We start from the raw sequence: 134025 nt of genomic DNA on the forward strand, positions 1-134025 counted from the left end.
ATTCATTTTGAGAGAGAGAGAGAGAGAACATTAGTGGGAGGGCTCAGAGAAGGAGAGTGAGAATCCCAAGCAGGCTCTGTGCTTTTAGCATGGTGCCTGACTCAAGGCTCGATCCCACAAACACTGAGATCATGACCTGAGAGGAAATCATGAGTCGGACACTTAACCGACTGAGCCGCCCAGGCGCAGACTGGAAAGTCTTGTAAATGAAAAGCAATCAGTGCGTCATGGTGGCATTTCAGGCAGCATGAACTGGGGGAGAGAGAGAGAGATCGTTCCCAGAAAAACCCTGCACTTACAAAGCACATTCCCTGGTGTTCCGTCATCTCTTAGCAGCTAGTCCCTGTCAGGATAGGCACAGTAAATGTTAACTTGGGCAAGTGGCTTTGCCTCTTCAAGCCTCAGTTTCCTTACCTATAAAATGAAATTACCTCATGGAGGTGTTGCGAGCTCTTGTACAAATCGTAACAAGCTCAGTGCCTGGCTCACAATAAGCACTTAACATATAGTAGTTATTAGTGGCATTAATTATAAAATTAATACATGCTCAATCAGATCCACCCCTGAATTTGTGGACCTGGTGCAAAAATATATGTGGGTAACCAGATGTCTAAGTTTTTAAAAGCTATGAACATGCTAACAAACTGTTAAGCATAATGAAATCATGTTCTGTCCTTCTAACATTTTTTTAAGTTTATTCATTTATTCTGAAAGAGAAAGCACTTGGGAGGGGCAGAGAGAGAGAGAGAGAGAGAGGGAGGGAGTGAGAGAGAATTGAAAGCAGTCTCCACACTGTAAGCACAGAACCCTACGTGGGGCTCGAACTCACAAACTGTGAGATCACGACCTGAGCAGAAATCAAGAGTTGGCCACTAAACCATCTGAGCCACCCAAGCGCTCATGTCCTGCTAGCTTTGTAACAAAAATTAATTGGGTATAGTTCTCTTTTGTCCTTTTTAAAAGTTTTTTAATTAAAAAAATTTATTTTATTTTTTAAAAACCTGCATCTTTTTAAAGGTTATTTATTTGAGAGAGAGCATGAGAGAGAGTGGGGAAGGGGCAGAGAAAGAAGGAGAGAGATAATCCCAAGAAGGGCACGGCACTCTGTGCAGAGCCTGACACCGGGCTCAATCAAACTGTGAGATCACCTGAGTCCAAATCAAGAGTCAGATGCTTAAACAACTAAGTCACACAGGCACCCCCTCATTTTTAAATGAATTTAATATTGAGAAAAGTTGGTAAGCCAATAGTTGTCAATAAAGTCACATAGTAACATTTATGTTCAGAAATTAGCAGATTTTACATATAAAGTTCAAATAGTATGATGGGTTCTCATAATAAATTATTACCATTGAAAATGTTATAAAATATTCTGATTTCATCATAAAAATCACTATCACTTTTACTGCAATTTTCACCTTCTCTAAGAGCAATATATAGAACTATAAAATATTTCTTTTTTTAATATTTATATATTTATTTTTGAGAGAGGGGGAGAGAGAGAGAGACTGTGTGGGGGAGAGGCAGACAGAGCCCCTGTTAGCATAGAGCCCAGCGTGGGGCTTGATCCCATGAACCATGAGATAACAACCTGAGTCAAAATCAAGCCTGAACCACCCAGGCACCTCCATAAAATATTTCTTAAATTCTTTTTTTTCAAAAACTGGAATATAAAGAGAACCCAAAAAAATGGCAATATGTTAAGTGACTTATTCCAATCTCTCTTGAATTGACATTGCCCGTTGATTTATAATAACCCCAAAATAGTCTCAATAGCAATTAGTTTGGAGCTTATTTGTCTCTGAATATTCTCTTTTATAGTGCTGCAAATGTTTTTGTTTACATGTCCTGATTAATATTTTTAGGAATGCCACGTTTATCATATGCATCACATACACTTTATTTCAATTTAGCAAAACCATTTTCTCGAAATGAAACACAAATGAATCTTACAAAGGCGAAATAGCCCAAGTCCTCTCAGTGTGAGCTTTTGAGTTCCTGCAAGCTTTGGCTAACTCTATTAATAGTAGGCAACAATTTACTCCAGGTAACTGTGGATAGTACAAGATCAAAGATAATTTCCTGCTGAAGATCATGATTTTTTTTAACTTAAACATCATCTTTTCTTTCTTGTACAATTCCCTCCCATAGTGTTATCATGTGTAAATTAAATCTTCTTGCATTAATGGTGTTTAACCAGCATTGCCTTTGTGTGTCCAAAAGGGGTCGTCATGGCAGAGACAACATGGTTTTCCTCATGATGCCTCCTATTTGGGCAGATACAGAAAATATGCAGTCATTGAATTGTTCAAAGATGCCATCCCTTATTGGCACAGATGAGAACATGTTTCTTTTTTTAAAATTTTTTTTCAAAGTTTATTGATTTTTCAGAGAGAGAGAGAGAGCGAGAGAGCGAGAGAGAGTGTGTATGTGTGTGTGTGTGTGTACACGCAGGGAGGGGCAGAGAGAAAGGAGACCGAAGATCTGAAGCAGGCTCTGCTCTGACAGTAGAGAGCCTGATATAGGGCTCGAACTCATGAAATGTGAGATGATGCCCTGAGCCAAAGTCAGACGCTTAACTAACTCAGCCACCCAGGAGCCCCAAGAACATGTTTCTTAATAAGAAATTCAAATGGTGCTTTGTCCATGGCTCACAAAAAGTGCTTGTTTTTTTACTAACCGCTATTATCAGTAGCTAGCCCTGGTTATTTTTTAAAACCAATGCCTCAAACTCAAAGTTGTTTTTGCAATTCTATTTTTTTTACAGTGTGTGTCCCCAATAAAATACTTACTAATTTTGATTTCTTCTATTTTAATCTTCTGATAGTTTGACAGTAGGTATCATGAATGTTGTGGGGTATGATCTGTCCTCATATAATCTAGTTAAAGAAGGTATTAATTTGTAGAACTTTATGTGTAATTTCTTTGCTCACTTTTAATATTATTTTGCATTCTCCTCCTTTTATGTGATTTTCAAAGGTTAGCTTTTATCTACCTTATTATATACTTGGCTATTTTGGCGTCAAATTTTAAAGTTATTTTTTTCTACTACACTAGAAAATTTCCATTGTTGTCTGTAAATAGTGTTCTGCTGTGGAAACATGGAACATCTTTAACTATTCTCTTAATAATATCACAGCAGTATATTATATCTGTGCTTACTAGTTTCTTTGTAGATTACTATTGTTCAGTTACTGTTCATTTAGAGTTGTTGTTTTTTTTTTTTCCTAACAGTTCTTGTGTTTGCCTAACAGGTTTTTTGTTTGATTTTGTTTATTTTAGGTTGCAAGTAACTTTGTGTGTTCTTTTAATTGAGAAATTAAGTATTTCCACTCACAAACACTTTCCTTAGATAGACTTTGAAGATGGCTGGGAAATGTGTGGTAATTGTAACATAGTACTTTGTCTTTCAACTTAAAATATAACAAAATTTCTGGGCTGCCTGGGTGGCTCAGTTGGTTAAGCATCGTCCGACTTCGGCTCAGGTCATGATCTCACAGTCTGTGGGTTCGAGCCCCGTGTCAGGCTCTGTGCTGACAGTTCAGAGCCTGGAGCCTGCTTCACATTCTGTGTCTCCCTCTCTCTCTCTGCCCCTCCCCACTCGCTCTCTGTCTCTGTCTCTCAAAAATAAAATAAAGACATAAAAAATTAAAAAAAATATAACAAAATTTCTATAGTTTCTCCACTTGGAAAAAAACCATTTTACTCTAATATGAAATATTGCGTTTTCTCCCATCTTTATCCAATGGAGAATTCATAACCCATATTTTGAATTGACTTAGGTTGTTCTGGAAGAATTCTCATGATTTTAAAAGATCATAACAGACTTTTTCTAGGGTGACTTTCCAATAAACAGTAAAAATTCAAAGTTTTTATTTTTCTCATCCAATTTGCCAATTTTTTTGGTACTTTCTTTATTATCTAATGGGCAGTGTCAGAATCACGTTGATTTTTTCTAAGTTGTGAACTTTACATAAAAACTATCTTTTTAGTTATCTTTTTTTTCTAAAATTGTTTTTAATATTTTATTTATCTGAGAGAGAGAGAGACAGCATGAGCAGGGAAGGGTCAGAGAGAGAGGGAGACATTGAATCTGAAACAGGTTCCAGGCTCTGAGCTAGCTGTCAGCACAGAGCCCGGCACGGCGCTTGACCCCACAAACTCTGAGATCATGACCTGAGCCAAAGTTGGATGCTTAACCGACTGAGCCACCCAGGCGCCCCTTTAGTTATCATCTTTGATCAGGAAAAAACACTGCATTACTCAAGTACATAAAGCTACAAGTGTTTGATCTGACCTGTTCAGGTTGCAGATTTGCCAGGAACTTTCCTTGCCCGTTTTGTTGTTTTGCTCAGTCACTAAGTCTTCATTAAGTAAGTAACTTGTAATGTTTGTAAATTGTATATGGGTCATGTTTAGCAGAAGTCTGCTCACTTTCATTGTCTGCAATTTAAAAAATTGAAGCAAGCCACTTTTTTGTTTCCTTTTCAGCCCTTCCTTTTCTGAGTTCCATGTTCATTTTGTGTGGTTCTCTCCCAATGCCAATGTGTTCTCACTCTCTATGATCTATAGGATTAAAAGATTAAATGTAATCATATTCAAAAGACTCCAGGTTAGCCTGTACTTCATCAAAAATGTAATTAAAGTAAATGTTAACATATTGAAAAACTAAAATTAGTTTTCCTATAGGGTATCAAAAAGTTATTAAAGAGCAAAAAAAAAAGAAATATTATTTAATGAACAGTAAAATGTAAACCAGAACTATTCAAATAAAGCTTAGTTAGTTGTTTTAAAACTTAATTATATCTTAGAGATATTTTTATAAATATAAAATGATTAGCGATTCCTGTGTTCTGTCGCCATTGGTTGTTAATGCAAAAAACTGAATTATGCTTCATGCTTCAAGTATGCTGTGTCTAGACTACATATAAAAAAAAGAATTAGGAATGTTTTATTTCTTATTGCAAACTGTTCTTTGGCTGCTGTATGTAACTATTACAAATACTGCAGTAATTTGTGAGTCGTTCTAGGTCTGCAAACTGGAACTTCAAGAAAACAAGAAACTAGATGCTAAAAACTCATGGGAAATGATACTTTATTATGCAAGAATCTATAACATTGTGATATGTGAGACGAGGGATTTGACAAGTTAATTAATTTGTCTTTTCTCTTACTTAAGTGCTTCCAGATTTTCCCGACACTCCTAAGCAGTGTCCTTCTGCGATGTTGGCAGAACAAGCCACGACTCCTCATGACATTCGGATAAAGTCACCTGCTGTTTTTAGAACAGAGGGCAAGAGATGCAGAGAAACGTTTCCTGTGGCCTGAATGGTGCAAGTCACCAGTGTGGACTCCAGGACTGTGGCTGCTCTGTGCCCGCAGTGGGTGCCAGATGCCTCAACAAGTGTACCTGTGCATTGTGCGCTCGTGATTTTCAGACTCGTGAGTTCTGAGGTAGGAGCCTCTCTCAACCAGGCCTAAGGACTGTTCTGAGCTCAGTAAAATATTCAACACAACTTACATGTGCAACCCATGTATAAAAAATGGACATAGCTTCCCCCAGCCAGTACCTGAGTAAATTACCATGTAAACCGTTTGGTGGTTAATTTTCTAGGCATCTTTTATACTAACCTATACACACAAACATATTTTTTACATATAATTAAAATACACACACACACACACACACACACACACAAATGAGCTTTGGTAAGCTTCTTTTCCTACTTAATAATATATTATGCATTGCTTTCCATGCTGTCATGTAATATTCACCATCAACTTTATCTTATTAATAACTACCTGATACACACTAATTTTTTAAATGATTTTCCCCCAATTTTTGCCATTATAAAAATCTTACAGCAAATACCCTTGTACGGATGACTTGCTTTTCATTACTTAAAAAACAATACACTTTTTACTTTGGGATAATTTTAGACTAATGGAAGCATTGCAAAGATAGTGCAGAGAATTAGTGTATACCCTTCAGCCAGCTTCCCTGAGTGTTGACGTCCTACATAACCATTATCCATTTATCCAAACTAAGAAATTAACATTAATACAACATTATTGAATACATTACAGATTTCACTGGGATTTTACCAAATTTTCCACTAACATCACTCCCTTTTTGATTATTGTGCTGAGAAAACATACTGTGAGATCTACCCTCTTAACAACTTTTCAGGTGTATAGTTAAGTATTGTTAACTATTCAATTGTATTGTTGTACAGCAGATCTAGAGCTTTCTCATCTTGCATGACTGAGACTTTATACCTGTTGAACAGCAGCTCCTCCATTTTCCCCTACTTCCAAGCCTCTGTTACTCACCATTCTAAGTTTTCACTACACTTAAGCTCATGACTGCATTTGGTTATTCATGGCTATTTTATAAATGTTAGAAATGGGCTATATATAGTCCCTGCTCCTGTGTTTCATCTTCTTAAGCTTTCCTGCAGACTCTTCTGGACAACTAAATTCCAGATGAATATTTTACACTAATGTGCCTTGTCTAGGGTCCAAGGCAGTCTGATATTAATGTGTTAACCTTTCCTGTCCAGTAATGGCAGAAAAATTAGAAATCTATATTAATTAGAAATGGCAAATGGAAGCTCAAATATATATCATGTATTTTTAAATATTTTATTTTTATATATTAATTATAGGGAGATATTTATATCACCATCTTAGTTATATGCATACTGTTACTTCCACACTTTATTTAGCATTAGAGAGTGGCCGACCCAGGACCAAATTCCAGGTTTGGCCGATACCAATGCCAGCAGTCTTGCCACACTGCCGTGCCTTCTAGTTGGTACTAGAAGTTGGCGGTAGTTGCAGTGCCTCAAAGAGTTTTGAATTTTTTTCAAAATAAGAAACAGTTGTTATACACACCAAATCCACCAAAGTGGCTGTGTTTAAGGGGTGGAGAGGGATTGCTAAGAAGACAAATGGGAATTCTGCATCTCAGTGTTGACTGACTTATTTAAATAAGGAGAATGGGTTCATGTAGTACTTGCCAAATTTTAAAAATTAATGAAAGATAATCTTATACATGGCAGCTGGGAATACCAAACAATACAGCCACTTTTGAAAAAAGTTTGGGAGTTGTTTATCAAGTTAAACATACACTTAGCATGTGACCTAGGAACTAAATTCTTATCCGCCCAATAAAATGAAAGCATATGCCCACAAAAAATCTGTATACAAATGTTTATAACAGATTTAGTCATAATCACTAAAAGATGGAAACAATTCATACGTCCGTCTACAGGTGAGCAGATGAACAAGCTGTGGTACATCCTTACAAGCGGATACAACTCCATAATAAAAAGCAAGAAACTATGGATAGGTTAACGACATGGCTGAATTAAGTGAGAGAACTCTCACACAAGAGATTACACATGATTGTATTTATATGACATGCACTAAAAGGGAAAAATATAGGGACAGAAATCAGATCAATGGTTGCTGGGGATGAGAGGAGGGAAATGATTATATAGTAGCACAAAGGATATTTTTAGAGTGATGCAGATGCTTTTACTTGATTGCGTTGGTGGTCACACAGGTGTGCGTGCCTATAGCATATTATATGTATTATATGTAATTATAATTAGCAAGTGTAATTAGTATAGTTATCATTATATATTATATACCACATAGTATATAACTAGCCTACATTAATAATTTAAAATTATATATAATTTATAATGATGTTCTCTAATATACTGTATTATATACTATTATTTGATGTCATTAAAATGTAAACTATAATTTATAATTTGTATTTCTATTTGTAGTTTGTATAATTATATATAGTTGATATATAATTATAGGTATATTTTAATGTAACATACTTTATATTATTATATAAATTATAGATCAATAAATATAACTTAAAATTAATAAACAGAAAGAAAAAGGGAGAAGTTTCAAACAGTTAAGCCAAAAATGAGATAGTGAACACCTCATAGGGATTAGTCCAGCAGAGTGTGGACGAATATGCAATAGAAGGAACTGGGTGGTATGTGATGATTTGATGATTTGTGAGGTTCCTATTCCTTTTTCTAGGTGCCCATCATTGTTTGTACATGTCTGCGCTCCAGAGAGCAGCTATTAGCATGTACCTGACTCTTGTGTGAATTAGAACAGGCACCTCCACATAGAGGAGGTGCAGAGCTATGTAGCACTCCTTGGCTGGCTGATGGTGCCTTAGTGAACTTCACGGATATCTCAGGATAGGCGGAACAAAGATGACGTACCTTTAATAGTCTCAGGCAGGAAGAAGGTAGAGGGAATCTATCTGCCCACCTCCATCCTTCTTTCTTTTCCCAACGGTCACGGTTTGCCCCAAGGAAAGTTAACTCTCTCTGCCTCAAGTTTCTTCCTGCATTCCTTCTGGCAGCTATTTGGGAAGCCAGATTAAATGCACTATGCTGTAGCATTTTATAAGTCCAGATGTGGCAAGAGGAGCAGGAGACACAGGCCATGTAGCTCTTCAGTATGGTTGCACAGAGGCAATGGCAGGGAGGGGTCTTGACTTCTCCCAATAATAGATGATTGGCCCCACGTGGGAGATACCAATGCACCTCAGTGGAATCAGGTAATTACATTGGCAGTCAGGCCAGAACAGGCAGCAGGGGCCTGAAAGTTAACGGTACCAAGAGAATTTGAAAAGGCATAAGATTACAATTCAGGGCTCAAAATTATTTGTTGAATAAATGAATGAATAAATAAATCAATGGAGTGATGGGAAGATGGTAGCAGGGGCGGTGAGGTTTTTAAATCTTCTGAAATCCTCCTGCCCCTATAAAAAAAAAACCAGATTAAAGGCAAAATCCAAGGCCCAATGTCAACACCTTAAAAAATCTAGGTGAACTGTTGTTTAACATAGTGCTGGAAGTCCTAGCATCAGCCATCAGACAACNCTAGGTGTACATGGTATCTTCATGAACCCCAAAACATGAGCAGGTGGAGGAACACCCCCAGTTACTAAAGGTGCACTGCTCTGTGTATCCATGTCAGGGCAGGAGGGAGCAGGGAGGTATCTGACGGACCTGAGAACACAACTCTCTAAACTGACAACAGTATTCACTGACATGCAGAGTGAAGCAATTTGAGAACAGCTAGAACAAGAAGGGCTTTTGTAGACTCCAAGAAAGCTGTGGCTCTGTGGGGTTCAAGGCAGAATCTAAAGGAGCTGGTATAGTCTTGGGTGTGCAAGCCTTCAAAATTACCAAGCTCCTTTTCAGGAGAAAGTCTCACACCAAGGGTGGAGTTCTGAGAGTAGTATTCAAATCAGAGGAAAGGAAAAAGGGTAGAAGAAAAGAAAAAGAAAGCCTAAATAAAAAAGCAGAGGAATCACATCTCCTAAAGCATAAGGCCATTTAAAAAGAATTCTTGGGGTGCCTGAGTGCCTCAGTTGGTCAAATGCCCGACTCTTCAGTTTGGCTCAGGTCATGATCCCTTTGAGCCCCCACATCAGGACTCTGTGCTGAGTGTGGAGTTTGCTTAGGATTCTCTCTTTCCCTCCTTCTACCCCTCCTTCCCAAATAAATAAATAAATAAATATTTTTAAGACAATTCTTTGTGAGGACCTCGTAAGAGGGAGATATAGAGCACTGAAGCCAGAAAAGTTGTCCTAACTCACCCCTTTTTCATAAAAAACACCTCAATTCATATAAAAGGAAGTAATAGAATTAGATCATGTTCAAATCCAACACTAAGTTGGATATGTTAACTAGCCTTATTATGGTAATCATTTTATAATATATACATATATAAAATCATTGATTCATATACTGTAAACTCTTTTTTCTTTCTTTTTCTTTCATAGTTTATTGTCAGGTTGGTTTCCATATGACACCCAGTGCTCATCTCAATAAGTGCCCTCTTTCATGCCCATCACCCTCCTTCTCCTCGCCCCTCCCCCCATCAGCCCTCAGTTTGTTCTCAGCATTCAAGAGTCTGTCATGGTTTGCCTCCCTCCCTCTCCCCAATTATTTTTCCCCTTCTCCTCCACCATGGTCCTCCATTAAGTTTCTCCTAATCCACCTATACGCGAAAACATATGTATATATCGTAAAGTTAAACCATATTATAGGCCAATTATATCTCAAACTGGGAAAAAAATCCAATAGAACAGAATAACTTTCCAACAATGAAAACATTAAAAAGGCATACTTATAAAACAGATGAAAAATATAACTTACTACTTCAAGAAGAGCTTAAAAACTAATAAAATATTAAAGGACTATAATCAGAAAAATCTCAGAAATGAGGTGGAAGAACTCAGAATTAGAATTAATATTAATTGGGGTACCTTGTGTCTCAGTCAGTTAAGCGTCTGACTCTTGACTTCAGCTCATGCCATGATCTCATGGTTCATGGGTTTGAGCCCCATGTCAGGCTCTCAACTGGCCAAGCAGAGCTTACTTGGGATTTTCTCTCTCCCTCTCTCTGTCCACCCCCCTCCAGCCCCCACGTGCTCTCTCTCTCTCAAAAGTAAATGTTAAAAAAAAGAATATTAATAATTTCAGAAAAAAAACTAAAATGGTACATGAAGATGAATAAAGAGATCATGCCTTAAAAATAAATACAAGATGAAAAGAAGTGAATTCAACAGATCAAAGAGATTCAAGAGCAAGTGGTGAGTACAGAAGTTAAGCAAAGAATATCAACACACACATACATAGGTTGAATAATCTTCTATTAGAAGACACAGAAAGAAGAAAATAAAAAGCAAAGGAAATGTAAAAAGGTAACATTTAAGAAAACTTTCCTGAAATAAAGAGATTTGACACTAGTACCTAGGAAATCAATCCTGAATGATCATTGTCAAGATATATTCCAAGAGATGTCTGGAGTTTACAAAAGAAATCGTTTGGGCATTTAGTCAAAATACCAAATGACTTAAGTGACTGTCTTTGGGCTTTGTTCCAGAACAAATAGAGTAGCATACTGAAAATATTCAAAGAAAGAAAACATAAGGCAAAGATTTTCTATCTAGCCAACATGTTAAAAGTTATGAGCATGAGAGAACCAGAGACTATTGCTCCCATGCTTCTTCCTGAGGAATTTCCTAAGGAAAGGTGTTTCAGACCACCCAAAGGGAAGGGCATTGACAAGAGGACTAATGAGGAACATAAGTATGTAATTAGCCATAAAACTATGATGGTTGTAAGAAAAGTACATACCCAGTCCAAGTAGATATTCTACAATTAAAGGGCCAGATGAGTGAGAGAAATGAAAAACAGAATATACTTGTTGATTATTTTATAGTTACTGTGGGGGGTAAAAGGATATTTATTCACATGAGAAGCTGGTGAATTGGGATAAGAGAAAAGAAGTTATTAACTAATTTAAATATTGTTAGGGAACCAATAGAAAATAACAGAAATAAGATGGAGGGACTAAGATTATTTTAGCTCTAATATAAAACTAACATTAAAATAAAGTAAGTACAAATACATTTGAGAGAGCAAATAAAATAGAACATAGAGTGAAAAATTAGTGCTGTGAAAGACTTGCATTATACAACAGAGAGCGATATGAAGTGAAAAGAATACAGTACAAAGGAGTATACACCATATACTACCATTTGAATGAAAAGGAAGGCAAAATAAGGACATATGTATGTATATGCATATACGTATGTATATGCTAATTTTTGCGAATAAGAAAGGATAAACCAGAAACTAATGAAATTCATGTGTATAGGGATTGAAGACAACTTCTCTGAGTTGCCTTTTCATATAATTTTAACTTGTAAACTATGGAACATTTTACATATTCAAAAAGTTATATGAGCGCCCCCTTCAGCAGCACATACCTTAAAACTGGAATGATACTGGGGCGCCTGGGTGGCTTAGTCGGTTAAGCGTCCGACTTTCGCTTGGGTCATGATCTCGCGGTTCGTGGGTTCGAGCCCCGCGTCGGGCTCTGTGCTGACGGCCAGCTCAGAGCCTGGAGCCTGTTTCAGTCTGTGACTCCCTCTCTCTCTGACCCTCCCCTGCTCACGCTGTCTCTCTCTCTCTCTCTCTCCTAGAAATAAATAAAAACATTTAAAAAACAATAAAATAAAACTGGAATGATACAGAGAAGATTAGCAGGGCCCTTGTTCAAACATGACATGCAAATTCATGAGGCATTCCATATTTTCATGATGGATGTTAACTAAACTTATTGTGGTAATTGTTTTGCAATACATACATATATCAAATCACAATTTGTTCACCTGAAACTTACACAATGTTCTATAAAAGTTATGTTTCAATAAAATTAAAAAAAATAAAAAGAATAAAATCTTTAAAAATAAAAATAATAAAAAGCCCACTACCACAAAGAACAGGAAAACTCTAATTTGAAGATAAACACATGAATTTATATCAAGGTTTAAAGGTTTTTAGACACACAGTTACTTTTAGGGGACTATATTCTTTTTTTTTGAGAAGATTAAACAAATTTTTTTTATAGTTTATTTTTGAGACAGACACAGCATGAGTGGGGGAGGGGCAGAGAGAGAGGGAGACACAGAATCTGAAACAAGCTCTGGGCTCTGAGCTGTCAGCACAGAACCTGATGTGGGGCTTGAACCCACAAACTGCGAGATCATGACCTGAGCCGAAGTCGGACGCTTAACCGACTGAGCCACCCAGGTGCCCCAGAGGGCTAGATTCTAAGGATAAAATAAAAGCTTCAAATGGTCTTGTACTTTATTAGTAAGATTGTTAGTAGTGGTATTGACATAGTAATTCTGATACTATTGGGTGTATTGTAGGGAGCAGTAAATGAGTAGCTATACTGATGTTGGTGAAAATCAGGGTTTTCAATGTGGGAGAAAGGAGATAAAATAGGGACTTGGGGAAAGGAGGAAGAAACCTGTGGTGTTGGATTGGAGTTGGGGGATTGAGATAAATTAATTATTTAAAATAAAATACACTTCCTGTCTGTGTCTGCCGAAAGGGTCCAGAATCAGTGACATCCCAATTGCAGTGAGCACTCTTATCACTCAGTTCTTGGTTTCTAGCAACCTTTTCTCACTGAAAAGAACCAGGTCTGATTCCAGGTCTGGGTCAAGGAAAGTACAAGATGAGCTTGGGACTTCCTCAGCTAGAAGAGCAAAGAAGTGCTCAGAAAAAGATAGGGATGCGTCAGAAGGACACAGAAACCATTTGAAGGCACTCCCACTTGGGAGGGGACAAATTTGGGACAAACTGAAAATTAAAAAGAAAATAAGTGGTAATGAATCTTAGGAGTTCATCATGATATTTGAGAAAATTGCAAAAGTGTGTGGGAGGGAAGAAAAAGCTCTTCTTCTTAAACAGTGGGGTTCCAGCGTAAAGGTATGGAAAAAATGATAGAGTTTTTTAAAATTTTGATTTTTGCAGTCACTAATATAATAGTTGATTCAGGCAAGCCTTATTAATGACTGTTAAAACAGTCGCTGAAAATGTTGGGGGCACAAGATACTCTCATGTTTTCAAATACCATCCCACAGATTACTCATTCATCACTAAGGGGGAAGAGATGCCTTTCCAGTGAGCAGTGCTAGCAGACAGACAACAAACACCTCAATTGATGGATTCAACTTAGTGTAACCAATAAAAGGACACAAAGGCACTGGTGGTGTGATGCGCTGAGATGGTCCCAGCCTCGCCTCTGTAGAGTTTTGCTAAAAATCTTTAACTGGATATAATTCTGAAGAAACAACCAGACAACCCAAATTGTGAACATTGTATAAAAGAACTGGCCTGAAAGTCAATGACAGGAAAGACCAAAAAAAAAGAAGACTGAAACCAAAACCAACCAAACAAACCCAAAACCAGGAAAGGCAGGAGAATTGTTTTAGAATAAAGGAGACACTTAGAGAGATGACATTATTATTATTATTATTTTTAGTATTTATTTTTGAGAGAGAGAGAGTGTGAGTGGAGGAAGGGCAGAGAGAGACAGAATCTGAAGCAGGCTCCAGGCTCTGAGCTGTCAGCAGAGTCTGACATGGGGTTTGAACTCACAAACCATGAGATCATGACCTGAGTTGAAGTCAGATGCTTAACAGACCGAATCACGCAGCTGCTCTGAGAGAGGGAGATGACTTTAAAACAGCATGTGACTCTTGAAGAATCCCGGATAAGAATGAAAGACAAACCCAAACCTTGTTTCTTACAAGTTATATGGCTGAAATACTTTAGGGTAAAGCTTCATAGTCTCTAACCACCTTTCAAATGATTCAGTAAAGGGGCGCCTGGGTGGCTTAGTCGGTTAACTGTCCGACTTTCGCTTAGGTCATGATCTCGCGGTTCGTGGGTTCGAGCCCCGCGTTGGGCTCTGTGCTGACTGCCAGCTCGGAGCCTGGAGCCTATTTCAGAGTCTGTGTCTCCCTCTCTCTCTGTCCCTCCCCTGCTCACGCTGTCTCTCTCTCTCTCTCTCCTAGAAATACATAAAAATATTTAATAAAAAAACACAAATGATTCAGTAAAAAATAACCTTAATAGGGGAATATGTACAATGACTATATGGAGCTAAATGTTAACAACTGATGAATATAGGTGAAGCATATTTGACTGTTCACTGTATTATTTTCTCAACTTTTCTGTCAGCTTTTAAATTTTCATCATAAAAGGCTAGGGTGGGATAAACATATGGTCTGGAGGTAGGGGCATGACTGCAAGACAATAAATCTGCAGGGTAGCCAGCAAGTGACCTAGGACCTGAGTGACCTGGCCTGAAAAGATGAGCTCTCCTGTATCTGTTGGGATCCTTTTGGCTTCAAGTAACAAGATACCTGAGTCAAAGTAGCTAAAACCGTAAGGACATCTAATTATCTCATGTAACAAGAAGTCTAAAGGTAAATGGCTCCAGGGTTGGTTAGTTCATCGGCTCAATAGTTCATCGGCTCAAGGATGTTATAGCCCTCTGTCAGTTTCTCTGTGGTTCTCTTGGCTTTACTTCACGATTTCAAAATGGCTGCCATGGCTTCAAGTATCACGTCCTCACATGACATGTCCAAGGCCAGCAGGAAGGGCATGGGCTAACTCATCCACTGGCTTTGCCTTCTTCTGTCAAGGATAAAATTCTTTCCCATAAGCCTCCTCACACTTCCTGAAGATTCCTCTTACATCTCTTTGCCCTTACAAACTAGTTTAATTTACCATGTGCGATTGTTCACCTGAACAAAACTGATGGGGAGGGATGGTTGTTGGATGGCCAACCAAACATGTTTGCCACATGAGCCAATCAGACTCACTTGGACAGGAATCTGAGCCAAGAAACCTGGCCTGGGTTTGCTGTTACACTCAAGATGGTAACGAATGGACAACCAGAAGCTGAGTCAAGGCCATGACATAGCAGACTGTGTACAAGCCAAGGTTAAAGACAAGAGAAAACTCTCTAGAGGGGATGAGGAAGCTTTTTGGGAGAGAAAGGAGAAAATGTTACCTGTGCTGAAGAAGGTGGAGCCGCCTTGAGGGCTAAATACTGCTCTTCAGTGGCCTAGATCCCTTGTTTCCTAGTTATGATTTTGGTTCCAAGCCACAGAGAATATACCAATTAGGACTCATTTGCCAGTAACGGAACAAACAAATAAGAGACTGCCCCAGCACGAAAGAGCAATTTCTTATAAATGTACATGAATATCTTAAACTACCCAAGGTAGGAAGTTTGGCCTGTCCGGAAAATGCTAGAACTAGGTGACTTCTTTCTGACTCTTCCTCTGTGTTTCTCTATTTCTCTCTTATCTCTGCAGTAGACTGGCCCCATGTTATCAAACATTCACCCACACCTAAATTTGCACTAAAGTTTTGGCCCCACAAAGGACCCAGGTGGTAGTCAGTACCTAGGTCCTGGTTTCAGATTCCCAGAGGAGAGAAGCTGAGAGGCCTACATGGGGTCAGATGACCAGTGTACCAAGTCCCGAGGCTTCAGGTCACAGGCAGACAAGCATCGGACAGGGAGGAGGAACAGTGCTAGGAGAAAGGGGTCATTGACTCAGGCTGGAAAGATAGTCCCAAAGTTATCCATCATGATCTTCAACATAGTGGTTTGCAAGGTTTTGATGAACATTGGCTCCCCGAGGGGACATTCAGCAATGTCGGGAAATATTTTTGGTTATCACAACTTAGGGGGTCAGTGCTACCTGTGTCTAACGGGCAGAGGCTAGGGATGTGGCTTCACATCCTAGGATGCTCCCACAACAGAGAATTATCCAGTTCAAAACGTCAGTATTGCTGAGATTGAGAACGCCTGCCTCCCTTTTTATTCCATTGACTGTTCTTTCAGTCAAATGGAGTATCTGTACCCACAGAGAACAGAATAGGACTTGGTCAGTATTTTTTGGACAGACAGTGAATGAAAACGCCGTTCTAAGAATGTGTGGACGCCACCTCTGCTGCTTACCTGGTTCAGTGGGCATTCTTGGTAAAGGAGCCCAGAAAGGCAAGAGACTGTGAGGTTTTTGCCCTGGGTAGGGAGATTATTAAACAAAAAGGGGAGACATACAAGCAGAAAACATAACCATAACCACCCCCCCCCCACACACACACACATTTGGCCCCTGCAAGTGCTCAAAATACAAACAGCAGCTGCCTAGCTGGTACCTGTTCCTCCCCATAAACCATAAGGGAGAGCTGTAAATCCTTACATCCCAAACAGCTGCCAGCCACGATTGGAGTGTCTTTTTTTCCCCACACTAACTTGTCAGGCAGGAAGGGACAGGCTGAAGCCACTGTGTTTCTTTTTGGCTTAGTCAATACCACAACTGTTTTTAATTCCTAAGAAGTGTTGTCAGCCCGAAATCTTAAAAAAAGAAAAATTCTATAATTGGTACAGAGCAGAGAAGGCTTCAGGAGAAAGGAGAAGAAAGATTTTGTAAAGTTGGACATTTTCCTGAAACTCCTGATAAACCCGTGTCTGCTATTTGGCAAAGGGAAGGAAGTTTTCTGGAGTTTTCCCAGCATCAACATCACAAGGTAGAAAACTCAGGGTCTTTGCTGCCCTCTACTGATAACAGTAAGACTAGCAGGGGGTTCAGAGGAGGACAGAGGCTTGTCAGTGGATTGCTTCATTTCTTCATTTAATTTCTCAATAGGTATTTGCTGAACTCATATTCCGTGCAGACAACAGGCTAGGCATTGAATACAGTAGTGAAGAACACACACAAAGTCCCTGTTCTCAGGTGACGTACATTCTAGCAAAGATGATAGACTGTATAAGGCAACACATAAGAAATATTTTAAGGTTGTTCAAAGTGCATGGAAAGTAATTACCAGGGAAATGGGGGAGAAGGGACACGTTAAGATCAGATGCACTCGCAAGATGACCCGTGAGCTGAGATGAGAAGGGAGACAACGCTGGCAGTGCTAAGGACAGGACCAAAGCCTTTCCAGGCAGATCAAGAAGGGGGTGTCAACTCTGGAGGCAGGAGAAAGCGTGGCGGGTCCCGAGCCCAGTGCGGAGCAGGGGACAGAGTCACGAAGACAGAGTCACGAAGACCAGGTCACGAAGGGACCCTGTGGTCTGCAGAAGAACTTGGATTTTATTCTGAATAAATCTTACTCTGTAGAGGAAGCTATTGAAGTTTGCTATTTTTGTTTTTAAAAGATTATTCTTTACGAGGCAACATATTTGCTATAGGCTATTGATAACAATGTTTCCGGAAGTACCAGAAAGCTTACAAAGGTGCATATGTTAAATAAATAAGTAAACATCTAACAAGTAAATATACTTTGTCTCATGTGTGGATAGTGGAAGGGGACGGGACTGGGATGCAGGGCGAGAGTCAGGCCGGGACCGAGCAATGGTGCAGAGATGGACTGACATGGATGGACCCGAGGTGCCTTTGGGAGCTGCACCTTCAGGACCTGGGGAAGGGCCGCAGGTGGAAGATGGTGATAGAGAGCTATCAAGGGCAAGAAAATCAGCCCTGACACGTGGCTGAAGACGAGCGGCACTTGCAGTCTCCGATCCTGGCTCCTTCTTGGTCGGCAGGTGAGGGCGGGACACGTGTGCGCTTTGCGCTCTTTCCTTCCGCTCAGTCTGGGTGATTATACCCGACAGGTCCCGGGGAGGCATCCCTCATAAAAATGGCTGTAAAGCCTCTTGCTAATATGAAGCCTCCCATAAATGTCAGGGGATGAGAATTATAGCCCCGCAGCCTCATTAAAGAGAGAGCGTGTCGTGGCCTGAGGAAGCCACAGCGACTGTGAGGGCACCGAGCTGTCTTTCCAAGCTGTATTTTAGTTTCGGGGGAGATATGACCGGAGGAAGCGGAGTAGTAGGTGAGGCCACAGAGGCTCCGAGCCCTTCTTGAAAGGCCCAGTTATCAAACCTGTCAGCAGAGCGTCTCCGCACCAGGCCGGGGCTTCTTCAAGGTGAAGCAGAACATATTCTTAACTTGTCCTTACTTTTACCCAATTAGTCTGAACAGAGAGTTCCTGTTCCTAGCAGCTCTTTCTAACTATTCTTCCTCACTCAGCCCGGAGTAGCAGCGGTCTTAGGGAATCTGGCCTCAGGCAGCCTCTGATTCCGCGAAATCAACAACCTACTGTCTCCTGCCTCTTCCAGTCCTTGACCCACCTGTCAGCTAATTAGTACCTGTTTCCCAGGTGTTGTCCTGCCCTGAGCCGCTCCCCTGCTCCCCATCTGCCTGACATCCTTTGATGTACCCCATACGTCTAACAGCCACGACCCTAGTGCCCTTTATCTCTCCCCTTTTATTTCTCTCTCTTTGCTATGTGTTCGACATACGGCTCAACGTCGCTGGGATCAGATGATAAGCATGGCATTGTGCTGAGGTCCTGGAAACTGGGCTGAGGGGGCCTAGAAATATGATCGGAAGGCCCCTCGCAGAAGAAGCTACTCAGAGCTAACTGCCAGCTGGATGAGTAACTTCGGGGAGCACATGCACACTGAAAAAGTCACATAAAAACAATGGCGGCTAACGTCTATATCGAGGCCTGACTGCCTGCCAGGCACCTGCCCAAAGGCCTTAACTCGGGTGGGCCTCGTATAATATCACCGTAGGCGGTGAGTACAATTGCTGTCTTCATTTTCATATGAGGAAGGTGAGGACTGGGAAGGTGGTGACTTCCGCAGGGTGAGAGCTGGTAGGTGGGGCGAGCCTTCTTCAACGCAAGTCTGATCTTGAAGACTGTGTACTGCTCTGTCTCTGTCCCATCACTTAGGATAACATGAGATTCCTAGGGGCGAGGGATATGCTGTGTGCTGCTCTGTTTTTGAAGCCATGCTGCCTTTGTTCTTTCCTAACTTTCCCTCTAGGCATCTGTGTGTGCACACACACTCAACCTCCCCCCTCCCCCATCTTCATCTATATGCCTTTCCCAACTCTTGGAGTCTAGTGGCATTTTGACATTGAATCAAAATTAGACCAACATTGTTATTTTTTAAGGTTTATTTATTTTTGAAAGTGAGAGAGAGAGAGAGAGAGCAGGAGCAGCGGAGGGGCAGAGAGAGAGGGACACACAGAATCTGAAGCAGGCTCCAGGCTCCAAGCTGTCGGAACAGAGCCCGACATGGGGCTCTAACTCACAAACCGGGAGATCATGACCCTAAGCCGAAATCGGACGCTCAACCAACTGAGCCACCCAGGTGCCCCTACACCGACATTATTACATGTTCATTGAGAAAGCTTTTTCAGGAGCAAACACCAATAGCCCTCATACCTTCCAATAAACTCCAACAGTAACAAAGCCCCCAAAACATCAACCAATTTGTGGATTAATTTTCTATTTTATGAAACATTTTAACATTTTTGCCATTGATTTTTTATTTGCTAAGTTAATAATAAATAATAATAAAGTAATAATACTGTCTTTCTGAGAGAATTGAGTGTTCACTTAAATTTCAGAGTGAAGATTTAAATTAGCCAGCTGTCATGTGTAGCAACAAGGATGGACCTTGAGGGTGTTNTTCAAATTTTACCAATTTTTATATTGTTTTCATGAGGGTTCTTCAGTGACTGTTATTTCTACTAGACCCAACTTTTCTTTCTTAAAAATGTTTTAATGTTTATTTATTATTTTGAGAGAGAGAGAGAGAAAGAGCGAGAAGTGGGTGAGGGGCAGAGAGGGAGGCAGAGTCTGAAGCAGACTTCATGCTCTGAGCTGTAAGAACAGAGCCCGATGTGGGGCTTGAACCCATGGACTGAGAGATCATGACCTGAGGTGAAGTTGGATGCTTAACGGACTGATCCACCCAGGTGCCCCCAGATCCAACTTTTCTGAGACAAATATTGCAAATTAGCATTTGAAGATTTGACCCTCAGTCAGTTTTTAGTCAGCAACCACATTTTGCTACATGCAGCCATAGCAATTCTTAGGTTTAATTTGTGTTGGTTATTTTTACCAGAAATATCTATTATGAACTGGACACTAGACTATTAGTTTATATTTATTTCTTTTTTACCCATGAGAAAGTTGAGAGTATTTTATGCAACAGAGAGAGCTAGGTGAAACAGACAGAAAGATCCAGACATGGAGAGATAAATAAAGCTAGCAGAGATTAAGTAAAAAGAATAAAAATTAGGGGTGCCTGCGTGGCTCAGTTGGTTAAGCGCTCAACTTTTGGTTTCAGCTCAGGTCATGATCTCACAGTTTGTGAGTTCGGGCACCATGTCTGCGCTATTAATGCAGAGTCTGCGTGGGCTCTGTCTCTCAAAAATAAATAAACATTAAAAAAGAATAAAATTATATTTATAGTAATGGTAATAGCTACTGTTTATTGACCACTTACTATGAGCCCTGCTCTAAACGTTTTAAATGGGCTTATATTCATTTAACTCTTACAATCACTCTTTGCAGAGATGTAATTGTTATTTCCATTTTATGATGGGGAAGCTCTGGCATGAAGATTGGAAGTCAATTGTCCCAAAATACACAGCTGGTAGGAGGCAGATCCCAGGATTCAAACCCAGGCAGCCTGCAGTGGGGAAGTCATACTGGTCCCTGTACCCTGATTGCTTACTTCTCAATACGGCAGCATCAAAATGTCATCTAGAACAAAATGGTGCCATGCGTCTAAATGTCCTTCTTTACCCCCTGATTTTTGGCCACCTGAAATGCCTTCCCACATCATCTGTGCCCAATGCAGCCACATGCTTCCTATGGAAAAGCTGGCCTGACCTTGATGGGGAGGAGCCCGCTGCACACAGAGCTGGGTCTCCTGCCCCTCTGCTGGGCTCCCAAGATCTGAGCTAATCCTCACTGGAGGTCTTATTGTCTGTGTTGCCAATTTTGCTTCTTAGTCTTCCTCCTTAGACAACAAGGTCCTTAAGGGCAGCAGTTGGTTTGTTTCCATGTCCCTGGAGTAGGACTGGTACAGATTAGAAAGGCTGTAAAATTTCTCCAGTGAATGACTGTGTCATTTCACTAATAGTCAATTTCACTAATAGTGATTTGCTTTATTGTTTAACTTTTTACTGCAAATACTTTAGCCTAACGGGTTCTTCTGCATAAAGGGAGTTATGACCTTTCCTGGCAGTTCTGGAAAGTTCCTAATTAAAAGCTCATGAAGTCTTGATGTTCTGGTGCAAGTGACTGGGCTGTGGGTAAATTATTTCTACCATTTTGTATTTTGTTCTAAAAAATCCTACAATGTCTGTTGATAACAGATTTCATTAACAAGAGAATTTTAATATAGTAGAGTAAATCAAAGTCTAAAACCAGAACACGTCTATTTAGAATATACATCTGGGGGCGCCTGGGTGGCTTAGTCGGTTAAGCGTCCGACTTTCGCTTGGGTCATGATCTCGCGGTTCGTGGGTTCGAGCCCCGCGTCGGGCTCTGTGCTGACTGCCAGCTCAGAGCCTGGAGCCTGTTTCAGTCTGTGACTCCCTCTCTCTCTGACCCTCCCCTGCTCACGCTGTCTCTCTCTCTTTCCTAGAAATAAATAAAAAAAAAACTTTAAAAAAAAAATAGAATATACATCTGTACTATACTGCGTGTGTGTGTGTGTGTGTGTGTGTGTGAGTGTAGTTATTGATACTTGATCTGTCAAGTTGGAGAAATTATCTCTTTGTATTACCCAGGCTGTCCAAGTCAGAAATCTTAATGTTGCCTAAAACTTCACCTGTCCCACACTCAAATTCAATCCATCACTGAGTTTTGTTGATTCCATTTTTAAAAATTTTTTTAATGTTTTACTTACTTATTTTGAGAGAACATGTGAGAGAGCGTGAATGGGGGAGGGGAAGGGAGAGAGGGATAGGGAGAATCCCAAGCAGGCTCCACTCTGTCAGCACAGAGTCTGACGTGGGGCTCCATCTCAGAAACTGTGAGATCATGACCTGAGCTGAAACTGAGAGTCAGATGCTTAACTGACTGAGCCATCCTGGCACCCTGATTCTATCTTTTATTTTTTACTTTTTTAATGTTTATTTATTTTTGAGAGAGAGAGGGACAGAGAGCGTGAGTGCGGGAGGGGCAGAGAGAGAGGGAGACATGGAATCTGAAGTAGGCTCCAGGCTGTCAGCACAGAGCCCCATGTGGAGCCTGAAATGCAAGATGATGACCTGAGCCAAAGTCAGTCATCTAACTGACTGAGCTACCCAGGTGCCGCTGGATTCTATCTTTTAAATAGTTCCTGAACCTGCTCGCTCTTCTCCATCTCGCTGTCATTGTCTTAGCTCAAAGTCTCGTCGTGGTCAATAACAAAAACTTTGTATGGTCTCCCTGACTTCAATCTTGCTCTGTTTTAACTCCTTATCTCCACTGTAGTCCAAGTGATCATTTTAAGAAGCAGATCTGATCCTGTCACACACCCCCCACTTGAAACCCTCAAATAATTTATCACCTGCCGAATAAAATATAACTTCACCTACCTTTTCAGCCCTGCCTCCTGCCACTCCCCTATACATTAGTTCTTTTGTCATGTAGTTCCTAAAATTACTTCCAAAACACTGCCCTTAATACATCCTTTCCTAGTGCTTTCTGCTGCCTCAGTTTCCACTTCCACAGCACAGTTTCCCTCCAAATATAGTTCCCCCGTCTGTGTTTCTGCCTGAGTTCTGAGCAGTATGGCATAAACATTCAAAGCAAATGCAGTAGCGTGGCATTGCCTGCCTATGGCACTTACTGGGTCACTCAGTTAAGCTTTCTAATCTCATTTGCAAAGTGGGAATGATAAGTAACTGCTACGTTTGACTGTCCTGAGGAGTTATGTGACAAGTTCCACGTAAAATGCTTGCATATAGTAATCACTTTGTAGATACTAATCATTTGTCTTGGCTAAGATTTGGTTTATCTATCGCCTTTTCTAGACTGTATTCCATGTACAACGACTCTTGCATCAAAACAAGTGTTCATTAAATGTTTGCTAAATGGATAAACAAATGGATTTGCCAAATGGACAAGTTAATTATCTTCTGAATCCAAAATTAGAACACTTGGTCTGATACATTTTGTGTAATGGAGAAGAGTTCAAGTAACTTCTAAAATGGTGAGTTATTACTTGAGCAATAAAAAGTTATTGCCTCAATCTGTCCTGAGACTGGTGTGATGCTTAATGACACACAGCAGATGTTGAGTTTTATAAATGTTAAGAGACAGGACTTTCAGTCAGATTTAACCAGGGAAGTAAAGGTGGTAAACACTTGGGTTCTCTATCTCTGCCACTAAGTGAATATATGATCATGATAAAGTTAATAATCTCTCAAGGTCTCTATTTCCTCATCTGTAGACAAAGAATGTTGGACCAGATGATGTCAGAGATTCCTTTTAGCTCTCCAGTAAATTTCTTTTGTGAGTTTTCAAGGTAGAAATGTGGGGAAATTGTATATGACAGATGGTCTATAAAACAATTGTAATATAATAGAGTCTTAAATATGATTAACTTTCAGCAAGGATTCTTGAGATGATGTTTTAATTTTGAGAAAATTTTTATAGTATGATTTTGAGGCTAGAATGAGCCATAAAAGACAGGATTGTTGTTAATGAAAGAAAGAGAAGGGCTCCCTTTTACCAATTCAGTAAAAGAAATAGTGTTTACACAGTGGGTGTGATGTACTGTTTGTATTAATTACCAAGATATTGTAAATGTGTCATTGAGTATTTTGGGGACAAATCCAAAGGTTCTGAGAGTTAAGCTAGTAAAATGCATACACAGTGGACTTAGATCTAGTCATCTATGTTAATAAATCCAAAGCTTGCAAATGAGTGGGTGACTATTCGAGGACAAATCCGAATTAGGGTAATCTTAGGGAATGTGATTACCATTTAATAAGTGGAGGCCTAAGTAATCACATGGTATCCTACTGAGGAAAGATTGTAGACACAAAGCATAGGTAGTTGTCTTAGAGCAGGAATCCTCTACTCTGTGGTTCACAGATCCTAGGTGGTCAGTGAAATTACCCTAATGGTCTACAAATTCATGAACTTACGAACCATTTACTGTCTGTTGACTGAATCAACCAATGATGTTAATGATAAACATGACTTCCTTTCTGTTTGTTTCCTATTGAGCAGAATAGAAAAGAACACATCTCTTTTTAAACTTTCCTTCTAGCGAGGGAAGTAGGTTTAGGTATACATGGGAAGAAGCGGTTCTTGGGCAGGGCAGAGAGCTCCCCAAAGCAAGAGCAGACAGAGGTGATCTAAATGGAAGGTATAACTCTGTTTAGAATAGTGAATTATCAGGCTGTCATGACCCAAAGTTATTAAAAACTGGGTAATTTTTACCTTTTTTTTTCTTTTTTGTACCAAGAATAACTTACTGCCCTTATTCTGCTTCCAATCTCATGGAGCTGTTTTCAGATCGCTTTGCTAGCTTTGTGAGTTGGCCCACAGAGAGGACAAGAACATCTGGCTCATCTGACTGTCGTAATTCTCTGTAAATAACCTGGCATTCTGATTTATGGAGATGGATCTTTATGTACTCAGTTTAAACTGAGCATGATTGACCTTGGTTCTGGTCTTATTGTGTCAACAAAATCTGTTTGGGAGACTGTAAAGCTAGGAGTACAATCCTTAACCACAAGCATTTCCCAAGTCCCAGGGCACCTTGGATGTCACTCGGCACTTATGTAGGGACATCTCTTTGCATTGCTTGCCCTTATCATTGGACAAGCATCTCGTCTAGTCTTCTCCTTTGGGAGATGGACAAATGAAGGCAAACATCACGATATGGCTGTGGTTTGTACCCTCTGCGCTTGGTTGGCATCACTGAAAGCCAGCTCTCTGGAAGCTTATGCCGTATTTTGAAATCTTTTTATTTTTAAATAATTTCAGGTTTATAGAAGAGATGCAAAGTTACTACAGAGCTTCCCCTAGTGTAAACATATTACATAACTGTGTACATTTATCAAAACTGAGCAGTACAATTCTAACTGAATTACCAGCCTTATTGAAATCTTCCCATTTTTCCCCCCCTGCTAGTGTCCTTTTTCTGTTCCAGGATGCAATCCAAGATATCACATTGCATTTAGTTGTCACATTTATCCTGCTGTCTTAAATCTGTGATAGTTTCTCAGTCCTTCCCTTTCTTTCATGACTTCCATGGTTTTGAAGAGTATCGATCAGGTATTTTGTAGAATGTCCCTCAATTGCTATTTGTTTAATGTTTCCTCAGGTTTAGACTGGTGTTACGGATTTGGGGGAAGAATGCCACGGAGGTGAAGAGCCCTTCTCATCACATCGTATCAGGGGTGCATGCCATCACTGAAGATACTAACCCTGAGCACTTGGTTGAGCTGGTAAGTGCCAGATTTCCCCACTGTAAGTGTAAACTCCATTAGGTAGAGTCACTAAGTTCAAACTATACTCAAGGAGAGGAAAATTAAGCTCCATCTTTTGGAGGGAGAAGTCTCAAAGAATTCATTGGCATATCTTAAACCCATCACCGTATTTTATAAGTTTTGGGCAGAGATATTTGGAGCCTGTAGAATGTCCTGTTTCTCTTTACAGTTTCGTCCACTAATTTTAGCATGCATCAGAAGAACTTGCCTGCAGCATAATCACTGTGGTATTCTAATGATGATTTTCTGTTTTCCTCATTCCTTCTGCATTTATGAGAAATAACATTTTTAATGGATATCAAAACTCCAGTGTGTTTTGTGACCTGTTATCTTTTTATCTGCCTCCTCATTTTGGTTAACATGGATAAATCCTTCAATTGAGAATATCTTTTATTCTAGAAGATTCACAGGTTTCCCTTTCCTTTTGTAGTGATCAAATTTTCTCTAAGTTTTGGCATTTAAGCAATATCATACATACCATCATTACCAGCTTTTCAACAAATAAGTCAAACACGAGATTCCTGTTACCTTAATCTGTTTAATAGGATGCTCTTTCTTTAATTTTTTATTATTATTTACCTATAGTTGACATATAATGTTACGTTAGCTTCAGGTGCATAACACAGTGATTGACATTTATGCACGATACAATGCTCACTATGAGAAGTATAGTTACCATCTATGACTACAGAGGAGATCTTACTCTTTATGTGTCTAATTTAGCTTGTGTTGGGATAGCTGAAATCATCAGTTTGCTTTTACTCTCTTATCTTGTCAGACTACAGACTAAAAATGTAAGTAGATATACTTTGCTGTGTATCAGTTTAAGCACTGTTTTATGCAGTTCCCTACATTTCAATGTTTCAAAGGCTTAGAATATTTTCTTTGTTGTGGAAAATTTCAAATATTAAAAAGTAGAGAGGATAGTATCATAAACTGTCACTTGCCAATGACCCAGCTTCAACAGTTATCAAGGTACAGTCAACCCTGGTTCATGTATCACCGTCTCCCTTGCCTTGTAGCTCCCTACGCTTGTTTATTTTTGAAGTTAATCCCAGATATTACATTATTTAATCTGAAAGTCTTCAGTTGGTATTATAACGTTTTTTGGTGTCAACTAGAATGATCATCAACTGATTAATTTACTCATGGACTGATTTATTGACTGGCGCTGAGCTACATTCGAGAGAAATGAACTGAAAAAAAACAACAAAACACGAATTCATTCCCTACTGTCTTGGACTCCAGTCAGGAACCAGGACTATTTTGGGCAAAATTGGATGAATGGTAATCCTACCTATCAACCATTAACGTAAATGGTTTAATGATCTTTTCCTGAATCAATATTTCCTCAGGGGGTGGCAAAATAACGAGTTTTTAATTATATGCTACCTTCTACATTTACTACCTAACAATTCTACAAATTGGAGACTTCCCTGAACAATAGGGGCTAGTTACCCAAAATTCAGTTTCTATTTTTTTTCAGTTTCTATTTTAAAAGGTAGATAAATGTGTGATTCTTTCCCTTTATTTATGAACTTTCAAGATAAAAAAGTGGTTTGATAGCCATCTCAACCAGAGACAGATTAGGCTTTTTTTCTGATTCCTTTCTTTAAGTATTAGCATGGACACATGGGTTGTCAATAGATTCATTCCATTTCAATTAACTAAAATCAATAATATTTTTAATGCTCAAATTTCCATAAATCATCCGTTTGCTCTTCACAATAATCTTCTTTTTTTTTCAGTTTATTTATTTGTTTTGAGAGAGAGTGAGACAGAGAGAGAGAGTATGTATGTGAGCAGGGAGGAGCAGAAGGAGAGGGAAAGAGAGAATCCCAAGCAGGCTTTGCACTGACAGCGGGGCCTCAATTCCATGAACCCTGAGATCATGACCTGAGCTGTAATCAAGAGTCAGAGCCACAAAGGACTGAGCCACCCAGATCCCCAAACAATCTTCTAAGTAAGGTATCCTTACTATCCTCTTTTACCTATCAAGAAACTGGGACAAAGAGAGCTTAAGTAACTAAGAAAGGAAGTAACTAAGGTGGCTCAGAGAGAAACTTCAACGTCCAACTGAATCTAGACTCCAAGACAGTAGGGAATGAATTCGTGTTTTTTTTCAGTTCATTTCTCTCAAATATAACTCAGTGCCAGTCAATAAATCAGTCCGTGAGTAAATTAATTAATTGATGATCATTTCTAGTTGACCCCAAGAAACGTGCAGATAGTATACTGGTTATACTGGGAGGATCGAGCTGTCACTGCTGTAACCCGCTGTCACTCTCAGCATCATGAAGGGTGGGATAATCAGATATGCCTGTATTTCTGGGTGTGTTATAACTGAAATAAACAGCACTAGTTATGAAGTTCCCTTTATAAAAATGTTCAGTTTATCTCTAACTGAGTCTTCAGATCTAAGTTCCAGCTTACAGAAATACAAGGTTAGAGGAAACAATCAGAGGCGTCCAGAGGGTGGAACTAGCCTGGTATCTGCAGTAAGTCAGGGTCCTAATAAAAGGAACTCTTGTAGGTTAAAAGCGACCTAAGGAACATAGCAACCAGATGCATTGCGTGGTTCTGAATTGGATCTTAATTGGACCAAACCAGCTAAAAATGACACGTTAGAGACAGCTGGGGAAATGTGCATATGGACTTGGCATTACCCTTAATTCTGTTATGTGTGAAAATGTTATATTTGATGTGTAGAAAACTATGTACTTTTTTTTGAAGAAATACATACTGATGTATTTAGTGGTGGAATGTTGTGATGTTTATAGTTTAAAGTACATCAGCATTAAAAACAAAAAAGTTGACAGGAAAAGAAATAAGACAATATATGTAAAACATATATACACATTGCTCATTGTTACAATATGTAGTAACAAGTGGTTGGAATGTTACAAAGACAAGGGGGAAAGAATATAACGGGGGAAATTCCCTAGATGGGTGTAGCAGGAGGTCAGGTTTTCTCTCTGAACACTGCTTTCTGGAGGAAGTAATGTGGAAGTTGAGGCCTGAAAGATAGTGTGGCAGGTAAGATGGCCCCTGGCGATGGTTTTCAACTCTTGGGTAATCTCTTCCCCTGAGTGTGAGCTGGACTTACTGATTTGCTTCTTAATGAACAGAATATTGGCAGAGGTGATGGAATGTGACTGCCAACATTAAGTTACAAAAAGTCTATCGCTTCTGTCTTGGGTATTCTCTCTCTTTCTCTTAGATTGCTTATAGTAGGAGAGGCAAACTGCCATGTTGTCATCGGCCCCATGGAGAGATTCATGGGTGTGTCTCAGTTTTTAAGAACCTGCAAGGAAGTGACACACGCCAACAATAAGATGAGAGCACTTAGAAGCAGATCCCTGAACTTCAGGCGGATCTTTCCCCTTGGCTGACAGCCTGACTGCCACCTTAGAAGAGACCTCCAGCCAGGGGCACATTGGCCAGGACTGAGCCTGGATTCCTGATCTATGGAAACTGTGAAATAAGAAATACTGTGGCTTTAAGCAGGTAAATTTGGGGGCAATAGATAACTGATACAGACAAGAAAGAAGGCAGGGATAAGCTACTATTATTATTTTCTGCTCTGACTCACATGTTGATTTTGTATGATGTTTACTATTCATAGAGTAATATTGTCCTAGTTTCTTGAATGATAGTTCAATGTCTTCACATGTAAATGTGCAAAAAGCTGAAAACTATCTTGATTTTAATTGTTTAGGTAAAAAAATCAGCTAGCAAAATGCCCTAAAGCAACTCAGTTAGCAAATATTATTTATTGAGGCCTGTTCGTTGCTGCCTAGGCCGTGGTAAATGGTTATTTATAAAATCTCATGGGAACTCTTTATTTTCCAAATAAAGAAGCTGAAACTATGGGAAGTCAAGTAATTTGCCCAGGATTACACTGCCAGTAGTTCCATAGAGCCAGGACTAGGATCCTGATCTCATTTAATCAAAGCCTATTAGCAAGTGCTATCTATACTGCCTGTTAGGTAGCCAGACTCCACATGTGAGTTCCTTGGAATATTTCAAAGACCATTATTTCCAGCAAGGAATAATATAGCTGCACAGCACAGTAGACAACATTGGTCTCTTGGATGAATGAACACTAACAGAAGTTGGGGATTCAGTGAAGCAAATAGAGTCTTTTAAAGTATTTCAGTGCAGAGGAAAGAGGAGGAAGTGATGTATTAACTATGCTCTCTTTCTGGTTTGGGTGGGATTTGGTGGTCCCCAGTTGGCTTTGGTGCTTGAACCCCAGCTTCACTTTTTATCAGCTGTGTGGATGTCACTTGGTACCAGTTATGTAGTCCCCACGAGCCTGTTTCTCCACGTGTAAAATGGGGATACTATGTCTGCCTGCACGGCTGTTGAGGGGATTAAGCACAGTGTATTCGAAGTACCTACTGTAGGTTTAAGACAGGTGTTCAGAAACAGTAGTTGTTAAAAAGAAAAGCCTGATTCTGCGGTGGAACTATGCTTCAAGAGTCCCTTCCACAAGGTGACTTCGCAGCCACACTTAAAGCCCCAGTGATATTAATTAGACTTAAACAAATGCTGTCCCTTGACCTCACTTTGACAGACTAAGTTTCAGGCTCTATAATTCAATTGTTGCCAATTGTGTGAGGGTGGTATTTGTTTTTCTGTTCTGTGCAGCTATGCACATTTTCAGTAGCCTGGGTTATCAAGCTTTGGCTATAGGAAAGTGCACTTGGTCTCTTGAAAGATTCCCTGAGTCCCTTTAATTATTCTTTCACACTGATTCAATAAAATGGCTCACTGTAAATGCAGCTCAGATGAGATATTTGCTGTATGTTTTGGGTAACTATTGAGTGCAAAATATTCACATTTCAAGCTCATGTTTATGCAAATAAGCTACGGCAATGAAACAATGAAATAATTATACATAAAATCATATATATATGATACATATACATTTGTAGGTATGCCTGCTCTAAATATCTAAAAAGAAGATAATACAATAAGATATAAATATCTTAATGTCTCTCTATGTAGATAGACATAAGTAATAAAACTATGAAATGATAAAACTTTCATTACAACTGCAAAGAGTTTCTTCCATTCATTCAAGCTGACAGATTTCCTCTTTTATACGTGTCAGTGATTTGCTTTTTATAAGATATCTATTTTGAAATGCTTTATTTCCTTCCAGCACTGGGGAAGTTTTTCATGAGCCATCTATACCAACATTATTCTCAGAATAGTTTGGCAGGATTTGGGGAAGTATGCTGATGTTGAAAAAGGGATCTAACTCCCACTCCTAGACTCCAGTTTGTTTGAATGTCATGTACTTAGTGAAATTTTAAGCATTCTTTCCTTCACCAGTTCCTCACCTCAGAACTATGTTCAGCCTTTACTACTTTAAAAAAATGTTTTTTAATGTTTATTTATTTTTGAGAGAGAGAGAGAGAGAGCCTTTATTACGCTCTGCCATTTACTAGTTCTGTGAAGTTACCTAAGTTCTCTGTACCTCAGTCTCATGTATAAACTATCGCTATTCATAGCACTCACCTCTCAGTGCTTATGAGACTTAAAAGAGCTAATAACATGGAAAATACCCAGGACAGTGCCTGGTACATGTGGTTAGTTCTGAGTAAAAACTATCTATTATTATTTGAATATTTTGAATTCCTTAATGATAGCTAGAGCTCATCATCTTTATGCCTTTAATACCCTAGAGCCTAAAACTTTATTTTTAAAATTTTCATTTATTTATCTATTTATTCACATTTCCCCTTTAATAAAAAGAGCAAGAAACAGAATTCCTTCTGGGTCCCAGGGTGTGTTGATTTCAGAGAAGCATGAAGGACAGACGCTTTATACTGTTGCGTACAGGTTTGCCATCTCCAACTTGTCTTAATACGGCAACTTCTAACACTCATCAGTTGGCAATACAATCTAGGAGATACTTTTGTAGTTAGTAATCTTTTATTAACAACGCGGCTATCAACCTAACATTCTGGATTCTGAAAAGCTGGGAAATACCTTATTTCCAAGGCAACTCTGTGATTGGCTTAGGCCCGATTCAGGTTGATTTTGATTGGCTCTCGCAATGGAAAGGGTCTCTGCCTAAGCCCCTATTACCAACATATGGCCAACATGGCTCCACAATTGGCTTTCCCGGAAGCCGGCAGACACGTGGCTACTGCAGGCCCGGCAGTACGTGGGAGGACCTAATTTTGCTTACCGAGAGAGGGCGCCGGCGGCTCCTCGTTGCTCAAGTCTCATTTCCCGTAAAGCCTCCGAGTAACCAATCAACTGGCTGTCTGGATACCGCTTTCAAAGTCGGCGGGCCATTCCGCCAATCGTAAGGCAGATACCGCCCTCAGCCTGAGGATTGATGGAAAGTTTCACCAATCATTTCATAGATCTCTGCGATCTCCGCCTCCCTCGCACGGGATTGACGATCCGAAAGGCCAATAGGGGACGCTCAGTCGGCGGGTGGATGAACGCGGCCCTCTGTAATGGCGGAGCGTGGCGGGGACGGGGGGGACGGTGAGCGATTCAACCCGGGGGAGCTCAGGTAAGGGGCGCTGCCCTCCCCTACGTTTCAGCACAGTGGGGCCCTAGGGTGTAGGCCTGCCGCGCGGAGATCCGCGGTGGGGGTTGGGTGGAGGAGCTGCGGCGGCTCGGGGCCAGGACCCCNAGCCTTCCTGCAGGCTCCGCACCGCCGAGGGCCGGGCTTTCCCCATCGACCCCTTCCACTCCGCACGTGACTCCCCGGGACCCCTCGCCACTTCTGGCTCAGCCTTCCCCGTGCCCTCCGCGGCCCTCGGGGGGCTCCGCGTCTTGTCCTGTCCCTCCTTCGCCTCATCGCTTGCTTTTCTGAACTTCCTGTGTGTTTCCTTCCTTTCTCTCTCATCCTTTCATTCCTCGTGCCGCATTTGCGAGTAACAGCAGTAGCAACAGCCGTTTGGTACGTGTTCCTGTGTGCGTTTCGGGTAGTTGGCTATTGTCAGTTCGCAGGCCACAGACCCAGAGCCCTCTTCAGTTAAGTTACTGGCCCATCTTACAGGTGAGAAACTGGACCTCGTAGAGGTCGAGCAAGTAGGACAAGGTCTCATTGATGGAATTGTGGCTCCAGGAAGTGGCTTGAACCCAGGCAGTCGGGCTCCAGAGCCCGCAATCTGGATCGCGATTCCATCCGCCTGCTTACGCCATTGCCCTAAGTGCAGTGACCTTTCATTCTTGGTGTCTCAGTGCCTATGGAATTTGTAATTCAGATCTGGTACAGTAAAAGTGTCTTGATAAAGTAAAATTCTTGAGTGATTTTTGAGAAAAAGAGGTACTGAGCTTTATGTATGTTTGGTACATTTTTTTTTTTTCCTGAATAGGGAGAAATGTCATTTCAGATGTTCAGCTCTCATTCTGAATTGTGCCATTGTCAGCAGTTTGAAAAAGAGCAGTGTAGGTTATGAGGACTCTTTAGTATTGTCTGGAGCTCAAGATGAAATTGTATAAAGAAATGGGTATTGTTACTCAAGTGTTCAGGGAAAAAAAATCGTCTTCTCAATTCTGAATTGTCACACACAGAAATCCTTATCTGACAGGCATAAAATCTTGTTTTCTTTCAGGGGTGAATTTCATATCCTTTAAACCCTGTATGTACACTTTAGTAATGAGTGATCAAAGTGCATTGTCAGGGTGGTTCCGTGTTAGTGATGGAAAGTTTATTATTGGTTGTGATCTCAAGGGAATACTTACCTAGTCATTGGGAATATTACTTTGCATTTTGGAACTTTACAATGAGTAGTAGCCTTTTAGACTTTATTAATAGGAGTCTAGACATTGTTGTAAAACCGATTTGAGTAGGGTTTTAAATTAGATGTTCTCTTGCAAATACTTTATATCTTAGGCTCTTGGGATGGAAATTGCTTCCAGGGCATGTTGTAAAAACTATTTTATTTAAATAACATGACTTATATTAGCATTCCTCATGGCTTAAGAGAAATGACCTGTTTATGTGGCTTCTCTGATGGTAGAAACTGAGGCTTATTTTTTGTATTTGTATTCTTAATGTGTATCATGTTGTGTCTGACAAGTGGGGTATTTGATGAATATACAGTAAATCAATGAATATAGGAGATCGGAGGTGGTTTACTTCTTGGACCTATGTAGTGTGTGCTTTGTGACAGTTACTGACCTAGGGACCTGCCGGCGGGAGAGCCTTGAACACCAGACCCAAAACCTTTGTCCTCACGCGGCTTCCATGCTAATTGGGATTGATCTAAATTCTAGATTGAACTAACCTCACATCAGATGAGATGAGCCTCCCAAGTGTGAAGAAACTTATTCAAGGTCACTGAGTAATTGGTAGGGTCTAGGTCTCACAGTCTTACCACATACTTTGACTGCTGTAAATCAGCATTTTTTGTCCCCCCAATTAAAGTATTTGCAGCATTGTCTTCATCACTGGGGAGATTGTATGTCTAGATAGAATACTTCTAGGAAGATACATTTGTTCTTGTGTAAAAAATAATACTAATGGTCTTCTATTCATGTAAGTAGCCTTCTGTTTTCCAAAAAGGCTAAGAGTGGTAGGGATGCAAATAACCTGCAATAGACAAAATTTATTCAGAGATCCAAATGCCATCCATCCCTTACTGGTTGAAGACCATTAAGAAAACTTTGATAGAGTCGTATTTGTATAGATCTCTTATCCAAGGTCTTTGTTTACCTGTTAATACTTTATGTCTGATGACAAGGTAGTTGGCAGTCTCAGTTTCCTCAACTGTAAAATGGGAGTAAGAATACACTGGTGCTACCACTGGCCAGCTGCCTTAAACAAGTTATTTTTCTGTGGTATAGTTTCCTTTGTAAAATTGGTGCCAAACTTACCTTACTGGTAAGCTTGTGAGGATTAAAAGAGTTAGTACAGACTCCGCCCATGTAACTGTGCCTGGTATATAGGAAGAACCCAGTTTATACTACCATTAAAAGAATAATGCTTGAACAGTTATACTGGGCACTGGGATGCAGCAGTATGCCAGGAGGCTATTATGTACTAGTGGGTGGAGATAATACAGAAGTAAACAAGTGAAAGAGTTCTTCATAGCATTTATCATAATTGAAAACCCAAATTGGGTAACGAGCCAGAGAGGGACTGGGTTTGAGGTGGGGAAAAGACTTTGAGGTAACATCTGAAGTGAGGTTGAATGACAAGGAGCCAGTTTTGTAAACATCTGGGGGAAAGCATGCCAGGCAGAGGGAACAAGTGCACAGGCTTCAAGGTAATGAACTTCTAAAGTATTTGATCAAAAAATAGAGATGTCAGTAGGGGTCAGATTATATAGATTCTTAGAATAGTAATTATAGTAATATAGCTAACTCTGTAGTATAGCTAGCTTTCTAACAATACCATTTAACACTTACTACTATTATTACACTAGTGTTATGGCCACAGTAATAATAGCTCATGTTAGGTGCTGTTCCAAGTACTTTGTTGGCTCATTTATTCCAACTTGAAATTTCTGGTAAGGATGTTGGGATGAAACAGTGTGTACAAATAGCTCAGCATCTGTGCTCTGTGTATCTGATGTCAGAAGGTGGCAACATTAGGTTCTTGATGGAGGAAAGTCTATGAATTTTGTCACCATTTTTAGTGGCAGACTTTTTTTTTCCCCTTCATAGTTTATTGTCAAGTTAGTTTCCATATAACACCCAGTGCTCATCCCAACAAGTGCCCTCCTCCATGCCCATCACCCCTCTTCCTCTCTCCCCCACCCCTGTCAGCCCTCAGTCTGTTCTCAGCAAGAGTCCCTCCCTCTTGCCAACTGTTTTTCCCCTTCTCCTCCACCATGGTCGCCAACTGTTTTTCCCCTTCTCCTCCACCATGGTCCTCCATTAAGTTTCTCCTAATCCACCTCTACATGAAAACATGGTATCTGTCCTTCTCAGTGTCAGACTTCTGAAAGCTAAGCTGTCTCATCAAATTGACAGTAGAGTACTGTGCTTGGTTTTTGCCAGGAGGAATGAAAGTAATGATAGTTTACTGTGTAGCATATACTATCCTAAATGTTTCACAGGGATTATCTCGTTGAATAGAGAGAGAGGAGATACATCTTATTTCTCTACATCTGCTAATTTACATCTGAGTATACTCAGGCTCAGAAATTATGTAACTAGCCTAACAACAAAAGGCAGAGTCCTGATTTGACTTTTTTTGTGATTCGAAAGCCTAACAACTTCACTTCAGCCTGTAACTAGGAAGTGAAAATCTAAAGAAAGAATTACTGTAAATTTTTCAAAAAGGGAGAGAGGCGGATTGAAAGGTTATCAGAAGATCAAGGTACATTATTAACTTCAGACCGAGACAGAGTATCTTTGTTTGGTGGTTAACTTTTTTTCTGCCCAAAGGTTAAGACTTTTCCTTTAGTTGCTATCTTTAGGGTGTAGGTATATTTTGAAGAAGACTGATTATTTTGATACAATCCTTACTTCTTTTCCTTTAGTTGCTGTCTTTAGGGAGTGCCTATAATTTGAAGAAGACTGATTATTTTGATACAAGTACCCTTACTACTTTGTCCTCACCATTTTTACCTCATACTTCGTAATATTGATGCAGGATAATTGGCAAATTTGGTTGAATAGTCTTGGAATAGTAGCTTTTGGATGTGTTTACAATCCCAGAGTTCTTATGGAAGGCAAATTGGTTCTTAGTTTTTTTTGTGATGGAATTGAACTACAGTGTGGAAAATTTAGAGAAAGTTCAAAGGATAATCTTAAGCAGAGGGTTGAATAATGTAGGAAAGTTGGAAAAGCCTGGTGAGGAGAGAGTATGAAAATGATTATTTTCAGATATGTATAAGGAATGTGACATTAATCTTAAGAGCACAAAAATGTAAATTTCACATGTAGGGAGAGTTATAGTAGCTATTGAAAAGACTAAGGTAAATTATATTAAAAAATTTTTTTATAATATTCTATATACCCTACTTGTAAGGTAACTTAGATACAATATTGCCTAAATATTGGCTGATTGAACGAATATTGAGACCTGCTATGTGCTGGGAATATACAGGAGAGCAAGACAGAATTCCTTCTCTAGAGGGGCTTACATAGCGTGGTATAGTGTGAAAGAGTCATTTGCCTGTGTTCAAATCCTGGTTTTAGTCATGAACCAGCTGTGAGGTCTTGAGCAAGTGATAGTTAACTTTTGTGTGCCTTAATGTCTTCATCTTTAAAATGAGGTTGATAATACAGTTGACCCTTGAACAGTATGGAGGTTAGGGATTGTCCNACTTAACTATTTAAAAAAATGTTTTTTAAAACATTTATTCGTTTTTGAGAGACAGAGAGAGATAAGAGTGTGAGTAGAGGAGGGTCAGAGAGAGGGGGAGACAGAGAATCTGAAGCATGCTCCAGGCTCTGAGTTGTCAGCGCGGAGCCCGACGCAGGGCTAGAACCCATGGACTGTGAGATCATGACTTGAGCTGAAGTCAGACACTTAATGGATTGAGCTACCCATGTGCCCCCCCCCCTTTTTTTTTAATTTTTAAGACTTAACTATTAATAGCTTACTCTTGTCTGGGAAGCCTTACTCATAACATGAGCAGTTGATGACCACATATTTTATATGTTAAACGTATTATGTACTGTATTCTTACAATATAATACTCTAGAGAAAAGGAAATGTTAAGTGAATCATAAGGAGGAGAACATAATTTAGCACTGTACTGAATTTATTGAAAAAAATTCACCTGTAAGTGGATGACCCATGCAGTTCAGTCCTTTTTTGTTCAAGGCTCACCAGGAGCATCCACCTCATAGGGTCATTATGATGGTTAAATGACTTCAAAAGAGCTTAGAGCACTGCCTGACACAATGTAAGCAGAGTTAATATTTTTATTTAGAAAAGCACTTGTGAGAGGAGACAGGTAATACCATTTATGTGATAACTACCTATCTGTTTAAGTGCTGTAGAAAAAACAGAGCAGGGTGATGACCTAGAGGTTGAAGATGGGATGGGGTGCAGTGTAGTGAGAGGCTTGTCCTTTTAGTTAAAGGATACACGTGATCTCATTAGCTGCTACCCACCACTCCCTATAAAAAACTTTGTACTTGGAAATAATTTCCAAAAATTGCAAAAATGAAGTAATACACTTAGTGTTAATATTTTACCTCTCTCCTTTATCATTTGCACGCATGCATGTTCTCTTTTACTCTGAACCATTTGAGGGTAAGATCCATATACCATGGTCCTTTACTCGTAAATAGTCATGTGTCTGTTTTCTAAGACTGGCCATACTTTCCTCCCTAACTACAACACAGTTATCAGCTTCATAAATTTACACAGATACAGTGCTTATTCTCCGTATCCCAGCGTTGTCCGTTAACTCATTATGTCCTATATAGCATTTCTTTGTAGTACAGAATCTTGATATACATACTGTATATACATACTAGAGTTAGTATTGTGTTGTCATCTCTTTAGCTTCCTTTAAAATCTAAAACATTTCCACAGCCTTCCTTTGTCTTTTATGTATAACATTGACATTTGTGAAATATACAGCCTGCCTTCTCCCTTTTTAATGGAACGTTCCTCATTTTGTGTTTGTCTGATATTTCCTCCTTATTAATTGAGGTTATCCATTCTTGCTTGGAATAGGTGATAGTGTGTCCCTCTCAGTCCCATGGTGTTCATTTATCCTATTTATTTATTTATTTAGTGTGTGTGTGTGTGTGTGTGTGTGTGTGTGTGTGTTTGCGTGAGCCAGGAGGGGCAGGGGGAGAGGAAGAGAGAATCCCAAGCAGGCTCCACACCCAGCGAGGAGGCAGATATGGGACTTGATCTCACTACCTTGAGATCATTACCTAAGCCGAAATCCAGAGTCCAAAGCTCAGCTGACTGAGCCAGCCAGGTGCCCCCATTTATTCTTTTTAGAGGATAATAATTTTGATCACCTGGTCAGGGTGTTGTCCACTTTCCCTAATATGTAGCTGGTGTTTCTTCATCCTCCCCTGCAACTGTGGCTAGCATGTGGGGAGACATTTTAAGACCATCAGATATCATCCTCATCCAAATTTCCTTCTGGATTTGGTGATCACTGATCACTCTTACTGATGTGCTTTTTACCACGATGGTTGTAAAATGATGACTTACCAGCTCCACTTGCTCTTAAGGGCCTCTTATATTTGATTTTAATTACAGATGAATAGCCACATTTTTGCACTTTTGAGAAGGAAAAATTTATATGTTCCTTTCCCACACAGGATGGCTCAGCAGCAGGCCTTGAGGTTCCGAGGCCCAGCTCCCCCACCAAATGCAGTGATGCGAGGCCCACCACCTCTCATGCGACCTCCTCCACCTTTTGGTATGATGCGAGGCCCTCCACCACCACCTCGGCCCCCCTTTGGACGTCCTCCTTTTGATCCCAATATGCCGCCAATGCCTCCTCCAGGAGGGATTCCTCCACCAATGGGCCCTCCACACCTCCAGGTAAAGAATGTAGAAGTTGTCATGTCTTTGGGTCAGTGTTGATAATTGTGTATGAGTTTTGCTTAAAAACTGGTTCTTAGCTTCGTTGTATAGGAAAATGGGAGCTAAAGAGAACGTCCACATGTAAATGTGTTGCTCTGAAAGCAGCAGTAACATAATTAGTATGAAAATTACAAACGGGAATTTATTAGATGGTGAAAAAAACATAGAAAAACATACATATAAAACTAGGAATCAGGGTGTTCTTACCTGCCTTGTATCTTGAGAATTGTCTCTAGTAATCTGTCTTTATGGAAATGAAATTTGAAATCTTAGTATATAGAGTGGGGGAAATATATTTTTAATGATAAATGTTGCCAGTAAGTATACATATTTAAATATTATAAAGTATTTATATTTCTGAGCAATTCTCCCAGGAAAATGATGCCTAGGATAGGATTTAGATTTTCTCTCCCTGGGGGGAAAATTAGGGTTATCTTAGAATTTAAGAAATAGAATTATTGTGGGATTTCTTTAAATAAAAACTTTTTAACCTGAAGCATAATATTCCACTCTGGTTTATGTAGACTCAGTTGTTGTCTGAAATGATGTCATGAAGGTATTAAGTCTCGAACGTCTACTTTTGAGAATGTATTCTTTTTGTTTGTGTATATATCTTTGTTTTCTTAGTTTATCCAGCCCGCACACCCCTGAAACCAAATAAATATAGTGCTGTCATCTGCCCTCCATTAGCTTGGATAATCAAGAAGGAACTTACTAAAAATAGAAAAGGGTAATGATGTAGCATTTAAGTGATGTTAACTCAGTGTAGATAGGGTTATATTTATGGAAGAGACACAAAGTTTTAGTATTTTGCTCAATAATTGTATTGCCTTTCAAGTAATGGATACTTCTACCCTCTTTCCCCCCCAAACAAAATGTTAAATGCTTATACATTTCCTTGAAGATTAGAATAAGAAATAGCTTTTTGACCTACTGGCTCTGGTATAACTTGTTATAGGTGGATTTTTTTCTAATTTGTGCTTTCAAGAGTTAAATCTACTTGTAGAATATTATAAAATGTAATGGACTAGTGTAACCCTCTAATGGAAATAAATTCGAGGTTGTAATGTGATACTTTCTAATGTTGTGTTGCTTTTCTTGTTCTCGGTGGATCATTGTGTGGTTTTACTTTAAATCCAAATGATTTCCAGCTAATGGTGCATGAGACGTATTTGGGATGGGTACTTCATAGAACACAGGTCTATGTGCTGATGCTGGAAAGACATGAAACTGAATCCAGAAAAACCTGGAGTATGAGAAAGAAGACATTTTTAGGAAAAGGAAATGCATTTTCACATTATTAGTATGATGACCATTGCATTATACAGATTAAGATGCTTTGAATAATTGAATTTTAATGTTACTTATAGATTACAGAAGGAATCTTTTTATTCCTGTTCTGAATCTGTTTTTAAAATATCAGGCCACTTTTCTGCTAAGTTATCGCAGTTTCAGTTAAACTGTTTTGGCTCAAGGTCTTGTGTCAGCAGTCATTGAAGAAGAATTGATAATGAAGGAATTAATCACAGATAGGAGTGCATCAGAAATGGCTCCAGGCATTTTTAAAAAAATTTTAATGATATGTTTAAATTCTTATTTTCCAGTAAAAGTAAAATGGGTAACTCTGTTACTGTATCTTTTAAAGCTACTGATGTTTATGTTTGAGCTACATTGTTAGTATTGCTTGAAAAAAATAGAAAATGATGGATATTTTCCTAGCTTATAGTTATTTCTTATAGGAAAAGAAAATAAAGGGTTAGGTATAGCTGATTTTTCTTTTCTTAGAAACTTATTTATAAAATAATGTTTCTGTTATGGTTGGTTCCTGTGGTAGGTGAGCTGTGGAGGCACTGGTGTGCCTAGTGTTAAAATAGATCTGTAACTCAAGTTTTTCCTTTTGAAAATAATCCAGTGCCCAGTGTATGAAATATGCAGTTAAAGTATAAAGAATAAAGTAAGATTCACCCATAATGCTATTCACCCTGTTAGTATTTTCACGTATTTCCTTCCGGTCTGTTTAGTGGTCATTTTTGTTCAAGAGAAACTTGACTTATATAACCTAGATGAATGTATCTGAATGGACAGTAAAACTAGTTTGTCTTATAGTACTTGATGTTTTGGTAGAATGTCCTAATTTGAAGGTAAAATACATAAGTTCAAGTGACCATTATTGTTGTTAATTAACAGAGACCACCTTTTATGCCTCCACCTATGGGAACTATGCCTCCTCCTCCGGGTATGATGTTTCCACCAGGAATGCCTCCTGTGACTGCTCCTGGTACTCCAGCACTGCCTCCTACTGAGGAGATCTGGGTTGAAAATAAAACTCCAGATGGGAAGGTAAATGACAAAGTGGATTTAGATGGTGATCTTCTTGGTGACAAGAGAGTGAAAGTTAAGAGTTCTGGCAGATGCAGATCAACGACAGTAGCCTTGCCAGTTAAAATAAGCACTCAGATAAGCACCAGATAGGGTAGACCTCAAGAAAGGCTCACTGGACTGGACTTCTGCACAGACATCAGGTTGTCTGGCGTGCTTTTGTATGTTCATCTGTGATTCTGGAAGCCTGTATTTTAAATATGTGTCATGTCTTCCCAAAACAACTCTGAAGTTTAGTGTTTGCTAGAAAGTCTTCTGGAACTCAGCATATAGTAGTACTCATAGCTAAGACTAATGACAGTGAAGGGATCCAAAGCAAAACCAGCAAAGGAAAAAAGGTGCATGGGGCAAAGACTGGAGGAAACCAAGCACAAGCTTCCGGGAGTCCCATCAGTGGAATCACATAGGACATGTTTAATTCCTTCAGCATGGAATGGTGACAGCACGTGTGAAGTATTGTCTGTCAGGGAAGCTCCCCTGAGCCAAGGTAGTTGTGAGTTTTCAGGAATGATGGGAATCCCCTTAAAATTTAGGTTTCCAAATGCCAGTCAGAGGCCAACTTTGTAAGCAGGTCTTTCTGAGGAGAGCAGTCTAAGGCCTGCTGTTAACTTTCTGCACAAAATATAACCTCGATTTTCTTTTTTGTGTTAAAAATACAGTGCTCGTTATAGGAAATGAGGGGAAGGGGAGAGAAGGGAAGATTGCTTAGAGTTTCATAATATAACAATAGCCACTTTCTCTTCTCTACTTTTTTTTCTCTTTCCTAAGTTTTTTTTTTTTAAATACCTTTTAAAAGATGATATAGTTACATTAGTGTGTTTTAATGACAGTTGACAGATTCTGGGATATCAATGATTTTGCTTCCTCTGCAGGTTTATTATTATAATGCTCGGACACGTGAATCTGCATGGACCAAACCAGATGGAGTTAAGGTTATTCAGCAGTCAGAACTGACACCTATGCTTGCAGCCCAGGCTCAGGTCCAGGCGCAGGCCCAGGCACAGGCCCAGGCTCAGGCACAAGCACAAGCTCAGGCGCAGGCCCAGGCGCAGGCCCAGGCGCAGGCCCAGGCCCAGGCCCAGGCTCAGGCTCAGGCCCAGGCCCAGGCCCAGGCCCAGGCCCAGGCCCAGGCACAAGCACAGGCTCAGGCGCAGGCGCAGGTGCAGGCGCAAGTACAAGCACAAGCAGTAGGGGCTTCCACCCCTACCACCAGTAGCCCAGCACCTGCAGTGTCCACTTCAACATCTTCATCCACCCCATCCTCTACCACCTCTACCACAACAACTGCCTCTTCGGTTTCGCAGACAGTATCAAGTGAGTACCAGCCAGCATGTGTTTTTGTTTAGGGGTGAGAGAAATGGACAGGTAGGGACTGCATTGCAAAATGATCTAGTGTTTCAGGTATTATCTTTCATGTTATTTAAAATACGTTTTTGACATTAAGCCTTTTGGGTTAAAAAATAACAGAAATTTCCATCAGTAGAATTCACGTAGCTAAACTGGGAAGTGCAGAGGTAGCTGTTCATCTTGACCAGCAGTAATAACCCTGGGTGCTGTGGGGTTTGGAAAATGAGTATAAGGCTTGGTCCCTGTCTTATAGGGCTTCCAGTTTTTCTAACTGAGGCAAGAATAATGCATGTGAAACAATTAGAGAGTAGTATGCACAGCTATACAGTGGAAATAGAAGATGTAGGAATTCAAGAAAGGGAGAGACAAGTAAGTGGATGGACTGTGGGTATTGAGGTTGACCATGAAGCATATGTGGTAGGATTTGAGTGGATTGGAAAGTAAAGACCAGTCTTTCAGGTAAGGGGAACGTCATAAAAGAGGTCAGGAGATGAGAATAAATACAGTTTATTGGATTGTTAAGAAGTTCTTCTGAGGTGGGGAGGGGGCGTTATATTGGTTAACAGATTGAATAAGAGGGAGACTAGGTTACAGAGAGTTTTATGAACCAAGCAAATGGACCCAGGTTCCAGAGTCTAGTGTGAGTGTTCTGGAAGATTTTCATAGGATTCTTTTTTTGGGGTGGGGGTTAATATTGAATCAGAGGAAGTTACTAGGAACTTTTCTGTAATCTCATTTAGAGGTAGGTAGGTCTTAGAATGGGATACGGGCAGATGAATGAGGAGTGGAGATAGAAATAGAAAGGTAAGAGAATTTTCTGCTATAATGTCACAGAGGCCCCAAGGTTGGACCTTTTCTAAAAAGATGGGAGCGGATTAATAGCAGATTTAGGAACAGGGAGAGAAAATTCTTTAATTTGTTTAAAAGATTATCAATATGTATACTATTAGTTCCGGCAGGTTTCTCTTTATATATATGCTGCTATTTAATTTGTAGGCTGAGATTGAGCCCCAGAATATTTAAATAATGATTTTATTGATATGATTATTTGACATAATACTGGTTTGAAGATGCCTAGTTATCTCTATAGGTGATTAGAAGTTGGATTATTTATTACCTGGATAATAGATGAGAATAAGAAAAGTACCCTAGCTTTCAGGGACTTGGAAATTATTAGTGTTTTTTATCCTGAAAGAAATACATAAGTGAGAGAAATTTAATCACAGTAGATTCAAATTTTACTGCATTTGATTGATACAAAAAGTAACTGAAGAGATAAGGTACACCTAATATGGAGACAATTTTTAATGGCTGTACTTGATATTTTTTGGACACCTTGGGGGGAAATGCACTTAATAGGGAGATATAAGTGATGCTTTATAAGTCTTTTCTTTCTCAGCTAGGGTGAATTCTGATAGGGAAGTATAACAGTGACAGTAGCTGCTGGCTGAGGGACTTTGCCTTTTTACAGGTGAATGCTTCTAAAAACCTGTGTGGTAAGGCAGGAAACTGCCAGTTTTTATGGGGTACCTGTGGTGATAATGGCAGAAGGTGATTAATAAAACATCGCACTTCTTTTTGGAGGCTCTGTGTTGCTTATGCTTTGTTCCCTTCCTTCTTAGGAAGGAGAAATAGTAGTACTTTGTTTTAAGGAAGATTGGAAGTGAAACAATTTAACTGTCCCTAATGTATTCCATTTTTATATTGGAGTGGTCGGTCCATAGGCCCTTAGCTGTCTTGCTGCTATGAGCTGTTGTATTCAGAACTCCTTTTTTGTCCTTTTTTGCACTACACTTCAGTGATTGGGAGGCTTCTATTCTAAGAACAGAATAGCAAAAGGATGTTCTTTTTACTGCCTTTAAATATTAATTTTGATGGTCTGATTATTCCTGATGTCTGTTTTTATTTCACTTGGTTCAGTATCCTGAAGTGTTGTTCTACTACAATCTTAGTATTTCTCTATCTTTTGCAGTCACTTGTCTTTTTTATTAAGACCTGAGGCTGAATAAGTAGTAGATTTTGAGGCCTAGTGTTTTACTAGTTATTTTAGCGAAAGGAGTTGGTAGGAATTTTTCTGAGCAGCAAGTCCTAGCTACTACCATTGTCCTGGTTTCCCATTGAATTCTTTAATTGCCTTTATCTCTTTCCTCTCATGACTCATGGCCACTAATCAAATTTAGAAAATCCTGTGTCAGGAGGAATGGGTTGAGTGAATAACTTTTTGCCATCTCCACTGGTGTTCTTTTCCACTTGAAGTTTGATGCTTTTGTAATTCTATTCTTTTCCTGACTACAGTGCTTTTTTAAAAAATCTTATCTCTAGTAAGATTTACCTCTAGTAACTGTATCTAAATAGTATTACCATAACATTAAAAAAATGTAATTATATGAATTGCAGTATAGACCTGTGGGTAAATGGAAATAAAAATTAAGAAATTTATATTTTAACCCCAGTTGAGCATAAACTCATTTTATCCTGTGCAAGTTTGTGAAAAATGCTGCTGAAATCCTCTTCTCAGGGAAGTTGGGAAGAATAACTAGATATATTTTCAGCCATTACAGTAGATTACAAATGCTAAGTGGTATATTTATGGGACTGGGCAAATGTTGCATGTAATTTGTATTTTTCACACTGTTATAAAATTATATTAATATGATACTGTACCCTAAGGCTAGGTCTATGCTAGACCAACAATTCATTCCTGGGCCCCTGAAGATACTTGTTTGGCCCTGCTGTCTATTTAGCCAAGGTGAGTCCCTCATTAACAAGTATGAAATTGCTCACATCTTCCCAGCCTAAGTGAGTTTTTCATTATTAGGAGCTGAAAAAAGATACAAATTTTGTCAGTTGGAGTATTGGGTGGCTTGTATTAAACAGTGTGCTTTCCTTTAGGATAAAATTGGCATAAATATTGGGAATGCACTGTTTTATTTCATTTAATCTGGTACATTCATTCCTAGTCCAGTACAGGTAGTTGGAAATTTTTCTTTACATCAAAAACAAACAAACAAACAAAACCTATGAAATATTTGTTACCAATGAATTACCAAAATGAGCTTTGTGTTAGAACTAAATGGGTTATAAACAAATAACCAAACTGTTTTATAATACTTGAGTACTGACACTTTTAAAGTATAAAATACAAATTTTATTTATTTTTTGGTCACAATTTGACTTTAAATGTAACTAGAGATGAAATGTTTTATTTTTGATACTTGAAAATAATGTATTAGAATCAAATTACCCCAATTTCACATTCTCCTGGTCTCTCACACTGGAAATCTGAGTTACTATTTTTTTTTCTTTTCTTTTTGTTTCTTTTCTCTCTCTCTCTTTTTTTTTTTGTTTTTTACTTTTTTATTTGAGAGAAATAATTTCTGTAGAGAAACCCAACTTGTTATTTACTTCATTTGTTCATACTCATTCAGTTATTAGTTACTGCATATCTTTTTCTCTCTGTTCTTTTTTGCTTGGACAATTCCAGATAGGTTGAAATTGATTTTCCCACCTCTGTTCTTCCTTTCCTTCCTATTCATCTGCCAGGTTGATTCATCAAATGAACACTGATTCCGTACAGAAATCTTCATTTTGCCTCCCCTCCACCTCACTGACATTCATGAAGTCGCACACATAACACAGGAATGCATTCTTATAAAAAGTTTAAACTCTAATGAAGGATATGTAGCAAAACGTGAAAGCCATACACAGATGTAATGAGTACATACATGTTGGTGTGCATTCTTCTAAGTCTTTTCTCTAGGTCATTTCTCTACATTTACATACGTTCTTCCCTTTCCCTACCCAGAAAAGTGCAAACTCCTTAGCCTTCTGTCAAAGTAGTCGTCTTTATGCCTCTGGTCTGCCTTTCCAGCCATAACTCACTGGTTCTTTTGGTATGCCTGGTGCTTTACTAGTCGACTGCTTGCCTTGTATTTTCTAAACATTTCCCTGTTGCTACCTCCATTTTGCTTTTACTCACTTTTCCTATCACTTGCTTATTTTCTCCTTTCACTCTGTCATTGTCCTTGTTGAAATTTTAATCTTTCAAGGCCTGTCATCACGTATATAGTTTTTTCTCTACCCTCTCACAGTTAGAAATGGTCTTTGCGTCTTGATTTATACTCCTGTACATTTATCGCATTTCACTTTATATTTCAGTTAATTTTTATATTTCATTTAATTATCTTCAAGCTTCTTGAAGACAGACTTTGTTACAAATTTCTCGCGGTGCATGGAATGGGCTCTTAAATACTTACTGAATGAGTGAATGATGAATGAATATAGTGAAATGGTTTATGAAGGAATGATACATATTTTTGTTTTATCTTTCATCAGCACCCACAACACAAGATCAGACCCCAAGTTCTGCTGTTTCAGTTGCCACGCCTACAGTTAGTGTTTCAACTCCTGCTCCTACAGCCACACCCGTGCAAACTGTTCCCCAGCCGCATCCCCAGACGTTACCTCCTGCTGTTCCTCACTCAGTACCTCAGCCAGCAGCAGCAATACCTGCTTTTCCACCAGTCATGGTACCTCCGTTTCGTGTTCCCCTTCCTGGCATGCCAATTCCGCTTCCAGGTAAATCAGTAGATGAGAATAGTCCTTTCTAGCTATGTTTTCATATTGTCAGTTAGTTTGTTCTCATGTGTCTGTTGCATTTGAAATTTGCCTTGAATCTCACCTGTTTGAAATGTTTTTAAAAGATTCATGGCTAACTGCAATATTTTCTCTTCAGTTTTGGTAAATGTCCTTTTTTTGTTGTTGTTTACATGTCTTAAAATTAGAGCCACCTTTGAAGCTACACTCATTTTTGGATAATGGCCTAAGTGAATTAAACATTATTATCTTTTCCTGTAACTATGTTCAAATGCAATTTCTTAAAGGATTGAGTCTGTAAAGTTGAGAAATTACAAGTCATTAATAGCTGCTAACTAAATGAGTGATTTTCTATATTGTGCCCTGTTATAAGCACTTTACATGTAATAACTCATTTTAATTTTTGCAATTATCCTGTGAGGTAGGTACATAGACAGGCCAAATTACTTGCCCATGAACACATAGCTAATGAGTAATGGTGTTGGGATTTGAGCTGGGTGCTCCGATCCAAATACCATGCTCTTAATAACTGTGTTATAGTGGGAAAAAAATGTGAGTCACTTAACTATAAGAAATTGATCTAGAGCAAAGCCAGAACTTACCCTTGTAACAATTGTGAAGTATAACCTGTACCATTTAAACATTTAAGAAATGCTAGTGAGATTGTGGAGTAGAATTTTCCCTTTGGGGATTCAACAGCGATAGTGTTGGGCATCCTAAATTGAGTGCATTTGTTGTTGACACACATTTGTCCCTTAATCCATGGTCTGTTCTCCTAGGTTTACAACTGGAAGCTTTTATAACTTAGAGACTGCAGGTTCAGTTTTTGCTTTGAAATTTGTGGCAAAGATGAATAGAATGTAGGCCTCTTTTCTCCTATTTTCACATTCCTCCCACTATCTATTATTGCCACTTTATATTGTATTAGTTTTTATGTAAGAAGAGGGTTGTACTGCATCCATTTCTTAGATTTGCACATATTTTAATTATCACTGCTTTTCTAATTGTCCTTTTCCTTGTGCCTGCTTGGGAAAGAAGCAGTCACTTAGATATTACACCTTAGCAAGAAAGAAAAACCAAAAATTTGAGAATTAGTGGGGTTTTTTGGGGTTTTTTTTGCACATTGTTGATGTAGTGTCAGATATGCCCAATAAGTGATGTTGAAAAAACTCACGTCACTTGAAAGAAAGTAAGAGGAAAACCAAAAATGTTTCATCATACTAGGGATTGCCGTTTTTCTAAATTAAGTTTAAGACAAGCTTCTGGATACTCTTTGGATATACTTTTTCTAGAAAACTTAAGTGATAAATGGAGAATCACTTGACATTGGTCATAGCCTCTCACAGGCTTGGTCAGGGACAGTATTCAGACCAGATACTGGATTCTGAATGATCTGAAGGAGCTCGGGGTTGCTAATTCTGTAGAGAGGGGATTGAGAGATAGCACAGTAATACCGAAGTAATTGAGAGGCTTTCAAAAAGGACTTTGTTTTGCTTTGGAGTTTCTCAACAGGACCAGTGGGTGAAAGGTGCAGAGTAGCAGAATTCATTTCTATAGAATGTTGACTTTTGTTATAACATCTCTTCACTTATATCCCTATTTTGATGTCATGGTCTTCTCTGACCCTCACGACTCCATCTTTAAATTTTAGAATGCATGGTGGTGACCATTTGAGCAGATGAGATGGTGCATATGAAGTTTGGCAGTAAAAGGCCTTTAGTAAATGGCAGCCACTAATGTCATTTTGTAGGTCATATGGGAGAGAGCTTGAGTTAGATAATGTGTAAAGTTTTGTCCAGGTTGCCAAGATTCTTTAAAGAGAGACTGAATGTCTTCTAGGAAGTAATCATAATACTTGTTTATATAGTAAGGCATCTTAGATACTAATGTTCGTTTTCTTATTCTCCTCCCCCCCTTTTTTTAAGGTTTTATTTTTAAGTAATCTCTACACCCAGTGTAGGGCTTAACTCACACCCCAAGATGAAGAGTTGTACACTGTACTCACTGAGCCAGCCAATTGCCTCTCATTCCCTTTTAATTCAGTTCTTGATGTTGCTTTAGTGAAAAAGAAAGAAAAAGAAGACTTGTTTTTTTCCTTCCCAAATCTTTCATATGTGATGGAATTGGTCTCTTTTTTTTTTCATTTTACCAATTTTTTTTCTCTATATTAATTTGGCAGTAAGGTAAACAGGAAGGATTTGGGTATAGTTTATCTTGGAACTTTAAGTTCTATCTGTAATAGCAATGTATGACTCTAATGAGAATGATTAAGGAAGGGATAGTCAAACAAGAGGAAGGAAAGGAATGGAAGAACTGTATGTCAAATACGGGAATAAGAGTTGGAATTGGGGATAGTAAATTGGGTTAGAATTCTAGCACATCTTCTAAGACTGTAAAATCTTATTTGGAATTTAAGAAACTTACTATTAGTGACATCAACTATTCAAAAATCCTAAATGGAATTTTTTCATTTCCTAGTAGAACATAGTTTGAGGATAAAGTTACAGGAAAATTGAACAGACGTTCCCTTGAAATAGAAGATTTAAACATTTAGATGTGTGGTAATTTTGTGACTCCTTTTTATGTAATCACCCTCAGAAAACCTTAAGTTTATCATATCTTTTTAGCATGAGAAGAAACATAATATGACCTTTCAGTATGGATTGTGTGTTGTTAGTCAAATACAGGAGTTCTGTGTTGGCCCACTTGGTGTTTAACAATGGCAGTTAGGCCTAAATATACGAATGCATTTGATTTTCTTCTGTTTAAGTTGAAGAGTTAAAATCACTTTTTGGGGGATGGTTTTGGAGAACATTTTTTGAGAATAAAGTTCATACGGTCTAAGAATTAAATTTCTAGTGCTTGCTTAATAGTTTCAGTGGTCCTGCAGATGGCAGTATTTATACTAATTTAAACTTAATATGTGGTGTAACTTCTTAACCAAATGAATTTTTCCATTGCTTTTTTTTAACGTTAGGGAAAACAAGATTATACATATAGCTTAACTCAGCATGCTTTTTATGACCCAGTGCTTTTGTTTTCATTTCAGAGTTAATAGAAAGCTTAGCTTTAATATTCTTTATTTAAAATAGTAATTAAGAAATTAAAGACATTTTCCGAAAATTGGCAGTATTTTTGTGTGTGTGTGCGTGAACTTAGGTACATTATCTACAAACCCAGGGGTTTAATTTCAGTTTTTACCTGAGTTTAGATAAAGTTCTTTTCCTGTACTTTAGTGGGGAAAATAGTATATTATTTAAAATTTTTAATGGTACCAAACTAGGTTTAGTTTTTTCAGCCAGAACAAATAGAAATTAAAATTCAATCCCTGAACCCCCCCTTTCCTCCTGCCTTCAGCCTTCAGCCTTTTCTTTAAAAAATTTTTAAATTCACACTTGATTTTGGATTTCTTCACTTAATCAGTCTTAGTTTTCCAGCATTTTCTTTCATTCCCTTTTTATCACTATTGTAATGCATCATGATGAGTCTTCATTCTTCTAAGAACTGTATGTAATTTCCATTCTTTAGTACAAGTGCTACTCCTTTAGTTGGCTTAAATAATAGAGGTTTCAGAAGCAATCAGCCCATGTAGTCATTAATGATACTAAAGGGGCTGTATTTAGCAGGTAGCCTGCTTCTACATTGTTTGAAGCCTGTGACATTCCACAGAGCAGCCACTAAACATGGATATTTTGTCATTAGTTGAATGCTACCCTTCTCCTCATCTCTGCCCATTTATTTAAGGCATTACGTGCAGTGGAATATCTGGATCCATTTCATACCTTACTCCATTCCTTCCTCTTGCATCCCTCTTTGTCCTTTCTTATTCTTTTTCTACTTCTGCGTGGTTATACTCCATGCCTCAGCTTCTGCATGTAGTGCCCACTTAGCAGCACAGAGCAAGTGTCTGGTCAGTGTCATGCTGCATCTGCCTTTCACTGGTATCTAAGCAACAGCAGCATGGGTTTGATGTCCTGTGGGAAAATGTCCCACATGAGAACTTGTTATATATAATGAAGGGGCTTCCTTTGTTGAATTTAAACTCTTGAGACTCCTTCAAATATTATCAGAGCTGGTTTGATAAAAAGGTAATCGATGCTATAATTTAGAATTAGTTATCCTTGGATTTGGCACTACTTCCCACAAAATGTCAAACATGAAGAAATTTTACTCCATTCTTGGTCTTTTTCATTGGAAATAGCATTCTAAATTGTAGTGGTAAATTATTTCCCTGAATCCCAGTGGTAGCCGACATACCATGGCAGCTTTCCAACGTATGCTTGCTTATCCATTTTACAGGTGTAGCAATGATGCAAATAGTCAGCTGCCCGTATGTAAAGACAGTCGCTACCACCAAGACCGGTAATTTTTAAAACCATCTTAGTTTGTTTTGTCTGTAAGTTGGCATGGTAGTGAATGTTGTTGTTTATCCTTTTATTTATTTATTTTTGCCCAAGTGAGTGGATTTTTTTATATTTTTCTTTTTAATGAGCAATATAAATGCAGTTGTCATATTTGGCCAACACTTAATTTTCCCAATTGCCTGTAGTATTAGCTTCTTTGGTTCACAAAAGCAAATAAGGTCAGATCACTTTATATCTTAATTTTTGTAATAAGTGTAAACAACTTCATTCTCATACTCATAACATTTAATTTTGTTTTTTTGATGTGTGTTTTTAAGTTAAATATAAAAAAATCATTTCCATGTGTAAAGTGATGTGATTATGCTTGCATGCTAGTGAGTATATGTGTGTGAATATTTGTGTGTAGTATAAATTTACATTTTAAATTAATGAAGATAGCCGCCTGAAACTTATTCTAGAAGAGGCTTAGAGGGTTTTTTCCCCCCAATTTGGATTCATATATCCTTAATTGATATATTTATCAGCTTGTTCAGCTGTCTTGTAAAAGAATATTCACCTTGGCTTATCTTTTAAAAAATAGAAGAAACTACCTTTTTTAAGGAAAAGACTAAACCAACGAAACAGTTAAAAGGGACACCTGACTTAATCACTTACATGTTGAAATAGATTTGATAACGACCTCAGTCATTTACTTTAAAACTGAGAATTTTATTCATATCCTTTTAGGTACCTTAGAACTAGAAAATTATTTTGCTTCAGGAAATATGTTCAGTAAATATCCTTGTTGCCTTGATTTCATTAGAGTTTGAGAAATCCTTTATAAAAATACATTTCTAGTCACATGTAGAGAATGTGTCATGATTTTTATAGTTTATGGTTAAGACTTAACTGTTAAGACCCAAATTTTTGACTATTCTTAAGATACTTGTTGAGTTGATTTTCTGAATCTAATTGAATTTAGACTTTAGAACTGAACAGGGAAATAGCATTAAGTGAATTACATTTTATATTTGTTTTTGTTCCAACTTGCTCATTCATTTATTAGTATTTAATAGGAAGATTTAGCTCATATCTTAAGATTTTATTTTGCATTGCAAGTTGATACTTGGACCTAACTTCTTCTTCCTCTTCTTTTAGGTGTATTGCCAGGAATGGCCCCTCCTATCGTACCTATGATACATCCCCAGGTCGCTATTGCCGCTTCACCTGCTACCTTAGCTGGAGCAACAGCAGTTTCTGAGTGGACCGAATATAAAACAGCCGATGGGAAGACATATTATTATAATAATAGAACATTAGAATCAACCTGGGAAAAACCCCAAGAACTAAAGGAAAAAGGTATAGTTTTAATGACTTGTTGAGACGTAGTAAAAACTGTGATGCTATTAATAGAGTGCTATTTAAAAATCTGAGTTACTTCCTTTTTTAGCACATTTGAAGGATTTGCTAATTCCATAGTTGTTGGATTTATTTTTACCGAATTGATAAGCATGTATTTATTTAAAAAGCCAGTTCTACTTACGTATTTGTCTGTGATTTTTCCATCCATCTAAAATTACAGACACACACACACACACACATTTTTACTTTTGTCAGGAATGACATAATTACTTCATTGTGTAATTACTGAGATTGGTTGTATATTGTATGTGTTTTGAAGAAAACAGGAGGCTCCTGAAGTTTTGGATGAAGAAGACTCATAATTTCTTATCACTGTTTCCTGTTTCTAAGTATCTTAGTATCTCATCCTTTTCAGCAAAGTGACTATCGCTAGAAATGATATGTGAATGACTCGAAAGACTTTCTTTCCCTCTGAAATCAGTAGTTCTTTTCGAGTGACAGTTATCTCATGGTAGAGTGAGGAGTTTGAAGTTGACCAGTACATGAGATTAAAATTGATGATACAGAGAAGAACATTTTATCTTTGTGGTTAATAACTTCTAGTTCTGAATATCTTAACTGCTTAAACTCTGAAAGTTCTTGGAAAGTTACAGCAAAAACCATCAAGTGACATTGTCTTAACTTTGTAATAGAAAAATTAGAGGAGAAGATTAAAGAGCCAATTAAAGAACCTTCTGAGGAACCTCTGCCAATGGAGACGGAGGAGGAAGACCCTAAAGAAGAGCCAATAAAGGAGATAAAGGAGGTAAAGGGCCACAGCCCACTAACCTGGGAGCCAGCACTAATTGTTGGGTACAATTCACTTGTAATTTGAAAACTCATCTGATACAAGTTCAGTTAATTGTTAAAAATTAACAATTTTAGGGTTCTTTGAAGTTTGTCATTCAGTTTTTCCTTTGAAAGTTGTCTTAAATTCTTTTAATAAACCAAGGCCCATAGAAAGAAAGGGCTTTGGACCAGAGCATGGACCCAATCTCTAGCCTCCTGATTATAGACTGGTACATGATAAAGTTACAAGTACAGTTTTATGTTTGAGGCATGTTATGTTTTATCTGTCTCCTCCTGGCATGGAATGATCTCTATACAGTACTGAAAGGAGCTTCCTTTATTCAGTCAGGGACCAGTGGTAGTCATGTTTATTAGTAAGGAAGTTGGCAGGAGAAACAAATAACCTTAAATGAAGAGGTCTAGTCTGATTTTCTATACTGTATTCTCCATTTCTGCTTCTAAGCAGATGGTCAGTGAATTTGTAAGATAGAACCATCTGCTGTTGCTGGTGTCTGCTGTTGTAGAATTCGGCTCTGTTTAGGGCTCAAGGATTTAGAACTTTCTTAGAAATTCCTGCTCAGAGTCTATACTCCCTTTGTTAGTAATCGATCTTATGTTGGTTGCACTTCGAGGTGTTTGCAGTGTAGCTTGTATTTGTTTAGTATTTTGGTTTAGTTTTTTGATAATCATTTAATGGGAGTAACATCATTTCCGGTAGGAGCCCAAAGAAGAGGAGATGACCGAAGAAGAAAAGGCTGCCCAGAAGGCAAAGCCAGTAGCCACTACCCCTATTCCTGGTACCCCGTGGTAAGTACTTGGCTTACTTAGTAAGTTACTTTATTTAATTTTTTTTTTGTAATTGCTATATTTGATTGTTACTTACTTGATCATACATAAAGAAAAGGCTCTTTAAAAGAACATATGTCAAGTAGAAGTTTTTATCTAATGAATATTTTGATTCTCATTTCTTATATTATGGGTGCTTAAACCTAAAACTCATATGCTGCATTGTCTTCCTCCTTTCATGGTACTGTCCATTAATGTTTATCATACATAATTATAGATTTGAGCCACTGTGAGATTCTGACTCTGCTTTTTATTGTTTAACATACTTTTAAAATGATTTTGTTTGTATACCCACATATATGATTACATTTGTAGAACTGTATAAAATTGGCTTTTTATTGAAGTGTTGAATAGTAGACTTTTCTTTCCTTTTTTTTTGTTTGGTTCCCCCTTTTCTTCTTCTCCCTGCGTCAGTGCTTTCTCTCCTGTTCCTGCTCGAGTCCATTTAATCCATATATAGTCCACACACTGTAGTGAGTTGTTTCTTAAGTCTTGTAATGTATAGATTCCCCTCATTGTATTTTCATTGCTTCTTCCTTCTCATTTTGCCATTTAAGAGATAAATATATTTGTTACATGAAGACTCACAGTCTGGATTTTATTATTGCATCCAGATGGTACTGTTTGAGTCTTGTATTCCTGATTCTCCTGCAAACTATTAAGTAGGTACAGAGATATGATCAGATTCAGATTTGATCTTTTTGGCAAGAATAGTTCATAAGGGGATGTTTGGCAGTGTCTGGAGCTGTTTTTTGGTTGTCTTTACTTGGGAGGTGTTAATAGTGTGTAACATCTAGTTGTTAGAGGGCAGGGATGTGATGCTTCTAAATGTCCTACCATGTGTAGGACAACGCCCTCGAAAAGTTACTTATTTGGCCTAAAGTGTCAGTAGTGCTGAGGTTTTCAGAATAATGAATTGAGTTGGAGTATTATAAATTCATAAATTTAAATACATATATATATTTAAAGTTTGTTTATTTTGAGCGAGAGAGTGTGTGCTCAGGAGGGGCATAGAGAGGGGGAGAGAGAATCTAAACAAGCTCTGCATTGTCAGTACAGAACCCAATGTGGAGCTTGAACTCCTACTAAACTGTGAGATCATGAACTGAGCTGAAACCAAGAGTCAAACGCTTAACAGACTGAGTCACCCAGGCATCTCTCAATATATTTATATGCTTCTACCCATTATAGTTGTTATCCTTTTTGATGTTCAGTTGTTTCATCTTTGTCTGGGTGAAACCTCTTAAGGTTGAACCCAGAGTTTTTTGTTACAACCCTGTTTTTGATATCTTCCTTGCTTTGTGCTCTGACAACGATGTTCCTGGCTTTGCTCATGTATTTTCCTGTCTCAGACCTAGATTTGGCCATTTTGCTAGGGAGACTGGTTTCCTTTTGTGGGAAGTGGCATTTATAGGATCTAGGGATAGATGTTATTACTGAATAAGTCATTATTTTTAGACCTCTTTGGGAGACACAGATTGAGGATGCATACATTTAGAGATAGATTATTAGTTCATATCATCACTTTCATTTCAGGTTTACTGCAAGGTTTTTACCGAATCTCGTCCTCTGTTTTAATTTGGTATCCCCTTTCCTGCTGAAAATCCTGTTGCTGAGTAGTAGTGACACATTTACTCATTTTCTTAATTTCTTTTTTCTTTTTTGGAATGCTTATTTATTTTGAGAGAGAGAGAGAGAGAGCGAGCGAGCATGTGGGTGTAAGTGAGAAGGAGAGGGGCAGGGAAAGAAGGAGAGAGAATCCCAAGCAGGCTCCTTGCTGTCCATGCTGGGCTTGATCTCAGGAACCCTGAGATCATGGCCTGAGCTGAAATCAAGAGGCAGATGCTTAACTGACTCAGCCACTCTGGTGCCCTTCATTTACTTTGCTCACGCACAAGTCACAGAATAGCAGTACCAACACTGTCTTTAACAGTGCAGTACTGAAGATAGTTCAAGCTTTTTTTCTCCCCATTATTTTTATGTTCAGGATATGTCACTCCAGGGATGCATAGTCAAATTACTGTGTTTTAAAGGCATTTGGAATAATTGTTTTCTGTATATTTCACTCTACCAATTTGATACACAGCCTCATTTTTTAAAAATAATTATGTAAAATATTAAACCTGGATCCAAAATCAAAGTTATGGAAAGAGTCTTTTAAAAGAATATTTTCCTAGGTTTTGGTCCCTGAGTTTGAGTACTATAGATGAGAAGCTGGTAACCGACTCCAACCCCACCAGGCTGAAACTTTGTGGGCCTCATCAGTCAGATTTAGGTTTCTCGCCAGATGAGTGAAATCGTCTTTTGGAGTTTGATTCATTATTGCTTTTCTTTACCTGTTTGTTTTTTCCTTCTTCTGGAACATTTATTTCTGCATGTCAAGTCTCTTGTATTTATTATCCTCTAAACCTCTTTTCCTCTGTTTTATAGCTATAGTTTTTGTGTCCTGCTTTATTTTCTCGTTGATCTCATATATTAGAGAAGGATGTGTGAATCTGTAAAAACATATAATATGAATGAATTACAGGAAGTAAAAAATTACATAATTCCACCTTCACCAAGCCTTTTCATTAATAAAACTTCGATTTCATATAACTTGTGGACCCTTTCCTGTGTTTGGTATACATGTATATAGAGTTTTATGTGTGGTGTACATGCATGTTATAGTGTCTTAAAAGCTATATTTTCCATGGTTTTTACTAAATATGTCTCAGAAATTTTGCTGTTTTTGTACAAATAAATATGTTTGTGGTAGCATGGCTTTCCATAAATGCATAATTTTTTAAGAATGGGTGATTGGTTTGTCTTCCCTCCCCTCCTTCCCCCAGCACTACAAAATTTGACGTTTAGGATATCCTTCTACATATTTCTTTGTGAACACATGCAAGTTCTTTTTTTTTTTTTTTTAATTTTTTTATGTCTTTATTTTATTTTGAGAGAGAGACAGAGAGTGGAGGGGGGAGGGTCAGAGAGAGAGAGGGAGACACAGAATCTGAAGTAGGCCTCAGACTCTGAGCTAGCTGTCAGCACAGAGCCTGATGCGGGGCTCGAACCCATGAACCGTGAGATCATGACTTGAGCCAAAGTCAGACGCTTAACTGACTGAGCCACCCAGGCATCCCCACATGCAAGGATTTCTGTTGGGATTGATTTCTAGAAGTGAAGTTGTTGAATCCAGTGATACTGTTCTTTAATATTTTGGTAGATAATGCTAAGTTGACCTCAGAAAGGTTTTTTGGGGGCAGGCTGGACTGTGCCAGTAAATATTCCCATTAATAGCCTACCAGTGCTCTCTCCCTCATACCAGTGTAGGAATATTCTGTTGAAATCTTCGGTAATCTTTTAAGAAAAGAGATCCTGTTGTGTGTTTTCAGAGTACTGGTGTAACTGAATTTATTTCATGTTCATTGGCTGTCAATTGCTTCTTCACAGTTTTCCTCTTTTTTATGGGCTTGTCTTTTTCTTAATGATAGGCGAGAGCTTTTTATGCATGCTATTAATTCCTTTGAACTTTTACATATATTACAGCTTCTACCTATCTGTTCATTTTTGTTTTGCTGTCTTCTCATACATAAATTTTACATTTTGATGAAATCAAATATTGATCTTTATAGCTTCTAGGTCTTTCTTAGGAAGACCACCTCCCTATATACAACTATGTGTTCCTAGTGCTTTTATAGTCTGTCTCAATACATGAAGGATAACTGCTTGTCCAAATTATTTTCCAAGTTCTATCACTGAAAGAATGTATTGTCAGTAATTCCTTAATTAATTATTTTCTATTTCTTGTAAAATGGGTAATTGTTAACTTTAAGCAAAACAAATTACTACAAGGGTGCCTGGCTGGTTCACTTGGTTGAACATGTAACTCTTGATGTTGGGTTGTAAATTGAAGCCCCAGGCGGGTCTAGAGATTACGTAAGAATTAAAAAATCTTAAAAACAAACAAAAAAAGTTACTCAGCTAAGCAGAGTATGCCACTTCATTTGGATAATTAGATTTTTCTTATCACTTGATATCTTCAGATGTTGCCCTTTGAAGGACTATTTTTTAGATTAAGCTAAATGTAAAACATGAAGTTTCATATTTCCGTTACTTGTATTGGGATTTTTTCCCTTTGTATTTCACAGCATTAGTTTGATTATTTCTTTTAAAGTAGGAGAGGCCAAAATTAGCATTTTGTATTCCTTAGGATCAGTAAATTTTAGTTTCTGGTTCTAAGAATTTTTAATGTTTTGACAAAGGTTTTTAAAGGTCATGGACTAACTAATTTTTTCCATGGTTTACTAAGATTGCATCGTATAGATGTAACTTGTAGTTATTTTTATAGTGCCCCACAAAGTGCAGAGTGGGGCTGCCTGTATTTGCTGTGCTTTGTCCATGTTGGGTTTTAACTTAGGAAAATTTTTTGCTTAATTTTTATTCACTTCTGCATATACTCAGAGTGGCACAGGGCTACTAATTAGTTAGGTTGCTGTTGTGTTTCTGTAGGGTTTTTTTTGTTGCTGTTTCCAGAGCCTTTTTCACTCCAGTATTTTATTATGAAAAAGTTGAAACAGAGAGAAACATTGAATGTTTTTAGAACAGCGAGCACCAAATATTGACCACCTAGCTTTTACAGCTAACATTTTATCATGTCTGCTTCATCCCTCAATGCATCTGCCAACCAATCTTAATTTTTTCATGGATTAAAAGTTGCAGATCTTCATACACTTCACCCTTAAACATTTTATCATGCGTATTATTAGCACAGGACAGTTTTCTGACAGAATTCTTTGTCCATTATTTTCCTGTTAATTCTGAAATGTCCTGACAGCTTCTCCCTGTACATTTACTGCTAGTACTGTGGGAGCTATATTGGCACATTTTGGTATTATGAAGCCAGCATCAATTAGTAAAATAGCATCTCTTTCTTAGAGTAGTTCCTACTGTTTATAGCAGCTAAATAGTATTTTAGAAACTGGCATAGAAAATTTAGGATAGATTTTTTTCCCCAGTAAAGTTAAACATCTAACAAGATGGCTTACATGTGTCAGGATAATTCTTTTAAAAAAAATTTTTTTTAAGATTCTATTTTTAAATAATCTCTACACCCAACATGGGACTTGAACTCACAACCCTGAGGTCAGGAGTCACATACTCCCCCGACAGAGCCAGCCAGGTGCCCCTTTCAGGGTTATTCTAATGGAACATAATAGATAACAGTTACCTTCCCCTACACTTTTGTAATTAATTATAAAGAGAGGTCAGAAGTAGAAGCATTTTGTATTCCCTAGGATTAGTGAGCATTGGTTTTTTGTTGGATTTCATGACAAAAACGTATCTAGTCCATTTCCACAAAAGATTTTGGTTTAGTAGTATGTTACATATTTTCTTGGTTTTTTAAAAAAGATTTTATTTTTAAGTAATCTCTTTACCCAACAGAGAACTCAAATGTACAATCCCGAGATCAAAAGTTGCACTTGACCAGCTGAGCCAGCTAGGCACCCCTATTTTCTTGTTTTTTTTTTTGTGTATGTTATTAAGTACAATTGAAGTACAGTGAGCTCAAATAGTTCAAGATCATTCCCACAATCAAAATAACATTCCCCAAAAGTTTCCTTGTGTCCCTTTGTAGTCCATCCCTCCAGTTCCATCCGTAAGCATCCTTCTGCTTTGTATTATTTTAGATTGCGTTGTATTTTTTTTTATAAAATATTGTCGAGAATCATATAGTAAATACTTTTTTGTCTAGCTTCTTAAAAATGTACCCGGTATATTGAGATAAATCACATCCCTCATTTAAAGTACACAACTCCTAGATTTTAAATATATTCACAGAGTTGTGCACTCCTCACCATAATCAATTTTAGAACATTTCCGTTATCTCCCCCCACCCCTTCCCCCCAAAACCCATGCTCATTAATAGCCACCTGGAGATGAAATCTCTTATTTTTTATTCATCTGGGAATATTTTTTTTTGCCCTTGTTCCTGAAGGATATTTATGCTGTATAGAGAGTGCTGGGTTGGCAGTGTTTTTTTCCCTGCACCCCAGAACTCTAAGGTTGTTGTTTTACTGTATTCTTGCCTCTAGGATTTCTGGTAAGAAATCCATGGTCATTGGACTTGTTCACCTGTTTGTAGCCTGTCATACTTTTTTCTTAGCTACTAGCAAAGATTTTTCTTTAGTTTTGATTTTCACCAGGTTGATTATGTTGTGTCTAAGTATGGTTTTCGTGAAGTTTATCCTGCTTGGGGTTCACTGAGCTTCTTTAATATTTGTATCTTCTACCAAATTTGGACATTTTCTTGTGGCCATTATGTCTTGACAGGTTTTTGGGTTATTTTTGCCCCAATATCCTTCCCTTCTGGGATTCCAGTGACATTTCCTTAAGGCATTTTGACATAGTCACTTAAGTTCCTGAAACTCTGTTGATTGTTTTTATCACCTCTCTTTGTTCCTCAGATGGGACAGTTACTGATCCACTCTCTAGTTCACTGATCATTTCCTCTCATCTCTCTGCTAGAGAATTTTAATTTTGATTGTGTACTTTTCTTTTTCTTTTTTTAATTTTTAATTTTATTTTAATTCCAGGATAATTAGCAGGCAGTGTTATATTAGTTTCAGATGTACAAAATAGTGGCTTCAGCACTTGCATAGACAAGTGCTCCCCACAAGTGCATGCCTTCATCCTGTCTCCTTTTTCACCCGTCCCCCACCCACCTCCCTCTGCTAACCATCAATTTGTTCTCTGGATTATGAGACTCATTTTCTTGGCTTGTCTCTTTCTCTTTATTTCCTTTGCTTCATTTCTGTATTTTATATCTCTAAAATTTTCAGGTTTTTTTATACAGTTTTCCATTTCAGTGATGAGAACTATACTTTCATTCAGGTTTTTCCTTCATCTCGTGAACTCTGTAGTTATAATTGCTTCTTGAAAGCCTTTGATTATTTCAGCAGTAGAGGTTTGTCTGATAATTTCAACAGCTAGATCAACTTGGGTTGGCAGCTGTTGATGAACTTTTAATTATCTTGCCATAAAGACCTTGTCTCTGTTGGAAGTTTTCGCTGCCTGTGCTACTCTGGCCATGTTCCTGTGTGACTTGGGGCTCTCAGGGCAGAGATTTGAGGGAGCAAACGTGGGAAACTTACCTCTTGCAGTTGCTGCTGTAAACAGTGACTCTCTTCCAAACTTAAATATTTATGTTTTTAAAAACTGCACGGAGTCTTTGTATTCCTATTTTTTCTATTTTGTCTGAATTTCTTGTTATAATTAACAGGAACAGTGAGCTGTCGTGGGCTATGGTGTCACAGTGCAATCAGTACTTTTTTTTTTTTGATTTTGTATTGGATGTAATGAGATATTAAAGATTTCATAGCAGGTTACATTTGAGTACGTAAAATTCTGATTTGGTAAGAAATATAAAGAAGCACTATGTTAACAGATACTGTGCTGTGGTCTTTTTAGCTTTAGAACTGCTTGATAACATGCTTATTTGTTGCCATTAAACTCATCCTTTGTGATAGGTAAAAATAATAGCCCTCTCAGATTGAGTGAGCCAGACTGAGTTCCTGAGCACTCTAAACACTGATTACGAATAACTTTGCTTTTCCTGGTTTTCTCTGTTAATATGTTGAGTTGCTGTCCTTAACCTTTGCCAATCAGCGCTCTCCTTTAAAAATCTTGTTTGGCTCTGTAACTCTTGCTATCCGAGGTGTCCCCACCACCACCACCTCTCCTTTTGGCAAGATGACAGTAAGAGCCCTATCTGTCACATGTGTTCTATAACATGAGAAACTGATATTTGAATCAATTTGTAGGTGTGTTGTTTGGACTGGTGATGAGCGGGTCTTCTTTTATAATCCTACCACCCGTCTCTCGATGTGGGACCGACCTGATGATCTGATTGGAAGGGCGGATGTTGACAAAATTATTCAGGAGCCTCCTCATAAAAAAGGAATGGAAGAAGTAAAGAAACTAAGTAAGTTTTCCATTAGGAATTTGCCCTCTAATTTTAACATTCTTTTAATATTTTTACAGAAAATACAAGGTCATTTAGGAAAGCTTGTTGCTGTTTTCTAGGAATATAAGAAATTTAAGAAATGGGAAATAGTCCACTATGCTGGTTTGAGTTCAGTAGCAGAGCTATTAAAAAATAGAGAATTTAGACAATTCCTTTTTGTAAAATATTTATGTGTGTGTGTGTTTTTAACTTACTTGCCTCTTTAAGATTTTTAGTTAGTTCAGGATATGTTCGCTTTGCTAAGGTTGGCTCTTTGCTTGTTAATAATACTAAAACATATCTTATTGAGTGTTCTCCCCCCCCCACTTTTACTGATACCAACATTGAGTTTTCTTTTAGCACCTTTTGTAACTAGTAATACATTTTTTGAAATAGAATGGTACAGAGTATTTTTAAAATATTGTTTATTAAACTCTTGTAAAGTACAAAATTTTGGGGGCGCCTGGGTGGCTCAGTCAGTTAAGTGTCCAACTTCGGCTCAGGTTATGATCTCACAGTTCGTGGGTTTGAGCCCCGCGTCGGGCTCTGTGCTGACAACTCAGAGCCTGGAGCCTGCTTTGGATTCTGTGTCTCCCTCTCTCTCTCTGACCCTCTCCTGCTCAGGCTGTTTTCCTCTCTCTCTCACAAATAAATAAAAACATTAAAAAATTTTTCTTAAAAAAAAAAAACACCAAAATTTTGTAAAAATATGAAAGCCTTGTCCTTTGTTTGTTTATTTGGAGAGAGTGAGCGAACCGGGGAGGGGTAGAGGCAAAGGGAGAGAAAATCTTAAGCATGCCCACATGGTGCTTCACCTTGGCCATGAGATCGAGTCAGACTCTTAACTGACTTGAACCACTCAGGTGCCCCAAAGCTCAGTCTTTTAAAGTAATTGAAATTTAGGGAAGGTAAGCCTTATTCCTGACATTATAGAGACAAACCTTTTTAAGAGATTATCTTTTAAGGTACCTCATGTTCAGGCAGCATTTCAGTGTATATAATGAAGACCAATATTTTTAAATAATTTTGATTGCATATTTTTTATTGGTAATTTGCCCTCATATTGACATGATTGTGTTTTTATAGAGCCTCCGCCCCCTTTGTCAGCTGTAGAAGCATAAATGAATCATTAATATTTCCCATGAAATCAGTCCTCATACAGGTCATTTACAGTAATTGAGAGGTCTTTATAGATTGTGTGTATGTAGTGCTACAGTTTTTGCTTATGAGTCATTTTCAAATCAGTGAAACTTTTCCTGTCTGGGGCTAAAGATACTAGGCATCAGTTTTCCCCCTGTGTCAGGAATAAATATTTGAAAGTGAACTGGAAATTTAATGTAAAGGGAAGATTCATTTAGGAAGTACAGAGTTATGGTTTGTTTAATGTTTTATAAAGAAGGGAATATTATGGGATGGATACCTTATAGAAACGGTAACTTTTTAAAAGAAAAGATTGGGTAATATGTGCATGTAACTTCATAATAATATTTGATATGTTTTTGCCAGGGCACCCGACCCCGACAATGCTGTCCATCCAAAAATGGCAATTCTCTATGAGTGCAAGTGAGTAACTATAAATTGTAGCTACTTTTTCATACTGTTAATGGAAGTGTTCTAGTAGTGGTTAGCAGAAGGATGAATAGTTAAGTATTCCAATTGTTGCTTGATTATTTTTATTCTGAAAAGGTTTAAATTTGATTTTACAGTTAAAGAAGAACAAGAGTTAATGGAAGAACTTAATGAAGATGAACCTGTTAAAGCCAAAAAACGGAAGTAAGTAATACTTATAGTTTATGTAATTCAGGCAGATTGTAGCTATTTTAAAAGTTATTTAAGTCACAGTCAGTTTGTGGATGGGACAAGTAATGTGTATGTTGTCAGGAGACCAAAGTTATGATTGCTCTCTAAGGCCTGATATTAGAAAGCTTTGCTTTAGAATGTAGAAATGGTGTCCTTAATGTTGCTAGATTTGCAGAATATTTGGTTATTTAAGTGTATATTATGGAGCCAAATGACATTTTTAGGAATTAGTTGATAAATTATTTTCGGGTATTCGTTAAGCTGGAATTAAAAAAAAATTAACTTCCTCCTTAGTGTCTACACTAACAGACACCATTTCAGAAATTTCATAATTATAGATACACAGACTTCTCTTTTTAAATACTTATCATTTAGCTATTCCTTGAGTCTGTATCATTACTACCTGGTGAAAACGGAACCTGTGAGCTTAGAACGTGCTTTGAGAGAGAGTGACTGCCATAAGTGGGCATTAGATTGGCCGGTGCTCTGTAGTTGGGTGGAATAGGCATGTTACTAATTAAGGGGGATGAATGGGGGTGGGGGGTATAGANAGGGTTTTTGGGTGTGGGTGGGGGAGGAATGGGACCATTATTTAGCAGCAAAAAGGAGAGTTCGAAGACATGATTAGGAACTGGATGATCCATAGCCCTTATCTGAAAAGGACAGATTGAATGCAGCCAAATTATGGCAAGGAAATGAGTGAGATGACCCCTTGGAAGGGTGGTTCTTTTTAAAAAATCATTAGCAACAATGTTAAAGAAATTAAGCTGGTAAAGAGAGTCACTTGTAATCAACCAGAGTAACAACAGCTATTTTCATTTTTGTAGTTGACTTTTTAGTTCTTGACCAAATATGTAAATACTTTTATTAGTTGTAAGCAACTGAGTTTGTGTTCTTTAAAAAAGAAAATTAGAATATTTGTTTTCTTAATTATTATAAATGACTGTATTCATTCTGTTAATGTAACCATAATTTTGGATGTTCCTACAATGTTAAACTTTTAGGTTGTTTTTAATTGTTTGTTCTTATAGACAACTCTGTAAGGTTTTTAACTGCTTTTATCAGGAGAATGTCAAAGAAGTCCTTTATGTGGATTGCCCGAGCTTCTCTATTTAGGTACAAAGTTAAAAGCCTATTTTTCCTGGCTTAGTTTTTCTTTATTTCCTTTATTGAGATAGATAGTGATAGTTTGTATTGTGACATTTTCATTTAGTGTAATTCTATAAAGGTTATTTGTTTTCATTAGTTATATTTCTTGGATGTCTTTTAATTCTTTATATAAATAGTTCTTAAATTATTATAAGAGGGTATATTGTTTGGCAAATTACTTTTACCTGTTTGTTTTGTGCATATCTTAGGTCACAGACTATCTCGCTAAGTTCCTGCAGGTCACGGACTATGTCTTCTATTTTGAGTCATTCCCTAAATTGCTAATTACCTCTCACTTAACCATATTTTTGGGTTAGCCATTTTAAATCATTTGGGCTACCTTCACTTCTGTATAGCATGCTTTTGAAATTTGTGATGTTCTGTTTTTCCCAATTCCCTTAAGTTTGTGTAGGGAATATGAACCAATTTTATTTTTATACTTAGCAGATCATATTTAAGAAGGAAGATCTGCTCAGACACACCCGAATATTATTGAATTACTTACTCTTTGGATTATTCATATGAACGGGCCTTCTTCATAGTGCAGATGTTTGAGAGGTGACTCGATTTCATGTTTACCATCTCACTTGAGTGCGATACAGCAACAGGGTGGTCCTTAGCCCTGAGGTGCATTTTTGGAGGAAAAAGAAGTAGTTTAGTCATTGATGAACAGTTCTAATTCCATCTAACTACTCCTGGGCCTATGTTGCTCTCTGGGACCTGTCCTTCAACTTAAATCTCAACTTACCACCCAGAAAGTGAGTAAAAAAGATGTCAGGTAGGTAAGGTATATATCTCACATATCCACTTGGCCAAGTTTGCAGATATTTGCATTTTATTTTCAAAATAAATATTTGAGATTACTAAGACTTATACCAATTTTTATTAGATTAAAAAAATATTTTATGCATCTATAATGTAAAACATTCTGGAAAATACTGTTTTTCCTAAATCATTTCAAGAACTAAAAATTATGTTTTGTGCTGTTTGTTTCTAACATAGTTTTACCGCATTGCTAGGTTTTTTTGTTTGTTTTTGAAAGTAAGGTAGTTCATTTTGTGTATCAGAAGGAGAGACAGCACGATATAACCACTGTAACATCATTAGGAAGCTCATTATATCTTTATCATTATTATAATGAACGTTGTTTATCCCTTAGACTTCATTTGAAACCCTCAGTATAATTTATTTTGCCAAAAATATGCTGCTCAGTAGTGAGTCTTGAATATTCCATTGATTTAAAGATTTTAGCAAGATTCCTTATTAATATTGTGTCAGTTGATGCCCTTACATTTTATTTTTTATAGGAGAGACGATAATAAAGACCTTGATTCAGAGAAAGAAGCTGCCATGGAAGCTGAAATTAAAGCTGCCCGAGAAAGGGCCATTGTCCCTCTGGAGGCCCGAATGAAGCAGTTCAAGGACATGCTGCTAGAGAGAGGGGTCAGAAAACAATCTTTGGGGGAGATATTTCTGTTTTGTATAAGTAATATAAATGTGTCTTGCTAAAAGGTCAAATCTAAGGTTAGTGCTCATGTTTGGGGGGGGAGGTAAGGGAAGCCTATCAAATTACTGTACTCTCTCAAGCAGCCTTTTTCTTGGCTCATCGTATCATGTTTGACTAAATACCTTTTTACTGTCCTTTTAAATACAAATAACATTTAATGTTTGTCGGGTCGTTAAATTTTGGTGAGTAATCTATGAGATGAGTATTAACAGAGTATTAACATTACAGAGTGGCGGACGACATGGGATAGGTAAGGTATATGTGATTTTCTTTCAGTACTTTCAGGATGGCTTTTGGTTAAAGGAGAACTGGCATTTTGTGATATTATTAATAAAGCTTAATTGAGAGGGGTTTCGACCTTTTGGTTATAGTTACAGAATCATTTGAATAAGTTTAAATGTTCAGTTTAAAATCACAGCTTTGTTCACAAGATTGGAGCAAGCATGGGAAATCAAAATGCAAATCTTCAAGGCTTTTTCTGATGTGCTGATTTTTAAAATGTCACACAGTAGTGGTTATTTTAATGAGTAATTAGGTATGTGTTATTTCTATATAATACAGAAATGTTCAGAGCCAATTAGTGTGGAAATTTGCTGTTGCTAGCCTCCCACTGCTTGTCATTTATTAGTGATGGAAACTTCAGTATGGTTTTTATTATGTCTCCTTTTTAAGCAGATGTCCTGTAGATTTCAAGGAAAATTATATGACCTTTATGTTTTTAAAGCCAACTTAATTATGAGGCAATACATTTTTATTTTAAAGGTGTCTGCTTTTTCAACGTGGGAGAAGGAGTTGCACAAGATAGTTTTTGATCCTCGGTACTTACTTCTCAATCCTAAAGAGAGAAAACAGGTAAAGGGAAAATAACATTATAAGAAATGTATATCCCTTAGCAGCATAATTTAAAATCGTAAGGAGTAAAATGCCATCCTTTTTTCACCCCCTTACACTGTATTCAAAACACATAGTCTCATATCTTAGAACACATTTACTCTCTCTCTGTGTATTTCTGCCTCAGAAATACTTGGATATTTTTTCCGTTATATAAGGACATGAGTATTGCTTCATGAGTATTTTGTCCTTGTTTCTCATAGGTGCTGAGGTTGTATCAAAGAGTTTTCAAAATTCATTTTAAATGCATTTATCGATTTACTTTTTACTGGGCAAATGTTGCAAATTTAGAAAAATAGCAAAATAGAAAGACAAAAGAAACACCTAAAATCCTACCCGACTGATAGGACCATGATATAGGACCTTGGTCCTATAGCCTTCCTGACTGTCAGTGCCAGTGTGTATATATATGATATGTGTGTATATTATACTTATATATAAGTGTGTGTGGAAGATAGACAACAGTCAGAGACCTGTTCATGTTTCAAGCACACAAGCCTACCATCTGAGCAGCATCTATTAAAATATCTTTTCATCATAATGTTAAGGAATTGATGGACACTTCAGGGCCTCTGCTGATTTAGAGTTAACACGCATTAGACTTGCCATGTTATTGAGTTGCCATTTATTCCTGTGATGATTCAGCGATACATATCATCTCACAGTGATCGCTTCGTCCTCTAAAGCCTTGCATACTTTCAACTTACTTAGTTTCTGAATTACCTGGACCACCCTAACACTGAGCTCTATAGAGTGGTGAGTATGTTGAACTACGAGATTTCACTGGGTAGCCTGTTCTTGATATTTGTAATATAATAGTTGGCATAATTTTCTACACTGTTAGTGTCATTATACACATAGTCTCATCACAAACTTTATGAAGAGAGGAAATTTACAGTGTACCAAACATGTAGTTTAGTATACGTAATAGAAAAGCATGATTTTCCAAAGATATTTGCATCTGCATTTCAAACACAGTGGGGTTGTGTGTGTGTGTGTGTGTGTGTGTGTGTGTGTTTTAAACTGCATGTAATGGTCTTATTCTTACCTCAGTTGATGTCCCTATCAAAAAGTATAAATCATCCTTGATTCTTTACTTCTCCTCTCTGCATTTCAAGTCTGTCAGCAAAATCAACCTCCAGAAGCTTGTAAATACAACTTATTCACCATTTCCCCCACTAACACTGTACATCAAGGAACTGTGACCATTTCTCAGCATCTGTGAAGCCCCTGACTGACCTCTTTCTTCCTTCCGTTCTTGCTTTTTATAGTCAAGTTCTTTTTCCACATAGCAGCCGGCCTCATTTTAAGTGGCAAATAAAGGCACTGTTACTGTTCCCTTGCTTAAAAAATGTACAATGCTTCCCATTTCATTTAGGTTAAAATTGAAATTCTTTATCATTGCTTGTAAGATTGTACTGCATAGTTCTCGAAGGGTCTTGTCTTTGATTCATTCATTCTGGCCACACTTCCCTTGTTATGCGTTGAACAAGCAGGGTACATTCTGATACTTGGTCTTCCCTCTGTCTGGAGTGTTCTTCTCATGTGTTTGCATCTGCCCCATCCTTCTATTCAAGTGCTTGTCCAAGTGCCTTCTGATCCGTGTATCTCTTTGCCTTCTTTCCTTTATAGTACTCATAGTTCTAATTATCTAAAATTATCTTCTATCTCCTCCTACTGCAAACTATAAATTCTGAGGGTTGGAACTTTGTTTTGTTCATTGCTCTATGTGTAATGCCTGGAACAATGCTTAACCTAAATATCCCTGAAGGAGTACTTTAAAACTTTTGGTATGTAACTCTTCATGCTGCTGAGTGTTACACTTTCGGACTTAAATTACAAGTGCATATCGAGAGCTAAAATTCTTTCCCAGTTTTACAGGCATTTTGTAAGCTGTTGGTGTTGCCTCTTAGTAAGAGTAATTCTTAAAAACAGAGAAAATATCAAGCATGATTCCATTTAAATAAAGACTGTACTTAAAGGTTCTCATCCTTTTTGAGTAAAATTTTTGAAACTGGATTGTAAGAAATGATAGGAGAAGTAAGCATTTGGAATTAATGTATACTTTTTCAATACTGATTTTTATCATTTACATGAGAGTATAAAATCAAGGAGAAACCAGTTAAGTGTATCTAGGTTATGTATTTGCACTTTGTAATTTCATTTCTGAAATTTGTATTTTGATTTAAAAAAATTAACAGTTTTATTGAAAATGTGTCAGTCTGAAAGTGCATCTCTTTCACTTTTCTAGTTATCTGTAGATTTATGTATGTTTTACACCATTCTAGAAGAAGTACCTTATGTAATTGTAACCATAAATCTTAAGATTTTCTTTATTTAATCTTGTTTTTGATAAAAGATCATTTGAGGAATCAGGAATATTTTTGTTTTTGTTTTTTTTGTTTTGACAGGTTTTTTTTAATGTTTTTTTTGAGAGAGAGAGTGGGAGAGGGGCAGAGAGAGGAGAGGATGGAAGATCTGAAGTGGGCTCTGTGCTGACAGCAGAGAGCCCTATATGGGGCTTGAATTCATGAACTGTGAGATCATGACCTGAGTTGAAGTCAGATGCTTAACTGACAGAGCCACCCAGGTGCCCATTTTGACAAAGTTTTAAACTGAATGACATTTTTCAACAGAACCAGATCATTTCCATGCAGAATATTAGGCTCTCATGTAGAGACTAGTTATGCTAACACTTTAAAATAAATTGGCACCAGTGGCTCCATCGGTTAAGCGTCCGGCTTTTCATCTCATAGTTGTGAGTTCAATCCCTGGTTTGGGCTCTGTGGTGGGCATGGAGCTTCCTTAAAAGAAAAGTTAGCTTATTTCAGAAATAAGCCTTTTAATGTAGTATGTGTTAATGAGAGCTTTTTAAGGCCGACATATTACAAATACTAATACGTTACCAATGTAGTTACTCATTGTCAACTGACCATCTTGGCCGCTCTTTACTGATCAGTGTCGAATTATAAATTGAATTAAATTGAAATGAGAATGAAGTAATAGAGACCTCTTGAAAATCTCTGTTCCTCTATACATTGAATACTTCGACTTCAAATGTGTAGGTATTTTTCTGTATCAATCAGCTCTGTGATACCAGCTGGGTGAACTACCATTAAATTGAATTCTTAAACTCTATGCAGAGTTAGAATCAGATCCCATATATTAAAGGCTTAGACTCACAAGACCTTCCCTCTCTTCAAATGGCTGTCACAAGTAGTATGTTCTGCACACTTAACTCAGGGATTTCCATGTTCCCCTCCTCAGGTTTAGTAATTTGCTATAATGGCTCACAGAACTCTGGAAAGCACTTATGTTTATTGGGTTATAATATAATGAAGGATATGATAAAGGATAAATTTGAACAGCAAAAGATGAGGTACATGGTGTGAGGTCTAGAAGTGTCCTGAGTCCCTGAACTTCTGCCCCTATGAAGTTGGAGTGTGTCATTCTCATGGATGGGTTCACCAAGCTAGTTCTCTGAACCTTTTGGCTATAATTTTCGTGGAGACAGATTACATAGGCATGAATGATTAAATCATTTGCCGTTGGGGATTGGACTCAGCCACCAGCCATTGAAGTCCCAGTGCTCTGATCACATGGTTGGTTCCACTGGCAGCTACCTGCCATCCTGTGGTTATCTAGAGAGACTTTTCACAAACCACCTCACTAACACTAACTTACACGTAGTTGAAAGGGGCTTGTTACAAATAACATAGACTTGCTCTTTTCACTTCGCCTTTATCTAATTCAGTGACAGGATAAAAGCCAGGTCCAACAGTAGAGGCCCCCGTCTCTCTAATCATATATGAAATTAAAAGGTTTTAGGAGCTCTTGCCAGGAGCCAGGACAGAGACCATATATATATATATTTTTTCTTTTTCCTTTTTTTCTTTAAATATTTTTTTTAACATTTATTTATCTTTAAGAGAGACACAGTGCAAGCAAGGGAAGGGCAGAGAGAGAGAGGGAGACCCAGAATCTGAAGCAGGCTCCAGGCTCTGAGCTAGCTGTCAGCACAAAGTCTGGTACGGGCCTTGACCTGAGCTGAAGTCGGACACTTAACCTAATGAGCCACCCAGGCCCCCCCTTTTCTTCTTTTTTTTTTTTTAATAAATTCCAGTTAACATACAGTGTAATAGTAGTTCCAGGTATATAGTATAGTGATTCAACACTTCAGTACATGAAGTACCCGGTGCTGATCACAAGTGCACTCCTTGATCCCTATCACCTATCTCACCCCCACCCATCTCCCATCTGGTAGCCATTAGTATGTTCTTTGTGCTTAAGAGTCTGTTTCTTGGTTTGCCTGTCTCTTTTTCTTTTGCCATTTATTGTGTTTCTTAAATTCCACTTATGAGTGAAATCCTATATTTGTCTTTTTCTGATTTATTTTGTATTTATAATACTCTTCTAGATCCATCCATGTTGTTGCAGATGGCAAATATATGTATTTTCTTAAATACAATATCACACCCATATTTTTCACAAGCTTCTATATTGAAGAAAAATATACATAGATTAAAATCTGAATATCATAAATTTCACAAAGTGAGCAGACTGTGTAATTATGTAGATTAAGAAGTGAGAACTGTTATGAAGGATGGCTAAGTCCTAGAGGTCTGTACTGCATAATGCCTATAGCTAGCAGTACTGTACTGTAAGCTGAAAATTTTGCTAGGATGATAGATCTTATGTTAAGCGTTTTAATATCACTTAATAAGAACAAATTAGAAGGGCTGGAGGAACCTTTTGGAGGTGGATATGTTAATATTAGAAACTGTGGTGCTGGTTTCCCAGATGTATATTCGTCTCCATACTCACCAAATTGTATACATTAAATATGAACAACTTTTTGTATATCAATTATACCTCAATGAGGTGATTTAAGACAAGAAATGGAATGTAACTTGTACCCTAGAAGCTGCCTTGGCTTAGACAGTGTAGCACTTTAATATGGATGTTTTTTATTATGTCTATAGAAGTTAACTAGGAATTGTTTTTAAAAACTTAACTAACTTTTATGGCATTGTAAAATTTTGCTTACAAGTCGATGTTTTAAGGAAATAACCACTTTAAATAGGGAACCTAAAAGGCCCACATGTATTGGGAAGCATGGCACAAATAATTAGGAGAAACTGGGAAGCATATGAGAACTCATTTTCTTTGAGCAGGTACTCTCAAACCTCAAAACCTCGGTGTGGATGTCCCAGAGGAAGGGGTGTGAAGTTTTCCCAGCCTCTGAGAAGAAAGTTAATATAAATTCATTTGGGTTTTATTTCTAATTCACTACTCTTACAAATAAAGTATATACCCAAAAGGGAGCGAGGGGTTGGGGAGAACCCCCTTTCCCACTTCCGTCAGTGTGCACCCACTTGCAAGATTTATTACAGTGCTGTATTTGGACGGTGCTTAAAGTGGCTTCCATGCCTGGCAGGAGAGGGTAAGATAGTTGTACGTATCGCCATACAACTATGACAGACTAGTAGATAGACATGGCCTGACCTGGAACGAAGTCTTTAGTTTTTTAAAGAAAACATTTTTTTGTTTGACTTTTTCTAAAGATGTACATGCACACATTTAAAGAGACAAATAGTCCTGTAAAATATGCTAGGAAAAATCATAGAGTGATGCCCCAGTTTTATCTTTCTGAAGACATTTCTTCCAGAGCCTTGTGCCTTGCTTCATTCTGGACTGGTTACTCTCTATACTTGATATACAGGTATTATTTTTGAGGGTGACCAGTCTTTACCATCATCCTGGAATTTCCCTCAGCTCTCTTATTTTGGGGGGAGGAGGGTTCACTTGTTTCTTCGTCATAAGACTTCTTGGGGTGCCTGGGTGGCTCAGTCGATTAAGTGTCCGACTTTGGCTCAGGTCATGATCTCACAGTTCATGAATTCGAGCCCCACCTCGAGCTCTGTGCTGACAGTTAGCTTAGAGCCTGGAGTCTGCTTCCTATTCTGTATCTCCCTCTCTCTCTGACCCTCCCCTGCTCACGCTCTTGCTGTCTCTCTCTCTCTCTCTCAGAAATAAATAAAAAACATTTAAAAAAAAGACTTCTTTCTTGGTTTACTCCGTTTTGACCCATTCCATTTAATTTTAATTTTCCTGCATAGTCTCTGTGTCAACGAAGGTTTTTTCTATTTTGATTTCTTTTTTTTCATGTTGGAGAGTTTTCCCTAGATGTCTTTGTAGACCCTGACTACCCATGATTAGGAATGAAGCCCTGGAATGCTCTTTGGGCACTTCAAGTACCTGAGTGAGCTCCCATAACTTGGCTTTACTGTAAAGCATGGGTTCTCAGGGGCAGTTTTGCTCCAGGGGACAGTTTAAGTTGTCACTGAGGTTGTGCTGTGTTGGGTGCCGCCCAACATTATCTGGTCCGAGTGTCCTGAGTGCTGAGATTGAAAAACCCTGCTGTAGGGTGATAAATAGCTGTTGTTGACGATCTCCTGGTGCAGGTAATTTTTAGGCTGGTCACATTCTGGAAAAGAACCTTTAGTCTCCAGACAAGAGGATGTAGTCCTTACTGCTTTCGTTCTGGGAGAAATGTCTTTTAATATTTGGTATGTAGTTGTTTGCTTAATTTGCTGTTTTCTCTGGCTGTTATGCCTCCTTTCTAATTTGTGTTCTTTGAGAGATACTGCTTTACCTTTTCGAGCAAGGATCAGCAAAATTTTAAAATAAAGGGTCAAATAATAAATATTTTAGCTTTGGGGGTCATTTGGTCTCTGTGAGGAGTGTAATTTCACTACTATAATGAAGGAGCACCCACAGGTAGGTAGATGTGAAGGAATGATCCTGACTGTTCCATTAAAGTTTTACTTGTGGACACTAAAATTTGGATTTCATTTAATTGCCCCGTGTCACAAAATGTTAGTCAATTCTCTAGTGTTTTTTCCCTAACCATTTAAAAATGTTAAAACTCATCCTGGGCTGTACAAAAACAGGCAGCCAGCCACATTTGGCCAGCAGATTGTGAATTGCTGACCCCCATTCTAGAGAGTAATCACTTGCCTTTTACTGAGGCTCCGAAGTGGCCGTGCCCTCAGGTACATGGCGTTGGCAAGAAAGATCTTTTGATTGACTCATTCTTAAAACAGCCTTATTGTAGCTGTACTTGGCACTCACTTCCATGCATATCTGGTGCTGTAAATTCTGGAACTGTTTGAGGATTCTCTAATAAAAAGAGAATTGGTTTCTTTCTTTTCTTGACTGCTAAATTCGGGTCAGCTCTCTCATGTTTACCCGTCCTTTACTACTTGTCCATGAGTTGCTCTTTCTTTTTCCCATTTGCCTGTTCTTATTGGTTTGTGACTTAAAAAAGGAAATCCTCTCTTGTCGTGTTATTGGCGTTTGAAGAATAGACGTGTGTGTTCAGTGTATTATCTTGTCTATACATTATTAGGTGGGGGAAAGTATTACAGGATAAATGTAACGCATTACATTTTGGTGGAAATAATTATGTCTTAAAAAGAAGTAAAGAAGTTAAGTTTAAACTATCTGTTCCATACTCTTAATGGTTTTATTTTTCCTCGAAAAGATTTGGAAGGACTGTAATTTATACATTTCATATTCCCTGAAGCTTTTTTAATAAACGTGTATTCAGTTTGTAATCAGGGAAAATGAAAATTAAAGAGGTCTTTACCTTTGTTCCGGAAGTCTCAGCAGAGGCTTGTGTGCTTGTGTAACACTGTCAACTGAAGGTGTAAAGTGAGACTCTACAGATAATCTGCATACAATTGAGATATCTTTAATTAATGCATTTTTTTAAATTATAGTTTGGACAAAGACATTGACTTAGTGTTTTCTTATAGATTCCATAGTTTTGTAATTAAATTATTCCTGTGGAAGACTAACTTGCCCAATTGGTTTATTTTTGTGATAGGTATTTGATCAATATGTAAAGACAAGGGCAGAGGAAGAACGCAGGGAAAAGAAAAACAAAATAATGCAAGCCAAGGAAGATTTCAAAAAAATGATGGAAGAAGCAAAATTTAATCCAAGGTATATGGTTCATTACTATAACATTTCAAAATATGTGTGTGCTTTCTCCTAAGATCAGCTAAGAGAATAGGTACCTTTGGGATAATTAGATGTGAAAAGTTTATTTGATCGTTGGTTGCTACATTTCTACTCTTTATTCCTAATATATTTCCTTTAGAGGAACCTCTTGTGCTCTCTGGGAGGCAAAAATGTCTAGATTATGATTCTGTCTGACATTGTCAGTCGATTGTTAATGCCTAATGAGTGTGTAGTGGGCTGAAGAAGAGGAGACATTTAAAACTTACATGACTAGCATAACAACAATAATATTTAGCGTCATTTAGTGGATATCTTATGTGCGTTTAAAGTTGTATGTACAAACTTCTACATACATACATGCACTTAAAGCACATGTATGTATATACACGTTGTCTCATTATCTCATTCAGTCTTCTAAAACAGCCAGTATGACTTATGTGCTTGTTTCATACCTTGCTCAAGTGAATGTGGAATTTCACCTAGATTCCATTGTTGATACAGAGTAGTCTAGGCAAGAGAGAATTAGTTTCCTATTTATGGTTTAGTTATGGCAGCGGTGTTACTTGGTTGCTGTGAACACCTCATAACATGGATAATTTCTCAAACTGTAGGGTAGAATTATGGAGTGTCTGGTATAAATGCCACTTTATAGTAAAGGTTATCTTGTTGAAATAGTTAACTTTTGTCATTGAAAATAGGGGAGAGAATATTGTTTGAGAAAGCATATTTAAGATTAAAATTTTATATTTGAAACATGAAGAGAAACCTAGGGCATTAATATACATCTCCGATAATAAAGTTAATAGAGTATTTGGGGCTCTGAAGTATGTAGTATTTGTCAGGAGAGAATACTGTTAAAGACTCTCCAAGGGGTCTTGGGCCTTTTTGGTTAATCAAAAGAGTGAGTTCATGGGTCAGCACTTATGACTGAGTTATAAAATGCATTTAGGGAGTAGGCTGAGGAAATGTGAGCATGGTGGATTGGTATTACATGGTAGTAGAGAATTCACAAATTACTTGGGTGGTGTGGTTATAGAGGAAAAAGAATTTACTCTGAGGAGATGCATGCTGAAATAGTTATAGATGAAGTCTCCTGGTGTCTACAGCTTATTTTCAAATGATTCAGCAAAATACTTTTATTTATTAAAACCATTATGGATTGATCTGACAATAACTGAGACCCCGAAGAGATTTCCATTTTGTGGATTTGACAAATTAAGTCTTGTTCTCTGCCGCTGCCCTACAGATGGGTGCTCTCAAATTTGGGGCTGATAGAATTGTTGGAGCAAGCTGTACCTTGCAGGTTACTTCGGAAAATAAAGCCATGAGACACATAACTAGAAGTCTTAGCACTTAGGACATTATGCAGTATTGCTGTATTGATAACATTTAATGCGGCCATAGGGATTAGGACCAAATTTAGAAAGTAGCAGGAAATGAGGAGAAACTTAAAATTGAGAAAATATGTCCATTACCTTAAATTCTCTTTGAAATGTGAAGAGACTATATCACAACTAGAGTTTGTAGATCAAAAGCATTGACGTTTATTCCAAGGGGAAAAAATGGGGAGAATCTAGTGCCTGTTTCAATATCTTACTTTTTGGATGGAATGAAATTTCAAAGCATATCTCCTAGAGTCAGTTCCTGGTCACTTCCCAATCTCCTACCACTTTTAACCACCCTCAGCTCAGGGTAAGAAAAAGGGTAACATGTCTGTTACCAAGCAGCCCTTTTTGGAGTGAAGAAGTAAGTTATATAAAAATCAGAATCTAATAGTAAAACTTCATTTTAGTCTTTTCTAGAGAAAAATAATTATTTTACTACAAATTATATAAATACATGTAAAATAAATTATCACTTTTAGAAATTGATTTTACATTTTATTTTTCATTTTTAATTTGTTAATGTTTATTTTATTTAAAAAACTATTTTTTAGTGTTTGTTTATTTTTGAAAGAGGGGCAGAGTGCAAGCAGGGAGGGGCAGAAAGAGAGGGAGACATAGAATCTGAATCAGGCTCCAGGTTCTGAGCTGTCATCACAGAGCCTGATGAGGGGCTTGAACTCTTCAATGGCGAGATCATGATCTGAGCTAAACCCAGATGCTTAACCACCTGAACTGCCCAGGTGCCCCTTTAATGTTTATTTTTGAGAGAGAGAGAGACAGAGCACAGGAGTGTCAGAGCACAGATCTGAGCTGAAGTTGGATGCTTAACTGACTGAGCCACCCAGGGGCCCAAATTTTACATTTTAAAAACAGGTATATTCTTTAATCCTAGTAGTAATTCTCTCAAAATTATAATGCACGGTGCTTAATTTATCATGAAAACAAAACAGATTTAGTGGACTTAGATGTACGTGATCCATTTTGGGGATACACATTTTTATTTAAACTTCTATTAAGGTTACATATCCATTATTCAAACTAGGTTTGCAATATAGCCTGTTGTTAAAAATGTTGAATTAATGAAATTCGTATTGTGAGTAATAACAGTTATATGTAAAAGACTGTTAGAATCTGGGTTTCGTTAACAAAGCTTTAAAATAGCAATGTTAGCTGTGAATGGTACTCCAAATCTTCATTTGATGTTTTAAATTCTAAATTCTGAAGTTAACCAGTTTTTTCTTTATAATGAAAGTTGTAGTGTAATGTTTGTTTTAACACATAAGAAGATGTGTTTTATATTTGTGTTGAAATAGTTAAATAGGTTTTAAAGGGACAAGGTAAGATATGTCTTTCCCTTCTACAAACTTGTTAAATATGGGAGTATTTATTACACGAACAAATTATTATGTAAGGTAAAGTTTCAAATATTGAAATACATCCAAATGTATGAAAGCTTTGTAAATGCCTTTTATTTGTGAAGAAAATTTTTTTACGCTGAGCCTTATCCCCCATAGGCCTCATCTTTTTCTTTAGACTTTTTGGCAGTTTGCTTTGCTTTTTGGATCTATGCATTGATGTTTTAGAAACATTTAGAAAATTTTTGATCAGCATTTTTTCTTTCTTTTCTGATTCTCTCTTTTCTCTTTCGGAATTCTAATTATCTGACATGTCCCCATGACAATTCCCCGTCTCCCCTAATTGTGTGTGTGTGTGTGTGTGTGTATTCTTTTGCTTTACTGTTACTGCTCTCATTTGGAGTCACTGGCTGTTTATTATAGGTCTCTTCTTTTGTTAAGCCCATCCAATGAATTTTTCCTTTCAGTTAGTTTTAGGTTCTTTTTTCCTATTTTCTGTGTGTTTATTGAAACTCCCCTTTTATTCGTTCCTTAAGGCCATGTTTTTAGTTCTTTGCATCTATTTTTCTTAAACTCTTTCAGTATAATTATAATATTTTTAAAGAATTTGTCCTTGCCAGAACAGCACCTGGGCATGTGGGGTTCAGTTTCTATTGCATGAAAAGTTTTTTTTGATTTGGCTTATACATTCTTTGTATGTTTAGTGTTTTCTGATTGAATATTGGAAATAGTGGATTATAGAGACTCTGAAATCTGTTCCCTTACTCTGAAGAGTGGATCTTTGTTTTCGCAGGCAGTTCAGTTACAGCCTGATTACCTTAATTTAGCTTTTATTTAAGGCTTTGTTAGTGTGGATCTCAGAAGGTGGAAGTTTCTCAACAGTCCATCTTTGTCTCCCTTGTGCAGCTTTTGTGGACTTTAGTGTCCTAATGCTGTTTTTTGTCTGCACCACTCAGTTTCTAACATTTGTTTTTTGCTCAACCAGGTAGCACTTTGGCAGGGGCGTGGTCTTTCCCTGCTCTCGTACCCTTCAACCTTGGCCATCTGTTCATGGGGAATCGCCTTGTGGTATATTTACAGGGTTCTCTCTCTCTAGAGCTTCTTCCTCTGCCATTTTAACACCCAGACACTGATCTTTATACTTGTGGCTATTGGGATCACCGTACTCTGCTTGGACTCAGCTCTCTGCACCTTGGGAAATTGTTCTGCAGCCTAGGGCAGTGGGCCTTTCCTCAATCTTCCTACTCTACCTTTTGTCCACTATTTTGAAATAATTTGCCTCATATATTTTGTCCTCTCTCACAGTTGTGTCTAGAAGGGGGAGATCTAATTCAATAGGTATTCCACCATGGCGAGAAGCAAGACTCAGCCTCTTAGTGTGGAAATAGATGAGCTCTGAAGTGTCTTGAAGCACATAAGTTTTTTCGCTTTCTGATGTGTTGTTCCCTAGTATCATGCTCATAGCGTACAAATCACTAACTACATTTTCACCCTTTAGCCCCTTTTTACTCCTTTCTGTAGCTCATTGTTCACTCTTTAGGCAGATAATGGGACTCAGAGAGTCTTTGGCACATATTCTTGCTGGAAAATGGTGTCATCTGCTATACCTTTCTACAAGCAGAAATAGCTCTACCAAAGTTAGCACACTTGCCGTTTTGTTACAGAGCTACTTTTAGTGAATTTGCAGCCAAGCATGCTAAAGATTCAAGATTCAAAGCAATTGAAAAGATGAAAGATCGAGAAGCCTTGTTTAATGAATTTGTGGCAGCTGCAAGAAAGAAAGAGAAAGAAGATTCGAAGACCAGAGGTGAGAAGGTAAGAGGAGGTGACTGACAGGAGTGTGAATGGGAAGGAACTAAGCTGGGGCCGTGTTTCTAATCTCATTCATGGGCATAGATCACAGGACCCACAGTTACTTTTTAGCTTTGTAAGTTCACTTTTAGATTTGTTTGTATGTGTGTATTCTGTCCCTGTACTTCCCATAATGCTTATTTTAATAACTTTACTAAAGTACGTAGATTTGCTTCAAATTTTACTAATACTGAGTTTGCCCAGTGCACCTAGAACTGACTCTTAGATCTGTGTACTCGCTGGTGCCTGCTGAGATTCAGGATTCTTAATAAGCGGTAACCTTTAAATTTTTAAAAGGTTGTTTTTTTTTTTAAATCTTTTTTGCTTTCTAAAAGATAGCATTTTAGTGACTTTCTAATCTTTTAGTAAACATATCTTACATATAAATTATTGCTTATCAGAAATAAAGGTCAGCTATTAAAGATTAATGAATTCCAAATGTCAGTTGATAGTGGTGTCAGGAGTGGAGAGGAGCCCAGCACCAGAGAGGCAGACAGGTGGGGATGGCACAGGCGGTATGTGAGCCCTCAGCACCCACAGCCACAGTCTCCTCAGTATGCCTGTGCACTTTGTGAGTGGGGGAGAAGAACCTCTGAAGCCTAATCATTTTTGACATTCAAAATGGGCTCTTATTCCAGAGTTAGAACATCACAAATTCTATAAGGAATGTTGTTAGGGAAGTAATACCATTCTTAATGGGCTCAAGCCTCTTACTCTGTAAATAGCAACACTATTGGATGAAATAACATTTGTCAGAAATATCTGATATTTCCTGATTATCTAATTTATTGGGCTTCAATGTAGATTCTTCCAGAATTATTTCACTATTAACTTTTTTTTTCTTGCAAATGATTATGCTTCTCAGGAAATGTGCAGAATTCAGTTCTTTGTAAACGTTGTGTATGCTGAAATAGAATCGTGTTAATTTATTGTTTGCTACTTTTGACTTTTAGTAATAGCCTGTTTGATTAAAGAATACCAAGTAAAATAAATAGTTAACTGTGTGATTGCTTTTATACAAATTGAATGTTTTTCTCTTTGCATTTGTAACTAATGTTCTTTTTCTAAACACTTTTTTGTAATTATTTTGTGTATTCTGTTTTATAACAAGTGGATAGACTTTACAGTTTTGTGCTGTGCGGCCTGTCAATCAGTTCAGTCTGACAGCTGTCAATCACTGATACGCAAAGTATTATGGGATTCCCTAGTGAGGAAAGAATTGGTATCTCTGTGTGGTGACTTTAGCCTCCCGCAGTTCCGGTACTTTACATTTTTTTAGTCTTTTTCCTTATGAAGTGATGAGAGTTGTGCCCAGAATGTGTTTAATTAAAATGAATTAAATAGATATTGCATCTGAATAAATCTAGTATATTCAGCTTTATTTTCTTTTGATTGTAAAATAATTCTCTAAGTTATAGTTTTGGCTTGGTACCTTTTTAAAAGAGGCAGGAAATTACTGAAGTGAAACGGACTCAGCCAATGTAAGGAATGCAAAATTACTAACTAGGCCATGGAAACGAAACTGAAGGGTTTACATATAGTATATTCACAGTCTGAGAAGTAGCTGGTTAATGAAGTTTTATTACTTTCTTCATGACTTTGAATGATTACTCCTATGAAGTATATTGTCTCTACTGTTGTTGTTTTCTTTAAACCACATTTTAACTGTATCTAATTGAATAGTAAGACTAGTGCCGGTAGCATGGTGCTACTATATTGGAGTTTGCTTTCTTTATTCTCATGATTCTCTAATTACTTTTTGTAGTATTGAGGTAATGCAGTTAATGACCAGATTAATAAAAGTTTAAAGGTAATTACTTGCTGAGTCAAACACGTATAAAGGACATTGACTTTGGTGAAGTAGCCCCCACTCTTTTTCAGTAGACATTTTCAAACTAAAGAGTAAAATCGTTTGCAGCTTTTACTGGTAATTTTCCATTTTATAAAAAATGCCCCTAAAACTCTGCTTACTTTCACTAGACTGTTTTGTTTGCCAAAATAGCTACCTTCAAGGTTTTTAAATTTTTATTATAAGTTATAACCAATTTTTATAAAAATGTGGTTCAAATAAGATACCTTTTGGAAAAACACATTTGAAGTTGCACATAAGAGAGTCCTCTCATGAAGTTCATTTTTCTCTTCCCTCACTTAAATTTACTTCTGAATGAGTTAATTATTTTTGTTACAGTAGATTAGGCTAAGGAAACTGTTTTTCCTTGTTAAACCCAACAGCCTATATGATAAGGTACTTTGATTTGGGGAGAGAAAAAAAATAGTGAATGTAGGGTCTTGAATTGCTACTAGTGGTAACTTACATTATTTGACATTTATGTGGTTGTTAAATAGGTCTTGTCATACAAATAGCAGCTACGGTAAGCCATGTATAGCCTGTCATGGTAATGTCCACAGTGAGAGAAAATTAAAATTTAATTTTATTTAAAACTCAATGTTTATACATCACAAATTCTAAAAACTGTATGATAATCCTTTATAGGCTTTGTGTCTAAATTTGAAAGTTGTCCTAAGTCAATATAAACTCCTATGACTTGGAGAGATTCCTGTTTGATAGAGTTTGCATGTTTTATTTAACATAAATTTTGTAAATTTTGCTTTCTAGTTTTCATGGGCATCTAGGAATTTGGTGTTCATCATGTCAGATACAAAGTAGACAAGATGAACAGAAAACTTGTTGCTTCACTATTTCAAATAGTTTCTTTTTCACTGTCTGGAAATACTGGATTTATGAGTACCTTTTACTTCTACAAAGTGAAGAGCCAAGTTCAGTAGTAAAAGAAATCCACAGCTGATGAGCACTTGGCTTTTAAAAAATTCTCTAATAAGGAGGAAACTCTTTTCTTATAATCTTATAAATGTTTTCCAGAAATGACATTACTGTCTCTTTTAATTCTCTCGGGAAATGAGAGGGTTGGTATAGACAGAAAGAATGTGATTCCATTTCTGATTTCTCATTCCCTTGATCAGGTGGGAAGCCAGCATGTTTAATCCCTACAGGGAAGAGAGGTTCTTGTCTGGTCTGAGTTCTTTATTGAATTGACCGGCTACCTCTGTAGGAGTACAAGATAATTTAAATGATACTGAATTTTAAAACAGGTTTCTCAGACTTGCATAACAATAAATTCTTTCTTTCTTTCTTTCTTTCTTCCCTATTTAAAAAAATAAGAATTACAGTTTGGGAGAGGAGTTCTAAGTAGTGTATATGTTGCCACTGAAGGATTAATATCTTTTAATACCCTTCGTGTAATTTTACTGATTTGGTACTTAATTGGCTCAGAATGTTTATTCATTAATGCTTTGAGTTGTAAAGCATACATGTTTAATGGCTAGAAAGTACCAAAAATCTGAATATAGTTTTTAAAGTAATGATTAATTATGACCATAGAAATTCTATGTTTTATATATAAGGGTGCAGTATTGAGTTTTTTAATTAAAATACAAAAATGTATTCTGCTTTTTACTTGTTTTTGGACATTTGACAGTATAGTTTCAAGTTTCTAATGAATGAGACTTTTTACTTGTGCTCCTCGATTTCTAAATTCCCCTATTGTAACAAACAGAAATTATGTTGATCTGCTTTTTAAAATAAGTCATTCTTATTATCTTGATGTTAAAGTATAGTTTACTGTCAGTTCATAACCCTGAATCTGATCTAAAAATAATATAAATTCTTATTTCTTATAAAAACGTAACAGTGCTGAAATGAAAAAGTAAACGTAAAAAGATTTTTTCTGTATTTGAATAATTTCAGTGGAGAAAATGATTTATTTTGAATTTGGTAGATTTTAAATGAGAGTTTATATGTATATTGGTTTTTATATTTATAATAAGAGTGTTCTGATACTCTTTTTGGCTAAAATTTATTCCACTATAAATATATGCGCTTAAAAAGTTACTGTTCTCATCTTTAAGGTAAGTGAACAATTTTTTCTGGTTGTAAACGTTTGCATATGAGGAATTTCTCATAGCAGATTTCCCCCCATCCCCTTATTTGTTTTGAAATACAGATTAAATCAGATTTCTTTGAGCTGTTATCTAATCATCACTTGGACAGTCAGTCCCGATGGAGTAAAGTAAAAGACAAAGTAGAAAGTGATCCACGTTACAAGGCCGTGGATAGTTCTTCAATGAGAGAAGACCTTTTCAAACAGTACATTGAAAAAATAGCCAAGGTAACTGTTGGGTTTATTTGTACTGTAAATAGGGAATAATAAAATTCTTAATTGGATCATAAAGGTATTTGCTGCTGTTTGGGGTTTGGAATTTTTCCTGTTGGTATAATTAATATAAGGATCTTTAGTACATGTAGTTGATTTGGAAACAAGGTGCAGTGTTTAGGTATATTCTTGGTAAAACCCAGGTTTGAAATTTTATATTTGGCAAACCAGTTACTCTGTGGAAACATATTTTGATAATGTAATTTTACTTTACAGAATTTGGACTCAGAAAAAGAAAAGGAGCTTGAAAGGCAAGCCCGCATTGAGGCAAGCCTTCGAGAACGAGAAAGAGAGGTTCAAAAGGCTCGTTCAGAACAAACAAAAGAAATAGATCGAGAGAGAGAGCAACACAAACGAGAAGAAGCTATCCAGAATTTCAAGGCTCTTTTGTCTGACATGGTATATATTCCTGTTGCTGCCCCACCCTTCCACCCCACCCCTTAAGTACTGGATATTAGAGATTTTTTAGATTGCCACCTTAGTGAAAATTTTTTTTTTAATTTAAAAAAAAAAATTTTTTTTTACAAGTAGTTTATTGTCACCTTAGTGAAAATTTTAATATTCTTTAAATTGAGTCTGAGAGATATAATTTGGTAAGTTGTTTTATAAAGTGTTTTAAAATGGAGTGCTTGTTATTAGCACCATTAGAGTAAGAAACCATAGTTATTTAACATTTTCAGAAGTGATTTTGTGCATATAAAATGTTTAATCTTTCATTCTCAAAGATAACTTTTTATTCTTGATGGAAGTCATCTTAAATTATTACACACTTAACATGCCATAGTAATAAACAGAGTGTACTGAACAGAATTAAACCTTTTTCTTGGTGATTTTGGGTCATCACTGTGATGATGAATTACTGCACATGTAGATGGTATGAGATCTAGACTGGAGGTGTACTGACCCCGGGAGATATCCTGGAATTTTCTTGACGCTTCTGCATCCCCCAGGGTTGCCGAGGTGTGTAGGGTCTTGTCTGTGTAGTGAGTGCCCCAGGGCCACTCTGCAGTCCTATATGTCTTCTCCTCTCTCTGTGTCACCGTCTCTCCTGCTGTTTCTTTTCTCTCTTTCATAAGGGCTCTTTTGTTGGTGTTTATTACTGCTGTCAGTTTTTCTGGTTTCTTCCCTTGCTTCTGCTCGTGTGTTTTCTGTTTCCGCTTTCTGTTCCCTGGGTAGTTCAGTCATTCACTGATGTCTCTCTGCCTTTACTTTCCCCCAAATTCATTCTCTTTATTGCAGTCACGGAAATCATCATAAAACTCAAATCTGATTTTGTCACTCTCCGTGGTGCTTTCAGAGAGAGAAGATTCTCTCTATTCTTAGTGGTTGCAAACATTTAAAATTCAGTCGTCTTAGCATAATATATGACTTCATTCTCTAACTCCCCCGCCTTCATGTTACGTACCCTCTTTGGTTTTCTCTCTTGCCCCTCAGCTCCAGCCTTTCTGCACTTACCTCTAATGAACCATACTTAGATTTAATGAATTCTTTCATTACTCCTTTCAATCCCTCCACCTAGAATACTTCCTAGTGCACTTGAAAACTCACTTCTCAAGAGCCACACCGAAATAGCTCTTCTGTGAGGCTGATCTTGACCCATCTAAGGCAGATTTGTTTTTACTGTTCCCTGTGCTGCCCTGTGGTCAGTATACACATTGCAGTACTTCTTACGTGCTATCGCCATTACTTGCTTACTTGCCCCATTTCTTAAAAAGTTGAGTCCTTTGAAGGAAGGGATAGTGTCTTATTTTGTTTTTCTGAAACCAAGCTCCGTGCTTAGCTGACACGTTTTTAGATGTTTGATGAATATCGATTAAAGAAGTGTTTTTATATTTTTCTTCCTTCTTATCTTTCGGTCTTTTCTGCCTCCCATATTTCTTAGCACTGGCCGTGGTGTAACTAGCAGTAACTTGTATTGCCATCACCAGCAGTGAAGCGTACCCTTCTGCTGGTTGTTGAACCAGCCTATCTGTCATGTCTTCTCTTATTAACCATGTTAATTCTTGCTTATGCTTGGAAGTGCCACTTCCAGTATGTAGTTGATTAGTACAAATTTGAGCTCAAGATTTGTTGAGGGTTTTTTTTCCCCCATCACCTCTTTAGTCCTGTAGCAAGATATTTCCTGTTTCTACCTGTTTCTCCCACTGAAGGTTGGTAAGATGTGAAATAGAGTGCCTAAGCACTACTAAAGTCATTCTCTTCATCCTTCTCCACCTCTGAGTCCATACTTGATAGCCTAGGTGAGCTCTGAGAGGTGTGATTTCTAGTTTAAAGAAGCAGATTTTTAGTGACTGTTTAAGCTGGAGTCACCAGAAGCTTCCCTTATTAAGTGTATCATTCCTAAACTAACTAAATAAGCCTTTTATTTTTGAAATGTGAAAAAATAAGTCTTTGGTGATATAATATTTTGGTACCTTTTTAGGTACGTTCTTCAGATGTGTCATGGTCTGATACTCGGAGGACTCTCCGGAAAGATCACCGTTGGGAATCTGGATCCTTGTTGGAAAGAGAGGAGAAAGAGAAGCTTTTTAATGAACACATTGAAGCACTTACCAAAAAGAAGAGGGAGCACTTTAGGCAACTTCTGGATGAAACTTCTGCAGTAAGTCTCTTATTTTCCCTGTTGTAGTCTAGATGAGTCTTCAAGAATAATTCCAAAAACAGTGTAGTGTCATGGTCTTTAGATCTGTTATTGGGATTCATGGGTTTTATGACACTTCCTTCTCTGTTTTGTTTTTTTTCTCTTTTTTAAGTAAAATGTTAAGGACATTCTTAACTATTTAAAAATTACTTCCTGCTGTGCTTTGTGATCTTTGATCCATCCTAACGATAGATTGAATGGATTGCATCTTTTGCTCCATTTTCAGTTTGGTCCCATGGCCCCCTTTTTTTGGCGGTTTGTACCCTCTGTTGTTCCATTTTCTCTTGATACCTGATCTCCTTTTCGTGGTGGTTTCTTCAGAAGTTATGGTGCTGCCTATGGAGATCCAGGGTTTTCAGGTGGTTGTCTTAGGCCACCTTGAAATAGGACCATGAATATAACTCTTGTGGCCAGCAACAGAAAGAAATTGTATTAAAGCTCCTTCCTGTCCTTAAGTAGTCCAGTTACATTTGGGCATTATTACAAGAGATTGCAGGTCAGTGTGGCATACTGTGTACCGTATGTGCTGCCGTTTGACCTTTGCAATAAAAGTGAGTTGTATTTATGGGTTTTTTTAATGGTTTTTTTTTTTTTTTTTCCTTTGCCTTTCAAAGATTACCTTAACATCCACATGGAAAGAAGTAAAAAAAATCATTAAGGAAGATCCTCGGTGCATTAAGTTCTCCTCCAGTGACAGGGTAAGAGGATTTTGTCTGAGATTTACTGTCAGTTTATAAATATTACATGTGTGCTTAATCAGCACCACTAGTATTTTGATTAAACTGCCAATTGATGGTTTTAAGTGAATAACTTTTAAGTGTATGAGAAGTAAATCTGAATTTTAAATTCCTATTTCTTACCTTGCACGAAACATCAATAAGACAGCACAGTAGAAACTTTAAAAATTGATCCCTGGGGTTAAACATTTGTTTTAGAATGTTAGAACTGTACTGAAGCTATAGTTTTTATTTATTGTATAGTCAGGTCTCACTGCATTTCAAGCTGGCCATTGAGACCAGGCTATCGGAGCACCGGAGCCATGTTAGCAGAATGCCATAATGTGATCTCTTGTTACATGCTCCAGAGACTGCAGTCGAAGAACCGCAGGTGTATGAAGTTTGTAGAAGCTGAGCCCTGTTCTGGGACGCTCTGACTCCTGTGTGGGAAAGGAACTCCCCTGGGTTCTGAAATAGTGAATGATGCCAAGGATGGGGTAGCTGACAGCAGTCTTATTTTGTCCCTTGGCCTTTCATTTGTTCTCTCCCCATCATTCTCCTTTCCTTGTTGGTTTTTCCAGGTCTAGAGTGTACAACCCCATAGATCTACTATTCTTCCCCTTCTTACCTTAAGTTGGATTGTAGATGTGTGGACCACAAAGTACACATGGCTGGGAAAGAGTAGTGGACTGATAGCTGACAGATCTAGTCTTAGTTTCTAATTTTTATGATTGTTCAGAATTAAAACTAAGATCTTTTTTATAATAATTATTATTATTTTTTAGCCCAAAGAGATTATACCTGTCATTCCTGTTCCCTTACTAAAAGCTAAATGTTCAGGATAAGATAGTAAAGTTAGGAATGTTAGTTGGGGTTCTCCAGAAGTTATACCACATTATTGTCTTGGTGTTAGAAGATATAAATACAGTCTACAGAAAATGCACATTTACCCCTTAATTTCTTTATTTTCAAGAGTGTCTACCACTTGAGGTTGTTAGGAACATGAAAGAACAATGTCTGATAAAACCCTAAGCAGCGTAGCACATAGCAAGCCCTTGAGTTTTAGCTACTGCTAATATATTGAATTGTTCCTTGTTCTTGGCTTCTTTTTGCCTTAAAAATGTACATGGCGCATTTTGCAGTTTAATGAATGCTACATGAACAAAAATGTACTTTCTAGCCTTTTTCTTTGGAATTATTTATGATGTGACTTAAAAATTACTGGTTTAAGGGGCGCCCAGGTGGCTTAGTCGGTTAAGCGTCCGACTTTCGCTCAGGTCATGATCTCGCGGTTCGTGGGTTCGAGCCCCGCGTCGGGCTCTGTGCTGACTGCCAGCTCAGAGCCTGGAGCCTGTTTCAGAGTCTGTGACTCTCTCGCTGACCCTCCCCTGCTCCCGCTGTCTCTCTCTCTCCTAGAAATAAATAAAAAAACATTAAAAAAAAATTTTAGTAAAGTAATTGCTTAATAAATAATTGATAGTAATTGTAGAATTTGTGACTTTTTGTTTTTTTAATCTTACTGTCCTTTTGCAGAAAAAACAAAGAGAGTTTGAAGAATACATCAGAGACAAGTACATCACAGCCAAAGCTGACTTCAGGACGCTTTTGAAAGAGACCAAATTTATTACATATAGGTGTGTACAACGAAATGTTTCATATCCACAGTCATTGTCTTTACTAGTCCTTACTCTAATGGCCAGAGCATTCTATGCATTCACACACATGTTGACATTATTAATTTTTAGGAATAAGAAGAAGCCAACTTTTATTAAAGGCCAAATACAGCCCATGTCTACCTTACTTTATTTTTTTTTTTTTTTTTTTTAAAAGAAAGGGCCCAGATGTCAATTCTTATTTTGTGTTACCCACCCATCCAGTTTTTTCAACACACTTTTGTTTTTACTTCACTGCTTTTTTAGGAGTACACCCAACTTTATAAGAGTTGTATCTGTGAAGAGATTTTTTTAAACATTCCTTCACTGTCCATTGTCTCTGCCTCCTGTGAGGACTATTCAGTGGTGTGGAACAGTTCTTAAGTTCGAAATCATCTTACTTAAAAATAGCTCAGCAAAAGTTTTTATTCCCAGACAATAGCAATTTGCTGGATACTTTTAAATAAAAATTTTAAGTGATAAAAATCAGAGTTTTGAGACAAGATTTCTCTGTAATGTGCCCAGTTGTTCCACATTCCCAACCGTTATACCCTCAGGAAAACAAGTTTATGATGCTCGATGCTTAGCAGCCAGTGCACAGGAAATTGTTTCATGCTCCAGCTTTTCTTCCTTTAAGAGAAAAATTGGAAACATATTAATGAAGGGTATGTGCACGGGAGGATAGATAGTGCTGAGGGTGTGGTTTTTAGGTATTTTGTCATTGGATTTTTTGGTCAGGATCCTTAATGTTTTGCATCAGCTTGGGCTTTTAAATTAGATGTGAAGTAAGACTTCTTTCTACATTTTTATAGTTAATTTAGTGAAAGATGTGAAAGTGAAAGCTTGTGAAAGATGCTGGGATTGGCAGCCCCGCAGACTGAAGTCCTCTGTTCATCCACAGAACAGGTACAGCACGGGCAAGATTTACCCACCCACCCTCAGCCCTGATCTGGAGGGACCGCCAGTAGGGGTGGGAGGGTAATTCAGCTTCTGAGGCCCTTTCACTCCTTGGAGTCTTTGCTGAGGCGACTTACAAAGGTGACCACTGCAGTGAAATTTTTCTTAAAAAAAAAAAAAAAAATGGAAACACAATTAGGAACTAGATGGACATTTCCAGCGCATTTCTGAAAGACCTATGGACAGCAGTCAGTAATTCTTGGACTTCTTTTCTTATTTCAGATCCAAAAAGCTAATCCAGGAGTCTGATCAGCACCTGAAAGATGTAGAAAAAATTTTGCAGAACGACAAACGGTACCTAGTACTAGACTGTGTGCCAGAGGAGAGGCGGAAACTGATTGTGGCGTACGTGGATGACCTGGATCGCCGGGGCCCACCCCCACCTCCCACAGCGTCAGAGCCCACGAGACGATCAACAAAATAGTTCTCAGTACTCTTCCGCAGGGGTATCTTAATCCAACAACGCTTGCATGAGCCAGTTTCCAGGTTTTTACATGTGTGTGCATTAGTCAGACTGTTGCAGAACCATCCGATGGACAGAAGGAGAAGCATTCGTGAACAGTTTCTGAACAGAGAACACTTTGGAAATAATTTATGCTTTTCTTTGTGTGGCATGACTGACATACATACTCAAATATAGGCTGTCTCTAGTAAACCTAAAATCTTGAAGCTAAAAATCATCCTTTTATGAGGTGTGGAAGTCAGTGACTTTTGGTGACGTTCTTTCTAGCAGTGTTAAACATGCAAGACGTAAGAGCATTTGTGGTTTGAACTTGAGAGATGCAAATACCACAGACTCCAAGAGAACCTAAGTTGGGGTTTGTTTTATTTTGATTTTGTTTTTTAAAGCGGGTAAAAGAGAAAACACTGAAAATTGAATTCTTATCTTCCAGAGGTTAAGATTATTATAATGGACATACTTTTACCTTTGTCTCTAAAGAACACTTTAGTTTTGTTTGTTCACTTAATGTGCTTTGATTACCCCCTCTGAATTCTAGGCCAAGTCTTGTTTAGCCGAAGAGAAGACTTATTTAGTAATTTCTTCTCAGGTATGGAACCATGGTCATAACTAACATGTTGGCCAGACTAGGATTGATGGTTAAACACGTTGTATTTACCATTAAGTAATCTTTATCAATATTCTGGATTAGACAACAAATTATCTTTCTTGGGTGTTCCCTGTAAACTATACTCCAGTTTGAATGTTAAACTTTTGTTTCTAAAGTTTAATTTTAAGATGTTTGAATGTTCAGTTTATGTATTTGAACTACAATAAACCAACCCTTTTTATATATGTGGATTGTATATGATTATTGTTACATAATTTATAATAGAAATTTCTTTTAAACCTGTTCTTAAAAGCAATAGCAACTGTAATTTGGAGTCAACAAAGAAAGTTGACTTCAAATCCTAAGTATCACGTGGTGTTTAAAGGCTTGAATATAGTAAATTATTTGCAGTATGAAAGGAAAGGAATTTGTAAAGAACCATTTTGGTGCTCAGTCCTTAGCAATATCTTACTGCTGCATAGCAAGAAGATGCTGATGTTTTTGTCTTTGTGTTTTCTTGTTTTTGTCTTCATATGAACACAGTCAACAATGAATGCCTTATTGGCACCCTTCTGGTGTGTCCTGCACTTCGTGCCCTGAAACCTACCTTTGACCTCCACTTGCTCTTTCTAGCTGTAATTCCCCACTTTAAAGATTCCTGTCTCCTTCCTTCATAGATTTCTCATTTCAGAGTGCCACATTCGTGTTTAAGAAAAAGACGTTAATTGGATAACTTACTTTCCCTTTTCTGTCCCACCTACTGTGATTGCAACAAAACCTACAGTAAGGAAATACCAGTTGTTTGTACGTTCTGTGCACACAGACACAGATCACATGCATACAGACTCATTCACACTTCTGTTACACTTCGCTTAAACATATTAAGTGTCACAGAAAGTATGTATGTAAGAAACTCGAATTAACTAAGGTCCTAACCTGTACAGGTGATAATCAGCAAGACATTTTTCCCATTTTTTTGGTCTTGTTTTCTCTTTTTTTGAAGGTCATTTGTATAAACCCACTGAGTGATTTTTAAGTTCTGTGAGGAATGAAACTGAAGTGTTTGCCAAAAGGAGCACAGCTATTGTACGAATATAACTGGCTGACTAAAGTGAAAGATCTAGAATGCTGTATTTTATTTGAATTCCACCTAGTAATGTTTGCCCACTCACTACTTGATGTTTCTCACAGTTAGTTGGAAAGTGTGAAAAAAAACTGGTTTGGTGATACCTATTCTGATTTCCTACCTCTGTTTTGAAGTATTTGGGATTGACTATTCATTTAAGGTACAAATCAGACTTTACTATGCAGAGTTCTTTAAAAGATCAAGGCAGCACTCTGTAAGGTTCTTAATGAAAAGGTCATCGTAATTATACGTGTTTCAGTATCTGCATCTTGACTCGGCGCATACCAGCAAACTCCTTAAAAGTACATGATACAGTTTGCCCTGAGATCTATGTTAGTACTAAGGTCTGACCTTCCCATAAAAGCCCTCTTGTGCCACGTGATTTTGAAAGGCGCATTCAAGACAAAGACAGCTAGTTCTATGTCTCCAAAACTATCTGAAGTAAAGCGGTTGTTTTTATTTGTTTACAAGTTAAAATGCCAAACACTGGAAGCTCACATCCAACATTTACTATATTATATAGTGAATAATCTTTAATTCAAATAGTTCACTGCAATTTTCAAGGTAATTCCTTTGTTTAACTGTTGTCTCACAAAACAGTATTTGGGTATTTGGGTTAAATTGTACTTTGTGAACTCATGAGCCTTAAAAGAAAAATTTGTAATGAACCAGGTAAAATGAAAACAGCCCTGTCTTCTGTGTTAAAAAGCAAACCATGACCACCTGTAAAAACAAAAAGAAAAATACCAAAAAACCCACAGACTGGACATTTTAAAAAAAATACAAATGCCTTCCGCAGCATATTTTTGTATTTTAAGTTCTCCATGGCTTGGCCTAATGGCAGTTTTTTTCTGAGGGAACCCCTCAGTGAAAATACCCCAGAGTTCCATTATAAAGTAATCAAGAATCATGGATAAATGTCCTTATATTTAATCAGGAATGTATCACAATGATTGTTTTATTGGGTATGCTTTAGCTGGCTGTAAAATGAAGTTGTTGCCTTTTATTTGAATTATGTTGGTAAAGTGTTTGTTAACACAAAATTTAGTAGTAGTGCTTTCCTTTCTCCATCACCCTTTTGCTGTTTGTTTTCTATTCTTAACCAAATTCTGTCTTGTATCCATGGAATTTTTTCCTAGTAATTTTTTTCCTTGTTGCTCTTGATCATCTTTATAACAAAGACCCTGAGGTATTTTAAAACTCGGGCAGGGTTCAAGTTCAATGTTCAGGGGACATTTAGTACCATTTAACAAGAAAGATCACCATCTCTGTTCCTTTTTTATATTTGAGGATTGCCTTCAGTAATTAATACCTTTATCATTAACTACAGCTTATATTTATCTTGACAGAAAGGAAGTACCAGGAGAAACAGATTGATAGCAGCTTGTGGAAGAGTACTTGTCTCCTGCATTCTGGAAGTGTAGGTAATTGGGAAGAGGAAGGGCAGTTTTTAAAGTTCTTAGTCCATATCAGAATTTAGAATGTCATGCTAAGGTGCTAAAATCCTCAGACTTCACAAGTGAAGACTTGCAGAGGTGGCTTTACATAGACTAGTGAAGCAAGTTTTAGTATAAGGCAAAGTTTGGATTTACTTAAAACTTAGCCGCAATAAGCCATGGTTTGAAATCAGCCCGCAAGAAAGTGGTGATCCTTATTCTGTTAACCTTCAGTCATGGGAAATCTATGTGAATTTTCATAAAGTAACTTTTATAAAGCAAATGAAGATAACTTACTAACATTAATGTGTTTACAATCTCTGAAGTGGAAGTTGATTTTGAGCTTTGGTTAAGCGAAAGAATGTCTGATAGTGAAGTTAAGGCTAGCAGGTTCACGAAGAAAGTAAAAGTAAAGGAGCTCAGCCTTTGACAGAAATAAGCTCTATTTCAGCCAGTCCAGGGTAACTCTAAGGAGTACCCAAAGGAGTACCCAGTAAAAGAGCAGTTGTGAACAAAGGACAGAGTATCTGGAATTTCTATTCAGGTGTGACAGAAGCATTTTCACACAACACTGAAGTTAATTCTTGGATAGCCAGGATATAATTCTGAAACCTCAGCATGACACGACTCCTAACACGGTCTAATACTTACCAAACGGCACATTTTTAAAATGCATACTGCGAAGCATTTTTGTAGTTCCTAGGTTAGTGATTTGACCTTGTTCTATGTGGTAAGTTCTGCGGTATCGACAAGCGGCAGTACATGTAAATATAATCACAATTTGTTTAGCTTGGAAACTTATCTATTTATCACAGTCTCCCATCTCTTGGTCTTCATGTTCCCAGGGGGTAGGGTCATTGTCTTGTACACAAGGGACTGTGTCCCTCTCATGCCAAAACTGCTCTACATCAGGGAGGATGGGCATCTGTGCCTTCTCTGTTCTCTCTCCGCTGGAGGAGGGAGAGCCAGGCTTCTCTTTCTCTGGTACGGGTGCTGGGGACCCGGGAGAGGGAGTGTTGTCAGGAGCGACATCTGAATTACCAGCCGGTGTCTTCTGAGACTCTGAGGCAGTTGGTTGTTTTTTGGTCATCATCCATTTCCACAGGCCTTTCAGGCCTTCCTTGAACTCTTCGGACATGAGTAGGAAAATGAGAGGATTTGCCGAAGAGATGGAAAACATCAGGACTTGAGACAGGGCTATGAAACCTTGTGGTGGGGCCGGGGCTCCAGCCTTCAGATGCCATGTCCACAGCCAAGCGATCCAGTCGGGGAGCCACAGCACGGCAGATGTGACAGCAATGCTCAGCAGCATCACTGTGAGTTGTCGGGAGCGCATCTGGTTTCTCAGGTTTTGAGTCTTAGTCCCTCGTTTCTTACACTGGCCATAAGCTCTCCAGAAATAAAAGCTGGCAAAAAGTAACGGAAGACAAAATGCCAGGAGAGGGTAGAGCTTGCCAAACATCGCCATGAACCTTTCGGCCACGGGGGGCACGTCCATGAGGCACATCTCCACACCCGCGTGAAGCCTGGTGGTGCTAAAGAACCACTCTGGCAGGGGTAGCAGGCTGGCCACGGCCCAGATGGCCACCAGCACTGACCAGATGGTGCAGTTGTGGACACTCACTTGCTTGGCTGGGGCACTTGCGTACATGAAGCACACTTTGGCCACGGCAACGATCGTCAGGCTCTTGGCCGCCATGCACGTGTGGATGAACCAGTCAGAGGACTTGCAGACAAACCAGCCTAGGTCCCAGACGCCTTTGAAGTATGCTGTAGCCCGGACGGGTGCAGAAAACAGCAGGAGAGAGAGATCAGCCAGGCTGAGGTTCAGAATCAGGGAGTGGATCATGGACGGCTTTCCTTTCCAAGCGCTATGGAGGAGGACGCCAATCACACAAAAGTTCCCCATGAAGCCCACCAGGCAGACGGCCACCAAGAGAGCCGGCACGATGGTCCTCCAGTCCTTGGAGTCAGAGGGCAGGTACCCTCCAGCAAAGTGGAGGTGAGCCGATGACCCGTTCATGGTGCTGGAGTTGGAGTCTGCAGAGGCAGCTGCCAGCATCACCTTGCCCACGCAGCTCAGCTCGTCCTTCCTGAAGGCAGCCGCTTTTGTCTTTCTGCCCCAGCTCTTTTGCCTAGGAAATAAAGAGGCTGTCATTCGTGTCAGATGACACCTCTGGGCCCTCCCCTTGTTTGTTTCCCCGAGAGCAGAGTGTGGAAGGAGGTTGACTGTGGACTCTGCCCTGCCTTATGCGGTGCGTCTCTGCCACGCTGAGTTGCGGGTAGCAGGGGCGCTCGGGTGCTGCTCATTAGCAAGCCTCGTGTCAGATGGGCAGCCCTGTGGAGTCAGAACCCCAGAGACTCATGAATGATGAATGAGGGCAACATGCTTGTAAGTGGGATATGTTCCTGGGGGGTCAGGAGCCAGTCAGGCAATTACTTTCCACCAGCTGTTTCTAAAATCTTGACTGGTTTGTGTTCCGGTAAACACACCATCTGAGCAAGTCGGTCTTTTACACCTAAACCGGGGCCAGAATTCCCTGCATACTTGATCCCGCAGGTCGGGAGCAGGGCCCAAGAATGTGCATTTCTAACAAGTGCCCAGGGGGTGTGGACGTCGGGGGTTGGTTTAAAGCAAAAGCCCAGGCTGCTTTGCCCCCTTTGGAGATGTGCTGCTGCCTTCACCCCGCCTACCCCTCGGGGAGCTGGCTGGGATCCAAAACGCAGAGCTGGGGAAGGAAGACGAAAACTGCAGAGACGGCCTATGGAAAACTCAAATTACACATGACTCTAAATGCAGTCCCACGATTGCAAGTTTCTTTAGAAATGACTATGGTTAGACTCTGGGCTAGAACACGTTGAATACCATTTCAGCAAGTGACGACGATCGTGAAGGCCACCCAATGATGAATTAGGCTGCTCCTCCTAGAGGACTTCCCGAGACTGGAGGAGTAAAAGCAAAGCAAACAGTTTCTTTGGGGAAGGCGCCTTAGACATTTTAAAGGAAGTTACATGTTAAAGTGGGAAAAAGAAAAAAAATTTACAGAAAAAAATGATTCTAGAACCAGTGTTGCAATTCTATGGTGGCCCGTGGAAAGGTGCTGAGGACCCAGAATTGTTCAGGCAAAGGGGTTTGTGGATTACCACAAAGACGCGCCCTACTCTAAGCATGGCTGAACCAGGAATGCTGTGTCTAGCACAGAATGTGCTGGGCTGGGAGGCTGACCCGGTTGTGGCACTAGCTGTGTTTTCACCAGTTGTCTCTGGAAACTCAGGGGATGACATTAAAAATTCCTCAAAGCCCGAGTCAACTCAGCTTTGAATTGCTAGAATAGGCAGCCCCTGAATATTGGGAAAGCTGTGCTGGGTTTCCTGGTCTATTTTGTTTTTTCTTTTGTTTTTGTTTTTTTTAATATATAAACTATTTATTAACAGACAAGGCCTACAGATTTATATCTTCTTGGACACAGCCACAGTGCGACCCCTGCGGCCTGTGGTCTTGGTGTGCCGGCCTCGGACATGAAGTCCCCGGAAGTGGCACAACCCTCTGTGGGCCCGAATCTTCTTCAGTCGTTCCAAGTCTTCACAAAGTTTGTTGTCCAGACCATTGGCCAGGACCTGGCTGTATTTTTCATCCTTCACATCCTTTTTTCTGTTCAAAAACCAGTCTGGGATCCTATCCTGGCGTGGATTCTGCATAATAGTGATCACACGTTCCATCTCATCCTCAGTGAGCTCTCCTGCCCTCTTGGTGAGGTCGATGTGCACTTTCCTCAACACCACATGAGCGTATCTTTGCCCCACACCCTTAATTGCAGAAATGGCAAAGGCTATTTTCCGCTGCCCATCGATATTGGTGCTGAGTACTCGCAAGATGTGCTGGAACTTCTCAGGGATGAAGAGAGACATGGCGGCGGCCCCAGCAGCGGTGTGTAGGCCTCCTGTGGAATTCAGAAACCCGAGATCATGACCTGAGCTGAAGTCGGACGCTTAACCATCTGAGCCACCCAGGCGCCCCCCTCCCCCCTTTTAAGAGTTATTTGGGAAGAAGAAAAATAGGTAAAGAGCAGATCTGCCCCTGCTCTTAGACTGCTCAGTTGGCTCCAGGAGAGGGGATATTCTATTCTGAGACTGTGATTTACAAAAACAAATTTTGCAGCCAGGGAGAGACTGCAGTTTAGAAGGACCAAACCAGAGGAAAGTGCTGGGCGGGGAAGGAGGACATCTGAGGTCAGTAGGGAGAAAAGGAAAGTTTCAGAATTTGCTGTCTCGGGTGCTGGTTCCCCAGCTTGGAAATGGACTCCCTACACAAGGAGTCCCTCCACTCCATACTCATGCGGCTGCCACTCCTCCCCGCAGGTGCCTAGCTGGGCCCCAGGCTGCTTTTCCATGAGGACACCCCCATGATGGTGATGTTAACGGGAAGCCCCTGGAAATTGAGCTGCAGTAAGAAAACAACATAATAAAGCCATAGACTTTTTTTTTTTTTTTTTAATTTCAACTTGCAAAAGACATCAGCCAGTTTAAACTTCAAAGAAACCCAGACAGGTTTGAACCTCCATCAGGCTCTGTGCTGACAGCTCAGAGCCTGGAGCCTGCTTTGGATTCTGTGTCTCCCTCTTTCTGCCCCCTCCCTGCTCACGCTCTCCCTCTCAAAAATGAATAAATGCTAAAAAAAGGAAAAAAATCAGACAAAGCAAGGTGATGGCCAAACTTTTAAGTGGCTTAAAAAAAATTGCAGGGTAGTTAACCTACTGTATTATATTAGTTTTAGGTGTGCTTAAGTGACTTTTAATAAAAGCAGAGATAAGTGGGATCTCTTAGCAGGGCTGGGCAAACTTTATCCTATAGCTCAGACCCAGGGCATGGTGAGTGATAATAACAATCACTGATCGGAGGAGTCCTAAGTGTCAATGCCAGTGCTAATCGTCCTGTGCACTGAATCCTGGGGATGGTGCTACTTCCACCCTCCTTACAGATGGTGATGCCGAGGCCTGGAGACCTGTCCGTGGGTCTGTAGATCACACAGCCAATAGATGACAGGTTGAGATCCGGACCCCCATGGGTCTGAGCCCAGAGTTGAGGTTCCAGGGTTCCAGTGTTCATAAGTACTGTGCTACCCTGTACCCCTAAAGAAGCTGTGGGGTACTGTTCTTTAAGCATCACACTTGTGAAACTGGTATAGTTCAGTGCAACAAGTAACGAGCCCTTTGGCTCTGGGAATACAAAGCTTGTGTACTTTTCTTTCAGTGAATATTTACCGAGCCACTTCTCTGTGCCAAACACCAAACATCTATACTAGACCTTAGGGCCGCAGGTGGTGGAAGAGTCCCTTTTCTTAAGGAGCTGCAATCTCTCATGAGAGATGAACGGACAGGAAAGTTCAGTGACAGTGCAGTGAGAGGGGGAGGCGTGTAATGGCGCCTGGAGCAGGGGCACCTGGAGCAAACCAAGAGGTGGTGGCGGAGGGTCTGACCACCAAAGGCCTCCTGCAAATGGGAAGTCTTTGCCCTGCCCCTACCTGCTCATCTCTGCCACGGCCTTTTTTGAGCTCATCGGTGCTGTGTATTCAGTATCCCTGTATGAAACACACCAGTAAACAGCTACTTCTTTTTTTATTTTTATTTTTTAAATTTATTTCTAGGAGAGCGAGAGAGAGACAGCATGAGCAGGGGAGGGTCAGAGAGAGAGGGAGTCACAGACTCTGAAACAGGCTCCAGGCTCTGAGCCGGCAGTCAGCACAGAGCCCGACGCGGGGCTCGAACCCACGAACCGCGAGATCATGACCTAAGCGAAAGTCGGACGCTTAACCGACTAAGCCACCCAGGCGCCCCAGCTATTTCTTATCAAAGAAGTTATCAGGGTTTACTTTGGGTCTCTGAGAGTTAATCCTTCCTTCTGCCTGTAAGTTTTTAGGCTCTGATCAAGGCCCGGAGAGCTCTGGGGGCAGCAGAGTGGATCAGGCTGGGCTTTGCCGAGCAGCAGCTGGTGAGGTCGTTGAGCATGCTCAGCTCTGGCTGTGTGGGCGTTCTCTAAGTCAGCCCTCCGGGATCCCCTTACTCTCCCCTCTCTCCCAATCTACTGTTGAGGAAGAGCCACGCCGCCCGGTTGGTGTTTCCTTCTTTGCTGATGGCTTTGGTTCACTGGGGCTCCCTTTCTCCAGGGCCATGGTTGTGTTATTTTTTGGACTCCTGTTATCTTGTGTCTGTGGAGTAACTTTGGATATGGGGTCTTCCTGCCTGGCGCATCCTATTATTTCGAGTCTAGCGTCTTGGAGTATTTTTCCAGGCTGCAGGTACAAGCTGAGTGACAGTCTGTGTCTAAGTGGTGAATGGGTCTGGCTGGGTCTGGGTGGCCACTCCTACAAGACAGCACTTCCTCCTGTTTCTGCTATTGCTTAGGTACCTCTCAAGTCCACAGTAGGGATGGCCAGCCTATAGGTTTCAAATTCTGCAGACTGGGAGCCATGAGATTTGAACCCTGCCCCTAAAATGTGAGAGTTTTACAACTGAAAGGGGCCCTTTTCTGTTGTGAGGGTCAGAACTTCATTTTCCAGGCAGGGAGACTGATGCTCTGATCATGGACATGACTTGTTCCTGCCAAGGATTTTTGTTTGTTTGTTTGGTTAATGATTCACGTTGTGATTTTATGGAGGATAAGCTTTGGACATAGATGTGAAGGATGGTAAGAGTATAAGGAAGATGATGCATCTTGCCTGGTTAGGTAGAACTTGAAACTTTCTTTTGAAAAAAATCAGTCATAGTCCCATTGAAACACAGCTGTGGTTGATATTATGGTGTGCTTAATTTGACCTTTTGTTTTTCTTCCCAAGAGTTTGTTTGCTACTTACATTGTTATAATGTGAATGATAATTGTAGCTATGATTTTTGTTACAATGTAATCAGAGGCCCTGGCCAAAAAGATTCTGGAGAATACTGTCTCAGGAATTGATTTCATCACAGTGAAGATGACACAGGCGTGTCTCTCTCTCTCTCTCTCTCTCTCTCTCTCTCTCTCTTTAATAAGGGCACATTGTTTTAGGAGAATAGAATCTTCTCAGCAAGTAAAAGACTAAACATTGTGGGCCCACAATGGTTAAAATCCTGCTTTGGAGACAGTCAGCCTACAGCCTGGCTACAGCTATTTTATTTTTAGAGGGTATCTGTTGTGGGTCCTTATAGAAACACAGGTCTCATCATTCAGAGGAAAATCTAATTTAAGCAAAAAATCAAAATTTCATTGCCATGTCCATTTCTTTTACCTTCTTTTTAAAAATAACTTTATTGAGCCCTGATTCACATACCATAAGATCTACTCCAAGTGTACAATTCAGTGGTTTCTTGTATTTTACTCTCTGCACCTTCTTGCCCATCCTGATGGGAATGGGCTCCTCGGCACTGACGACTGAGCTGTTTCTGCCAAATCCAGCAGGTGGCGCCTGGCATCGTCAATCACCCCAGCCCTAGCCGAGCAGGGCAAGGAATGTGCCGTATTCAAGAGTGTTGCCTGGCGGTGTTTTAAGAAAGGAGAGTACATTGCCATCCCTGAGTCTGGGATTCGTCTTTCTTTTATAAACGGGAGAGGCCGCTCTTGTGATCTGTAGGTTTTGTCCTTCTATGTTTATCCTTGGGAGGGGGAAAAAAGTTTAAAAAATTTTATTAGATGTCCTTAATAACTGAATATCATACTCCAAATCTTTGAAAGAAAAGATGTTTGGATGGAGGGGTATTGTGTATTTTCATTGTGTATTTCTGGGTACACAATGGTGGTTCAGGTAGCTTTGCTGCTGAGTGCATTAACATACAAAAAATTAACCTTTCTCAGCCTCTCGTTCTAAATCCCTGATGAAAGTTCAGGACATTCTTCTAAAATTTTTCTACCTTCTGCATTATTTTATCCACCCCCAACCCCCACCCATACTTGTCATTGACAAAACTTGAAATAAGCAAGTTGGAGTTACGTTCATGAAGTAGGTCTATCATTTTTACTGTCATAAAATTTAAATTAAATAAAGGAGTTGATAATGTCATCATTTGGTAGAAGAAACTAAAGTGACCCAGAGATATTGACCTGATAGTAGTTAGAAAACTTAGTTGGTGAACTGAGCTAGGGCCTGGATTCCTGATTCTGGATCCAGCTCTTCCCACCAGATGAGCCTCACAATGGGACATCAGCAGCTTGAGAGATGTTTTCAGGTATTCTGTATTAGTTTCCTATTCTGCTGTAATAAATTACCATGAACTTAGTGCCTTAAAACAATGGAAACCATCCTATCATCCTGGAGGTGAAAAATCCCAAAATGAAGTGTCAGCAAGACTACATTCCTTCTAGGGGCTCTCGAGGAGACTCCATTTCCTCGTCTTGGCCGGTTTCTAGAAGGTGCCTGCAGTCCCTGGCTCGTGGGCTGTCCTCCATCTGCAAAGCCAGCAGAACATCTCTGCCAGAATGCCCCTCTGACTTTGGCTTTTGTTATCACATCTCCTTCTCTGACTGAGCCTACTATGTCCCTCATGTAGGGGACCCCTGTGATTACACTGGGCCCATTGGATAATCCAGGGTTGTCTTCTTATCTCAAAATCCTTACTTCAGTCACATCTGAAAAGGCTTTTTTTGTCATGTAAGGCAAATAATCACAGGTTCCTAGGTCATAGGCCTCTTTGGTGGGGGTGGGGGTGGTAGTATTCTCATGACCTGAGCCGATGTTGGATGCTTAGCCGACTGAGCCACCCAGTTGCCCCTCTCTTCTATGTATTCTTAAACAAGTTTGCTGGTAGTGAATTTGGGAAATGCTGGACTAAGCAAAGTTAAATAGGGCTTCTCTGCACTTCAGAATGTAACTATTAGAGTTTATATTTGCTAAAACTTTTGTATTTGTGAAATACTTTGCTAAATTTTACATGTATTATCTCATTTTATTATCATGACAATACTAAGGAGTTCAGTTATTCCCATTTATCAAATGAAGAAGCTGAAGTTCGAAAGTAGGTAACTTGGTCAAGGTCATGCTGCTAGTAAGTGGCAGAGCTAGAATTCGAACTCTGATCTGATGCTAGAGCTTGAGTCTTGAGGCTCTATGATGTTACTTCTCTGGTATATTGTGAGGCAGGGAGTGTGGATGCAGAATTTTCCAGATTAATTTAGATGGGATTACAGCATCTTACTAGGCTAGTATTCTTCAGAACACTTTATGAAATGATAAACTTAGTCACCTTGATATCAGTGTATCCAACCGTACTCTCTGTGGTGACGGGAATATTCTGTATCTACACTTTCCAATATGGTGGCCACTAGCTACATGTAGTGACTGAGCACTTGAAATGCTGTGAGGATAGTTGAGGGACTGAATTTTAAGGTTTATTTGATTTAAATCATTTAAGTATAAATAGTCACATATGGCTAGTGGGTTCTGCACTGGACAGCACAACTCTTTACTTTTTCCTATCTATTGTTCAAATTGACCCAAGTCCAGGTCCATGTAATTACTTTATTTTTAAATATTTATTTTTGAGAGAGAGAGCGAGCATGAGTGTGGGAGGGGGAGAGAGAGAGAGAGAGAGAGAGAGAGAGAGACAGAATCTGAAGGAGTCTCCAGGCTCTGAGTTGTCAGCATAGAACCTGACGCGGGGCTCGAACCCACGGACCACGAGATCATGACGTGAGCTGAAGTCGGAGGCTTAACCAACTGAGCCACCCAGGTGACCCTCCATGTAATTACTTTACATTTGAGCATAATACTGTAGTTGATTTAAAATTCTGTTTGAGAAATGGTTGTTGACAGCTTTCAGAAATGCTGCTGCGAAGGATGTGCTTTTGGGTGCCAGATGAAACAGCATTTCCGGTGTCGTGAGAAAAGCCAATGGAGATTGGTAGCCATTGAGTCCCAGTCTTTGATAGAACTATCTTGGTTGTTGTTAGCTGACTGTTCCCTGTAAAGATGGATGTCCTAGTGGAAGTATAGTCTCAGTTCAACAGGAATCTATGAAGCCATTCTAATAATTGTGGGTACATGAAGGAAGTAGCACTAACATCTTGTAAAGTCTTTGTTTGAGGAGATAGTATGTACTTTGGTGAAAGATCATCCATAGTGTCACATAAGATGATACCACTGGAAATGTAAAGCATGTTCCAAGTTAATACTGTGGTCAATAGGGCCGACTCTTAATTTGGCTGTGGAAAACCCTTTTTCAGATGAAATCTTAGGCAGGAGCCCAATATTCTGCAACAGATAAAAGGAAAGCTACTCTGTGTGAAGCAGGAGGGTGGTAAATCATGGTTCTATTATCTGAGTACCCCTCACTTAGTCTTGAAGCCTGTGAGGTACCTCTCTGAAACTCTAGAGTATATCAGTCTTTCAGGGAATCTAGGAAAGAGGTTAAAGGCTGAAAGGTAGGAGAGCTTCTGGGTTTCTTAGGGAAGGCTGCACAGGAGGTGTGAGATGTGACACATCCCAGATAACTTGATAGGCATATTTTCAAAGATATATGTCATTTTGAAAACATGCTCCTAGATGCCTTTGTAAATTGGCCTTTTCATATTATGTCGTAATTAACCTTGAACAATTGATCTACATCTTTAAAATGACTGTGAGTGATCTGTTCTATGTTTGTATGGGGCAGCGTATGTTTGGGAGGAAAGGACTTATTTAGGATTTCATGACACTGATAAAAGTCAGGCCATTCCCATCAGCCTTGGATATATCCTTCACTTAGAACCAGAATTAGCAATTATTTAGAAAGAGCCATTCTTGTCCATAAATGCCAAATGACACTGGAGACCTTTGAACTGGTTTAAATCCTGCTAAGGTCATTTGCATTTCCTGTGTTATATGGGCACTGGGATTACCTGTACAATTGAATATTGAATTCAAGAATATTTCACAGCATCCATTACCAGGCCTTTGCCCACTCAATCCTGAGCATTGCATTTCATGAAGACACTAATTCAAAGTCACATGGTCAGTAAGTGATAGGCCTGGAATTTGATCCCAGGTTGTCTGTCTTTGACTCCAAAGCCTTTATGTGTCTCCAGAGTAAATTTTCTTTCTAATAACTATAACCCTAGGTAATTATCAAAGGAAGGTGGGGGATAAGCTCCTGCAGAATGGTGGAAATGTGTGTAATACATCTTGTCTATGTGCTTGAAATGAATCAGCTATTTCTCCTGTGGTGATGACCAGAATCTATACATTTTCTCTCAGAGTTTCCCTTCAACAGCAGCCCTGCTTACTCTAAAACAATTTGGTGAAGACCCTTCGATATATTTCTTTATGCATATTTACAAATAAATTATATATACATATGCAGTTATGAATGGATTTTACTAGATTCCATCACGAGTGAATCTTTTTTACTATGTAACGTGTAACATGGTGGCATAAGGGGCTTTTGTACCTGAAGTGTATATGGAGGTGCTCTATGGAAAATGAGGCAGAGCTCTGTTCAAAGTGGCAGTTAATAAATATAATAAAATACCCAGTAACTTGTCTTTAGATTTATTATTTGATCTATTTCCTGGAGTCAGACAAGGTTTTTTTTTTCCTTTTTTTTAAATTAAGCTCTACATACGACATGGAGCTTGAACTCAGGGCCCTGAGACCAAGGTTGCGTGCTCTCCCTGCCAAGCCGACCAGGCGCCCCAGAATCAGGCAAGTTCTTAATGTTGTTTTTATATCTTACAGAGACAAACACAGTTGATTGTCATCAAGTCTGCACTAAGGCCTGATAGTTCATACTGCCTTTGGGCACACTTACTAATGTCTATTGCCATTTCATTTGTGCTGTGTTTGAGATCTATACTTCTGGTCACTGCCTGCAATTTGATTTTCCCAGTTCCCATCCATTTTTAATAATAAGTTCGTGTCATCGCACAATTCCGTAACTGATGTGGACCAAGGAGGCTGTGATGCTGAGCCTGAACTACTGATGACCAGGCAGTGCCCCCTTGTGACAGCTCGGAGTACTGGTTCACGTGATGGAGAAAAGAGTGGAAGTGGTGTTGTGAAGGTAGTTTGTGAGTGCCCACAAATGGTTGACAAAAACGGGTTGAAGGAAGGTGAGGGATTCTTGTTGAATGGGACAAAAATGAAAAACATTTTTAATTGGGTTAAAGACATCTCAGTATAGACAGAGGGAAATGAACACAGAGATAAAATAAAATGTTAAAGATGCTTATGAGGGGGCAGAGGGGCACAGTCTTCTAAGCTGTGCACTGAGGACCAGCAGCTTTGGCCTTCTGGGGAGCTTATTAGAAATGCAGACTCTCAGGTTTCCCAGACTCCCTGAGTCAGAATCTGCGTTTGCCAAGACCCACAGAGGATTTGTCTATACCATGAAGTGTGAGAAAGACTGGCATGCAGCAGAAATGTGTGGAGAAGTAGAGTTGGGTTGGAATCCTGGCTCTGCCGCCTGGTAGCTGTGTGCCCTTGAGCAAGTAACAGGAGCCCCCCCGTCCTCAACTGTAAGTGAGGGGGACTAGCGAATGTTCCTCGTGGGGTGATTGTAAGGCAGCCATGGCTGCCAACACTGAATGAGGGCATCCCACATTCCAGGCCCTGTTCGAGGCTTCTCTTAATGAGATACTGAATGCTCCATGCCTGACAAGTGGTAAAAGCTCACTCGTGGAAAAAGTGATGTGTTGTGACGATTGTAATCATCTTACAGCACAGTCCTTGAGCCAGGGGATGGGATGGAAACATCCGCATGGAAGACATGTCGACTGTAGGGTTGGCAAGTAGGGGCAGTGTGCTGAGGGCTGCACGGAGCTGTGAGGGGTGACTTCTCAACCTGACCCCTCTTTTCATTAGCGGTGCAAAAGAAGATTAAGATGAAACCAGCTTTCAGAGAGTTTGCTTAATCTAATAAACAACAGGAAATCTGTTTCACGTAGTGGTTTTGAAACCTATTGATCTGAGAACTCCTTTACACACACACACTCTCTCTAAGTGTTTGTTTATTTTTGAGAGACAGAGAGAGAGAGAGAGAGAGAGTGAGTGGGGGAGGAACAGAGAGAGAGGGAGACACAAAATCCCAAGCAGGCTCCAGGCTGTGAGCTGTCATCACAGAGCCCAACATGGGGCTTGAACTCACAGATTACAAGATCACAACCTGAGCTGAAGTAGGACACTTAATCGAGGCACCCTGAGAGAGAGATTCATAAGCATGTTTCACACACAGTATAGAGTCTGGTGAAGGACCGGATCCCTCGACTTTGGGATCATGACCTGAGCCAAAATCAAGAGTAGGGAGCTTAACCGCCTCAGCCACCCAGGCACCTACGAAATAACCACACTTCCTAAAGAAAAAATTCTAGTGAGCACTGTGGGATGTTCTATGTCTTTGAAAATCTCTTTAATACCTGGTTCAATAGAAGAGAGCCAGATTCTCCTCTCTGCTTCTTATTCAGTCTGTTGAAGTATCATTCATCATGTAGACTCTAGAAAACTCCATGGCACACTCATGAAAGTATGAGAGTAGGAAAGGCAAATAACATTTTAGTATTAATAGAAAAGAGTTTCGATCTCATGGGCCTTTGGAAAGGGTCTCAGGGACTCCCAGGAAACGGGTAGTTTAAAAGACTAAAGTGCATTCATTGTAAGCAAATAGAAGTAGTTGAAGACAAACTATTTTTTGAGATTAATTAATTGCTTAATGGGACAGAGCTCTGCTGGGATCCCAGGTTGTACTTGAAATGCATGAAACAATCCTGTAAGAATTACACTCCTCGGCTTTGCTAATTTGGATTTGTTGTACACACCTGTGGGGTTTATTGTATTTCCGCCCGAGTCTTTGATTAGGTACACTCAGCAATTACCTTTAGATTTCCAGTTCAGCTGCAAAATATTTGGCATTTTACATTCTTGAGCAGTTCTGCTGCTAGTTAGGAATGTGGTGATTAAGTTGTAGGGTGGGATCAAAGCAGGGCTTGGCTTTCCTGTCATATTTTATCTTCTAGAGAGAGGAGAATGGTGGTAAAAATAGAGCAGAAATCTCTAATTAAATAAATGTCTTTCAAAATAGAACCGTCAGGGGCGCCTGGCTGGCTCAGTCGGTGGAGCATGCCACTCTAGCTCTTGGGGTCATGAATTCAGGTACCACAATGGGCAGGGAAGTGAAAAAACATAATGAATAAATAAAAATAAAACAAAAACAAAATAGAGCTGTCAAAGTGTGTTAGGCCGCAGTGGGCTACAAAAGGTTTGCGTGCAGATTGGGCAGGCCTGGTAAGGTGGGGGTTTCCCCTGCCTGGAAGGTTGTACGGGCATCAGTGACAAAGAGCCTCTTGTGTTTTGAGCCCTTTTCCGTGATGGCTACTTGGAGTATCCTATTGTGACAAGAAGTTGAGCATCACAGTCTTTGGGGTGACTAAGTGCAGTATTGCTCTCAAAACTTCAGGACCAAACTAATAGGCTTTAATCATATACAGGAATATAAGGGGTAGTTATTTATACTGACTATTGGGGGGATCAAGGCTTTGTTATGCAAATGAAGTAATTCTGTATTTGCTTCACGAATCTTAACTGTAATGAGAGAACAATTCTTTTACTATTTTATCTTATTTTATTTTAAGTAAGCTGTACACCTAGCATGGGGCTTGAACTCACGACCCTGGGATCAGGAGTCATATACTCTACTGACTGAGCCAGCCAGGTGCCCCAGCCTTCCCTAACACCTAAAATTTTTAAAAAGCAAGAAAAGGTAAAGTAGGGAAAGAAACACAGTAAATATAATACAGAATTTACAAGGTACTATAACAGAACTGAGACCAAACCTTAACACTATATACTGTACACTGTTTACTGTGACCCTTTGGAGATCGACAAACCATTGTAATCTCATTTTTTTCATCCCTAAAGCAATTTTGTCTTTTGAGGGGCAATAATGCCCTCATTGAAATTGCATGATATACATGAATAATAACCAGTTAGTAGATACAACAGATGAAAAAAAATCACATTTACATTAGTAAGAAGAAAAACAAAATAAGGGGTGCTTGGGTGGCTTAAGTTGGTCAAGTCTGACTCGATCTTGGCTCAGGTCATGATCTCATGATCTCATGGTCATGAGATGGAGCCTCGCAATGGGCTCCATGCTGGGTATGGTTAAGACTTTCTCTCTATCCCTTTCTTCCTCTGCTCTCTCTCTCTTTCTCTCTCTCAGAAACAAACAAAAAAAACCCAAATGTTCAAAAACGTAGATAAAGATGTATCTTTCTATCGCAAAAGATACTGAAATTTAACATGTGATACTGGTACGTGTATAGACAGACCAGTGATTGGTGTAGAAAATTCAGAAATCCCCCTCACTTACGTATAAAAAACTAGGATGTGCTGACTGGTGTTTCAGATCACTGAGGGAAATATGGTCTTCCAAATAAATGATGTTGGGACAACTGGGCAGCCATTTGAAAATGTTAAGATTAGATCCAGCCCTTCCACCAGAAGCAAGAATGAACTCCAAATGGATCAGAGATCTAAATGTAAAAATTAAAGCTTTCAAGTAGCTAGAAGAAAACATTGGTGGTTCCCTTTTTAATTGGGCATAGAGAACACCTTTCTAACTATGATCACATTGTCAACACTTGTTACTGTCTGTTTTTCTCTTGAGCCATTAGATTGGTATGAAGTAGTATCTCATTGTGGCGTTGATTGGCATTTCCCAAATGACTAATGTTGTCGAAGATCTTTTCTTATGTTCATTGGCCATTTGCATATCTTTGGAGAAATGTCTATTCAAATAATTTATCTATTTTAAAATCTGGTGATTTGTTATAACTGTTCCTTAGATACTCTAAATACTAGACTCTTATTTTCTACAGTAAATACTTTCTCCTCTTCTGTGAGTTGTCTTTTCACTTAATAGGAGAACAATTTAAATGTATTTGCTGTTTGTCATTCCTGTTCACTTCTTTTTTTAATGTTCGTTTACTTATGTATTTATGTGTTTATTTACAGAAAGAAAAAGCATGAGAGGGGGAGGGGCACAGAGAAAGAGAAAGGATTGTAAGCAGGCTCTGGGCTGCTAGTGCAGAGCTGGTAAAGGGGCTTGATCCCATGAAGCACTTGTTCATTTCCTAAATGGTTGTCTGTTAACGTCAAATTCAGTTTTTTTGTATTTCTTGGATGCGTATCTTTGGATGGTAGAAGAAGTTCAGGAATATGGTAGAAGAGAATTTTGTTTTTGAGAGACTGACCAAATTGCAGATGATAATCCGCAGACTGGATTTATGTGGTAGTGTTTGCAGTTGCCTGTATTTGCCAGCAGAGGGCAAGGGAATAAAGTACCTTGCTGCTGATTGCATAGATGGGGTGTGAATTCAAATACCGAGATCGTGTGTGGGTAGTGGAGATCTTCGTGAACTGCAGCGGTTTTCTGGGTCTGAAGGGACCAGCTTGCATTCCGTTGCTAGCTGATGGTTGCCTCATTTGAAGAAAGCTCTGTTGTTGTCAGATCTTGTGATTTTTCAAGAGAAGAAAGCATTGTAGTTTTCTCTGTGAAATTTGCTGATTGGAAAATAGTTCTTAATTGCTTTTAAAGCATTATTCAGATAAAAATGACACATTAGTGGGCTGGATTTGCCCTGTGGTCTGCCAAGAATCCTAGGATTATAAATGCCCACACTTACTTGTCTCTTCTTAGAAAAGGAAATTACCATCATATTTCTTTATAAGGGAAGAGTGTGGAATATAGAAAAAAAAAAGGTAAGAGTTGCTTTAATATTTCAGGGGAAAGTCATGCAGTCTTTAATCCTGCTGGGATTAAAATTTCAGGGTGATGATAAATTTTCATTTTGGAATCCTGAGATAAGAGTTGAGCTGCCTATATGTAAAAAATTCTCCTTCAACAAGGTCTTTTTTTGAGTATTAATCAGTATTTGTAATAAGTAGTAAGTATTTATAATAAGCCTACTCTTGCGGGAATGATCACACACTCCAGGTTTGTGAGCATGTTTGTTTTTCAAATATACTGTCTTGTTTCCCTGTGACTACTTGTACACATGTCCATGTAGCTTCTTGACTTAGGACTGGGGAAATGTTGTGACCTTCTGTCTGGTGACCCGGTGCCTGCCCTCAAGTACTGATGCACAGCCTCCCAAGAGGCCTGTGTGCATTTTCTTTGGCCTGTGCCAGACTATTCTTTGCTCTTTTTCTCCACACAGCAACCAAAGTCCTCTTTTGAAAACTCGAATTTGATGAAGTTTTTTGAGCTTCTGTGTTCATTCTTACTCTTGAAACACTTGAGTGGCTTCTTCCTGCCCATTAGGTTCAAGTTAAACTCTCCATAGCCTGGCCCATGCCTGCTTCTCCACCTTGATCTTAACCGTGGCCTCCGCTTTGCCCTCCAGCCACTGGGCTACGTATTTACCACATTTTCTTGACCTCACAGCTTTGGAACAAAACTAGTTTAAACCCCCCAAGACAGCTTTAGTTAAAGTTGAAACCACAGGCAAAAGCTCTCTGGCACATGATGGGAAATATTGGCCAAGATATTGACACAAGTATTTTTGAATTCAGGTTATTCTTTATCCTTTAGAGACGTAAGGGAAAGGACGGAGAATCGTGACGCTGGGAAACATAAAATTTGACTGAAATCTCTACCGCTCCTCTTTTCAGCATCAAGGTGAATTTCTAAGTGTTGACTTCACATGGGCAAAGAAATTGTAATACTGAGTGGTTGGCTTAAATAGCTATCTTCCAAGGATTATGGATTTGTAACTTGGAAACTGCTTGAAGGGAATCTTCTTGTAGGGAAAACCGTATTTGTTAACAAGTTTATAGAAGAATATTGATCACTAAATTTGTAATATTAACCAAAGGCCATTAGCTTACTAATCTTCCTATAATTAACCCAAACAAAGCATTTAAAAATAAAATCAAATAAACGTTGTTATGAATCTTGTATCCACCTTTTGTTCCCAGTGGTCTAGACCAGCAACATCCGATAGTGTTTTCTGTGATGATGGAAATGTTCTACATTTGTACGCCTGATATAAATGGGCTAGTGCAATTAAGGAACTGGATATTTAGTTTTAATTTTTAATTAAACTTTTAGTTTTAATTAAATTGTTAAATCGTTTAAATTTAGTTAAACTAATTTTAATTAAAATAGCCACATATTATTTATTGGCTACTGCTATGATCTCAATGTCTATGTGCCCCCCGAACTCATGCTGAAATTGTAACTCTCAAAGTGAGGGTATTAGGAGGCACGGCCTTGGGGAGGTGATTAGGTCCTGAGAGTGGAACTCTCCTGAATGTGATTATTGCCATGACCATGAGAAGAAGTCTGTGATCAGGAAGGGTGCCCTCATCTGACCAGGCTGGTGCCCTGATAACGGACTGCCAGCCTCCAGAACTGTGAGAAATAAATTTCTGTTTACAAGCCACCCAGTCTGTGGCATTTTGTTACAACAGCCTGAGCAGACTAAAATAGCTCCCAGATGAAGATGACTTGGTTGTTACGAAAGCGTCAGGAAGACTTTCCTTCTTCAGGATTTATTTTTGCCAGGAGAATTACATGAGTGATTCTAACAGTTTGATTTGAAAGCACCGTGTGATCTCTTTATTCTCTCATAGGGCCTGTGAACATGTAAGGTGCCACTGCCTGGAATATTCTTGCACCCCTGTCCCCCAAGCTAACTGCTCCTCATCCTTCAGATCTTTCAAGCATTGCTTCTTCTGGGAAGTTCTCCCTGATTCTCCTTAGGAAACTCCATTTCCTATTAACAACACCAGCCCTTCTGCTTCACTAGAGTAAATGTGGATTGGGCGGAGGTGGAGAGGCCAAGGAAAGATGGGTCACATGAGAGATGCGAAGTGAGGTGTGTAGGGGATCCAGATTCTGTGTGGCAGACTGGCCTCGAATAGGAGGTGGGCCATCCTATGGTAAGAGGACAGAAGGAACAGATGGGTGCAGACACAAGGAGGTTTTCCTTTTGAGGTGGCAGGTGTGGGAGTCCATGTCTAGCACTGTTGTCCTGATAGAGACCCTCAAGCAAGAGGGGGACCAGGGGTGGAAGATGGAGAATTAGGACGAGTGAAGATGTGGTCATTTTGGAACGGCAGAATTGCTGGGTCTGGTCCAGTGCTGGCTGGACATAAAGGATGCTGATTTGTTAGGGTACCGGTCTACTCCAGCCAGGCTTTACAGGCGTGTGCATGGAGGAAGTGGATGGTTGGGCTCCTCAGGGTTGGGGTTTTGCCAAATCTGGAAGAAAAGAGGTCAGACATGTTGAAATCAGGAAAAATTGCTCTTCACACCTTCCCCGTTGTTGAGACATCTGGGGCTTCTTGCTGATATTGCTAACACGTAATCTAAAGTTAGTGAATATGAGCTGAATGTGGATGTAAAATATTAGTGACATAACTGTTAGCTTCCCTTATCTCTGTTGGTTGGAGAGATACAATAAGACCAGCAGAATATATAAGTCAAGATTTCTTCCTGGGCCCTTGGCTGACTCAGGATGGAATTGGAGGGCATCGATCTTACTATACAGGAGAAGGCGACATGACATCATCATTGTTACATCCATACACCTCTGTCCTGACTTAGAAATAGTGGTGGTGAAAGATAAAACCCTTCTGACAGGGAAAGTAAATGAACCTAACTCACCTTCTGGGATCTAATGATTTGCAACGACTACAAAGCCCTGCAAATATCTCAGCTGGGGTTCATTTTTATCTGGAAGGAACCAGGCTTGTTGCCTGGTGGATGGTTTCTGGCGGTCAGTCGGCAGGTGCAGTGTGTCCGAAGGGGGTACCCAGCTGACAGTGTGGGTAAGAGTCCCATGAGGAGGTGGTTGCTGAAGTGGCCCAGCCTTTCCATGGCTTCCTTGCAGCGACTCAGTGAGAAGCGGCTCCAGAGCACCTGAGGCCCCAAGCCCTGCCAGCTTCCTCAGACTCTGCCTCATTCTCTCATTTTCATTGACCATGGATGGTACCCTTTTATTTTAACCTTCATTCTTAGATGTACAGAGACATGAATGGATTCAAATAAATGAAATAGGAAAGAGCTGTGTTTCCCTTGGATTTCTTACTGGAATTGCAGGCATGCCCTCCTTTCCCCAGAGATGATAACTGAAATGAGTCGAGTGTGCATCTTTGCAGACTGTTGGATCTGGCTTCTGTGTTGCTTAGGATTTAGATTTGGCTGCCTATAATAGGGAAACTCAAATAAAAATAGCTTAAGTAAGTTAGAAGTTTCTTTGTCACATAAGGAAAGTCTGGATGCAGGCAGTCCAGGGCTGGCATGGTGCCATCAGGGACCCAGGCACCAGTCTGCCATCCCCTGTTCGTTTCCTCCATTCTCAGGGTCCCCTCCTCGTCCAATATCGGGGCAAATGCATTCATTCTGTCCACAAAGGAGGCCAGACGTGGAAGGAAGGTAGGAAGGTCTCACTTGCACTTACTTCTGATTAGATCTCATGGACCAGAATTGAGTCATTAGGGTATAATTGCAAGGGATGCTGGGAACTGTAGTCTTTCAGCCAAATCCATCGCTACAATAAATACAAGCAAGGTTCTGTTAGGAAAAAACAGGGAGAAGGCAACTGGCAATTTCTGTCATACAAATGTGTGTATGAAAGTATAAAGCATTATTTTTTTACTATACCACATACACAACATTTCATCTTGTTTTTTTCTAGTACAATACATTTTAGAGATCTTAGCATGTTAGTACACATAAGTCTACTGCATTTCCTTCACAGTTGAGTAGTACTGCGCAGAACTCCCCCAGCTCTACCTACCATAGGATGACACAACAATATTGTCAGTAGTCGGCAACCCGGAAGAGAGCCTTCACCAGAACCAGACCATGCTGGCCCCTGACCTTCCACATCCAGAGCACTAAATACCTTCATGAGGGTTCTTTTTTTTTTTTTTTTTAAATTTTTTTTTTTTTTTTTAAATATTTTTATTTATTTCTAGGAGAGGGAGAGAGAGAGAGACAGCGTGAGCAGGGGAGGGTCAGAGAGAGAGGGAGTCACAGACTGAAACAGGCTCCAGGCTCTGAGCTGGCAGTCAGCACAGAGCCCGATGCGGGGCTCGAACCCACGAACTGCGAGATCATGACCTAAGCGAAAGTCAGACGCTAACCCGACTAAGCCACCCAGGCGCCCCCATGAGGGTTCTAACTTCATGACCCAACCACTGTGACCTCCCAAAGGCCCCACCACCTAACACCGTCAGATTGGATGGTAGGATTCCAACATGGGAATTTTGGGAGGACTTGAACATCCACACCATAGCAGGTATCTTCCAAAAGAGAGATTGGGAAGCGAGATGCTGAGTTGAAAATTATACACATTCAGAATGTATTAGGTAAGGCCAATTTGCCTCTGAGCTGGCGATCCTATACCTCCCGCATCTGTGTATGCGGGTTCTGGCTCATCTAACTTTGCGCTTGATGTTAGATTACTGTAAAGTTTTGGGCCCCTTACTTGCATCAAAGAAATACCTGCTGAGACTAAAGAGTTTGCCAGTAGATCTATAAATTAGTTGTTATCTAAAACTCCAAACTTTCTATTAAGTATTTTTACCACTAACTTTGCTTCTAGTTGTGAAGGCCAATGTCTCTCTCTCTCTCTCTTTTTTTTAATACTAGAGAGAGTGAGTGAGGGAGAGGGGCAGAGACAGAAGGAAAGAATATTTTTAAGTTGATTTATTTACTTTGAGAGAGGTGGGAGAGTACAAATGGGGAAGGGGCAGAGAAAGAGGGAGAGGGAGAATCCCAAGAGCTCTATGTGGGGCTTGACCCCATGAACCTGTGAGATCATGACCTGAGCCAAAATCAAGAGTCAGACACCTAACTGACTAAGCCACCCAGGTGTCCAGAGAGAGAGAGAGAGAAAGAGGGAGGAGGGGAGAATCTTAAGCAGGCTTCACCCTCATTGTGGAGCCCAATGTGGGGCTCGATCCCATGATTCTGGGATCATGACTTAAGCTGAAAACAAGGGTAGGACACTCAACCAACTGAGCCACCCAGGCATCCCTCGACTGTCTCTTAAATAGCCACACCTGGATCACTGATGGAACAGGATTTGTGTTAATCAGAGAAGAACTCTCTGTGCTGAGAGCCTGTTAGTACCAACTGACTATATGCTTACTGAACATTTTCTGTGTGCTTGACAGGCTTATGTCCAAAGATCTTCTCATGTGTTACACTTGACCTTCTCAGGAGGTAGGGGCCTTCCTCCCCAGTTCAAAAGATGGAGAAACCAACACATGACGGAAGTGGAGCAAATTGGCCAAGGGTTGCTCAGGTAGAAATTGCAGTGTTGGGATTCAAGCCAGGCTGGCTAGGATCTCTTAGCCAACCTGAAACACTGCATCTGCCTGTGATTATTTAATATTTTAAACACAACCATTTTGAGTCTCCCCATCTGCACAGCAATTTGGTAACAAGTGTGTGGATTTTATGAGTAGGGAGAGGGACAAAGGAGTGAACGGGGATGGTGGTGAAGGGTTGTGTAGACAGCCTGGTCATTGCCTTCAAGGTCAGCTCCTAGTGGGGAAGAGAGTGTAGTACTCACCATAACATCTTCTGTCAGTATTGACCTTGTATAACAAACACAGTGTGCTCGGGGAATTCCTGGGGTGTTGAGGATCCCTTTGCACGGGGGGGAATAGACTGTGGCAATTTATGGAGACCCCCCCCCCATCTCCATTGAAGCCACTGTACGCAGGAGCCTCCTACCTCCTCCCATCCCTACTGCCTTGGTCACACGTACATCTGGAGTGAGTGGCCTTTTAAAAATGAAAATCCTATAGTGTCACTATACTCTGACTACACTGATCTTCTAGCTGGAATATGCCAGATGCTCCCACTTTAAGATCTTCACATTTGTTCTTTTTCTGTGGTATTTTACCTGGAGATCTTTGCACGGGTGGCTTCGGGGTCCTCTCAGGGAGGGGTCTCCTCACATCTGTTATTCTAGCTACAGCCATGCAGTCGCTTCTCAAGTCCCCTAAGGATACTCACCTGGAAGTCCTCGTGCATCACAGTGTGTCTGCCCCGCAAGGACACCTGTGTGTGATCCCCACCCAGCAGAACCCTTGTTCACATTGGCATCCCTGCCCGGAACACAGCCTGACACACTAAATGATGGTTGTGTGAATGATGAATGCATCGGCTCAGGCAGATCCACATTTAGTCAATTGGCACGTTGGCTTCTTGGAATCTGCTTTTGCCTTTGTGGTGTAGAGGGAAATGACTAGGTACTAGGCAGCTGCTATATGGCCGATAACTCTGCTGTTTGACCAATATGATCTCAGGTGAAGCTCACCACAGTCCTGTGAGGAAACTAATGTTTGCGTTGCGCATATGGGGAAACTGAGGTAGTTGGTAAGTAGTCAGAACTACACATGTCCCTCCTGAGCTCATGCTTGTCTCACTGCTTCAGAACTCACGATTTCTAGTGGTTCTCTACTTCTTTGACAGTACGCAGTTGGGTTCCTTAATGACTCATGAACAAGAAGTAGCTTCGGTAAAAAATAAGGGATGGGATGGGGTGAGGGTGTCGAGACCAAATCCCTTTGGGCAACACGTGGCACAAGTTTATCCTCCTTTTAGGAAAAAGCAACTACTCTCTTCTTCCTGGTGTTTGGATCATAGTCAATCAGCTATTTTTACCTTTTAAAGTAGATGGAAGCAAAGCAGTCCTCTGTTTTCTCGGTACCTTTACAGCCAGTGGCACAGTATCTGCCCTGCTCAGTTCCCACTTTGCCCTATTTTGCCACTAAATAAATTTCGTTAGACTGGCCTGGGTTGGCAGGAGATGACACGTTATGGCGGTGTGTTTAAAAAGTGGGTAATTCATTAGTTAAATGAATACGGCAATTATTAATTTCAATTTATCCTGTTTATTGGGAACAGCTGTTCATTAACATTTATTTAACTGCTAATTTTAGAGCCAAACTAATTACCTCAAACACAGCGCTGTTCTGTGTTCTGTGCGGAGAAGCACGCCTAACTGCTCCGCCTGCCAGAATAGAAAAATAGTGAGCTCTCCAGGGTGCTATTATGCAGGTGACCAGGTGGGGGCTCTCCTCAGCTGGCATTCAGCCCGTATGCCACATTCTTTCTCGGACTCAGGACGGAACTGCTACCGGATACTAAGGCCACAATGGCAAATTGTCCCCAGTGGCCACGCAGGCAGTAAAAATTCATGAAATGGGAAGGTCTAAGAACTCACACAGCCTCATTGTCTATATTTGTTACTGTACTTTTGATTGACGGAGAGTTGCAAGAAATCTTTCCCTTCAGAGCGAAAAAGACAAGCATGATGGTAAATGGACATTGACCTTCAGCTTGAAATTCCAGGACATAGGGATTGTAGTAAACTGGATAATGTACCATAGGACGTTGGGTGGGCATTTGGCAACTACTTCCCAGAAGAGCCGACTGGGAATTTGGGTCCTGAATGGTCAGCTCTTTGGATTTTTCAAAAGCAACTGGATATATGGATTTTCATGTGAAATCTCCCAAATTTTGGATGTTGGCGCAAATGTTAAAGGGATACATAGTGTGTAATAAGAGAATATCTCTGTGGCATGAGCTACCCATTTGTAGCTTCTGGGTAGAGGGTTTCCCAAGAACTGTTTTCTCTGCAGATAATACTCAGGTGGCTGGTAACTTGTCTTCTGAGATCAAATCTAATTTATTTGGTTTTCATTCACTTCTCTGGTCCACCAAATTTTCTCACTAAAAATATTTCATCTTAAGCAAAATTGTTAACTTGTTAGTGAACAAATCGATCTTTACTGTTTCTCTCAAAGCTCATCTCTCTTTCCTCTCTCCCTTCTGTTAGTGGTGTCACCATTTTGCTGGGGAAGTTTCATATTTCAACTTCTCAGGATGGTTACCTGGAAAGAAAATTTTTTAGAAATAGGAAGGGCATGGGGATCAATCAGTCATAATTTTCTTTGGGTACAGATTAGGCAGAAGTTGTCCAACTCAATAAATTCTTTAGCTACAACCAAACAGGACATTCATTCTCTTATCTATGAATTTATTTCCTCCATTAAATATTCCTGGGCTGTATTTCTTCACTTTCCCACCATTTGATTTCTACTTCCTGTAAAGACCCAATGAAAACCTTATGTTTCTTCTTTTTAAAAAGACTTACTGTTATTTTTAGAGCAGTTTTAGGTTTATACCACAATTGAGAGGAAGGTACAGAGGTTTGCCAAGTACACACAGCACCCATACTTGTATAGCTTCTTCGATCGTTAACAACCCCCACCAGAATGTGCATTTTTTCACCACACAAGAAGCTCCATTAATTATAATCACTTGAAGTGCATAGTTTACCTTAGAGGTTACTCCTGGTGTTGAACATTTTATGGGTTTGGATAAGTGTGTAATGCCATGTGCTCATCATTATATTACACAGAGTATTTTCAGGGCCCTAAAAATGCCTTTGTGTTTTTCCTATTCACCTGCCTTGCCTCTCCCCCAACCAGTGAGCTTTTTATCGTTTTGATAGTTTTGCCTTTTCTCCCAGCATGTTAGATAGTTGGAATTATATAGTAAAAGGTTTTTTGTTGGTTTTTTTTTAAGTAGGCTTTTGAACTTGGCTTCTTCAACTTAGTAATCTGCTTTTCAGGTTCTTCCATATCTTTTCATGGCTTGATAGGACATTTCTTTTTAGCACCAAATATTTCATTGTCTTGATCTACCAGTGTGTTTTTCCACTCACCTACAAAGATACCTTGCTTGTTTCCAAGTGTTTGTGATCATGAATAAAACTGCTATAAACATCTGAATGCAGATTTTGTGTGTATTTAAGTTTTCCGTACCTTTGGGTAACTACCAAGGTATGTGATTGCTGGATCAGATGGTAAGAATATGTTTAGTTTTTAAAGAAACTGCCTTTTTGGCAACTTTGGGAACTGTCCTCCAAAGTAACTTGTAGCTTTTTGCATTCTCTCTAGTGGTGCGTGAGAGTTAGATTTCTTAATGATTAGATTTTTAACATAGTTAGATTTTTATTTATAGATTTGTCTTCAAAATGAGATTGGGTATTATGGCAGGCAGGGCTGAACCACACCTTATTGTTAAGTGTACAGTCTTCATTGTCTTACTCATAGTGGCTTAAACAATAGTGCCGGATCGGAAATTTTGTCCTTCGGTTGGTTGGCACGCTAAGGACGGGTCTACAGACATGTATACTTTGCAGGTTACAAGGGTGTTGAGAGACGTTTGAACACCCTTGTAAGGAATATGATGAGGCAAGTTGGATGACTGTCTGACAAAACGTTTTTCTCTCTACCAACACCATCCACTCTTGACCCGAGTACCAACTTATATTCTCTGCTTCTCAGCTTGTTTGCTATACTTGGTTGGAGAAGCCTTAGTTCTCTTACCCTTCTGTTAGCACTGGTAGCTTTGGCCACTCAGGACTTTTTTATAATCACTGTCTTTTTCTTCCAAAAGCCTGGAAACTTCCAGCATTCCCTGACTGCCTTTGTTCTTCAGTGCATCCCCAGAACTCAGTACTGCTCCTACCAAATGGGGGGCATTGAATAGCTACTGTTCAGATGAAGGAATGGCTACCCAGTACATTAACTTTTTAAAAAAATTTTTTTAAATGTTTTATTTATTTCTAGGAGAGAGAGAGAGAGCGTGAGCAGGGGAGGGTCAGAGAGAGAGGGAGTCACAGACTGAAACAGGCTCCAGGCTCTGAGCTGGCAGTCAGCACAGAGCCCGACGCGGGGCTCGAACCCACGAACCGCGAGATCATGACCTAAGCGAAAGTCAGACGCTTAACCGACTAAGCCACCCAGGCGCCCCCCCAGTACGTTAACTTTGAATTAAAATTTGATTCATGATAATACTGATCATTTAGCATTGTCACTATCACAACTTGGATTATATCTTAAAGCTTTTGCAATGGGTGAAAGATCTGGTGGGGAAATGGAGTAGGGTATCTCTAAATAATCATATAATTATATATAATGGAGTAGGGTATCTCTNATATATTTACATATAATAATTATATATTTTAGATTGTAGCAACCTTAAGGTCAATCCTAATTTTCCATTAATTTTACTAAATCTTATCCAACACTGAGTATGTGCGATTCCAATTTTTTTGATTTTTTAAGATTTTATTTTTTTAAAGTAACCCCTATACCCCATGTGAGGCTTGAACTCACAATCTTGCTCCACTGACTGAGCCAGCTAGGCACCACTGTTGTGTGTGTGTGTGTTTTGTTTTGTTTTGTTTTGTTTTCCAACTGCCGTATCCCTTCTGAGACCTCTAAGTCCTTGGCTACATCATTAATACACCATCATGTACTCGGTCTATGTGGAAGAACCAAGCAGTGCAAAGTTACCTCAGCACTCCCAGAAGCAACTCCAATCATACATTTCAGAGAATAATTCCCTTTTTTGCAATATCAGAATGACTTACAGACCATTTGCAAGGTATTACTTCACTTGTAATTTTAGTTCAAAGCTGCTGACAAATAGGACTTGAGCCCATGGTGAGAATTCTCTTCTTAAAAAATAAAATCCCCATTGTACACAGCAGAGAGATGCAAAGAATTACTTGCCATGTCAGCCTTGCATTTTCTGCCTAGATACACAGGACTCATCATTAGACTTTGAGCTGTACTTTTGATGCAGACACTGGGCAGGCAGAACTCCTGTTCTTCTTAAATTACAAAATTTGAGCCTGCACGTGAACCTTGGGAGGACCTCAGGTTTATCTTGCCCACGTGTGGGACTTGAGGCACGTCATTAAAATGAAAGAAGCTGGGGTGCCTGGGCGGCTTAGTCGGTTAAGCGTCCGATTTTCGCTTAGGTCGTGATCTCGCGGTTCGTGGGTTCGAGCCCCGCGTCGGGCTCTGTGCTGACTGCCAGCTCGGAGTCTGGAGCCGGTTTCAGTCTGTGACTCTCTCTCTGACCCTCCCCTGCTCACGCTGTCTCTCTCTATCTTAGGAAAAAAAAAAAAAAAGAAAGAAGCTTGCTGAGCAGAGCTAAGGACTCCGCTCAGGTGTGGTGGGTCCTGAAAAATGGACGTGGTGCCCGGGCATAACAGCACCATTTCCTGCATAGCTGCAGATGGTGTGCAGGTGTGCAGGTGGACAGCAATACTATCCAAGTTCATTCTGGCTCCTGCATGGCTCTTTCAGGTAAGGATCCAACTCCTGGTCTCAGCTCAGGTCGTGATCTCATGGTTCATGAGATCGAGCCCCGCATTGGGCTCTGTGTTGACAACGTAGAACTTGCTTGGGATTCTCTCTCTCTGTCTCTGGCCCTCTCCTGCTTGCACGTGTGCACACATTCTCTTTCTCAAAATAAATAAATCAAAAAAAGAATAGTTCATGAGTGGCCTTGATATTCTTAGGGATTATTTCTCAGAAGCAGTGGCCTCTATGTTTTATATCTATAGTTCTACACTCTCCCCATGATCCCTCATCATGAACTCATCAAAAATGAGTCTGTTTTTATCACCTGCCTATATCACCCGTGGCGGCCAGAGTGATAGGAGCTAAAAATAATGCTAATTACAGCAATAAGAATAGCTGCCATTTATTGGCCATCTGCTATATTCTAGCAGGTTGCCAAGGACTTTCTGTGTGTTAGGTTGTTTATTCTTAAACCACCCTATTGTCGTAGATATGTCTCATCTGGGGAGGAGTTGCCTTGGTGGGTAGCTTCATGGGACTCTCTCTGGTGTGGGGCAGCACCCTCCCGCCAGAGTTGCCGCCCTTTCAGTCTCTCTGTCTCCAGCAAGCAAGTCAGCTAAGTGGACACTCCAGCTGGATTGTCTGGATGTTAGCATGAGCTAAGAGACAAGAGAGCAGCGATGGGCTGATGAAATCTGTTGGAGGTGCTGGCAGGAGCATTGTGGACAGACATCCTGCCCTATCTGAGGAGCACTGGGGGCTCCTGCTGATCGTCCATGGGTGCACATCTGCACTTGTGTAGAGTCTTGTGCAGTCTTCTTGACTGCAACCACATATCTGGTCACATCTGTGAACTGAGAATTTTTATGCCTATTTTTTTTTATTATTTTTATTTATTTCTAGGAGAGAGAAGAGAGAGAGACAGCGTGAGCAGGGGAGGGTCAGAGAGAGAGGGAGTCACAGACTCTGAAACAGGCTCCAGGCTCCGAGCTGGCAGTCAGCACAGAGCCCGATGCGGGGCTCGAACCCACGAACCATGAGATCATGACCTAAGCGAAAGTCGGACGCTTAACTGACTAAGCCACGCAGGTGCCCCTATGCCTATTTTATAGCACGGGAAGCTGGAACTTACATAAATCATTGAAGGGTTGGTTATCAGAGTAGTTGCTTCCACTGAGACCCATTGTGTGGGTTAAAGGGACTCTTCTCTCTGCTTGCCTGGTCCGTTAGACATGATCACAGCATCTGAGAAAGACAACAGAATGGCCTAGTCTTCACAAAAGACACGTAACTAGGTGTTTCCTTCATATAACAAGATAAGCCGCCTTGATTTTCCTTACCCTGGGTTATCACTTAGACGTCCCTCTCATTCTTTCCCCCTTCGTTTCCCTCTTTACATGCACCAAAGGATTCCAACCCCATGAGAGATTTCAAATGAAATACGACTTTTTGTTTCTTGAAATCTAAAGCTCCAATTAAAAGAAAAAAAAGCCACAACTGTATAAAACTTCATCACTTGAGCCCCAAGACAGGAAGCAGCCATAAAACAGTGACACGCTGGAAACAAATTACATGCATTTATCAGTAAATAGGGTTGTGTATGCTAATGGGCTTCAGCTTGGGAACGTGAGGCCTGGCTGCATCAGGCTGGTTAAAAGCACAATTCATTACTAGGAGCCAGTGAAGGATACACTCACAGCATTTAGTTGCTGCTCTGGTCCCACAAGAGCAGCTGAGCATGTGCGTGTTCCTTTGGAATGAATTCTGTTGGCCTGTCATTGTAAAAAGACTTCTGGGCTGCAGACTTCCCTGACCTATATGGTTCAACAGAGGCATGGAAACTGAAGATGAACACTTTTGAGGCTCCTGGCATGTGTCCATTACTGTGCCAAGAGCTTTATGGTTTTGTTTTTTTTTTTTTTTTTGGTCATTGAATCCTCAAGGCAACTTAAAAAAGAGTTTTTTTTTTAATTTTAGTATTTTATTTTTGAGAGAGGGAGAGAGAGACAGAGCACGAGTTGGGGAGGGATAGAGAGAGAGGCTGACACAGAATTGGAAGCAGGCTCCAGCTATCAGTACAGAGCCCATTGTGGGGTTTGAAGCACAAACGATGAGATCATGACCTGGGCTGAAGTAGGACGCTTAACCGACTGAGACACCCAGGCAAAAACCCCAAGGCAGATAGTAACACCATTTTATTATTTTTTAAAATGTTTGTTTTTATTTTATTTTGTTTTTGAGAGAGGGAGAGAGAGAGAGAGAGTGCATGTGTCTGCAAGTGGGGAAAGGGTGGGCTCTGTTCCCACAGCAGAGAGCCCGATGTGGGGCTTACATTCTTGAATCATGAGATCATGACCTGAGTTGAAGTCAGATGCTTAACCAACTGAGTGATTCAGGTGGCCCAATAACCCCATTTTATAAGTGAGGAAATGTGCTGGGGCGCCTGGGTGGCTCAGTCAGTTAAGTGTCAGACTTCAGCTCAGGACATGATCTCACTGTTCATGGGTTTGAGCCCCAGTCAGGCTCTGGGCTGACAACTCAGAGCCTGGAGCCTGCTTTAGATTCTGTGTCTCCCTCTTCTCTCTCTCTCTGTCCCTTCCCCACTTGTGCTCTGTCTTCTCTCAAAAATAAACATTAAAAACATTTTATAGGTGGGCACCTGAGTGGCTCAGTCAGTTAAGCATCCGACTTCGGCTCAGGTCATGATCTCACGGTTCGTGGGTTCGAGCCCCACATCGGGATCTGCTGACAGCCAGCTCAGAGCCTGGAGCCTGTTTCAGATTCTGTGTCTCCCTCTCTCTCTGACCCTCCCCTGCTCTTGCTGTCTCTTTCTCACAAATAAATAGTAGAAAATTTTTTATAAGTGAGGAAATGGGGATTCAGAAAAGTCACTTGCAGAAAGTCACATAGAAAGGGATCAGCACAACTTGAACCCGATTTTTAGGTTGCCCTTGGCAGGCTGCCTCACCTCACAGGACTTGTGTCTGAGGAAGAGGAGCTCTAATAGGCAAAGAATTTGTGATCATGGGCTTTCAAATCAGGCAGACCTGGTTTCAGTTTACTCTGAGTGACTGTGTAACGTCTGACAAGACCTCCCAGTGTCCCTGTCTCTGTTACATGGGGTTTTCATACATTGTCGTAAGACATGTTAAGATTGAACCAATGGGAGACACATGTTGACAATCAGTGGTCACTGATATTGCTGCTGTTATTTTTAACTTGTCTTGCCTTTGAGGGTTCTACATTCTCTGTGTTTATTTACCTCTGTTTATGTAAGGAACTGTGGGGATTCCTTTTCTTAGCTCTAAATTGCTCAAACTGTCATCCCAATTCATGGACATTTACAGAGTCTTCCGGTATTAATGCTGTGAACCTCGCTGCTGTCAGGAATCAAATGGAAATGGAATTATTGGTTAAGACTCCTGCTTCTTTCTTTTCTTATTGCATGTGACAGAAAGTCATGTTCAAACAAATATGAGCAAAACTCTCTTGGAATTGAAGAGTGGATTTGGCTTCAGACTTTGCATGATCCAGGCTCAGATCATATGATAGACACCTGGTGTGTCTCTCTGCTTCTATGCCCGTTGTTTCTTTTGCTCCGTGTTAGCTCAACTTGTACAGGAAAGCAGTGATGCCAATTCTGCATCTCAGGTTGATGTCCTTGGGAAAAATGAGGAAACTCTTTAAAGCCCCAGGATTCACTCGGGACCATCTGGGTCAAGTGCCCCCAACCATACTGTTGAGCTTGGGGGCAATGGCATTATAGACTGGCCTCACAGAGGTGGCCTATGTTTAAATGTTAATAGGTACTCCGCTGTGACCAGATATGGAACCCAAAGGACTGTGCTGGGAGTGAGGACAGTGNCATCCAAATGACTAAATGTTGATAACAAGTACATAGTCTCTGTCCTTCTGCTACTTAGAGTCTAGGGCAGCAATCAGCATTCTCTGGAAAGGGCCATATAGTAAATGTTTTAGGCCATGTGGTCACTACTCCAGTCTCCTGTTGGAGTGTGAAACCATCCTAGGCAGTTGGTAAACCAATGAGCATGGCTGCTTTCCAAAAAAATATTATTTGTGGACATGGATTTGAATTTTATAGTTTTCACATGTCATGGAGCATTGTTTTGGTTTTCTTGAACTGATGAAAAATGTAAAAATCATTTCGTTGCTTGCAGATCATATAAGAATAAATGGGAGGCTGCATTTGGCTAACCCCTGATCTATAGGTTAAAAACAAAAATTTTCTGAGTCCTCCCCTTTCTGCCCATTGCCAGATGTGTTTATCTCCTATATCACCTCTAGCAGGCAGAAGTAGGACAGTCCAGGAGTGATAAGCAATTGTTCCATTGGTGGGTAGGAATACTCACTTCCAAGTATCAATGAGCAGCTTTGTATTTAATGGGCTTTTGTAGCCAGTCTAGAATATTACTTTAGACACACATTAATTTTCTCTGCTTTCTAAGTCTGGTGGGCTCTTTAATCAATCACCAAGTATTTTTTTGCTTTCGGATCAGTCTTCTAAATCACCACAGGAGGCCAGAAAGAAGGCAAAAATGCTTAGTTCAATCTATTCCTTCTCCAATTCTTAACTGTAGTCAAAGTAAAGTTCTTGTTCTCCTCAAGAAAAAATTAATATTTTATACTTACAACTTTGAGCTCTTTCTCTTCCACATATGGGAGCTTGTTGGAGGCAAATGAGAACTGTTGAGATTTCCAGAAGATCAGCACTTAAGACTATGCACTAGAGCTGCTTTGCAATTTTTTTCCTTCTCTAGTAAAGTCTAGAGAAAAACTTTGAGACTATCTTTGTAAAAAATTCAAGTATAATTAATGTATAGTGTAATATGGTTTCAGGTGTATAATATAATGATTCAACAATTCTATGCATTTCTCAGTGCTCCTCAGGTTAAGGGTGCTCTTAATCCTCATCACATATTTCATATTTCACCCATTCCTCCACCCACTTCCCCTCTGGTAACCATCTGTTCTCCATAGTTAAAAGTCTGTTTTTTTGGTTTGTCCCTTTCTTTCCCCTTTGTTCTGTTTCTTAAATTCCCCATATGAGTGAAATAATAGAGTATTTGTCTTTTTTGCCTGACGTATTTCCCTTAGTATAATACTCTCTGGCTCCATCCATGTCATGGTAAATGGCAAGATTTAATTCTTTTTTTTTTATGGCTGAATAATACTCCATCTTTGNGTAGTCATATCTTCTTTATCCAATCATCAGTTGATGGACACTTGAGCTGTTTCCTTAATTTGGCTATTGTATTCTTTGGGTAAACATCCAGTAGTGCAATTGCTGGGTCATTGGGTAGTTCTATTTGTAACTTTTTGAGGAATCTCCATACCGTTTTCCGCAGTGGCTGCCCCAGTTTGCATTCCAACCAGCAGTGCAAGAGGATCCCTCTTTCTCCACATCCTTGCCAATACCAATTGTTTCTTGTGTTGTTGATTTTAGCCATTCTGACAGGTGTGAAGTGATATCTCATTGTGATTTTGATTTTCATTTCCATGATGATGAGTGATGTTGAACAACTTTTCATGTGTCTGCTTAGCATCTGGATATCTTCTTTAGAAAAATGTCTGTTCATGTCTTCTGCCTTTTTTTAAGCTGGATTATCCATTTTGTGAGGTGTTGAGTTTTATAAGTTCTTTATATATTTTTGGTACTAAGCCTTTATTAGATATATCATTTGCAAATATCTTGTCCCATTCCTTAGGTTCCTTTTAGGCTTTGTTGACTGTTTCACTCCGCAGAAGCTTTTTATTTTGATGTAGTCTCAATAGATTCTTTCTGCTTTTATTTCCCTTGCTTTAGGAGACCTATCTAGACAAGTTGCTTTGGCCATTTTTGTGTATGGTGTGAGAAAGCGGTTCAGTTTCATTCTTCTGCATGTTGCTGTCCAAGTTTTCCCAACACCATTTGTGGAAGATACTTTTTCCTATTGGATGATATTTCCTGTTTTGTTGAAGATTAATTGACCATATAGTTGTGAGTTCATTTCTGGGTTTTCTATTCTGTTCTGTTGATTTATGTGTCTATTTTTGTACTGATACCATACTGTTTGTTATAACTACAACTTTGTAATGTAACTTGAAGTCCAGAATTGTGATGTCTCCTGCTTTTTTTTTTTTTTCTTCACAGATACTTTGGCTTTTTGGGATCTATTGTGGTTCCATACAAGTTTTAGGATTGTTTGTTTTAGCTCTGTGAAAAATGCTGTTGGTATTTTGATAGGGATTGTAGGTAATTCGGTTTTTAATTATTTGAGGAATCTGTGTTTTCCACAGTGGCTGCACCACTTTACATTCCCACCAACAGTACTTGAGGGTTCCTTTTTCTCCATATCCTTGCCAAGACTTGTTATTTCTTGTGTTTTTTTATTTTAGCCATTATGATAGGTGTGAAGTGATAATTCACTGTATTTTGATTAGCATTTTCCTGATAATGAGTGATGTTCAACATCTTCTCATGTGTCTGTTGGCCATCTGAATGTCTTCTTTGGAGAAATACCTATTCAGGTCCTCTGCCTGTTTTTTAATAGGATTATTTTTAGTGTTGAGGTATATAAATCCTTTGTATATTATGGATATTTACTTCTAATCAGATCTATCATTTGCATATATTTTCTCTCATTCACTATGTTGCCTTTTCATTTTGTCAATGGTTTGTTACAGCTAGTTTCTTATGGTATGCAAAAGTTTTTTCTTTTAGTGTAGCCTCAATAGTTTGATTTTGCTTTTATTTCTCTTGCCACAGGAGACATATCCAGAAGAACATTTCTACAGTTGATGTTAAATAAATTTCCGTCTTTGTTTTCTTCTAGGAATTTGATGGTTTTAGGTCTCACATTTAGGACTTTAATCTATTTTGAGTTTGCTTTTGTGTATGGTGTAACAAAGTGGTCCATTTTCCTTCTTTGGCATGTACCTGTCGAGTTTTCTTGGCACTATTTGTTGAAGGGACTGTCTTTCTCCTATTGCATCGTTTTGCTCCTTTGTTGAGGTTAATTGACCATATAATTGTGGGTATATTCGTATATTTTTGGGCTCTATATTCTGTTCTCTTTATCTTTGTGTCTACTTTTCTGCCAGCACATACTATTTTGAATACTGTAACTTTGTAGTATATCTTGAAATCTGAGATTGTTATAACAGCAGCTTTATTTTTCTTTCTCAAGATTGCTTTGGCCTTCAGGGTATTCTGTGATTCCATACAAATTTTAAGATTATTTGCTCTTGTTCTATGAAAAATACTGTTGGTATTTTAATAGACATTGCATTGAATTTATAGATTGTTTTGGGTGGTTTAACAATATTCCCCCCTCGCCCCGACCCTAGTTCACGACCATAGAATATCTTTCCATTTGTTTGTGTCATCTTCAATTTCATTTATCAGTGTTGTATAGTTTTTTGAGTACTGGTCTTTTACCACCTTGGTTAAGTTTATCCCTATGTATTTTATTATTTTTGGTGTGATTATAAATGGGATTGTTTTCTTAATTTCTCTTTCTGCTGCTTCATTATTAGTGTATAGAAATGGAATGAATTTCTGTACACTGGTTTTGTATCCTGTGACTTTACTAAATTCATTTTTCCGTTCTCACAGTTTTTGATAGAGTATTTAGGGTTTCTCTATATAGTATTACGTCATCTGCAAATAGGAAAAGTTTTCCTTTTTCTGTACCAATTTGGATGATTTTTATTTCTTGTCTGATTGCTGTGGCTAGGACTTACAGTACTATGCTGAATAAAAGTTGTGAGACGGGACATCCTTGTCTTATTCCTGATCTTATGGGATAAGCTCTCAATGTTTCACCTTTGACTATGATGTTAGATATGGGTTTACTTATATGGCCATTACTGTGTTTAGATATGTTCCCTTTCCCTCTAACCCTACTTTGTTGAGGGTTTTCTTTTTCTTTTTTTTTTTTGGTCTGAATGTATCTTGTACTTTGTTAAATGAGATTTCTGCATCTAGAGAGGTCATCATATGTTTTTATCCTTGGCTTTTTTAATGTCATGAATCACATTGATTGGTGTGTGAAATTTTTAAAACATTAATTTAATTTACTTATTTTTAAGTAATCTCTGCACCCAATGTAGTGCTCAAACTCATGACCCTATGATTAAGAGGTAAATGCTGTACTGACTGACCAAACCAGATGATTCTGATTTGTGAATTTTTAATCATTCTTACATCCTTGGAATAAATCCCACTTTATCATGGTGTGTAATTTTTAAAAATGTATTGTTGAATTCAGTTTGTTACAGTCTTTGATTTAAAGTCTGTTTTGTCTTACATAAGCATTGCCATCCTATCTTTATTTTAGCCTCACTTTGCATGATAAATGTTTTTCCATCCCTTCAATTTCAATCTTCATGTATCTATGATGTGTCTATGACTGAAGTGAATCTCTTGTGTTTCTTATTAGCATAGGTGTTTCCTATTAGCATATGGATGGGTCTTTTTTTTTTTAAATCTATGCAGTACCCTATGTCATTTGATTGGAGCATTTAGTTTATTTACATTTAGTGTAATTCTTGATAGTTATGTACTTAATGCCATTTTGTTTCTCATTTTATAGTTGCTTTTGTAGTTCTGTTATTTTTTCTTTTGCTCTCTTGTGGTTTGATGGCTTTCTTTAGTAATAGGCTTTTTTCCTTTATTTTTTCCATATATGTTAGAGATTTTTGATTTGTGGTTACCATTAAGTTTATATATTACATCCTTTGCATATAGCAGTCTATATTACGTTGATGATTGGTTAAGTTTGAACTCATTGTAAAAGCACTAAATTTTCACTCCCTCCCCCAACCCCACGTCTTATGTACATGATGTCATACTTTGCATCTTTTCTTTTTTAGTTTTTTAAAAGTAAGCTCTACACCCAATTACAGCCTAAAGTCAGGATCCTGAGATCAAGAGTTGCATGCTGTAGTAACTAAGCCAACCATGCACCCCATACTTTATATCCTTTCATTTTGTGGACTCTTTGACTGATTTTTGTAGGCATAATTGATTTTATACCTTTTGTGCTTTAATTTCTGTACTCGTTTTATAAATGGTTAATCTACTACTTTTATTATATTAGTATTTACCTGTGAAATTTTTTCTTTCCTTATATTGTTATTCCTGATTGGTTTTTTTTTCTACTCAGAGAATTCCCTTTAATGTTTTGTGGTTATGAACTCCTTTAACTCCTATTTGAGGAACTCTATCTCTCCTTCTATTCCGAATGATTACCTTGCTGCCTAGAATATTCTTGGTTGCAGGTTTCCTTCATTTTTTTCTCTTGCTGCTTTAAAAAATTCCTTTTTTTTTTTTTTTTTTTACAACTTCTTGCCATTTTAATTATTACATGTCTTCATGTGGTACTCCTTGGGTTGATTTTGTAACTCTTGGATCTGGATGTCTATTTCCTTCTCCAGATTAGGGACATTTTCAGCTATTATTTCTTCATAAAACTTTTGTGCCCCCTTTTCTTTCTCTTTTTCTAGGATCCCTATAATGTGAATGTTATTCCACTTGACGATACCACCTAATTCCCTCAACCTAGTCTCACTTTTATTTTTCTTTTTACTGGTCAGCTTAGTAGCTTTTCATTATTCTGTCTTCCAACTCACTAATAGGTTTTTCTCCTTCCTTCAATCTATTATTGACTCCCTCTGATTAGAGTTCTTAATCTTGGATTCTTTTTTATATTTTTTATCTCTTGGTTGAAGATCTCACTGACACCTTCCACTCTTTTCTCAAGACCACTAGGTATCCTTATGACTATTATCCAAATTCTCTATTAGGCATGTTGCTTATCTTCATTTCATTTAGCTCTTTTGCTGTGATTTTTTCCTGTTCCTTTCATTTGAGACATAATCCTCTGCCTCCTCATTTTGTCGAACTCTGTTTTTGTGTCTATGTGTTAGAAATGTCAGCTATGGGGGCGCCTGGGTAGCTCAGTCGGCTGGGTGTCCGACTTCGGCTCAGGTCATGATCTCACAGTTCATGGGTTTCGAGCCCCATGATAGGCTCTGTGCTGACAGCTAGCTCAGAGCCTGGGGCCTGTCTTCAGATTCTGTATCTCTCTCTCTCTGACCCTCCCCTGCTCACGCTGTCTCTCTCTGATTCTCAAAAAAGAAAAAAAAAAAACCATTAAAAAAATTTAAAAAAGAGAAATGTCAGCTATGTCTACTGATCTTGAAAGTAGTGGCCTTATGAAGAAGAGGTTCAATAGTGCTCTGTAGGACAATGCCCCCTGTTGACCAAAACCAGGTACTTCAGGGGTGTCTCCTATGTGTGTTTCATGTACTCTCTTGTTGCTGAGCCACATCTGCCTTTGGATTGGTCATCTGCAATGGCTCTTTGCCTTTTGAGGGTAGAGTTTAATCCTTCTGCTCTCAAGGTGGCAATCTGGGGACTCCTTGGGCTTATAATTTGGTCAGATCACCCTTCACCCATTTGTGGGGGCTGTAATCACACCCAACTGTATGACTGTCTCCTGCATTGTCCTCTGAAAGACTTTTGTTGGTGCTGTGGCCTTTAGTCAGACCAGATGTCTACCTCCACCCTCCTGCTGGGGCTGTAGTTGAATTGGTGTGTATGGTTACCTTCCCCATTCCCCAGGGTAGGAGTCACTTTGGGACACTGGTCGCTGTCTTGGTTGCTTGTAGAATGAATTATGTCAGGCATTGCTTTGGAGGGGTTGGAGAGGTTGATTGCAGAAGAATATGGGGTGTGATATGGCGTTAGCAGGCTAGGTAGAGTGTTTGAGCTGGCTCCTGCAGGTGTCTACTTATCTAGGTTGTTGGGGTGGGGAGAAATAGCACCTGAAAACTCTTTTGTTCTTGGAAAAGGCTCCTAAAGATACTTGCCCTTCCAGCACAGGCTCCAAGATTAATAAATAAATGTTATTCCTGTATTTTCCAGGTGCTTTTCATACTGCTGTTCCTGTGCTCTATCTCACTGGGGTTGTTTGTTGCTTTCTTTTTCAGGATGGAGACTCTGTTTCCTATCTCTCTATAGCTCTCCCAGAGCCAAGATGGCTGATTTTTAACATACCTGGAGTTAAGCTCCATTGGTTGTATAAACTCAAGAAGTTAAGTCCCACTGATTTTCAAAGCGAAATATTATGGGGACTTGTCTTCCCAGTGCAGGTCCCCTGTGTCTGGGGTGCCTAGTATGAGG

The 134025-nt window shown here is 39.1% G+C and overlaps 2 protein-coding genes and 2 pseudogenes across 10 annotated transcripts; 2 read left to right on the forward strand and 2 right to left on the reverse strand.

The window, feature by feature from the left end:
• The first annotated feature begins 12062 nt into the window (after positions 1-12062).
• LOC144239066 (U6 spliceosomal RNA) lies at positions 12063-12163 on the forward strand (annotated as a pseudogene).
• A 20055-nt stretch (positions 12164-32218) lies between these two features.
• TCERG1 (transcription elongation regulator 1) lies at positions 32219-92388 on the forward strand. Of its 9 annotated transcripts, XR_013337298.1 has the most exons (24): positions 32219-32288; positions 38978-39203; positions 41433-41585; positions 42497-42938; positions 47307-47549; positions 51867-51929; positions 53069-53269; positions 53965-54077; positions 54819-54907; positions 62749-62909; positions 64437-64493; positions 64637-64703; positions 65796-65846; positions 67187-67322; positions 68149-68238; positions 76169-76287; positions 80710-80860; positions 84919-85083; positions 85345-85527; positions 87551-87730; positions 88384-88467; positions 90019-90119; positions 90950-91043; positions 91317-91400. XR_013337298.1 is itself a non-coding variant. In XM_077773021.1 (23 exons), the coding sequence occupies exons 1-23, from the start codon at positions 32230-32232 to the stop codon at positions 91516-91518; spliced, it is 3336 nt and encodes a 1111-aa protein (XP_077629147.1). In that variant the 5' UTR covers positions 32219-32229; the 3' UTR covers positions 91519-92388. The 9 variants fall into 9 exon arrangements, 8 of the variants coding, with proteins under 8 accessions (XP_077629147.1, XP_077629151.1, XP_077629148.1 ...); XM_077773021.1 differs by lacking the exon at positions 90950-91043 and having other exon boundaries at positions 91317-92388; XM_077773025.1 differs by lacking the exon at positions 90950-91043 and having other exon boundaries at positions 47391-47549; positions 91317-92388.
• Positions 92389-95507: 3119 nt separating this feature from the next.
• Positions 95508-96767, reverse strand: GPR151 (G protein-coupled receptor 151). Its single transcript, XM_077772965.1, has one exon. It carries the CDS (start codon positions 96765-96767, stop codon positions 95508-95510), a length of 1260 nt encoding a protein of 419 aa, XP_077629091.1.
• Positions 96768-98155: 1388 nt separating this feature from the next.
• LOC144239051 (small ribosomal subunit protein uS13 pseudogene) lies at positions 98156-98614 on the reverse strand (annotated as a pseudogene).
• Between the last annotated feature and the right edge of the window lie 35411 nt (positions 98615-134025).

Source organism: Crocuta crocuta, unplaced genomic scaffold (genome assembly GCF_008692635.1).
Source record: "Crocuta crocuta isolate KB4526 unplaced genomic scaffold, BGI_CrCroc_1.0 scaffold107, whole genome shotgun sequence".
Taxonomy (NCBI): Eukaryota; Metazoa; Chordata; class Mammalia; order Carnivora; family Hyaenidae; genus Crocuta; species Crocuta crocuta.

Bases quoted from the DNA above. Each gene is read 5' to 3' on its own strand.
- TCERG1 (XM_077773021.1), top strand. From the start codon at position 32,230: ATGGCGGAGCGTGGCGGGGACGGGGGGGACGGTGAGCGATTCAACCCG. The intron at 80,861-84,918 runs GTAAGAGGAGGT...TTTGAAATACAG, and splicing joins CGAAGACCAGAGGTGAGAAG to ATTAAATCAGATTTCTTTGA. The intron at 85,084-85,344 runs GTAACTGTTGGG...TTTACTTTACAG, and splicing joins ACATTGAAAAAATAGCCAAG to AATTTGGACTCAGAAAAAGA.
- GPR151 (XM_077772965.1), bottom strand. From the start codon at position 96,767: ATGCTGGCAGCTGCCTCTGCAGACTCCAACTCCAGCACCATGAACGGG.